This window comes from Haliotis cracherodii, unplaced genomic scaffold (assembly GCF_022045235.1).
Source record: "Haliotis cracherodii isolate W230 unplaced genomic scaffold, xgHalCrac1.p SCAF_12, whole genome shotgun sequence".
Taxonomy (NCBI): Eukaryota; Metazoa; Mollusca; class Gastropoda; order Lepetellida; family Haliotidae; genus Haliotis; species Haliotis cracherodii.
This window is the reverse complement of record NW_027266267.1, coordinates 43,713,816-43,838,499: the sequence shown is the minus strand read 5'-3', so window position 1 is coordinate 43,838,499 and position 124,684 is coordinate 43,713,816. Positions and strand designations below refer to the sequence as shown.

At 40.0% G+C, this 124,684-nt stretch overlaps 1 protein-coding gene across 3 annotated transcripts; it reads left to right on the top strand.

Annotated features, from left to right (window-relative positions):
* The first annotated feature begins 26,650 nt into the window (after positions 1-26,650).
* On the top strand, positions 26,651-98,609 carry LOC139458446 (beta-1,3-galactosyltransferase 1-like). Of its 3 annotated transcripts, none has more exons than XM_071239883.1 (3): positions 26,651-26,727; positions 47,340-47,492; positions 93,402-98,609. In XM_071239883.1, the coding sequence occupies exon 3, from the start codon at positions 93,698-93,700 to the stop codon at positions 94,835-94,837; it is 1,140 nt and encodes a 379-aa protein (XP_071095984.1). In that variant the 5' UTR covers positions 26,651-26,727; positions 47,340-47,492; positions 93,402-93,697; the 3' UTR covers positions 94,838-98,609. The 3 variants fall into 3 exon arrangements, with proteins under 3 accessions (XP_071095984.1, XP_071095983.1, XP_071095982.1); XM_071239882.1 differs by lacking the exon at positions 26,651-26,727 and adding an exon at positions 36,777-36,869; XM_071239881.1 differs by lacking the exons at positions 26,651-26,727; positions 47,340-47,492 and adding an exon at positions 69,935-70,013.
* Positions 98,610-124,684: the final 26,075 nt, after the last annotated feature.

Genomic DNA, 124,684 nt, shown 5'->3' with positions numbered 1-124,684 from the left:
AATCCCGGTTCGCCCCGATTATGTTTCTAGGTTTGTCAGCACCATACCCGTGCTGGTGGGTTTTACCAAAGTGGTAAACGTCTGAGACCTGCATCACTTCGGACTTTCCTCCCACATTATGCTGACGCGCCGTGATGTAACTGGAATACTGTTAAAAGCGTTATTAAACCCAACTCCCTCACTCACTCACCAACAAAAGGCATCTGGATCTTGCCTTAGACGATTCATAGTGAATTCCTGCCAAAAAGGTATCACTACAACTATTGCCGCTAACGGTACTACGAACGTTTATAGCAGATTAGGGCAACGGATGGCAAAATGCCGTCACTCCATTCACATATTAAGGTATAGTATTGAATCTTGCGTCACGCCGAAGATCCGGGTTCGATTCCCGACATGGGTAAATTGTGTGAAGCCCATTTCTGGTGTCCCCCGCCGTGATATTGCTGGAATATTGCTAAAAGCGGCGTAAAACCATATTCACTCACTATTGAATCTTGAGCCACATATAACGAACTGCGTATTCATCAATTTTGGGAAGAAACATCCTGTTAAATACCGCGATATTCCCGTCACTGTATATCAGTGTAAGCGCCACTATTAGCCCCGTGAAGATCCAATTGCGTGGATTGATGTTTATGACATCAATCACTGGATTGTCTGGTCCAGACTCGATTATTTACAAACCGCCGTCATATAGCTGGAATATTGCTGATAGTCTATGAGTGCGGAGTTATAAAACAACAACAACAACAACAACAACAACAACATTCAGTCTAATTAAATTCATTGCATAATCTATATTTCATGTTTACATTTTGATGCAAAATCACACATTGACGGTTTCGAGTGGGAAGTGACTGGTCCTGAGCAGCAAACAGAAAGCCTTTTGTTTCACCTTTCAGTTTCACCTGCATGGTGAACCTCTGAACACACTGCACATAAACTCGATGCAGTGGTCGTTCAGAAAGCCTCTCGAGTCAGGGCCGATTTGATATGGCACCTCGCTTGGTTGACTCGTATTTCTGTACCGTCTAGCAGTACAGAACCATCAACAAAATCAACATTGACATTGAGATAATGTCCAACATCCTTGGCTTGTTTAAAAAAACTGTGGAATGCCTTGTTTTTATCAGTCTTGACATGCTTCATAAGAGGATCATCAAACAATTAAATGTGTGCAAAAGTGCACAAAACAATTCTATCACGAAGAGCCTCCACGTTAATCAAACGACGCCCTCCCATGTTATTATTATTATTATTTATTATTAATATTATTAATATTATTATTATTATTATTATTATTATTCCACACGTCATATAATAATTGCACTGTGGGTGTGTGCTCAAGCTTCAGTCAATAAAACTAAGGTCACATCTTGTATTTATTCAATGTAATTTACCGACGCCAGTTTCCATACACGATTAGGATAACTGTTTGCTCGTTTTAATGATAACGTTTGATGATGGCAGCCTGTCGATACTCGAGTGTGGGCCACATATCTCTGTTTCAGCAACGTCCAACGTCATAGCATTTGGATACCATGCATTCAACCAAACAGCTGAGCCTGAGCTCCCGAGATCCCCTTAGCCACGCATTGGTTGCTGGGGACTTATATATGTAAACTGTCAAATATTTCGCAAACTCCCTCAGAAATGATTTTAGTAACTGTTCTTTCAAAAAAGGCTAAGTCGACGCATTTTTTATTACGACTGTTGTACTCACATTAAATATATACTACTCAAAAGAAGTTAAAGAACACCCGATTCTTTCATATTACTATAGTTAATGTGTCTTGGCATGTGAGATTAACTAAAGTAATATGAAAGATTTGGGTGTTGTTTAACTTCTTTTGCGTAGTATATGCAATACTGCAGTGTTAATAAAGGTATACATTTCTTTTCGACCTTCGGCGATTGATCATTCACACTATAGGAGTATCGACTTGTACAGTCCCGCTGCTGTGTGCCCGACAATGTAAAGTAGTTGTGAACAGGGACCTTATTGGTTCCGTAATTACTATGTAGTCAATATTGACAATGGTGATTCATAGGTAGTAATGTATATGACAACAGCTACTGTTAGAAGAGACGGAAAGGTTGTTGACATCAGACACTTTGACCGTGATTTCTACTGGGATGAGTGTGTGAGTGAGTGAGTATGGTTTTAAGCCGCTTTTGGCAATATTCCAGCAATATCACGGCGGGGGACACCAGAAATGGGCTTCACACATTGTACCCATGTCGGGAATCGAACCCGGGTCTTCGGCGTGACGAGCGAATGCTTTAACCACTAGGCTACCCGACACCCCCCACCCCTCCCCCCCCCCCCACCCCCAAACCCCCCCCCGCCGCCGTGATATTGCTGGAATATTGCTAAAAGCAGCGTAAAACCACACCTACTGTGGTAAAAAATAGAATGCTACACTCGCTTAATATCACATCAAGTTTATATCGATAAACCTCGGGGCAATAAACTGTGATTTTATCTACAAAACAAATTTGTCCCAGGAATTGTCCCAAAAAGTAATAACTTTAGAAGCTGTTGAAAAAAGGACCTGTCTGTCACAAAACTTACATTTTTGCAAGTGTTTTTCTTAAAGCAATTTTCACTCATGGTTTTAATTGAAAAAGTATATGGTTTTGCAGCTGTTACTGAGAAAATATCTAATGACCAGACAAAATACCATTGCATTACCATTATTCAAAGTTAACATTTTGAATAACCATGTGGTCAAAACTCAATGATGATGTCATCGCTAACAAAATGGATATTTTGAATATCCCGAATTTAAGCTTAACTTTCAACCTGTATTTTCTGGGTGTATGAGATGCTCCAAATATTTTAACATCACTTTAGTCTTACCTTAATGAAACTTTCCCATTCTGGCAGTTTCGAACGAGAACGAATAGGACGCTACTTGCCATCGTATAGAAAGTCGTACAGAAAACAGTATGAGGCTTTATTGTCAGAGTTATCTGCCCTTGATGACATTTGGATGATGGACGTGGGAACATTCTCTGCGATCATTTACCTCATCCGATGTAAATGAACGTTTTCGGGCAGTCAACGTTAACCTGAATAGAAGATGATTTGAAGATGTAACAGGAAGGTAAGATACCTCTCGAATGACTTCAGAACTTTCTGGGCAGGCAACCGCTGTTGTGTAAATCTAAACGTTCTAACACTGCAAACACGAAAACGTCGTTTTTTTCCGTATATGGTCATTGGACGGAAAAACGACTAAAAATTCATTAAAATTGATTAATTGGTCAGCGTCTAGAAAGTGTCCAGAAAAGGGTCGAGTTTTTCAAGCGTAAAATGGACGGAAAAACGATGCTTTTTGCTCCGCCTTGTACAACTGTTAACGGCCAATCAGATGGCGCTGGTCCCCCGACGCACGTGATGTCCAAGGCTTCCTTTCGGAAGCTTTAGGTTTCGTATTTCTGGCATGCCTTGCTCTAGTATCTCTCGCGCGCAGTGCAGCGAGATTTGCTGATAAGCTAGTTTTAGGATATGTTACATGTTAATGGAATTCAGACACGCGCCAAGAAGTCAAACCAAACAATGTTACTAAGTTTATTGTGGTAACGGCTATGTACAGTTACCCCTATCGGATAATGGGTTGTGTTTCATTTGGTTATAACAATAACTAATTTTTTAATGTGAAGTTTTTACAAGATATACGACTTGGACGCGAGGTCGGTCACATGACGTTTTTCACGTGACTGTATTCTTGAAAAGCCGTAAACACTGACTACTTCCACATTCCTGGGGAAAACCCTTGGAATTCCCTGGTACGAATTCATACAGAAGCGTGGTTGCAAGCCCATTTAAGGATACCCTCGCTACAACCCATCCCAGAGAGAAAAAAAACCACGAAAAAAAATCCAAACTGTCGCAGTGACAATTTACAGAAATCTATGAATTTACCTTAGTATCTATTTAACACATCTTCACAATCACCTTTCAATGATCGGCCAATTGATCAGTGATGCCAAAGGCTTGAAATAGCCACAGGTTAATTAACAACTTCGAAAATATCTCCCGTCACGTTTATCGTGTCGGCCATTTTGACGTATTGTACTTGATGTAAATGTATTACGACGCTGTCATTGTAATTGACTTAATTTAGGTAATTCTGTAAAAGATCTTCTCATCTTATGAGGATATTGTTTGGAATATATTTCTTGTAAACATACTAAAACATATGTTCCTCGCTTTGGGGGGAACTATTTTATTCCGGGGTGGCCCATTAAATCTAGTAGTAAGTCAAGGCACCATGCGTGATCTGTTATTTTATGTGTTTAAATTACGATTTGGGGCGTTAATAAAATACACTGACGCAAGTATATTCTATTCAAATCAATTGGATAATTGAATATGCTTTCTTTTACATATTACATAACATCACTGCACAAAATATGAACAGTTGCAGTAACACACTACGGTAATCGCATTAAACATCATTTTCAACTGTACAGTATTTCAGTATTTCAGTTATATCATGGTGTATCAGACTGCTGTGGGATAAAAATCCGAAGTGGTTCAGGTCATCCAATGGGTGTTCGGGAAAAGGTGAGCGTATCCTGCCACACAAGTGGCACCCGTCACAAACACATGCAAGGACAAGTCAATTGTTCACCTGAACAAAGCACGGAAACACACAATGATGCCCGTCCTCAGTTTTACCGAGCATGTAAATTATTTTGTCCGTCAAAAACATGGACGAGTATAAACAATATGTTCATTCACGTAATACATGTCATACATTTGACAAAATGTATTGACTCGGAGCATTATTGTTAATCACAGAGTATGCAGTTGAACTCATCACCCATCCCATTATTGATAACCCCTTCTTGAAGATCTATGAAATCAGAAGCTGCAACACTCTATCTTTTAACTGGCATGTCAGACTTTTATTTCATTACTCAGTTTTATTTGCACGGATTACTATGGAAGGGACATTGTCTCGTTGTCGCACTGTCGCATTGACGCCTTTACAACAACAAGCAAAACCTGTCAAAATTAACAAAAGCGCGACAATTGGCCATTTGTCGCATTGTCGCGTGTTCGCATTGTCGCTCTTTGATAATCCTTTTCTTTATTTTACAAAAGGGCGACGATGCCGTAACGCGACATTTTCAAGGTCAAAATATGTCTCGTTGTCGCATTGTCGCCCCATCACAAATGTGTATAAAAGGCGTAAAGTTCAGTTATTGTTACAGTTAGGAAGTTCAACCTGATAAATGTACGTCTTGAAATGAAAACACAAGTCCGTCCGCGAGTCCATAACGTTTTATTATGAGCTCTTCTCTAAAAGTGCTTAGTGTTCAACTCCCAGTTCCAAACACGTAGTACCTCCTCAATAATCCACATACCTCCAGTGCAGTGGTCTTCCGGAAGATCTTACTCTTGACCGTATTAGACAACTGACGAGTGCACGCCTGACCTGTGACCTCGTTGCAACCCTCATGAGGTGTTTGCCGAAGGGAGAGGTGTAGGAAATGTGTGCTCCAGCCCAGCGCAGAGCTCGCGACACACTGTATACTGATGTATACAGTATATTGCAGTTGATATACTGTATACAGCATGTGATACTTATTTGCGGAAATGTTACAACTTTCAAGATTCAAGATTCAATTTGCATATATTTCATATACAACAGACCGCCGTCATATATCACTGGAATACTGCTGAGAGCGGCGTTAAAACAAATTGTTTTCATAATGGAGCGCTGCAGTCATTTAAAATAGAACCGTATACATATGTACATGTAGTACCAACTCACTCTATTTGTTTCGAATATTCAGCAGAAAATATATTATTAACCAGGTCTTTGGGAAAAGATATCAGATTTTCATAAGCAGCCACATAGGGATGATAAAGGACCCCTCGCTGATTAGGTTCTTGTTTACTTAAGAGCAGAGTTGGCCATGTTAGATGATATAACCAAAATCCGGGAGCTCCGGCGGGGTTCAAGCTGGTTTTGTTAGTGTATGGTATGAGCTGTGACGTTGACCCAAGAGAATAATGTAAAACATGAGACCAACTCAAGTCTATAATGATTGGGAAAGTCTAGATTTCCACAGCTCTAGCCTGAAATTAAGGAATGTTCTATGCTCTATTTTAATTGTATTATTTTCATTTTGTAGACATGGATGGACCAACCAGGAAAGAAATTGATGGAATATTAATATCACATGTTACCACTGATCCAGTTAAATTCATCACACAATAATAAATTAGTATTTGACATTACGGCATTTGATTATTAGAGCATGATCATGTACATGTTCACTGTAGTAATGTACACACCAGTCAACTTGATTATAATTTTTATCAAAGTATAGCGCGGCATCAACGATTACTTTATGATATCCTCACTTGTCATCGATGTATTGACATCGAACAATGGACGGCAATTCGAAATTCTTATGGATAGCTTCAATAGGGACAGCGCCGGTGTCAGTACAATTTTCCTAGTTAAAATAAGTATCTACAAAATATAATCTGAAGCAGACAAGAACAATATTTTTTTATTAATGCTTACTTTCATGGATAGAATTAAGGCAATCTAGGCTTGCTAAATCGTTCTAGACTTGAGCTGGATTCCTTTTAAATTTATTCTGTATGGTCTGGGAGACGAACAGGCGTCAGTATCGCATGGAGAACTGGGACAGCCTTAATCAGTGTAATCAGATATGTTGTGGAGTTTCGGTTTTGGGCTGTTTGCTGAATATATAGAATTGCGAGTTATGTATACTCTGTATTCTTTCGTCATGGAAGTTCATATTTCAAGGCATGTATTTGATATTCATAATAACTCCACAAAAGCTACACAATGGCAACAAAACGGTACCAGCATCACAGATACCAATAATACATGAGATACATATAATTACTTTAAAGTTAAAACATGTATCTAAATAGAAAATTAGAAGGATACACTTCCGACATTTTTCGTATTTTGTTTTCGTTTGGAGAGAGAAGTTGTGATTGGTATCTGATGGGTGCAAACAGGTGTTCCCTTCCGCCCAGGCCTTGCGGCAATGCTATAGCCCAAAATGAAACAAGCCTTGTTCAACAGGTTCAGACTCAAATTTCTATCCCACTTGGGCTCCTTTTAAATTTAAATATAATTTCTCGTGTCGATATGTGTCAGAAGAAATGAAATATTACAGCACTGGTGAATAGGTTATATGCGCGTCAGCGTCAGCGTCGATCCTATAATATCCTTTTATGCAAAATACATAGATACTGATGAATTAAGGTAGTAATACTACGCAAATATGTGTCCAGATGCATACATCAGTATCATCTCGTGATCTTAATTCGTGCTTTGAGCCCTTTTTCTACCGGAGATTCTGGGGTGTTACATCACACCAGAAAGCCAGGTCCAAATTCAAGTCATAATTTCATGGTCCGTCTTGTATGTTGGAAACCAATATCGCAATATGGCTAAATATTGCTGAACGTGGTATTAACCCGATTACTCACATAATTATTCCATTGTCTACAGTCATCTACGAACACTGTACTATCTTTAAGGAGGTATATCTGTATCATCCAAATGTCCATACATATATGTCCACATTTATATGTATAAAGCAAGTCGTCCTGCACTCTTCCCTAAAAGATAAATGTTAAGCATTTCCTCTGTATGAATTTATATAATTTAATATCGTTTTAATGTAATGCTGATGCAGTAAACCTACCACAGACCTGATGCTAGAATAACATCTAATTTCTGAAATGAACATATTTTACAGAAAAAAACAGTTGTTTAAACAATACTTATAAAATATAAGAACAAGGAGCCAAGAGCCAAATATTGGGCTGTGTTGGACATATTTGTTTCGGGGTCTTATGACAGACAAACCTGATGCCTTTAAGTATAAAGATAAGTAAGTATAGATGTTGTACATATTCAAATATGTTCGTGAGAAAATATTGAAAGATGAGTGGTAACTATTTATGCCATTATTTCAAATTAGAATGAGAGCACATCAGGAAAGCATGGTACTTTAATATACGTATCCTGTTAACCCTTGTTATTCTTTTTTAAGTAAGAGCAGCATGTATATCGTGAGTATAGGTTTGGTGCGTGACTTATCACACAGTACTTTCAGAAAGTGTGCATATTCTGTTTATCGGCAATAAATAACATAAGACGATTCATACGGGTAAATACGATTTACTTCAGAACTAGTAGAGATTATTTAAGGTTAGGGGGAAATGTATGTAATTAATTAAACTTTGGCCCGGTTTGAAGGATTTGGGTCCTGGCTTGGGCTTTGTGTTGGACGTGTAGACGGCATTTCCAGGTTTGACGTATCAATGACAAAAATGATGTCAGATGCAATTCTCTGCCTTTTCGGGTGAACAATTGGCTTGCCTTTGGATGTGTTTGTGGCGGGTGCCACTAGTGGATCGGAATGAGCTCGCGTTTTTGCGAGCATCCAATGTCATCATTTATTATGGTGAATCATGAAACATGCTCTTGATGTTGTCGCAATGGTGCAGTTGGCGCTACTTTTGGCAAGGGTTTCTCATGATAATGGAAATGCTTATGTCGCTTTTGTTGACCGATAAACATGAAAAGATATAAAGTTAGTGTATATGGTCATGTAATTAAGAAACAAACGACGAGTGGGAGTTGTTTATTGTACGATAAACAACGACCGAGACTCGTTTATTTCTATATGAGATATCAACATTACGTACAGCCTCTTTTAGGGTGTTAAATTAGGAAAAAATACACGCTTTACAATATTTACCCGTACTTAAATAATGATGATTCCTTGAATAGAATCGGACAGCGGCCATGCTAGATAAATCCATTTTAGGATTTGAGTTTGGTCCCGCATACTCTCACAATTTTCTCGTCAATCATCTGTACCTCTTCTCCCAATACCGATTGTCATATCACTCTCACTTTCGGATTCTCCAGCAACATTTATTGGGAACAACTCACTAGACACATACCTCTCAAAAATAAGGTCAAATTTACAAATTTTACTTTTCAAGTTGCGAGTGCATGTTCGAATCTCAATAAATGACGTCATGATAGAACAATTTTTATCGTGAAATAAATATCGCTTCCTTCTTTGTTCTTTGTGATTTATCGCGTAGCTATCTTATATCATCAAATGCCAATTTCTAATTGCTTTATCATGACGTATCCGTGTCATGTAGCAATAACATACACAAATATCGTTGACTTCGACGTTGAATAGTGTCATGAAATATGATTATCCTCTTGTGTGCAATATTTCTGGTTGATAAATCTAACATATTCTTACTTTAAGAATAGCGACTATACATTATTATATATCCCTTATCAGGTCTCTGTAACATTTGCAAAATGATACAAATATAAAAATACAACTGAACCTAAATGTAATGTTTTAATATCCTTACGTTGCTGAGTGCAGCATTTAACAACAAACAAACAAAACATAATATCTTTAAGAATTATGTTAACAATTCCGATGCTAAAAATAATCTCACAATCTCCATACCTCTTTCTCTCTATGAAAACATAATAACTTTTTTTTTAATAATCTGAAGGAATAATAATGGCAATACTATCATAATTATCATCATTATTTATGTTACTTATCCTCAAGCGAAGTAGTCCTCCACATTATACATTCAGTGTAGAAGCCCATGAACATATGAACTATGTAACATACATTCATGGAAATTAGATGAACAGTTGAAGTTAGCAAATGATATTATTCGGTCGAACGTCTATCAGCCATCTATTCTATTCGTGAAGAACATTTCACGTGGGACCAACAGAGGGAATTATGACTATCGACTTGCTAATTATTTTTTATATTCATGCCAGCTCAAACGATCTATTGACTTGATTTATTGTTATGGTATCCACAAAATAAGTAGGATCCGATTTTTTCCGTTTTTGTTGAAATAAAATTGAATAATATTTGCTGTTTACATATCAAAGTTTGCCAAATTGTTACAAAATGTTTGCCCACAGCAAGGCTACGTATCCCCAACATATTGTGCTAGGAACAGTATCACTGGACTGAGGGAGGGCGGTATTCCTCCTTGTGGGTCACCTGCTTGGCAATATGGGACGGGAAAACTGCAGGGGGTGAGGGCAGTTAAGTTGATGGTACAGACAGATAAGAGAGATCATTTTACAAATGTGAAACCTCAGTCCACAAAGGAAGAGGCGAAAGCTGAAACTTGGTGAGGTTTACAGAACAAAGGCAGTTATTTCTAGTTTCTTACTGACTCTCGAAGATACATTTAATAAAACAATTAATGCGTGTGTGTGTGTGTGTGTGTGTGTGTGTGTGTGTGTGTGTGTGTGTGTGAGAGGTAGAAGAAGAATTGTACACCATAAAAATGGCTACGTATGTAGTTGGGGTAGATATGTTGAATGCCCGGCCAGTATGACCTTTGAGTCACTACAGTTTCAGTCATTAAAATGCGTAAAACAGTATTTGAGTGAAAGAAAACACTATAAGTGAGTGAAACAAAAGACCTCAGTACAGGCACACCCAGTCCCCCAACCCCAAGTCTGCATGTACGAATACTCATACCCGCCACATCCTCAACCACTTAACTTACTCACACAATCATTCGTCTTTACCCACCATTATGTCTACGTCAGCCATCATGGATCCATGCGCATGCTTTTATACATAATCCATCCTCCCACCATTCCCCAACATCCATCGAACTATAACTATATCCGCCCTCATGTATCGGTATTCGTGCTTTCATACATACATACACCCCCCTACCATTCCCCTACATCCATCGCAGTATAACTCTGACTATAACCGCCTTCGTGCATCCGCACTTATGTTCACACTGCATTGCATATGCATCGAATTACACGTTTAAAATATCGTAAATATTTTACAACATGTACATATTATATATCAGCAAACAGAGATTATTATAACGCAATATATTTCATCCGTCAAAACATCACAGAAAGAGGGGCAGCCTGGAATTTTACAATGGCATCTGAATGCACTAAGACGTTCAACTGGTCAGGAGGTGAGAGTTGCGGAAGATTACGGTAAACTTCAGTTACAGATCTCCATTACGAATATCTAAAGTATGAATAATGATCACAGCTTGCTATGGCGTGTACTTCATGCCTGCAGAATTAGCAATGTCCTTAGCTTTAAATTGTATGTCTAAATGCTTATGTAGACAAAGACCCAAATGTATATAGGCATGACCATATTATATTCTACGCAAATATCACCACATTTAAAAACAAAGCTAGATTGAGTCTTTGAAGGGCATTAAGAACTGATACACACAAGGAAAAATATTTATGGATGTCAACGGAGGAACACTGCGTTTCGGAATATATACTTTCTCCTTCATCAGGTGCATATTATTAAATGCTATGAGGCAGGGAACATATATTTGTACCTGTAAGAACAACAAAAGTAAAAAGATATCAAAGATGGGAACGCAACAAGGGAAGCCAACAGATAACTGGCATGGCGCTGATTACCCCGCCTCCCGTTTGCCCATTGTCCATTTCCCATTACCAATCATTCATAAGTTAAGTTTTGGCTTTAATTTGTCCATTGATAATCAACCATCAACGTCTATTATCTCCACCCTAAAAATATGTAGTTTACTGAGAAAGTGGTATCCAAATATAATGTGTGTTACTGTTGACCACTTTCTTAAAGGCATTGTTGGTTCAAAGCTTTCGGTCATAGAAGCCGTGCCATTTTTCTCTTGTCAGAGGAGTACACAAAGTATACGTCATCTGGACTAACATTTTTGGTTCGGTGGCTGGGTTAGATCGCCAACATTGTGTTCTGGCGATTGGGTGCCTCACTCACAGTGTGGGTTCAAATCCCGGACAGGACTCAACCAAAGAAAGTACGAGAATCTGTACTTTACTCAGAAAGTGTTCTCCCAATTATAACATTTGTTGTCAAGAAAACACAATAAATGTATATTCGGCTTTGGATGGGTAATGATATCACAGACATATACGGATATTGATGATGACTTGGAGGAGCTTCGTAACGCACGTCTTCTCAATTCAGGGATTGGTAAATCCAAATATGTGTGTGCGCGTGCGTGCGTGCGTGCGTAAATGTGGGCCTGTTGGATGTAAAATAAAACATTCATCTTGAGCGGGATGGTAGTTCGAGTTTGATTAGCATGTTAACTATATGATCTTCTTTAGGCAGAGAATGCCGCGCATGTATGTATTGATGAAATTCCTAGGTACATGGGACCTTTTCGTCCCCAGGAATACCCACAGTGGAGACTTCAATGGGGATAGGGTGGACACAATGTGCTACCTGGTAGATTGTGTGTCATCAGACCGGACAACGTTGGTCTTTGACTAATTGTGGCGTAAAACACACTAATGTGTTATTCATTTACTAATATCGGAAATTGAATGTTCATCTTAATTGTTATTGTTGAACATGTAATATATTTTTAAAGAAATAAAACAGTGACATAATAACTACAACTTTATGTGAGCGCGAGTAGCTTTTTTGGAATGAGATGAATAAGTCTTATAAAGTTGTAAGCTTCACAACCGTGTAACTATGAATTGACTTTATTGGGTAATCAAAAAAGAGATAAGACCTAAAATAGCCAAATTTCATACGATTTCACTTGTCCACCATCGTGGATGCAAGGCGAAAACATTTCAGCGCGTTTGAAGCCACTGAGAATGCCCCCTGCAGAGTTGGACGGACATTCTGCGGTGGCGCGGCTGAGTTGACCAGAGGCTATCAGCAGGTTATCCAGGTTATTTAGGTCAGTTGTTTGTGTGTGTGTGTGTGTGTGTGTGTGTGTGTGTGTGTGTGTGTGTGTGTGTGTGTGTGTGTGTGCGTGTGTGCGTGTGTGCGTGCGTGCGTGCGTGGGGGGGGGGGGGGGGGGGCGTGGGGGTGAGATTGGGGGGATAGATGATAGATTCAGCAACAAGTAAGGTCATCTTGAGTGGGAGGGTATTCGCAGATGGATTAGCATATGAACTATGATTCTCTTTAGGCAGAAAATGAGGATCCACGATGTTCGACCTGGTGGAAGTGTGTTATCAAACCTCACAGCATTGGTTTTTTGACTGACTGTAGCGTCAAAACAAACTCATTCATTTACTTGAACTGAATGTTCATCTTAATTGTTATGGATAGTCACGGAGCCATGATCCAGAGTACAGGGTGTCATTAGATAGAAATAAACTAAGTAATAATAGGATTACCAGAAAAACGGGGTTTTACACACAAGCCAATAAACTTCGCTCATTAACACCAGAGTAAGGCAGTGCAAGATTGAAAACTGCCCCATAATTATGTATGACATGCTTGTCGGGTATTGCTACATATATATGTGAAAACAAAGTTATTAAAATGAAGAGCAAAACTGATGAAAGTTAACAATAAACGTGTATACGTGTTATATCGTCACTGCAAAAATAATGATTGTTTGTCTTTAGTATTAACATTCAAATACGTTATATCTGTATTAGCGATATTGTCTTTGTTCCACCGGTGAGTCACGCGTTAGCCGTACTATCTCGTAGTATAATTGTATTTCTGAAGACATCACGATACAGTTTTACGATGCATCACGTCTGCACTAGCGCTTGATAACAGCCTTGTGTTTGGGTGTTTCAGTGGTTTAAATCGCTGCTCTTGATATTGTTGATTAAACTTTGATACTATGAACAATATAATGTTATGTGAGAGGATGACTTTAGAACGGTAACATACTAATAGTATATAGGATGACATAAACAGAACAATGAGAAGTTCGTCCAGATTAGTGTATAGGCAACATTTAATAATTAAAAAAATTACATTCAACAACTCCCCTTTTAAGTCCATTTTCCTGACTTATAAGTAAATGCAAGAACAATCGGCCGGAATACAATGTATAGTTCTTGTCCACTTCCATATGACTATATAGCATACAATAAGCTATCGGGTCCCGTTTAGATCGGTTTGGGTGGCAGCCTAGATAGCCATTTCATCTTGGAATCTCCCATATCACTGGGGATACTCTTCAATTTAAATGGAGTTACTCGTTACGATTCCGAACCTTCACGTGACTGTGTTTATGAACCATTGTAAAAATAGTGGTGACATTAATTCTAGGAAACAATACGCGAAATCGCGCATGCACAGAACGGAAAATTTGGTCAAGGCATTAAGTAATCCGCATGCGCAGAACGATTGATTTCAGTACTTCCGCTAAGCGCTTCGAGTGCAGCGTCAAACGCGGGCCTGTAATCTAACACGCGGGGACTGACCAATGAAAACTGAGAAGTAGAAATACCGGTAGATGCTGTTGCTTGATTGACAATGTCAATCAAGAAAGGGAGGAGCTTAACGCTATCGTTCTCTCCCAGTAAATTCCGATGTCAAATAACGACGTTATTTGGACGGAAAAACGATGGTTTGAAAACGTCCAAATAACGTCGTTTTTCCGTCCAATGACCATATACGGAAAAAAACGACGTTTTCGTGTTTGCAGTGTAAGGCCTACATCTCTTATTCGTGGGGGTGGGGTGTGTGTGTGGGTGTGTGTGTGTGGGGTGTGTGTGTGGGGGGGGGGGGGGGGGGGGGGGGGGGCGGTGGGGGACCCCCCATGTAGGCAGAAGGGAAGGAAGACCTAATCTCCATAATTACCCGGATCAGTTCATCTCGACAATGAATGCAGTGTACCGTTCGATGCAGCAGCGCATTTTGAGTTACCTCAATACATATTAATCATATTAATAAGTAATATATGGGCTTGAGTTACGGACCCGTGAATAAATATGCTCCGGTGTTTCACTAATGTCACTATATCCTGCGTCAGGGGCCTTTGTCACCAATACAAAGTGTCTCGATTTAATCAAGCGAAATAAATTAAGTGTGAAAAGCAAAATTCAAATTTACACTATGTAAAAAACAAATAACAGTACGGAGATTGTGAGAATGTTTCTGATTACTTACACGTCACTTTTATGAACAGAGTCAGACGATCACTGAATCAATGAAAGTCCCCTCGTAAAATCCCGCGAACTGTTGTCGGTGAACACGCCATTTTGTAAACGTCGGGCACCGGTAGTGATGTCATACGTCAACATGTTCTACATATTTAGCTCACCGGGTCCGAAGGGCCAAGGTGAGCTTATGCCATACCGTGCCGTCCGTCGTCCGTACGTCAACTATTTATTCAAACGACTTCTCCTTCTCAACCACTTATTGGAAATTAACGAAATTTGACTGGAAGCATTCTTAGGTGGTGGAGATTCAAAATTGTACAAATGGTGGGGCTGACCCCCCAAGGGCTGAGGGGCGTGACCAAATAGGGGTAATTTGGCTATATTGCTTTAAACGACTTCTTCTCTGGAACTAAGAGATAGATATCAACCACATTGGTTTGGAAGCATCCCTAGGTGGTGGGATTCAAATTCGAGAAATGGAGAGGCTGAACCCTACCCCTACCCCCGGGGACTGAGGGGTGGGGCTAAAATGGTAATTTGGCAATAAATGACTTTTTCTCTGGAACTGAGAGATGGACATCAACCATATTTGGATGGAAGCCTTCTCCGGTGGAGAGGATTCAAAAGTGTACAAACGGTGGGGCTGGAAGGGGCATCACACATTGTACTCATCTCGGGAATTGAACCCGGGCCTTCGGCGTGACGAGTGAACGCTTTAACCACTAGGCTACCCGACCGCCCCCTCAGACAAGATGAAGAGTGAGTGAGTTTGGTTTTACGCCGCTTTTAGCAATATTCCAGCAATATCACGGCGGGGGACACCAGAAATGGGCTTCACACATTGTACCCATGTCGGGAATCGAACCCGGGTCATCGGCGTGACGAGCGAACGCTTTAACCACTAGGCTATCCGACCGCCCCCTCAGACAAGATGAAGAAAAGTAGTCACATTATAATGAAAAAATACATGTCCAATAATTTGATTGTTTTGAATATTCTTTTAGGTATTTGATTACGTAAAATTGATGCCAAACAGGTGCGTGTCGTGTTCAATTAAAATACACGGTAAAACTATCTAGTTGTTTATCTGTTTGAGACATTATTTAAATGGTTAAAGCAGTCATTTTATGTTGTGTCAGATTCCGGTTTACACATCGAGATTTTCCGTACTCTGAACGAAGATTCGGCGAGATATATATTAATCAAAATACCAGTGTCGTCTATCCTCGACGTTGTCAAAGACATAAACCCAGCCATGACGTCACACAAAATAGTGTCAATTTATCAGTAATTTATTACATTATGATGATAAGATTCGTGTTCCATTAATAATCGTGCAACATTAGTCAAACTACACTTGCACAATCAGGAGAATGTTGGAATATAGGGGACTATTTTTTTTATTTACGGCTATTACTTATATTTTTTATATGAAGTACGATTTCATCATTTCTCATATTTGTTTTATACCTAACGTATACCGTTTCAATATCGATATTTGTGTTGGAATAGTTTGGTGCCTTGTGAACAAAACCTCGCGAAAATATCCACATCAAATTCCCACCTATAGTCCGGCAGAGAAATGAATATTTTCCCACAACCCAGAATTAGGGGATAAAGTTTTTTTTATTGCTGGATTTGTTTAATGATGTACTTTAGATTATGAAACTGACTGATGACACTCTGTCATCTTTGGGCATTTTGAAATATTCAAGATGGCCGACAAGATGGCCGCCAAAACATGAAAATATCGCTTCCTTGCTAACAGTATGGAATATGATACCAGTTTTGGAGCAAATCACTAATATTTTGATTTCAACTAATTAGAATATGGTATTCTAAATGAACAGGTATCATTTAAAACATAATTTGATTCTTAAATAAGCAAGATAACTGGCAAAATGCCTGTCGAAACATTATAAAGTCAACAAGCACGGCATTCTTTTTAAGGATAATTCTGAACTTTCAAAAATGAATATTGGCTCAAGGTTTTCTTCACATACATACAATCATCATCAACAACATGGTTAGTGAGTTGGTTGAAGCAGACACTGGAGCTACAACGTAATAGGAGAAGGCCTCGTAAGTGTGTCACTTGTGCCTAATCCATTTGGTTTTCCGAAATTAAATATGTTTAAATCAATACCGCAGCTGGTAGTTTAATTTGTGAAAAATAGCAGGTGTCGGGGCTATGGGTCAGTGGGTGATTGACGATTTGCGATGGCGCCAGCTGGGGTAGGAGACGACACACTTTCCAAATTATTTCTCAACCTTATCTGATGCTAATTCAACAAGAAACACAGAGACACATAGTTTTTGATAGAGGCTACTTGTTATACTATATTGTTGATTAAAATATGTAAAACTATGTATCTCTGGCTGTATTGTCATCCCTTCAATCAGTAAAGTGGACTATTCCAACTACACACATTACCTAATTATAAATCTCATCCAGGCATGGCATACCCACATCACCTAATTGTATTTTGGTACCTTGTGGGGAGAAATTAGGCGATCTGGGAGGACACCGTTATATCATCTAACATGTCCAACTCTGCTCTTAAGTAAACAAGAACCTAATCAGCGAGGGGTCCTTTATCATCCATATTTGACTGCTTATAAAAATCTTATATCTCTCCTCACAGCTGGTTATCATATTTTTGCTGCTGAATATTCGAAACAGAGTGATTGAGTTGGTACAACACATGTATACGGTTCCATTTTAAATGACTGCAGCGCTCCATTATGAAAACAAGTTGTTTTAACGCCGCTCTCAGCAGCATTCCAGTGATATATGACGGCAGCCTGTTGTATATGAAATAAATGCAAATTGAATCTTGAATCTTGAAAGTTGCAGCTTTTCCGCAAATCAGTATGACATGCAGTATACAGTATATCAACTGCAATTTACTGTATACAACATGCAGTATACAGTGTGTCGCGAGCTCCGCGCTGGGCTGGAGCACACATTTCCTGCCCCTCTCCCTTCGGCAAACACCTCATGGGGGGTGTAATGAGGTCACAGGTCAGGCGTGCACTCGTCAGTTGTCTGATACGGTCAAGAGTAAGATCTTCCGGACTATCACAGCACTAGAGGAATGTGGATTGTTGATGAGGTACAACGTGTTTGAAACTGGGAGTTGAACACAAACACTTATAGAGAAGAGCTCACCATAAAACGTTATGGACTCGCGGACGGACTTGTGTTTTCAGTTCAAGACGTACATGTATCAAGTTGAACTTCTACGACAGCTATAACTTGGTTACCGCTTCCTAACTGTAACATTAACTGAACATTACGCCTTTTATACATATTTGTGATGGGGCGACAATGCGACAGCGAGACATATTTTGACATTGAAAAATGTCGCGTTACGGCATTGTCGCCCTTTTGTAAAATATAGAAAAAGATTATTCAAAGAGCGACAATGCGACAACGCGACAATGCGACAAATTGCCAAAATATCGCGTTGTCGAATTGTCGTGCTTTGGTTAATTTCGACACATTTTGCTTGTTTTTGTAAAGGCGTCAATGCGGCAATACGACAACGCGACAATGTCCCTTCCAAGATTCCATAGTGATCCGTGCAAATAAAACTGAGTTATGAAATAGAAGTTTAACATGCCAGTTAAAAGATAAAGTGTAAAAATGCGCTGATGAGTTCATCTGCATGCCGAGTCTATACGCTGTGATGAACAATAATGCTCTGAGCCAATACATTTTGTCAAATGTATGACATGTATTACCTGTAGGAACATATATTTATACTCGTCCATATTTTTGACGGACAATATAATATACATGCTCGGTAATAGTGAGGACGGGCATCATTGTGTGTTTCCGTGCTCACCTTTCGCGAACACCCGTTGGATGGCCTGAACCACTTCGGATTTTTATCCCACATCAGTCTGATACACCGTGATATAACTAAAATACTGTTCAAAGTGGTGTTTAATGCGATCACCGTAGTGTGTTACTGCAACTGTCCAAATTTTGTGTAGTGATATTATGTAATATGTAAAATAAAGCATATTCAATTATCCAATTGATTTGATTAGAATATACTTGCGTCAGTGTATTTTATTAACGCCCAAAACCGTATTTGTTAAACACATATAATAACAGATCATGTAACCGCATGGTGCCTTGACTTACTATTAGCTTTAATAGGCCATTCCGGAATAAAATAGTTCCCCCCAAAGCGAAGAACATCTGTTTTAGTTTGTTTACAAGAAATGTATTCCAAAAAATACCCTCATTAGATGAGAAGGTCCATTAAGAACTACCTCAGTAAGTCAATCACAATGACAGAGCGTTGTAATACATTTACATCAAGTACAAAATGGCCGACACGATAAACGTGACGGGAGATATTTCCGAAGTTGTTAATTAACCTATGACGATTTCAAGCCTTTGTCATCACTGATCAATTGGCCGATCATTGAAAGGTGATTGTAAAGATGTGTCAAATAGATACTAAGGTAAATTCATAGATTGCTGTAGATTGTCACTACGATAGTTTGGATTTTTGGGTTGTTTTTTTTTCTCTGGGATGGGTATCCTTGAACGGCATGCAACCAAACTGTATGACTTATCCCAGAGTATGCTAAGACGCTACGTTCAAAATTAAATTGTCTAAATGATGAAAAAAACCGCTTCTGTATGAATTCTTACTTGGGAATTCCCAGGGTTTTCCCCAGGAATGTGGAAGTAGTCAGTGTTTACGTAATTTCAAGAATACATTCACCTGATAAACGTCATGTGACCCACCTCTCGTCCCATGGAAAAGCCGTATATCGTGTAAACTTCACATTACAAAATTAGTTACTGTTATAACCAAATGAAACACAACCCATTATCCGATAGAGGTAACTGTTCATAGCGGAGGGATATGTTATCTCAATAAACTTGGTAGCATGGTTTGGTTTGACTTCTTGGCACGTGTCTGAATTCCATTAACATGTTACATATCCTAAAACTGACTTATCAGCAATTTTTTAGTCGTTTTTCCGTCCAATGACCATACACGGAAAAAAACGTCGTTTTCGTGTTTGCAGTGCATGCTGAGATGTCAAGTTCAAGCTTTGAGGCAGCCATTGAAAGGGACCAGTCATTAATTGTTCCATTCTTTTTTTCCAAAAAAGTTGGCCCAATCTTTTTTGGCCCAGTTTGTTTTGGCATGAATTTCTTAAAAGTATTTAACACAATTTAACATAACCATGTGTATAACAGACATAATAGGTTTTGCTTTATTTGCACCTCTTTTGAGGTTACTATTATTTTTATTTATCTTTATTGTTTTTTATAATTTCATTTCAAAATGCAGTGGGAATTTATCTTATTTTGTAACTATAGAACATTAACAATCGTTAGAAAATCCACAAGCATCCCAGTTGACACTGAATAATATAATAACAAATGTATATATAACGATATATACTGATTTGGGGTTTTTCATAGACAATATTGCCTATTATTTTGATTAATTACATTTCCAAATGAAACTATTTCATTAAGAATAACATATTCTAATATGTTGATGGCAAAACAATAGTGATATGCACCAAAAGTAGTCCCATATTCCATACAATTAGCACGGAGGAGATATTTTCATGTTTTAGCGGCCATCTTGGCGGCCATCTTGAATATTTTAAAATGCCCAAAGATGACAGAGTGTCATCAGTCAATTTCATAACCTAGAATGTGTACTTAAACAAATCCAGCAATAAAAAAAACCTTATCCCCCAATTCTTGGATTTTGTCCTCTCTGCCGGACTACTAATAACCTAAGTGACCTGACCAAGTTATAACATGAGTTACGTCCCCTTTTCTTTGTACGTGTGTCGTCTTTTTGGCGTCAAAGAGGAAAATCAGTTTTCATCATTTACGGCAAGCGATTTTTGTTATACATAAGCATATAAATCCATTTAATATATATGTATGTCGTTCAGATATTAGGCATTATTTTGTTCGCTCACAGTTTCTGTAAAGCTGCTAAATAAAAAAATATATCGTCGTCACAGTTCATTTATCGGTGTACGATAAAAAAGGGGATAAATTTGCTGATTTTCGACGCAGCGCAATTCTCACACAACCTTCATATTTCAGATCTTATGAAAATGTGCTTTAAAAAAAATAACTCGGCACCCAGCGGGTCCGCATCAAGTGTTATGTTAGACTTACTGACAGTGCGTTTTTTGTGCTTGTTTACGAATTGTTCTGTATTGCGATTTTATCGAACAGGAGGGCTTTTAAATATCTATAAGATATTAGGACATGTGATGACAGCCACGTGACTTGGATACTCCTTCGAGTTTTTAAAACACACGTAAGAGGCCACACTTTAAAATGGCACCAAAATCAAAAAAATGTTAGGGTGATGCAGCAGTTGGATGGATGGACCATCTGTCGAACGTAAGCATGTACGTAATTATTCCTCGCCAAACAAAGTTGGCAGGGGATATAGAAACGGGCTCCGTCCGTCACGTTTCGTTTCCGGAGCATATTTCATAAACCGTTCAATATTTTATCATCAAACTTTGCCGGTCTTTCAAGTACATTCTGAAATGGTGCCATTTGCTATTTAGAAATTTTAGAAATTTTTATTTTTTAAGTTTCCATGACATCAAGATGGACTTAGGTTCTGTGTGGGTAGGGTTCGTTTCCGGAGCATAACTAATAAGCCATTCAATATCTTTTTATGAAACTTTGCAGGTTTGTCAGGCACAATTTCCATGACAAGTTCCGCCTCGGTTATTGTTTGTTTAGATTTAATTATGTCATTAACTCTGCAATATGGGCGGGGGATATAGCCACGTGAGTGGCAAACTCTTGTTATTGTTTGCTTGTGTGCATGCACGTGATCATTTTCGATTGTTGAGTATGGCAAATGTAGTGTTGTTCAAATACCTTTAGTGAATATGTCACAAGTATAACGCACCATATCCCAAACATTGATGTTGTAATATATGAGAGTTACCTACCTTTCCAAACAAAGGGACACCACTCTCGACGATCAGCTGATGGGATATATTTTTTCGATAGGCGTTCCGTTTTCAAAACAGAAAGGAAGTTCAAATTAAGTAAAACTGGTTCAATACTTTAAATCCCAAGTTATGATAATTAGATACATTTCCCCCTAACCAAAAACGTGGAATGAAGTTAATGTTCTGGAGTGAATTGTATTTATTTGTAAGAATCAGGGCGGTCGGGTAGTCTAGTGGTTAAAGCGTTCGCCCGTCACGCCAAAGACCAGAGTTCGATTCCCGACATGGGTACTATGTGTGAATCCCATTTCTGGTATCACCCGCCGTGATATTGCTGGATATTGCTAAAAGCGGCGTAAAACAATACTCACCCACTGTAAAAATCATCTCATGGCATGTTTTACAAGGTGCAGGAGCCCCGATAAACAGGACATGCTTATTTTCTGAAAGGAATGGCTAACCTATACTTTTGATGTACATGCTGCTCTGGTTTAAAAATTGTTAGGTTAACAAGATGCATGTTTGGTGCTCGGATTTCCTGCTTTACTAGGGGGCACGGGTGGCCCAGTCGTCTAAGGCGCCGCGATTCGCTGTGCAGAGTTGCGTCCCTTGGGCACGCCAGAAACCTATAATTGTGGGTTCGAATCCCGGTTCGCCCCGATTATGTTTCTAGGTTTGCAGAGCTCCAGATAAGCTTTTGGTGTTGTGGGTATTTTACCCATGCATTTTAAAATCATTGGGTATCAGTAATTCTATCTGCGTATTCAAATTTCTGTTACCCACTAGTTTTTACACATGTGGGTATTTAAGTTAAATATTTTAAAACACTATTCATCTAGTCCCTGCAAACTGGTGTCGTGTGGGTTCGAGAGCTTTATAGGACTCAAAAATACCACGATACTTCCACAAGAAAGTGTGATGGCAAATGATCATGATGTAACTGTCATCGTGAAGTTTGGCAAGGTTGACGGAATGCCCGTTTTTTTTCAAAATAGGTTGCTGATTTGCTAATCGAATACGCAGGGTTACTTCACAATATTTTGATGATACGCACAAGTTTTATTTTTTTAGCGTATCTGTGATGTTCGTTGCGTATTTGATACGCTTGGATTACATTTTACTGTGTATTTCTGCATTTCTGATGCGTATTTTACGCAGTTACGCAGCTTATCTGGAGCTCTGCAGGTTTGTCAGCACCATACCCGTGCTCGTGGGTTTCACCGAAGTGGTAAACGTCTGAGACCTGCATCACTTCGGGCTTTCCTCCCACATTAAGCTGACACGCCGCGATATAACTTAACTTGAATACTGTTAAAAGCGGCGGGGGGATAGGGTAAAACCCGACAGGCCAAAACGTCGGGCCTAGCTTGCAGGCAAGACTTCAGAGGTTCTGGTTTCGGCATAAGATTTACCCTTTTTGCGAACACCTTGTCATCGCTGATTTTCGCTGATCCACATCCTATAATTTCCATCGCTGTTTTGCCCATTGCGATCTCTTTCCTGTACCTGAGTCTAATCTAGAGTCTTGGCTGAACGCCCTCGAGCGTGACCTGAGTCTTGGCTGAACGCTCTCAATGGTGACCTGAGTCTAGGCTGAACGCCCTAATGCGTGACCTGAGTCTAGGCTGAACGCTCTCAAGCGTGACCTGAGTCTAGGCTGAACGCCCTCAAGCGTGACCTGAGTCTAGGCTGAATGCCCCCAAACGTAGCCTTACATGAGTCTAGGCTGAACGCCTTCGAGCGTGACCTGGGTCTAGGCTGAACGCTCTCAAGCGTGACCTGAGCGTAGTCTGAACGCTCTCAGGCGTGACCTGAGTCTAGGCTGAACGCCCTCAAGGGTGACTTGAGTCTTTCATGAACGTTCTCCAGCGTGACCTGAGTCTAGGCTGAATGCTCTCAAGCGTGACCTATGTCCAGGCTGAACGCTTCCAAGCGTGACCTGAGTCTAGGCTGAACGCCCTCAGGCTTGACCTGATTCTAGGCCGAACGCCCTCAAGCGTGACCTGAGCCAAGGCTGAACGCTCTCAAGCGTGACCTGAGTCTAGGCTGAACGCTCCCAAGGGTGACCCGATTCTAGGCTGAACCTAGAATTGTATTGTATTTCTACGGTGTCCTCCCAAAACTTCTACATGCCAAAACTTCTACAGCTTAAAACAACAAAGTTTATGGTCCACTGCACCACTAATCTCCTGGCTATTACCTGTTGGGCATTGATTGGAACAGTCCAATTAATTAAGTGTACAACATACAACAAAACAAAACAATTTGAAGACAATTTACTCATATAGCACTGGTACAAATAAATAGTACACACACTTTTTGCACCAGACTACTTACTAATTTCATGAAAGCACTGGTATAAATAAATAGTGCACACACTAATTTAATGTCACAACTGGCCTCACTCTGACACATACAGCACTAAAATTACTATAGCTCAAGTCTCTTTACCAAGTTTGAGAAGATGACCAACAGCATCAAGGAACTCGATAGGAGTTTTCTGTCCTTGAGTCAACATGTCCTTAGGACGTCTCAGGCGATTTTCAGGCTCTCTGTAAACTCGCTTCCTGCTGGGTGGGGCGGCACCAAAGTCTAAGTGTGCGATTTGTGTCCTGTCTGCCCAGTCAATCTTCTTAATCACTTCTACAAATCGGTAGATATTCGGGTGGCTGTGGGGTAAGGTTCTGTTAAGGCGATGGTGAAATCCCTCAAGATTGTTGTTGGTGCGAGGGCCGGCTGTCTGGTGGTGATTCCACAGAGGTATTGGAAACCGAGCATCATCGTCAACCCAGTTGACGGGTCTTTTTATTATAATCTTCTTTTTCTCCAAATAAGTTGTTTTCATCAGGTACATCTGTAACTATTTAATCTTCCCCTAGTACCTTTCCTTGCCTTTCTAAAACAACATCGTAAAGAAGCTAATGAGTCTTCTTAATTACAGGAGGACTATACCATTATAACAATAGGTAAACTCTATCAGCCATGACAACTTTCTGTAGATGTTTTGGCATGTAGAAGTTTTGGCCTGTAGAAGTTTTGGGAGTACATCTCATACAATAGGTGTTACTGGTAATTAATTCCCTTCAGTGTAGTGGAAAAGAAGGGATATTGATAGAGTCCCAGCTTGCCGACCAGAATTCTAAAAGCTTTTTTCGATATGACTTGTCCGACTCTGTGACTGTGTATTGGAGTATTGGGCATCTGGTGTTTTGCATTACAAAGGACAGGGCTGGCAGCCTGTAACACCTTGGTTTTTTTTGACGTGGATATGTGATACTGGCCGATCCATACATTTCGGCAAGAGGTAAGTTAATGAAGTTTAAATAATATTTTATTCAGGACAAAATAACCAAAATCAAGTTACCTTAACAGACAATAAAAACATAATATGTATCACCCTTTAAATAACACCTTGCGAACACCTTGTCATCGCTGATTTTTGCTGATCCACATCCTATAATTTCCATCACTATTTTGCCCATTGCGATCTCTTTCCTGTACCTGAGTCTAGTCTAGAGTCTTGGCTGAACGCCCTCGAGCGTGACCTGAGTCTTGGCTGAACGCTCTCAAGGGTGACCTGAGTCTAGGCTGAACGACCTCAGGCGTGACCTGATTGTAGTCTGAACGCCCTCAAGGGTGACCTGAGTCTAGGCTGAATGCACTCAAGCGTAGCCTTACATGAGTCTATGCTGAACGCGTGACCTGATTGTAGTCTGAACGCCCTCAAGGGTGACCTGGGTCTAGGCTGAACGCTCTCATGCGTGACCTGATTGTAGTCTGAACGCCCTCAGGCGTGACCTGAGTCTAGGCTGAACGCCCTCAAGCGTGACCTAAGTCTAGGCTGAACGCTCTCAAGCGTGACCTGCTTCTAGTCTGAACGCCCTCAGGCGAGACCTGAGTCTTGCCTGAACGACCTCAGGCGTGACCTGAGTCTTGGCTGAACGCCCTCAAGCGTGACCTGAGTCTAGGCTGAACGCCCTCAAGGGTGAACTGACTCTTGGCTGAACGCCCTCAGGCGTGACCTGAGTCTAGGCTGAACGCCCTCAAGCATGACCTGAGTCTTGGCTGAACGCCCTCAAGCGTGACCTGAGTCTTGGCTGAACGCCCTCAAGCGTGACCTGAGTCTAGGCTGAACGCCCTCAAGGGTGAACTGACTCTTGGCTGAACGCCCTCAAGGGTGAACTGACTCTTGGCTGAACGCCCTCAAGGGTGAACTGACTCTTGGCTGAACGCCCTCAAGCGTGACCTGATTCTAGGCTGAACGCCCTCAAGCGTGACCTGATTCGAGGTCGAACGCCCTCAAGCGTGACCTGAGCCTAGTCTGAACGCTCTCAAGCGTGACCTGAGTCTAGGCTGAACGCTCCCAAGGGCGACCCGATTCTAGGCTGAACCTAGAATTGTATTGTATTTCTACATGGAACTGAATATATGCCATGTGGTACCTATCGTGTGTGCAGAATCCCTTCCCGATATCAATACTCACTGTTAATCAGTTCTCCCTTGCCCAGTCATGCATCTCATACAATAGGTGTTACTGGTAATTAATTCCCTTCAGTGTAGTGGAAAAGAAGGGATATTGATAGAGTCCCAGCTTGCCGACCAGAATTCTAAAAGCTTTTTTCGATATGACTTGTCCGACTCTGTGACTGTGTATTGGAGTATTGGGCATCTGGTGTTTTGCATTACATAGGAGAAAGCCTGTAACATCTTGGGTTTGTTTGACGTGGATATGTGATACTGGCCGATCCACACATTTCAGCAAGAGGTAAGTTCATAAAGTTTAAATAATATTTTATTCAGGACAAAATAACCAAAATCAGTTACCTTAACAGACAATAAAAACATAATATGTATCACCCTTTAAATAACACGTGTTTTAATAACCGTTCCCGATATCAGTTCTCACTATTGGATTAATATTACAGTAAACTACGGTTATAACTAACTCAAATGAACCACTTATTTTAGTTCGTTATAACAGTAGTTTGTTATAAGCATATATACAACATCTATACAGCAAATGTCAAGTTCGTAATATCCGTCAGTTCGTTATAAACGTATAATACTGTACAACAGTTACAGCAGAACACGGATAGAGCGAACAAACGGATACAACGAACTGTAAAAAAAACCCGATTTATCTCCTATATATTATCAAATAAAATGTACGTACATAACGAACTCTCTACAGCGAACTAAGGGATACAGCAAACTGATATCTGATCACCGACAAGCTCATCTACCACTGATTAGTGACGTGTATAGCGAACTGAGAAATCTCACTCAGTGGCAAGTGTCACTGACAATTGGCTGTAGACAATCAGCGATGAATCAACACAATCACTGGTGACGATTCAGCCTTGTCAAACTTGCATTATGGTAATCTTTATTGTCCATGTAATTGGAGTAGTCTGGTCTGTAAAAGAAACATATTCCATTCAATAATGTTTACATTAATTTCGGTGATATTGAAATATATTATCCTGATAAAATAATAACTTCAGATACAATTTCTTCCGACCATTGCATTAAAATGTTGGTACTTTTTAACTGAATCACCGGTAGATGCGGGAGAAAACGTGTATAAACGTGTATGTGTATTTTGTTCTAGCCAAGATGGCGGACGTTTCCGAACGAAAACGTATATAACGAACAACGCATATAACGAACAACGCATATAACGAACAACGTATATAACGAACAACGTATATAACGAACAACGTATATAACGAACTGATTTCTCCGGTCCCTTGTAGTTCGTGTTATCCATGTTCTACTGTATTCATCAAAACACACGATGAGAAAATATTGAAGATTACCCGACAATCACAGATGGACGATCTCATCGACTCCCTCAAAATCCGACTCCGACTCAAACTGACCCAAGACATTGGGGGGTGGGGGTTCGGGGTGGAACGCCCAACCAGTGGATACTAAAACCGGGTGACGAAGTTAGTCGATATGCCACGTTGGGTCTTAAAGCCTAGATACACATCATGGTAACTGAAAGTAATGTAAATACTAACTAAGGTGCATGTGATCTTCTTGATAACTAAGCTGTGTGCTATTCCCTCTATCCTCTATCCCTCTATCTATCCTCTATGTGTATCATGTTCATGTTCATAAAGGTGTATATCATCATTTACCTGATGATAACGGTGTATATCATCATTTACCTGATGATTATGGTGTATATTATCATTTACCTGATGATTATGGTGTATATCATCATTTACCTGATGATTATGGTGTATATTATCCTTTACCTGCTGATAAAGGTGTATGCTGTTATCATTTACCTGATGATAACGGTGTATATCATAATTTAGCTGATGATAACGGTGTATATTATCATTTACCCGCTGATAAAGGTGTATATCATAATTTACCTGATGATTATGGTGTATATTATCATTTACCTGCTGATAAAGGTGTATATTATCATTTATCTGCTGATAAAGGTGTATATTATCATTTATCATTTTCCCGAGGCAAGAGAGTTAACTGACCTGATGATAACAGTGTATATCATAATTTACCTGATGATTATGGTGTATATCATCATTTACCTGATGATTATGGTGTATATTATCCTTTACCTGATGATAACGGTGTATATCATCACTTACCTGATGATAAAGGTGTATATTATCATTTACCTGATGATAACGGTGTATATTATCATTTACCCGCTGATAAAGGTGTATATCATAATTTACCTGATGATTATGGTGTATATTATCATTTACCTGCTGATAAAGGTGTATATTTAGGAGATAAATATTTCGTTTTGTAAGATTTGCGTGATGTTATGCTGAATGGATGTACGGAAATTTCATTTGAACACGACGCCGTAAGGCGGAGTGTTCAAATGAAAAATTTCCGTACATCCATTCAGCATAACATCACGCAAATCTTACAAAACGAAATATTTATCGACATTGTAACATGAACGTTAATTAAATCGATATTTAGGAGGAACTAATTTACTGAGCGCATGACACAACAAAACTGTCGTTAGTAATACGTCTCCTCGTGCTCACCTTCGAAAAGACGCATGATATGGGGTGCCGCGAAACCGATCAATGGTTTCGAGGTACTCCAATAATGAGGGTCCATTTTACGAAAGGGGTGGTCACATGTTCAAGCTCATTTCTCAGAAAATAAACAAACAACAGGAAATATCACAAATTCAATTCTTTATCACAGTTCCTCATCTTACTTGTAATTTGTAGTTATGCGTAACTATGAAATACAAATAATCAAAATTAGAAAAGACGTACATACTGTTTGGCCCCTGTACAAGATAGTGTCAACTCGCCTGAAACTGAGGTGGTGACAAGAGACGTCAAACGTGCGAAATTTCAGACATGCAGCTTAGCTGGGATTGAAAAAGTTGTTTACTGTTACAGTGGAATAACATATGTGAGAGGCCGTGGAAATTAGCAGAAGAATTAACCTGGAAATTACTCACGGGAGCAGTGGACAGTGGCAGGATATTTGTATCTATGACAGGTACCAAATTACGTTCGTTAGCGAGCTGCTCCTGTCTCTGAAAAATGTTCGAATAATGTCGTTTTTGAGACGAGCACGAGTCAATGGAATACGACTTCAACGATTCATCGGATTTGTGGCCGGTAATTCTGCAAATCTCGCGATTCAATACCTGCGTTTGACAGTAAAGTGACGGCAGTTTGCAGTGTGAAATTCCCGGTCTTGGATAATGTTTATGCTGCGCTCAAATGGCGGCCCCCTGATGTGCCTGTGTATGGCAGCACGCAACCCAACAAAACTCGATTTTGAGTAAAGTTCTCCCTCAGCATTTCTGACTTCGGCATAAAAGAACCTCAGTCTCTCATTCAGTTGAAAAGCAGGAAGCTCTTCGAACGTGGGTTCAAAACCTCGGAAACCAAGCCATTCTGGAAGTGAAAAGATTGCCGTGTTCAGGGTACAAATGTGACGGTAAGTGGGAGTATTTCGTTATTATTACGGTGTCGTGTTTAAATGAAATTTCCGTATATCCATTTAGTATAACATATCTCAAATCTTACAAAACATAATATTTAATTTATGTTAAGATTTTGGTCAATCTCGTTATATTATTGCCAATTTTTGCGATGACACATTGGTCACGCTTTACATTGCTATTATGGCAATGGTGTAAGGGAGGTAACTCTCGCTGATGTTGATCGAATCTGCGTAGGAATTTTTTTTTATTTGTTTATGTATTCTTTTATGTTTCAATGGCTTACGTCGAAATATTTTAACTCCCAGTAGATTTGGAGAGGTTCCTATCCACGATGTCCTGTACTGCTTTTGTATCAAGGGACGCGAAGCGGTGACTGGACGCTTGAACTTTGGGCTCTACGGAAACGCTGGCTGTATTTCTTAGTTCGGGGGCCATCTCAGAACGGTTTTCAGCTTCAACAGCTTTTTGTGGGTTATAATAAGAACAAAATTAGGTGGATGTATGAAAGTCATTATAGAGTTGCAATAAATGTTTTTTACTCTGTTAAAAATTGATTTTGTTTTGTTTTTTCCTTTGGCCAAGCCCAAGAAAATTACATTATTTATGATTATGATTTTGTAATTAATGGAAAAAGGTAAATTTCATTTACCTTCAAATTCTTGTATTATCTCAGAAAATGTCTCGTCGCCCCATTCACTCAATATTTCATCGAAATCTCCGATGTGGAAGTCAGGGTAAATTTCCATCTGTTCCTCCATGTTGATGATTTCAAAAATAGTTCCATTAATTAATGTATACATACACGGTGATGAGACCCCAAAAATTCAGCGATGTTATGCTCATTCGACAACACTTTTTAACCAATCAGATCAGGGAACATACCTACATTTATGTTACAATATCATTTATCTGCTGATAAAGGTGTATATTATCATTTATCATTTTCCCGAGGCAAGAGAGTTAACTGACCTGATGATAACAGTGTATATCATAATTTACCTGATGATTATGGTGTATGTTATCATTTATCTGCTGATAAAGGTGTATATTATCATTTACCTGATGATAACGGTGTATATCATCACTTACCTGATGATAAAGGTGTATATTATCATTTACCTGATGATAACGGTTTATGTTATCATTTACTTGCTGAGAAAGGTGTAAATTGTCATTTACCTGATGATAAAGGTGTATACAGTCGTGCCCCGCTTATACGGACTTCAGATATCCGGAAACCTCGGTTCCCGGACGATTTTCATTCAAAACGAAATAATGACTATATAAATTTACCCGTATATCCGGAAATTCAGTTTCCGGAACCGGACGGTCATTTTCATACACAAAACACTGAAATGCAGACAAAATTGTCTCACTTATCCGGACAATACACTTCCGCTGGTGGTAATCCTTCCGCTGATGGTAATCCTTTGACTCGTGAGAAGTCAATTAACAAAGTGACACTGAGTTACGTTTGAGACGAGCTTGTTTATTGTACATGTAATCCCCAAGCACAAGTTCGTGGCTTGTATAGAGACCTTGATTAACACAGGCGATCTGGACAATTTGGATTTATTGTTTAAAATTCAAACCTCAAAATGTGGTAAAGTTCAAACTTCCATGACAGACTTCCAGTAAGAAGCTGGTTTCAGTTATACGGAAATTCGTTTATACGGAGGAATTGTGAAGTGACGCAAGTGTCCGTATAAACGAGGCACGACTGTATTATCATTTACCTGATGATAACGGTGTATATTATCATTTACCTGCTGATAAAGGTGTAAATTGTCATTTACCTGATGATAAAGGTGTATATTATCATTTACCTGATGATAACGGTGTATATTATCATTTACCCGATGATAAAGGTGTATATTATCATTTACCTGATGGGGGCACAGGTGGCGACAGCCGTCTGGGGTCGCCTCAATTCTCCCTGCAGAGTCGCGTCCAGGTTTGTCAGCACCATACCCGTGCTTGTGGGTTTCACATGAGTGGTCAGGCTTTCCTCCCACATTACGCTCACACGCTGTTATAGAACAGGAATACTGTTAAGTCGGCGTTTAACTCACTCATTCATTCATTCACTTGGTAACAAAAGTTGGCTGGTTGGTTGGTTTGTTGTTTAACGCCGCACTCAGCAATATTCCAGCAAAATGACGGCGGTCTGTAAATAATCGAGTCTGGACTAGACCATCCAGTGATTGACATCATGAGCATCGATCCACGTAATTGGGATCGATGATTTGCATTAACCAAGTCAGCGAGCCTGACCACCTGATCCCGTTAGTCGCTTCTCACGACAAGCATAGTCACCTTTTACGACAAGCATAGTCACCTTTTACGGCAAGCATAGTCACCTTTTACGACAAGCATAGTCAACTCTTATGACAACATAGTCACCTATTACGACAAGCATAGTCACCTTTTACGGCCAGCATGGGTTGCTGAAGACCTATTCTACCCCGGAATCTTCACGGGTCTCAGCACTGGTAACAAAGGTGTATCATTTACTTGATAGTTATAACAAAGGTGTATCATTTACTTGATAACAAAGGTTTATCATTTACGGTAACAAAGGTGAATGTATCATTTACCCGTTAATTAGTTTCCGGATCTTTCTAATTGTTCTCTGTATAAACAAAGTGTTATTAATCACGAATTGTGCAAAGTCACTCAACATCCGTTAAGTCGGAGATATGATTTCAATTTGTTTTCTATTTTCTCAGTTACATGGAATTAAGGACAAATAAAATTATTCATCTTACACCTTGGGGATTAAGTTAACGTTGTAATTTTATTAATAATCATGATATCAAACATTTATAAGTTAATACATGTTTGCACGTTTAGATTTTATGAACCAATACTGTTTCAGTCCGCTAATGGACATGATTTCATCCTAAACTTGATGGGCATTAAGGGTAAAGGTTGATATTTTATTTATATTCTGTGGGTTATAAATCAGTATAAGTACAACGTATTCGACCCGTGAAGATCCGGGGTAGAATAGGTCTTCAGCAACCCATGCTTGCCGTAAAAGGCGACGATGCTTGTCGTAAGAGGCGACTAACGGGATCGAGTGGTCAGGCTCGCTGACTTGGTTGATGTAAGTTATCGATCCCAATTGCGTGGTTCGATGCTCATGATATAAATAACTGGATTGTCTGGTCCAGACTCGATTATTTACAGACCTCCGTCATATATCTGAGTGCGGCGTTAAACAACAAACCAACCAACCAACCATCTCTCTCTTGAATTAGCAATATTTCCATCACCATGGAAAGAAGCTCTTATCATTCCTATTCAGAAGAAGAATACCGTGAAGAATGTACAAATTACAGACCTGTTGCGCTCACAAACTGTAGTGCAAAGATATTTGAAAAATTTATAATTAAACATGTGTACAACTATTTAATGGGCTCACTAACCTACAATCTGGATTCACGCAGGGTGTCTCAATCTCAAATCAGTTGACATATTTATATGACTTTATTGCAAAGGCTTTAGATAAATTAGAAGTTAGAGCTGTATTTTGTGACTTAAGTAACGCTTTCGATAACGTTTGGCACAAAGGAATAATTTATAAGCTACTGTCACGTATTGAAATAACCATAAACACAAATTATGTTTTTTTTAAAATATTTGTTATAAACCCCAATAACAATACTTATATGCAAACTAATTCCAAATTGACTAACACAATAACTGAACCAGCTTTACTTATCTAGCCTACTTCTGTTACGAATGTCCGACTATCACGAAACGAAAAGCAGGGCGGTCGGGTAGCCCAGTGGTTAAAGCGTTCGCTCGTCACGCCGAAGACCCGGGTTCGATTCCCGACATGGGTACAATGTGTGAAGCCCATTTCTGGTGTCCCCCGCCGTGATATTGCTGGAATATTGCTAAAAGCATACTCACTCACTCACTCACCATACTAATACTAAGTATAATAGTATTATAATATGAGAGCGGAGGGTCCGGGGTTCGATCCCCGGCCGCGTCATACAAAAAGACGTTAACAGATGGTACTTGTTGTTACCCTGTCTGGCGCTCGGCATTAAGGGGCTAAAACAAGGACTGGTCGGCTCGGAGTCAGTATACTGTGTCTGCGTGGGGTATTCATGTTAAACTGCGGCATGGTATCACAGCGGGCTAGCACTATAAATCGGCATCAGTCCGGACTAGTACAAGCAGCCACACAAACACACACACGTACATGCACGTCGCTATATAAGCGCAGTGATCTTGGTAGGACGTTAAACCCAATTTCACCTCACCTGACATTATAAACAATGCATAACGAAAAAATCTATCCTCTATTATACAACCCTTCATGAAACAAATAAATGTAAAAAGTTACCACAACCAGAGTAGAAAGCTCCCACAACGTCAGTCCATGCCTTATCTGAACATACGCGTTCTGGCTGACTGTACAAATTATTACCCTGTCCCGCCTTTTAAACTGACCCCATAATCCAGGCTAACCGTGACTTCCTCCCTTTTGTGACACCAAGTAACTCCCTAGCGATCAGCCCTACCCGGTCACGCTTCACTGAACATAACCTGGTCACATAGTATAACCTGACACTATCTAAAAAACACCCCGCAAAGCTTAATACATGTATACTAACTTAACCATACCGTAATACATCTATCAAAAGTACTTACATTTTATTAATATATACAAGGGGCGGTCGGGTAGCCTAGTGGTTAAAGGGTTCGCTCGTCACGCCTAAGACCCGGGTTCGATTCCCGACATGGGTGCAAAGTGTGAAGCCCGTTTCTGGTGTACCCCGCCGTGATATTGCTGGAATATTGCTAAAAGTGGCACCAAACCATACTCACTCACTCACTCACTCACTCACTCACTCACTCACTCTAACGCAGTTAAACGTGCCCTTTCTTTGGTTTGCTTTTCGGCGTTATGTTCCTGACGTGTCGGGTCAGCAATTTTATACAGTAGATCATCTTCCTGAGGCAAGGGAGTTAACTGACTATAAAAGTCTAGTTTCCATCCTTGCCGAACGAGGCTGGTATTATGGAGTTACAGTTTGGCTGGACTAACGAGCCTATGCATGGTCCAATCCAAATCGCGTACCGAAATCGACATCCGGTTCGTAAACAATATGGATTACATCGTGCAGTCGACTGCAGGATTTGCAGAGTGAGTGAGTGAGTGAGTGAGTGACTGCAGAGGATGTGTAACGTCAACTCGGCGTCAACAAATATTTTCCAAATCTTTTCATGTTTTTAATCAAGGTGCTCATGTGATTTGATGCATTTCGCGAGGTAAGACCCGTTTTATTGCAATGTAGATCTTCATCATCGATCATGTCGTCTTGACTGGGCGCCGCCATTTTGTTAGAAGCAAGTGCAAGTGATATGAGAGATGGAATCTGATTGGTCAAAAGGAGGGGCATAGAAGGGACATAGCTCGTAATAGCCACTGGTGGCGCTACGATCGAGCCCAGAAATTTCAGCCTAGTTCGGCAAGGTTGGAAACCAGACTTTTACACTCAGTTAACTCCCTTGCCTTTTGAAGATGACAATAGATCTGCACGTGCATTTCGTGCTACGGCACCTGATATCGTTTTTGCAAAGTGCACTTCTTTTACACAAATTGTCAAATTTTACAGCTATTTGGCTTGGTACGTGGGATATGTTTAAGTATGTTTTCATATAAACTAAATCACTTATAACAAAAAATATTAAAAACAATAGTTGGTATCGTTTCTTTTGGGCGTTAGTCTAGCTGCCATTGACGTTTTCGACATATGCGCATATCCAATATTTTTGCCAAGCTATGCTACCTATCATCAAGTTACTGATTTTAAATATTTACACATTCAATTAGGGAAGTTTTAGACTTAAAAAGTGTGAAATTTCATACATACATTGTGGTACAAATGATGAAGAGAAGATAGTGTTCACCACTCTTTATTGGCTGAGTCCTTCGTAACATTAAATATTTTCTGAAGAGTAAAATAAATATACTCTTTAGTGATAATAAAGCAAATAAATCAATTAAAGTTCTTGAAAAGTATTCAAACATATAATGTTCACCCAAAATCATCCCCAATAAAGGTTACATTTCATTTTGAAACAAGGATTTCTCCTTAAATTTAAGTCGCTACAAAATTCACATTTACGGTAAATAAACATTTTCTTTGACTGATATTTACGCAACAAAGAATAGTTATACCATTGAGGGGATTTCACAATACTTGAAAACATTATAATTACTTCCAGCATATATTTTGAGCACTCAAAGATGATTGAAAATCGAACAACACGCTCTTTGAAAAATGCAAAATGAATTATCAATAAAGTTGACGTATTTCCAAAACTTGCATTTATGACATGATAATATATTAAACAAAAAACAGTATTTCATACCTGAAGATTAATGCTCAGCCGCTAACTCTCTGCAACACACAGAAATTCTCACACATTTGACCATCGCGGGTCACTCACGCTCATCGCTGGAGGTCGCAAAACACAACAGGGAGTCATCATTATTTTGGAAACACAGTACATATACCAAAACGGCTTGATCTTTCTTGGCATAAATGAAATTAATTATTAGTTATTTTAGATTCAAATGTCATTTCAACCAAATCCTCCGGGGGCAACCAAGTGCCATCTGAAAACAGTCTATGTGAAATATTCCAGGATCAGACAGCATTTCTGTACAGATCTGTTGTATTCACCTGTGTGGACGAGCGTGTGAAGACTTCACAACGTGACCCTCGATTATATTCAGCGCAGCGATAGCAATACAGGCGATTTTCATGTTTGCGACAATCAGAGCATGGTAAGTGATGGTGGGTGTCTCTCTCACTTGTCAAACGGGTCTGGACGAGGGCGCGCTATGTCTTGCTGTTGCCTGAAAACATTGTTACACATTTTCCATTCGATGTACAAGTTTCTTTAAGGTAAATATACATCTTCAGCATTTTCAGTCTCAGAGTATAATCAGTAGCAAAACACAATGCGCATTCCATTAGGATAATGTGATTTGCAACGTCTTGAGCGATGTCCCTTGTGTCATATGCCATTTGATATTTGCAGGTTTATGGGTAGAGTCGTGTTTGTTTTCTCTTCATTTTTAGGGGCTGAGATGTTTTTTACGGCACATTTCAAATTCAGCCTATGGTCGATCCTTTTCATCGAGGCTGTGTTTTTTTTTTCAAGCAGACTGTGACTGCGGTTTTTCTTTACACAAAATTATGAGCTGTGTTGGTTCCTGTAAATGCTAATTTCACCCGGGACATTCATCGAATTCCTCGTAGCCCGTTCGTTGATAGCAACTCTAAATCTGCAAACATGTGTTCAAAGTTTAAACAATTCAAGCGTGACACTCTCCTCTGTCGCAATTCCGTATGATAAGTTTGAAATATGTGTGTGAATAATGAAATGCTTGTTTTTGAATTTGGTGTGGTGCTAATGTAGCGGCCGTAAAATTTCCGATTCCCGTGATAGGATTCGAAGCACGGACCTTCTGATCAGAGGTCGGACGCCTTGTCCACATGACCAAGGAGGCTAACCCCGTCAGCAAGCTGACAAGGCTAAGAATGTCATCATATCAATTTCACCAAAGAAAACGTTTTACTGGGCTTTCCATTTAAAGGAAATGATCCATTAAATGCTATATGACTTGTCATTAAGGATACTATATTCAAATTTTATCTTAAAAAGAAAAAAACTCTTTCGAGTTGATCAGGAGAGAGTTGGCAAATTACTACTTTCTAACTAAAGCGATAGCTTACTCTAACTGTAACTACAACAAGTTTGTGAAGTTATGGTCCAGCTGCCACAAACTATTTTTGTAACCATATCAACTCAAATACTGAATTATCCGAGTTCATATGCCCCCATGATGTATGATTCTGTTGTTGTTTTAAGAATCGCTGTATGAACATTAATATGTATGAAATGCTGTACGACATAAAAAGTGGAATAATAAAAAAAATAAAAAAATAATGTCATCCGTGGGATGACTCCACGCCCTGCCACACTATCATCAACTGACATTATTGAAGGCTCTGTCCAGGAGGTTGACGTAGGGTAAAATATTGTCCCCCTGTGTGACACGTAATCCTGTCATAATCGATGAAACTATCATCAACCAGTGTTTTTCAGCCAACTCATTGCTGAGTGTTTCTTAATATTGCCTAGTATTATGCACAACCATCAGTTGCTAAAGTGATGACGTAAATCCTGGTGGGGTATCATGCAGGAAGCAGAGGTACTGTAAGTCCCCATGATCCCCAGCGAGGTGGCCTAGCTTTGGTTACTGGTGGCCTATAGCCCGTGTTTTAAAACTGTATACATTGTATTATTATGCTCAAATATGTTTCATAAATTGTTTTTAAATATAGTATGCTCAAATGTTTCATGAATTGTTTTTAAATATTACTTTGTATAAATGACTCAATTGTTATATTAAACTTGGTTGCTGTATGATTGAAATAATGCAGATGCGACGTTAAATTTTAACTCTCACCCACTCCCCTGTCGCAAACTTTTCACTCAGTGTATAAATAAAAAGACACAAAATCCATCCACTGAAACATGCAAAAGAAGCTACATCAAAATGATACACGTATAGATTTCAAAGATATTTGCAAATATAAACTCAAAGAATAATTTTGTGAGTGAGCATAAAAAAGGACTGAAAAGTATATATGCAACCCATCACTACCATTCTCATGCGTATAGCCATTGAGAACTTTGTCAAGCTGTGGGCATTTATGAGATGCACGGTGTTAATTATGGTGCTGCTGTTTGAAAGTCCTTTTGCCGAATGATATGAGATTTGTGTTTGTATTTCGTTGTTGGGATCGTTAAGCTCTGGTGGGCCTTTTAGAGTATTGTAGCTTTGACAAATAACGCGGATGTCGGCTTGACGAGCGAACCCTTTAACCAATAGTCTACCCGACCGCCCCTTATATTTATAGAATAGATGGGTAAAATTTAAAAAATACAACAGTCATAAATTGTTGAGTGCAGTGTTAAACAACCAACCAACCAACCAACCAACATATTTTACAATTCTTAGTGATCTAAATGGCTGAATTTGGTATAAACAGGCTTGTTTTCTTCAGGTGAACTGCCGTCAAGTTATAATTTAATTTTTGGAACGCTTCAAGTGTTGGCTTGGCACACGATATCCTAACGTGTTTGGGAGTGTTTACTAATTCTACATAAACACGCAGTACGTTCATCGCTGAACGACCAAAACTGAGTTGTTTGCCTCAGTTTGGCCTGCTTTCATTTCTCATTGTCGAATCAATGTAAGCTTTTAACCAGGGAGACTGAATAGCTCTATAAATATAGGCTACTTCCCTCTCCTGTTTAGGAAAGAATTGAATGTTCCTATCGGGAGAGACATAATATTGTTTGTCGAACCGATTTCGCCCCAGGGTTCGCACTGATTCGCCCTGCATACAGTGTAATACATTCTTCGTAAGCACTAGTGGAGGGAGAAGAGGTTACACTGCATAAGTACGCTTTCAATTTACGAGTGAGGTCAAACCGAAACCCAAATAATCCTAGCGTTCTTGGCTGTCGGATAGATTAACAGTAAAATATTCAATGGCAGTCTACAGTAAAATACGTTTATAACGAACACGCTTATAACGAACTGGTGGATATCACGAACTTAATTTTTGGTCCTTGACATTTGCTGTACAGATGCTGTATATATGCTTATAACGAACTACGGTTATAATGAACTACAATGAGTGGTCCATTTGAGTTCGTTATAACCGTAGTTTACTGTTTTCCAAGGTCGCTTTTCTCCATTAGCCTGAAATACCTTTGGGTGACGTCACGGTGTTCTCCCAGTTGTCAGAGGGTTTTAAGTCACGCATCATGCCGTGGTTGAGTTTATTACTAATAGCTGTTACCCATAAGAAAAATGGGCTTGTCCCATTCATACCCCAGTGGCCAGATTCTGTACTATATAATTAAGAAGAAAGAGTTAGATGTATACAACATTTTTTTTTAACTTAACGTGCACTACCCAAACAGTATAGATATCGCTTGATCTCACACAAGCGACATCTCCAGTGGGTGCCTGTTTTGGATAATGAATGGGGTATCTGACAATTGGGGTGTCTGGCAAATGGGGTATCGCCGAGGTCACATCCCCGACACAACGAGCGCTGGTAATTGAGAGTATACAGGCTGTTGAAAGTTGCAGTGCAGTTCAACGTCAAAGGGGTGTTCATCCGATAAAAGGAGCGGTCGGGTAGCCCAGTGGTTAAAGCGTCGAAGATCCGGGTTCGATTCCCGACATGGGTACAATGTGTGAAGCCCATTTCTGGTGTCCCCCGCCGTGATAGTGCTGGAATATTGCTAAAAGCGGCGTGAAATCAAACGCACTCACTCACTCATCAGATAATAATGTTTGACAAGTGCAATATGACTCTTAGCCATTCTGGCTTGCAGCCCCAATTATGTAAAATTGTTGATAACGTGATGCGCCCAGCTCATGTATATTACTGCATGTTTGTTCAAACTACAGAACACATCATCCTCATTCGTAAAATAAACTGATCCACCTGGAATATGGCAACGTCATTAAGCAACATATTGCATCAATATGATCGGCTCTCTCTCTCTCCCTCTCGCTGACATTTCAAATGTTTCATTCTTATGAGCAATAAGATACAGTAAACTACGGTTATAACGAACTCAAATGGACCACTAATTTTTGTTCGTTATAACCGTAGTTCGTTATAAGCATATATACAACATCTATACAGCAAATGTCAAGGACCAAAAATTACGTTCGTAATATCCGTCAGTTCGTTATAAGCGTGTTCGTTTTAAACGTATTTTACTGTACTGAGGTTGCGTTCCCATGGTAATCAATAATGTAATTATATATGTTATATCACTGCAAACACGTCGTGTTTTTTTTTCGAAAATGGGCATTGGACGGAAAACGACTAAAAATTAATTAAAATTAATTAACTGGTGTGCGTCCAGAAAGTGTCCAGAAAAGCGTCGAGCTTTTCAAGCGTAAAATAGACGGAAAACGATCCTTTTTGTTCCGCCTTGTACAATTGTCAACGACCAATCACATTGCGCCGGTTTCTCCACGCACGTGATGCCCAAGGCATCCTTTGGGAAGCAGTGGGTTTCGTATTTCTGCTCAACTCCCTCTTCCATTCTGCCGACATCTTCTAAAAATGTTAATTGTATTTTTCATAAGGTAAGACGACACCTTCATAAAGCTTCCATACTGCCGACACCTTCTAAAAGTGTTAATTGTATTCTTGAATGATAAGGTAAGACGGCCAGACCACGTTGTACCTCGACCACAATCCACATGCCTCCTGTGCAGTCGTCCGGATGACTAACTCTTGGCCTCGAAAGACAGGAGCCCCAGTGAAATTGGAGATTCAATGTTGTTGTTGCTTTAAGTATTTAAGAGGTCGCCTTCTGCCTTAGCAATTTCGACTGACCTGTCCCTCTTTGGGACTCCCGTGTGTGAGTAGGGTACACATATCTATTGTGAGTTCGGTATTCACAGAATTTCTGTTTTTGTATGGATTGATATATTTTCGTATATTGACATAATTTCATTTTTATCTTTGGCTGCTCTGTTTATATACGTTCAAGTAGCTGTCCATCTCTCAGAAATAGAGTTAGTTTGGCCTTCGCTATTGCATCTCGTGGCTTTAGGAGATCTATGACAGATAGCGGATCTAACTGCAATTCTTGTTTTAACCTAGCCCGGGCTGGGGCGTGGTCTTCACATTTCAGTAACACGTGAGCAATGGATTCAGGTTGATTGTAAGATTGGTGAGATTCAAATTCAAAAGTATCTATTTAGGAGATAAACATACTGTGATTTCAATGTAGAGCTAGGTTACCTGTAGATTTAACCGCGCTAAATTTAACATTTAAAACCTCACGCTGCGCGTTCGGTTCCAAATTCAATTTAGCGGGGTTAAATCTACAGGTAACCTAGCTCTACATTGAAATCACAGTATGTTTATCTCCATTCTACCATGACTAAATAAAACGCGAACTCTTCGGTGTTAGGAAATATACTGAGTGAAGCGGCATGGGTTGAGTTCAGTGTTTTGAGTGGGTTATCGATCTGAATAACGGAATCGCCGAACAAAATATGGTGATGTATATACTCAAGCAGTTTGTTTACACCGTAATACTTCACTCGAACATATGACAAGGCATTGAAAGCATATATAACCACAGCAACTTGGTAAGCTAACATGAGGTGGGCATCCCTAAAGAAAACAAAGCAAGCTTTGCAAGGCTTTCGCTCCACATCGCGCGTCACCATTATGACGTCATATCGCTCATTGTGACGCAAAAGATATGACATCACAATCGTATATCGAAAAGCGCCAAAATTCCAAGCTCTCTGTTGTCTCCAAAACGTAAATACATTCCCTTTGTTGATTTCTGTCGTGTTTTTCTGCACGAAATGTATTGCCACACATCCTTTGAATATTGTAGTCACCGCATCTGCGCATTTTGAAATCTGTAATTTTAGATATAATTATTTAAATATGCCTACGGACAATGACTGAAAATAGTACTATTCTATGAATATTAGCTTCCGCGGTGATGCGGCCGTCAAACCAGCTGTTTCAATCAGAGGGGGTTTATTGTGATTTAATAGCCTCTGACTGACCAATCAGAATCGAGTAAATTCCAAATTCATGGTAGAATGTATAATATTTGGCGAGGAACTAGATAAAGCTCGTTACAGAAGACTAATTTTCCATGGAAGTGAAAAGCACGGCAACCGTCTAAACTTGAAGGTGTCCTGAAAGTTTTATACTGAGAGAGTGCTTTATAAACATTGCGTGTAATAACTGCATGGTCTGGTGACGAAAGGACGTGAAGATGCCAATCAGCTGAGGCCGTCCTTTGTCAAATCGTGGGTTGTAAAAACCCTCAGAACTACGCTTTCTAAAAGATCAAGGACCTTGACTTATCCCTTAGTGTAACCAGAGCATTACAAAGACAGGCCTTATATTTCCCGATGGCATAGTAACATCTCCACCTGGAGTTGCAATTATTTGCCACTAAAAGCCTGTACCTGGTCAGTCAAAAGCAATAAAACTTGTGTTTTACAATTAAGCATTAATCATAGTCACGATGTATAATAACCTGCCATGTGTTAGAATAAGTTAGGGTCCCAAGTCAGACCACGATTAAGGCAATGAAATACTAATATTTACTAAACCAAATACATAAGGAGCCTTGCTTCAAGCGGTGAATTAAGTCAGATATAGCTAACCTTGCCTATTGAACATTATAGACTGTACAAATGGTAAACGTGTGAGACCTGCATCACTTCGGGCTTTCCTCCCACATTTAGCTGACACGCCACGATATAACTGGAATACTGTTAAAATCGGCGTTAAACCCAACTCACTTACTCACTGTGCATAGACATCCATTGATTTCAACGTGCAATTTTCGGTTGACTGAAAGATTTGTAAAACACGTGTTGCTCCAACTGGGAGTCGACAGGTATTTTGCAAATCTTTTCATGTTCTCCAGTGATTTGATGCACTGAAATAGTGATTTGATGTACTGAAATAGTGATTTGATGCACTACAGCCGTGGTGAACAGGTAACACTGCTCATAAACTGACATGCATGGTTTGCTCGCTGTTGCGTCTGTATGTCACTAATAGTTCTCTCGTTTCTGTTTTAATGTTTCGTCGTGCATTCCGCTTCTCCATTTATCTTGTATACATGAAACCACGATAACAAACATGACTGCAACTTCGGGGCGTGAGAAAGTGACGGAAGTTGGTTGGTTGGTTGGTTGGTTTGTTGTTTAACGCCGCACTCAGCAATATTCCAGCTATATGTAAATAATCGAGTATGGACCAGACAATCCAGTGATTGAAATCATGAGCATCGATCCACGCAATTGGGATCGATAACATGTATCAACCAAGTCAGCCAGCCTGACCACCCGATCCCTTTAGTCGCCTTTTGCGACAAGCATAGTCACCTTTTACGGCAAGCATGGGTTGCTGAAGACCTATTCTACCCCGGAATCCTCACGGGTCAGTGACGGAAGTGACGTTAAAAGTAAGGCACTGCTGGCAGCATATCGCCGCTATGAAATGGGGGTATGCCGGAGTGTCCCAGGGTGTCCTATACCAATTTCCGACCTCGTCCATGATCAAATCCTTGAAGGGTTTGCTTGTACCAACGCCGTCAAAAGTTAGGCACCGCTTGCGGGACATCGCCGCTACGAAATTGGCGTGTGCCGGATTGTCCTAGGGTGTTCTATACCCATTTCCGACCTCGTCCATAATCGAATCCCCAAATGGTTTGCTTGTACCAACGCCGTCAAAAGTTAGGCACCGCTTGCAGGACATCGCCGCTACGAAATTTGCGTGTGCCGGAGCGTCCTTGGGTGTTCCTAACCCATTCAGACCTCGTCCATAATCGAGTCCCCAAATGGTTTGCTTGTACCAAAGCCAGAGCTACAGAGAAGCTGCGTATTTGCGTAAAATACCCCTGAAATATTCAAAACCCAATTACTTTCAATTTACTTGCGTACAGAAACGTATGCATGAAATGAAAAACTCAAATGTATAAAAACAACACGCGGAAATATCCAATGAAGCTTTTTCAGCATGCGTACAATGGAGCTAATTTCCGAAACACAATTACGAGCTAATTTACTTTCCGAGTCAAGCCTATAGTAAGAACCCTTACATACATCTGAAACATTTATTTTTTTTGAAATCTCTCAACTCATTTTGGGAAAAACCCAAAAGAATGATGAATAGATGAGTGAAAAGATATTGGTTATCCAATGAAAAATATAATAACCCAATTAAAATAGAAATCTTCGAGTAAAAACTCAATTGCTCAAAAAGTTATCTGGAGCTCTGCAACGCCGTCAAAAGATAGTCACCTGCGTACTTCGCTTATAGAAAAAGAAAATATAATATCATACACACAAAACTGAGATACATGTGCAGTAAGTTGAATTATGATTTATATAGAATTGGTAAAAGATTTGTGTAAAGAACTGTTCATTCAACAATGTATCTCTCTCTGTGTCTCTGTCTGTCTGTCTGTCTGTCTGTCTCTCTCTCTCTCTCTCTCTCTCTCTCTCTCTCTCTCATCTATAGTGTTGTATGCATATATATTGAATTTGAAATTGTGATTTTTTTGTAAATACCAGGGAGAGGGCATTCTAAGTTGGAAGAACTTGTCCCCCAATCCCGTTCACTCCTTGTGAATAAATATGTTTAAATCAAAGATAGTCACCGCTTGCAGGATATAGCCGCTACGAAAATGGCTTGTGCCGGAACCATACACACACCCATGTCAGACCTCAACCATGTCCTCAAATGCGTTGCTTGTACCAGTGCCGTTGATGTGAGCTGTCCGCGAAAAAGCTCGCATGTATAGCACGGCAAATTTCAGCACGGAGGTACACGTTCCGCGAGGTCATGTATGCAAATATATGCAGATGTATGCAAATGTGGAACGTCCAGTTTGGGCATGTAATTTTAAATAATTGAATTTGACATTACGCCTTTTAACTGCTTTTTCCTGGATTGAATTTTACGTTAAAACATAACCATGCGGCTTACTATGTAGTATTCTGTTACACTGCCATTTGACTATACATCATACAATTAGCCATCTTCCCTGGGCAACCGCCTCCGTGGTGTAATGGTAGAGCGTCCGCCCGGAGAGTGGAAGGTCCGGGGTTCGATCCCAAGCCGCGTCATACCAAAAGACGTGAAAAGATGGTACTTGTTGTTACCCTGTCTGGCGCTCAGCATTAAGGTACTAAAACAAGGACTGGTCGCCTCGGAGTCAGTATACCGTGTCTAAGTGGGGTATTCATGTTAAACTGCGGCATGGTATCTCAGTGTGCTAGCACTATAAATCGGCATCAGTCCGGACTAGTACAAGCAGCCAAACACACACATACACGTGCATGCTCGTCGCTATATAAGTGCAATAATCTTGGACGCGACGTTAAACCCCAATTCACCTCACCACACCTCTTCCCTGGGCAAGGGAGTTAACTGACTATAAAAGTCCAGTTTCCGCCCTTGCCGAACTAGGGTGGAATTATGGAGTTACATTTTGGCTGGACTAACGAGTCTATGCATAGTCCAATCAAAATCGCGTAACGAAATCGACATCCGGTTCGTAAACTATCGTGCAGATTTCGGTCGATTTCAGGATTTGAAAAGTATGTGGGCCACAAATTCGGCGTCAACAGATATTTTCCAAATCTTTTCATGTTTTTAATAAAGGTGCTCACGTGATTTCATGCCCTTCGCGATGCAAGACCCGTTTTATTGCAATATAGATCTTGATTATCGATCAGATCGTCTTGACTCGGCGCCGACGTTTAGTTTGTAGCAAATGCAAATGATATGAGAGATGGAATCTGATTGGTCAATAGGAGGGCCACAGAAGGGACCTAACCTAGCGACTGGTGGCGCTACGATCGTACCAGAAATTCTAGTTCGGCAAGGGTGGAAACTGGACTTTTATAGTCAGTCTCAGGTCTACAGCAACCCATGCATCAACCAAGTCAGCGAGACTGACCACCCGATCCCGTTAGTCGCCTCTTACGACAAGCACAGTCGCCTTTTACGGGAAGCATGGGTTGTTGAAGACCTGTTTTAACCCGGATCTTCACGGGTCTAATCATCTGATGATTGTATTTCGGGCAAGTGGCCTTTATACTGAAATAACTCGTGTCTCGCGACTGCAGTCACTCGCGTAGACAAGCAGTGATCTCGCTTGTATCAATGTACGTTGGAAACAACTCCGGATGTGATGAATGGGCGGCTGTAGCGTCCCCAGTGGTTAACGTCACAGTGTGGTAAAACCAGTTCGGAACCGATCCCGTTATACAAGCTTCTTCCCACTGCGTGACACCTTCGTTACCCTTACGGTATTATCGCTGCCACCAAAGTGCAAGCGGCCATTGCAAGAATCTTGGTTTGTTTTTTGTTTAATGCCGCCCTCAGCAATATTACAGCTCTATGGCGGTGGTCTGTAATTAATCGAGTCTAGACCAGACAATCCAGTGATTAATATCATGAGCATAGATCCGCGCAATTGGAATCGATGACATGCATCAACCAATCAGCGAGTCTGACCATCCGATCCCGTTAGTCGCCTTTTACGACAAGAATAGTTGCCTTTTACGGCAAGCATGGGTTGCTGAAGACCTATTCTACCCCGGATCTTCACGAAAATAATAATGCAACATGACGTTGAGGAGATCACTCATGTTTAAAGTTATACCCAATTAATATTAACATCCATAAGTTCTTTACGTCAGGAGCTGACCTGTTTATCTGTTTACTCTTTTCTCAAGAGTTATATTTGTTTACATTTCTCAGTTGCAGAGGGGCGTCACTTCATTTACAGAAGCGGGTCACGTGTCAGGTGAAAAGACTTGTTGGGCAGCTTCAGCAACATCAAACAGATGAACTATTTCAGTTTCTGAATGAACGTCGTCAGTCTGGTTGCCGTACACGTTGATAACGATCAAGGTAGGGCACACTAGTTAACTCTATTTGGCTTAGGTTGTGGAAAGTTGTAATGTTTTTTGTATTTACTAGCTAGCAGACATTATGACTGTCAACGTTGGTCGTTGAAACAACGATTATTATCGCACCTTCGTCAACGTTGAACATTGTAAACAACGATAATTGTCGCAATGTGTTTGTTGAACGTTGAAAACAACGATGATTATCGCAATGTGTTTGTTTAACGTTGAAAACAACTATAATTGTCGCAATGTGTTTGTTGAACATTGTAAACAACGATAATTGTCGCAATGTGTTTGTTGAACGTTGAAAACAACGATAATTGTCGCGATGTGCTGAACATTGAAATATGCGTTAATTGTAGTGATATATTGAAAGTTGAAATAAAAAGTATGAGAATCTGTACTTTACAAAGAAAGTGTTATCCCAAATATAACATTTGTTATAAATGTAATTGTTTTGATATATTGAATGTTGAAATAAACGTTAAGTGTAGTGATATATTAAACGTTGACATATACGTTAATTATAGTGACGCATTGGACGTTGAAATAAACGTTAATTGCAGTGATATAATTAAATTTGAAATAAACGTTAATTTTAGTGATATATTGAACGTTGAAATAAACGTTAATTTTAGTGATATATTGAACTTTGAAATAAACGTTAATTTTAGTGATATATTCAACGTTCAAACAAACGTTAATTATAGTGATATATTGAACGTTGAAATAAACGTTAATGATAGTGATATATTGAACGTTGAAATAAACGGTAATTGCAGTGATATATTGAACAGATTCTGCAAATCCTTTTTGAAAGTAAATAAGTTCACCAATAACAACATGGTTCTAGGAGAGTGTCGTAGGGTCCCCCTACAGTATAACTACATGTCAAGAGCAGTCAAGTACTGGTGCAGACTAATTCAGATGGAACAACACAGGCTACCAATCCAAGCTTATTATATCCTAAAATCTCTTGATGATAATGGTAAAATTACATGGGCATCACATATTAGAATGATTTTATTCCAGTTTGGATTTGGTTTGGTTTGGCTAAGCCAAGACATTTGTAATATTCAACATTCATGACAGATTTTAAACGAAGATTTTACAACTGCCTCACTCAATATTGGCACTTTTCCCTGACATCATCAACGAAATGCAATTACTACTCACAGTTCAAGTCATTACTAAATGTGGAATCATATATTACTTGTGATATGTCTTCTTACCAACGTAGACTTATAGCCATATTCCGGTGTAATAATTTCAGACTTGCTGTTGAACTGGGGCGTCACAACAACATCCCATATAATGAAGGTGTCTGCACTTTCTGTTTTTCAAAGGGACATAACCATGTTGAAGATGACTTCCATGTTCTTATGATTTGTGACCAGTATTCGAGAGCAGGAAGAAACTCTTTTCCCAAGCGTCTCGTTACCCCTCCCTCTATTGAGAATTTTATAAGACTTATGTCAGCTGAAAACGAACAAATTTTATAATAAAAAGCTAAGGTAAATTTCGCTTCCAAGTCATGAACATTCGAACGGAAACATAACGTTGAACGGTAAATCATGATTAAATCAGCATGCAAATATATATAAGGTATATTTCCATTGTATTATGGGCCGGTGGCCTGAAAGACCGAATAAATTTGTCTGTCTGTCTGTCTGTCTGTCTGTCTATATTGAAATTTGAAATAAACGTTAATTATAGTGATATATTGAATGTTGAAATAAACGTTAATTGTAGTGATATATTGAACGTTGAAATAAACGTTAAGTGTAGTGATATATTGAACGTTGAAATAAACGTTAAGTGTAATGAAATATTGAACGTTGAAATAAACGTTAATCGTAGTGAAATATTGAACGTTGAAATAAACGTTAATTGTAGTGAAATATTGAACGTTGAAATAAACGTTAAGTGTAGTATTATATTGAACGTTGAATTAGACGTTAATTGTAGTGATATATTGAACTTTGAAATCAACGTTAATTGTAGTGAAATATTGAACGTTGAAATAAACGTTAATTGTAGTGAAATATTGAACGTTGAAATAAACGTTAAATGTAGTGATATATTGAACGTTGAAATAAACGTTAATTACAGTGATATATTGAACGTTGAAATAAACGTTAAGTGTAGTGAAATATTGAACGTTGAATTAGATGTTAATTGTAGTGAAATATTGAACGTTGAAATAAACGTTAAATGTAGTGATATATTGAACGTTGAAATAAACGTTAATTACAGTGATATATTGAACGTTGAAATAAACGTTAAGTGTAGTGAAATATTGAACGTTGAATTAGATGTTAATTGTAGTGATATATTGAACTTTGAAATAGACGTTAATTGTAATAAAATATTGAACGTTGAAATAAACGTTAATTGTAGTGAAATAGTGAACGTTGTAATAAACGTTAATTGTAGTGATATATTGAACGTTGAAATAAACGTTAATTGTAGTGATATATTGAACGTTGAAATAAACGTTAATGATAGTGATTTATTGAACTTTGAAATAAACGTTAATGATAGTGATATATTGAACGTTGAAATAAACGTTAATTGTAGTGAAATAGTGAACGTTGTAATAAAAGTTAATTGTAGTGATATATTGAACGTTGAAATAAACGTTAATTGTAGTGATTTATTGAACGTTGAAATAAACGTTAATTGTAGTGATATATTGAACGTTGAAATAAACGTTAATTGTAGTGATATATTGAACGTTGAAATAAACGTTAAGTGTAGTGATATATTGAACGTTGAAATAAACGTTAATTGTAGTGATATATTGAACGTTGAAATAAACGTTAATTGTAGTGATATATTGAACGTTGAAATAAACGTTAAGTGTAGTGATATATTGAACGTTGAAATAAACGTTAATGATAGTGATATATTGAACGTTGAAATAAACGTTAAGTGTAGTGATATATTGAACGTTGAAATAAACGTTAATTGTAGTGATATATTGAACGTTGAAATAAACGTTAAGTGTAGTGATATATTGAACGTTGAAATAAACGTTAAATGTAGTGATATATTGAACGTTGAAATAAACGTTAAGTGTAGTGATATATTGAACGTTGAAATAAACGTTAAATGTAGTGATATATTGAACGTTGAAATAAACGTTAAGTGTAGTGATATATTGAACGTTGAAATAAACGTTAATTGTAGTGAAATATTGAATGATGAAATAAACGTTAATTGTAGTGATATATTGAACGTTGAAATAAACGTTAAGTGTAGTGATATATCGAACGTTGAAATAAACGTTAATTGTAGTGATATATCGAACGTTGAAATAAACGTTAATTGTAGAGATATATTGAACGTTGAAATAAACGTTAATTGTAGTGATATATTGAACGTTGAAATAAACGTTAATTGTAGTGATATATTGAACGTTGAAATAAACGTTAAGTGTAGTGATATATTGAACGTTGAAATAAACGTTAATTGTAGTGATATATTGAACGTTGAAATAAACGTTAATTGTAGTGATATATTGAACGTTGAAATAGACGTTAATTGTAGTGATATATTGAACGTTGAAATAAACGTTAATTGTAGCGATATATTGAACGTTGAAATAAACGTTAATTGTAGTGATATATTGAACGTTAAAATAAACGTTAATTGTAGTGATATATTGAACATTGAAATAAACGTTAATTGTAGTGATATATTGAACGTTGAAATAAACGTTAATGATAGTGATATATTGAACGTTGAAATAAACGTTAAGTGTAGTGATATATTGAACGTTGAAATAAACGTTAATTGTAGTGATATATTGAACGTTGAAATAAACGTTAATTGTAGTGATATATTGAACGTTGAAATAAACGTTAAGTGTAGTGATATATTGAACGTTGAAATAAACGTTAATTGTAGTGAAATATTGAATGTTGAAATAAACGTTAATTGTAGTGATATATTGAACGTTGAAATAAACGTTAATTGTAGTGATATATTGAACGTTGAAATAAACGTTAAGTGTAGTGATATATTGAACGTTGAAATAAACGTTAATTGTAGTGATATATTGAACGTTGAAATAAACGTTAAGTGTAGTGATATATTGAACGTTGAAATAAACGTTAAATGTAGTAATATATTGAACGTTGAAATAAACGTTAAGTGTAGTGATATATTGAACGTTGAAATAAACGTTAATTGTAGTGAAATATTGAATGTTGAAATAAACGTTAATTGTAGTGATATATTGAACGTTGAAATAAACGTTAAGTGTAGTGATATATCGAACGTTGAAATAAACGTTAATTGTAGTGATATATTGAACGTTGAAATAAACGTTAAGTGTAGTGATATATCGAACGTTGAAATAAACGTTAATTGTAGTGATATATTGAACGTTGAAATAAACGTTAATTGTAGAGATATATTGAACGTTGAAATAAACGTTAATTGTAGTGATATATTGAACGTTGAAATAAACGTTAATTGTAGTGATATATTGAACGTTGAAATAAACGTTAAGTGTAGTGATATATTGAACGTTGAAATAAACGTTAATTGTAGTGATATATTGAACGTTGAAATAAACGTTAATTGTAGAGATATATTGAACGTTGAAATAAACGTTAATTGTAGTGATATATTGAACGTTGAAATAAACGTTAATTGTAGTGATATATTGAACGTTGAAATAAACGTTAAGTGTAGTGATATATTGAACGTTGAAATAAACGTTAATTGTAGTGATATATTGAACGTTGAAATAAACGTTAATTGTAGAGATATATTGAACGTTAAAATAAACGTTAATTGTAATGAAATATTGAACGTTGAAATAAACGTTAATTGTAGTGATATATTGAACGTTGAAATAAACGTTAATTGTAGAGATATATTGAACGTTGAAATAAACGTTAATTGTAGTGATATATTGAACGTTGAAATAAACGTTAATTGTAGTGATATATTGAACGTTGAAATAAACGTTAATGATAGTGATATATTGAACGTTGAAATAAACGTTAATGATAGTGATATATTGAACTTTGAAATAGATGTTAATTGTAGTGGGGGGCGGCAGAATAGGATACAAGTCCCTAGGCCACGCTCACCGATCTCCTGATCCAAATGGGAGAGATTTGGGGGAGAATGAACTTTTCGATAATTTCTCAGTGATAAATGTTTTCCTGCTTTGTTTTTGGTTCAGTTATTAATGACGTCATTTGATTCCTTAGAAGTTACGGCGGCACTACTTTTCATTCATTCACAAATCTACAACCAGAGTGAGTGAGTGAGTATTTTTTTTTACGCCGCTTTTAGCAATATTCCAGCAATATCACGGCGGGGGACACCAAAAATGGGCTATACACAATGTACCCATGTCGGGAATCGAACCCGGGTCTTCGGCGTGACGAGCGAACGCTTTAACCACTAGGCTACCCGACCGCCCCTCTACAACCAGAAACACGATCACTACGCCCATAGCCGTTACCTGGGTTAAACGTGATCGCATGTGTATTATGAGATTCAGTACTGATAGATAATATATTAGATAGCAAACTTTGCTTTTGTATTAATCTTTTGTCGTGTTTATGCAAACGATACAGGCACATAGATCTTGACATCGGCAGAATGTAAGCAGTCAATTCAGGATGGCTTCGCTCGTCTCCGTCAAAAGTTAAAAAAGCCAATCCAATTAGTCGATGATTTATGTGACGTGTATGTATGAATTTGTACCCCCGCTACGAAGTGGGGGAGTTATATCCCTTGCTTCGTTCTTTTCAACTTAGTGCATAGTATTAAAGAAGTTGTTATCCATAAAATTGTGTCTACCTTGTCATCCGTCAACTTCTAAGTAATAGTCTGGTCATTTTGGTCGAAATAAATGGCCAACCTCAAGAAAATTGCAACAGATTTAATTCATACTTTATGTTATTTGGTAGCATGTCAGCTTTCAGGAAAAAAAAGTCTACCAAAATCAATTCATGGGAATGACCTTTCTCAAGGTCACAAGATATAGGCCTATATGATTCGTATTTTTGTATTCTTGGATATTTGTAGGAAGAAAGAGATTCAAATTTATTATAGTTTTCTTTCTGATATAACTATTTTAAAGAACTATCTGGGTAACTTTTATTTACTTTATAAAAAAATATCACAGGGACAATTTAATTCATTATAATAGTTCAAGGTCAAATAGAGGACATATATGAAGAGTGGCCGAGAAGTTAAATGTCGCCATAGAATTTCAAATATTAGAATGAAGTTATAGATATTATATTCAAATGTAAGATAATCACACTTCATATATCATTTTGAGAACTTAATGTACTAATTGTGAAAGAAATCACCTAATTGTGTGTGTGTGAGTGTGTGGGTGTGGGGGGAGGCAGTCATACATAGCCATTAATAATTGTAGCCAGTGACAGTCTGAGGTAACAATGAGCAAGCCTCCAAGCCTCCGAATGAAATATTTGCTATTTTATGTTATTTGGATGCAAGTTTTGACGTTTATATAATTCAAAAGACAATGGATGATTTTGATAAGTCAAGTGTCCTTCAATACAAGTTTTACAATTTCGTACAAGTAATACTATTTTGTCCGTAGAAACGGGTCGTGGCAGAATGTTCCTTTGATTGAGACTTTGCCCGAATTGTGACTCGCGTACAAGGGGAAATGAATATCATATGTTCCAGTGTACTTGTTTTAGATTTGAAGGAAAATTATTACCGAACTATCGTCGTATAAATCCCAACTTTTATAAACCCCGATGCTTATTCACAACTACTGATAGTTGAATACTCATCCGTTTAAGTAAGTATATTGGTTGCATATTTCAGAAGTTAATTTTGTTGTTGTTGTATAATGCCGCACTCAGCAATATTCCAGCTATATAACGGCGGCCAGTAAATAATCGAGTCTGGACCAGACAATCCAGTGATTGACATCATGAGCAGCGATCCACGCAATTGGGATCGATGACATGCATCAACCAAGTCAGCGAGTCTGACCACCCGATCCCGTTAGTAGTCGCCTTTAACGACAAGCACAGTCGCCTTTTACGGCAAGTATATATGATACTGTGATGTTGTTGTGCTAGATGTAAATAATATAACGTAGCTGTAGTTTCGAAAGATAATCCAGTAATAAAACACTTACAGAACAATAATCATCTTTAATGTCAATTATATCATGTATGCTATTTCTCATATCACTTTAATACATTGTAATTTGTATGTGTATCATGTTTGGGAGAGGCATTCAGATAAGCAAAATTTGCTTGTTTGCCAATCCTTCCACTTTATGGAAATAAATATGTTAATATCATAAAGAACTTGAACTTGGTAACGCATGGGTAGTTGGCCGACTATAATCTATTCTGGTGAAAAGGGCCCCGGCGAAACTCATGTCAGCCGGTTATCTAGTGCTGTCGCTGATATGCTGAGTGAACACAGGCTATACTGACTATAGATTCATTTATTTTAGTGAGCGAATCTATTTAATTTGAGTATAAGTAGAAGATAATCATAGACTATCGTATAGCATAGCAATATGGCAAACGCTCAAGTGAGTGAGTGAGTATGGCTTTACGCCGCTTTTAGCAATATTCCAGTTATATGAAGGCGGGGGGCACCTGAGTGAGTGAGTTGGGTTTGACGCCGCTTTTGACATTATTCAAGTTATATCGCGGCGTTTCAGCTTAATGTGGGAGGAAAGCCCGAAGTGATGCAGGTCTCAGACGTTTACCTCTTCGGTGAAACCCACGAGCACGGGTATGGTGCTGACAAACCTAGAAACGTAATCGGGGCGGTAGCGAGTACAAAGATTTGATTTTAATGAGATTGCCCCGAGGGACACCAGAAACGGGCTTCACGCATTGCACCTATGTGGGGAATCAAACCCGGGCCTTCGGCGAATAAACACACAAGTGCCTCGCTGTATCCCAAACAATCTTTGGGGACAGTATTTGGTCTACTCCTGCTACAAATTTAGTTTCAAGTCAAGAAACGGAGACAGAATCCACTGGCGCTGTTGTCTGAGATCATGCCGTTCCAGAATGGTAGTCGTAATTCGGAAAGAAGAAAAATGTCTTACAGCATCCTGCCAAAAGAGAGTAAAGTTGTTTAAATTCCTATATATTTCAAGTAATTACATCTGCATTTGCTGAATTTTCCTGGTTCCGTTTTTCACCAATTTCCCAGACAAAAAAAAGTTACAAGCTGGTTAAAAGAGTTAATTTTGTGACTTTAAACAGTAAAACAAATGCACTCAAGACGAGAAATGTCAATATCGGGTGTTTAAGAAATAGGTAACTTGTTCCGATATCAATATTGTCAAGATTGGTTGTAAAACGTAATGAATTTAGTGAATTGCAAATTACGTACGCATTACGCAAATGATTATACATCATGTCACTCATGGGCTTCCATACATTTTTTATTTTATCAAGGAGGGTCCACTTTTCCATATAATTTTTCACATAATTATGTTTCTAATAATTGTAACAATGTTGGATGAATTTATAAAAGACAGGAATATGGTTATCGGTCGTGTTTAACACACATGTTCTCTGCTGGTGCGGCCGTAGTTTCATAGCATACGACGCTACACAATTTATGGTTGATGGGCATGTTAGAAATATATTGGAAGCCAACTGCTATTATTTTCATCATTATTAATTACATTTTTAAATAAATGTGTATTTGTCAACTTACCATGAAATAATACGGCTCCGTTATCGTTGTTTTTTTCTGAATATTTTCCAAGGCACAAGCAGGATCACTACGAATTATCTCCCTTTGCGAGCTCTTCTTGATGTACTGCGACCCGTAGATGCCATATTCTCCTCGTTGGTTTTTATCTTTTTTGATGCGGGAATTAACCATTTTCCCGAAGGTTGATTTTGGTAGACTTTTTAATACAAACTCAAATACATTCAATTAAAAGGAAACAGTCGTAAACTATTCTGTTGCAATTTTCTTGAGGTTAAATTACAGAATGACCAGACTATAATGCCTATCAAACAATTTAGTGCATAGTGGTAGCAAGGGGGACAAGTTTTCTCAGAGACCAATGAAGTTTGAACGAAAGTTTGAATGCTTATCCAAGAGATACTTGTCAAGACTGAGTTCGAAAATTGGTAGGGCTGTAACGAAGACACTATGAGGTGAATACGATACATATCACGAATAAAGGGTAATACTAATATATATTCCCGAATACAATAACACGTCAGCGGTTCATGTATCATTTATGATAGTCAGTGCAACAATAGCAAAATAAATTATTTGATGAGGTTTGGTCATGTTGACAGTGCTATTTTTTATCATTATCATATTATACATTTACCTGTAAATACCGCACTAAGGTAGGTACTCGTATCTGCTAAAATACTACAATGACCAGTGGCCACTTTATTGTCAAATTATATATATAAGAGTGTTGTCTTTGAAGAAATATATGCATATAATAAGTTCTTATGGATAATTTTGGGTACAAGGTATATAAATGCACACGACTGAATCTATATGGTCGCAAAAAATACAGTGATCCCCCGCTACATCGCGGCCTTTGGGGTCCACATACTTGATGAGCGTTATAGATAATCAGCGGTTTGACCTAGGAGGAGTTACTGATGACCAACACAGCACAACAGTACATGCTCGGCATACGAACACCGACTCCGACACCGATATAGCCCCCGATATTTTGAACAAGATTCATCAGAAAGATGACATATCCCCCGGCAGCTGTCTGTAAAGTAACCACTAGTAAATGTGCAATTCTGTATGTAATGAGTCAACAGTTGAATGTTCTTTAAGAAGCATACATGTTTACCCACTGAATGGTTTTCGAATTCTGGCCCGGAAACGAACCCGTTCCCCAATGGAGTCCAGGTCCAACTTCTTTTAATAAAAATTGTAAAAAAATAAAAATTCGTAAAAACATATATATAAAAAAAGGCACCACTTCAGTATGTGCCTGATAGCTTTGCCAAGTTTAGATCAAATACACTGAATGGTTTTGGAATTCTGCCCCGGAAAAGGAAATGATTACGGACAGACAGACGGACAGACGGACGGACAGACAGACTGGCTGATCAAACAAACAAAAAGTTACGTTCATGTGGGAAAATGGTCAGTCGTAAACCTTGTAAAAAATAACTGCATTGGCATTCCCAAAGACATAAATATATAAACGTTACTACATTTGGGGTTAGCAGCGTTAGAAATTGGCACTAGTCCTGTAGTCCTTACCAAACTGCCCAATAGTAAAGGTATCCAAAGGACTAATAGAAATTGGCCCATTTTAAGGGTTTTGCTATATGTTATCATTATAAGGACTAGTGGACAAAAACTGTTAGTTTCTAACCCTGGTTTAGAGATTAAATTTCAAGGGGTGGGGTGGGGAACATTCGTCACCACTCGCCCCTTTTCGTAACCTGCAAGAAGACTCGTCCGCTATCGATGAATGTTATGTGCGAAAATACGACAAAACCAATCAGAACGCGCGTATGATTTCAAGTTCTTCGTCAAAGAATCCCTCAGAAATAATTTTTGATTTTACACATGTCTTGCATTTAAAAATATACCCAAGACACAGTTAAATGTGTTCAAATATACTTATAATTCTGCGTGTCCAGATGAGCTTTTAATTGGATCTGAAATATATGTAATATATGGGGAAATATATGTCAACCACTACGCAACGAGTTGACAATTGTTTTAGGTATGCCCGTTTGCGCTAAGACGGAACCCGGTCGCAAAAATGGCCATGAGAGGGGCACGAGTTGCTATTCGGCTTGTCCCGGAATAACACGAGTTGGTCACGAATGGGGTGGGGAAGATAATATTTCATCTGATGCTTTGTAATCTACCTGCTCAATCAGTACATGATTTCACGTAACTGTATATATGAACTGCCAGAATTTAAGGAGCAACCACTTCCACATATTGAAAACACCCAGACATGTACATAAACTGTTTACATTCAGTCTGTTCAGTCCTTCGTTTGCTTTTTGAAGAACTAGTAAAATCATTAGAGTTAACGTCTCCATCTTGGTCGTAACTTTTAGGGAGAGTTGCAAGCTGGGACATAAAACAACTGACCAGGAAGTCTAAGTAAGGATAAGAATTTATGGATGAACAACTTCTTTATTACAATTAAGAGCGACGTTTCGGTGTAGGTTCTAACACCGTTATCAAGCAAGTGACCAGGAAGTCCTTCAACAACAACACCAACACCAACAACAACACCAACACCAACAACAACAACAACACCAACACCACCACCACCAACAACAACAACAACAATAATACATGGCGAACCTCGCTTTCGAAAGCACGGGTGGTCCAGTCGTCTTAGGCGCCGCGATTCGCTGTGAAGAGTTGCGTCCCTTGGGCACGCCAGAGACCTATAACTGTGGGTTCGAATCCCAGTTCGCCCCGATTATGTTTCTAGGTTTGTCAGCACCATAACCGTGCTCGTGGGTTTCACCGATGTGGTAAACGTCTGAGACCTGCATCACTTCGGGCTTTCCTCCCACATTAAGCTGACACGCCGCGATATAACGGGAATAATTTTAAAATCGGCGTTAAAAACCCAACTCACTCACTCATTCCTTAGGATCAAACATGCATCGTTCGAACTTCTGACGATGGAGTTGAAACGGCTGTTTCGCCTTCGTTCCATGAACAAAGCATGTTACTTGATTTTTAATGACTTTCCTGTAATAATCTAGCGCTATTTACAATCGTTTATTTACTGTAACAGTTCTTAAGAAGACTTTACCTTTTGTTGAGACGGTGGTAACTAGGGGATACAATGCGGCATAACGATTTTCCGCCTTAACATCGATTTCACTTACAAAGACCACAGCAATAACCCACAAGCTGTTGAACCGTGGATCACCTCGCCAAGGACCCACAACAGCTGCACGATTTATACCGTATGTCCTATAATAGACGCAACGTTTTCAATACACGCAGGCCTCTCATTGACGCCGGGTCATATGCACAGTCCAAAAGAACCGAACCTTGCACCGTCATTTAATGAAATTAATGGTCCCTATCTCATTAACTTACGGCTTGCAATGATTACTCCCTTGTCGCGAGTAATGGTATGCGGTGGTTAGCTAAATAAAATTAAGGGTCTATCGTAGTATAGATATACTTTCATAGTATGCTTCCTGTATAAAGTGTCATGGTCACACAGCAACAACACATTTAAGAACACTTATAATTTTAAACGTCGGCTGGATACGAGCCTGCAAACACATATTTTTTAGTCCTTCACGCTGCCACCTGTGCTACGGAGACCGCTGTCGTCACAAGTGCCAATTTTCCGAGTCACCATTAACAGAGTGAGTGAGTGAGTTGGGTTTAACGCCGCTTTTAACATTATTCCAGTTATATCACGGCGTGTCAGCTTAATGTGGGAGGAAAGCCCGAAGTGATGCAGGTCTCAGACGTTTACCACTTCGGTGAAACCCACGAGCACGGGTATGGTGCTGACAAACCTAGAAACATAATCGGGGTGAACCGGGATTCGAACCCACAATCATAGGTTTCTGGCGTGTCCAGGGGACGCAACTCTGCGCAGCGAATCGCAGCGCCTTAGACGACTGGGCCACCCGTGCCCCCACCATTAACAGAACTTGGTTTATTTGTACGATCTTTTGTTGGTTGGTGGGTTGGTTTGTTGTTTAACGCCACACTCAGCAATATTCCAGCTATATGACGGCCGTCTGTAAATAATCGAGTCTGGACCAGACAATCCAGTGATTAATATCATGAGCATCGATCCACGCAATTGTGATCGATGACATGCATCAACCAAGTCAGCGAGCCTGACCACCCGATCCCGTTAGTCGCCTTTTACGACAAGCATAGTCACCCTTTACGGCAAGCATGGGCAAGCAGACCTATTCTACCCCGGAATCTTCACGGGTCCTATCTTAAGTTGATATTGTACCACGTTTGTTGGTATTATATATGGTGTGGTATGTATTATGCAAGTGCCTGTGAATCTGATTTGCACGTCTTATTTCAATAAATATTATTTTTATTATCTTGTCCATGTTTGATTTTTTGCTTAATCAAATGCACTTTATTTAAACAAGTTTAAATTCTGAACATGTTTTAAAAGTGTTTAAATTTAACATGTTTAAACGTGTTTTAATTCTAAACACGTTCAAGCTTTAAACATGTTTAAACGTGTTTAAATTCTAAATATTTTTTACGTTCTTTAAATTCTAAACATGTTTATGTTATGGGGATGTTGTGTTTAGGTGTTGTTTAGGCAGTGAGACGATGGCTCATTTCACGTGTTTAGACCCTGAGGGTGTTTAGATAGAACGCAACAAATGTGCATTCGGTATAGGATTTAAACGCAATGTTTGGATCTAGATATGTCTTGTATTTGTTTACATTCTGAACACATTTTTACCGTTTAATAATCACAACTTCCTGCAAATGTGCACTGTATGTGACTGTAGAATTTGAGTAAAGTGTTGAGTTGCCACTGTGCCGCATTTAACAGAATAAAAGCCAGGCCTCCAGACGTCGGGTCAACTGCTTGTGCGAAATTAATAGACGCCCGTGCGTTCAGTAGAGGAAATACGGTGAACATGGATATTGTTAGTTGGGTTTAACGCCGCTTTTAACAGTATTCCAGTTATATCACGGCGTGTCAGCTTAATGTGGGTGGAAAGCCCGAAGTGATGCAGGTGTCAGACGTTTACCACTTCGGTGAAACCCACGAGCACAGGTATGGTGCTGACAAACCTAGAAACATAATCGGACAGGGAATCGCGGCGCCTTAGACGACTGGGCCCCACATAGATATTGACGGAAGTGAGGCTTCATCTGGTGCAATTAAAGCAATACTGTACGCATACATTGAAATACAAATAGTAGAATCATCAACTTGTACACCACACTGAAGATTATTAGCTTCAGACAGATCATTGATGCAAATAAACGAAACAATGTTGGTGATAAAAGGCATCCTTGCTTTACACCAAGGCTAACTTTAAAATGTTCTGTGATAGAGTTGCTAACTCTATCTGTACAGTTAACATGCACATATTCACACCGTATTGCATGCGCAGTTAATATCTTTCTACGGACGCCAATATTATATAATTTGTGCCACAAACAGTGTCTATTTACAAGGAGAAGATCAAATGCCTTTTTAAGGTCGAAATTCAAAATATTCAAAATATCGGCGTAGACTTTACAAGGTACTGCAGTTAGAGTGATGCCCTTATTTTCTAATGGGTTTCGGGCATCTTTCATATCTGGGTTAGGGATTGGATGGATAATACCACTGTTTCATAGGGATGGGGTTGTACCGTTTTCAAAGCAAAGTTTTATTATTGCGTAAAGTAAATACAAAGGTCGGACAGGTCAACATGTGACCTTAACCCTTTCATGGCACTTCTATTGCATGGCGTTCGTGTGCTAACGGTGCTAAGCCATTATTTTCCTTTGAGTTCCTTCTAAAAATAGATTATGAAGATCTTTATACACAAGGGTTGTAAATTTGAGCAGAAAAAACAAACTTTTTTAATTTTTAAAAGTTTAAAATCAAATTATGTATATAAAACAAACCGAAACATGTAGAATATTTCATTGAATGCTGACTAAGCTTTAGTACAGTTCATTCAATTATTTTGTGAATATAATATCGTTAACTGAAGATATTTTCAATTGAAAATGAAACATGATAAAATCAACCGAGAGGTGTATTTTTTTGCCCCTCGGTTTATGAAAAAACACACACACGCGCACGCACGCACACATTGTTTTGAAACTTGTAATTAGTTCAATTACTTGCATGCAATTTCCAACTCATTTTGCATTATAGTTTTGTAATCCAAGAACAGTTTTAGCTCAATGTCGGAGTCAAGTGAGCCGAGTGTTAACAAACACGCGAGTACATCTCAATCTATCACCCTACATGGTCCCATAAGTGACAACCTCAGTTTATGCAAACAATTCTGTTATTCGTATATCTTGCGGTGTGGAGCTGATAATCTGCACTTTTTCAACACATGTAAACAAAGTCATATTGCCGTAATTGATTTAAATGACAGGTGCTATATTGATCAAAGCACCCCAATGTTGACGTCAGTTAAGACTTGTGGCGGTCATCGCGGAGGGAACGAGCCGTATTGTAGGTTCCGAAGTGGGGACGAATGGTGATTCGGCGTGCGGAGTTGCGGCCCTTGGGCATGCCAGACACTTATGGTCCTGACTTCCTGACTTCCTGACTGACTATATTTCTGACTGACTGACTGACTGACTGACTGACTATATTACTGACTAACTGACTGACTGACTAACTGACTGACTGACTGACTATATTACTGACTAACTGACTGACTGACTGACTATATTACTGACTGACTGACTGACTGACTGACTATATTACTGACTAACCGACTGACTATATTACTGACTGATTAACTGACTGGCTGACTGACTGACTATATTACTGACTGACTGACTATATAACTGACTGACTATATTACTGACTGACTGACTGACTATATTACTGACTGACTGACTGACTGACTATATTACTGACTGACTGACTGACTGACTATATGACTGACTGACTGACTATATTACTGACTGACTGACTATATAACTGACTGACTGAGTGACTGACCAGGTTACATAAGACTCCGGCAAGTCAGTCATGTATGTCTACTGCTTAATGACACATATCTTCATTTAATGTTTATACCACTTAGATCTCCTAAGCTTCATGCATAATTAATGTAGACCATCCCGATCCAACCTGGCGGTAATTAGCCTCGGCCCAGCTCGATAAATTATTAACCTTGTGTTTCGTGCAACAATCAACGCGTAACTAGGTGTCTGTGTGTTGATCGCGGTGTTACAAGTGGATGCGTTTTGGCGACACACTCGGGTGATACTGATTCAAAAGAGGAATTATGATCCGATCACCACTTCCAGTTAAGGGTTTGGCAACAATAATAATAATAATAATATTGTAATATATCACAATGGGCGGTCGGGTAGCCTAGTGGTTAAAGCGTTCGCTCGTCACGCCGAAGACCCGGGTTTGATTCCCGACATGGGTACAATGTGTGAAGCCCATTTCTGGTGTCCCCCGCCGTGATATTGCTGGAATATTGCTAAAAGCGGCGTAAAACCATACTCACTCACTGTAATATATCACAATCTTGCCACATTGTGTCCAAAACCTACCACACACATGCGTATATTAATATAGATGCCCAAAGTCAGTCACACACTAAACATATAAAATCGTACCTCTCCTCCATCCATTCACATCATAGGCGTATCTGCCATCCGTCCACTTAAAGTGAGGGAAAAAATAAGAGACCATTCAGTTTCGCAATGCATACAAACTGCAACCATCTATCGAAACCAAGCTGCATTTACGATGTATACAAAAGGTATTAGTGGCGAAGGCATTTCCTTTAATTGAAGTACAGTAAACTACGGTTATAACGAACTAAAAGGGACCACTAACTTTAGTTCGTTATAACCGTAGTTCGTTATAAGCATATATACAGTATAACAATAGCAAATAGTCGGGATAGAAAATCAGTTCGTTATATCCGTCAGTTCGTTATAAGCGTGTTCGTTTTAAACGTACTTTACTGTATGTCATAAACCGAAGCCCTCTGAGCCATAACAACACGAGTTATCAGAAGTTCGAAACAAGCGGAGTGCCGATGTAACACCCCAAAGTGGTGTTGCGGATTGTCATTGGACAAGTCACAAGTACGCTGTCTACAGTTCGCTTCCTAATAAACACGAACTGAATTATTTTCATAGTTGAGTTCCGATTAATATTTGATAAGTAAACAGGTGTGAAGGTGAACGAGTTGTTAAATCAAATCTCAGGCGCATCAGTAAATTTTTATCTGAATTTGATTCGCGAGCTTGAAACCATTTTGGCACAGAAAAGTGGCATTGGAATGTCAAGGGTGGAAACTAGGCTTTGAAATTGGCTACGGACACTATGGCCTCGGGAAGATGATATTTACCTATTTGCGAACACCTGGTGTCACTTGCACAAAGCGATCTTAGCGCTACAACTATAATAAGCCTATGTTAAAGTATGGGAGTTACTATCATCTTAGCGCTAAGATCGCTTTGTGCAAGTGGGTCCTGGTGTCATCACTAATTGTCAGTGATTCATTTATATAACTTCCACTACTATTTTGCCTTTTACGGCACATGGAATGTGTTTCTTATGATAACCAGGTCTAAATATTCTCTTGGGGTGATGTTTAATATTTATCAAATATGATGGAGCTGAACTGTATTTAATTACAGTGCGACCGCCTCCGTGGTCTAGTGGTAGAGCGTCCGCTCGGAGAGCGGAAGGTCCGGGGTTCGATACCGGACTGCGTCATACCAAAAGACGTTAAAAGATGGTACTTGTTGTTACCCTGTCTGGCGCTCGGCATTAAGGGGCTAAAACAAGGACTGGTCGGTTCGGAGTCAGTATACTGTGTCTCAGTGGGGTATTCATGTTAAACTGCGGTATCTCAGTGAGCTAACACTATAAATCGGCATCGGTCCGGACTAGTACAAACGGCCACACAAACACACACACGTACATGCACGTCGCTGTATAAGTGCAATAATCTTGGACGCGACGTTAAACCCCATTTCACCTCACCACCTAATTACAGTGCAATTCATTGCAAGACCTAATAATTAAAGGCTTAAAAAGGAGGTAAATTAATATATTCAACGGTTGTTACACTCGCCAACTACTTAGTGCTTTTAGTTTTTTTAATCGCCGTTATGAGGTTTCACTGGCATTTGATCACTTTCACGGGACTCCAACTTTACCTGCTACCGGATACAGAGGATTGCGAGAAACTTTAAACAGAGCTTTTACTCTGCCGTCGTATGGCCTAACACGATACACGGTGTTTGTGGCCACTCATGTATATTTCAAAAGCTAAACAAATAATAGTTCGAATGGAATCCATATTCAATAGAATTGCCGTGACTAAGCCAGTCCTTGAGATATTGCACGACAACGTGTGAACTGCAGAAGCGAACTTCTTAAGCGCGATTCGTATCTACGACTTCCTAACTATACAAGGTGAAACTGGTAGTGTGATTTAATCAGTTGAACGATCAAAACAATACCCATTTGTGTGAATGAATAGCATTTAACACCATATAAAATAACGTCCTTTAAATCAACCGCACAGCCCCATTTAAAGGGAGGCTTCTGTCGGCTAAAATGACAGCCCCAGCTGACTTCAATCAAGCCATTCAGAAACTGTTTATCCACAGACACAAATTAAATGATGTATTTTAATCTAGCGTTTCATGCTTATCGTAATTTTTAGGATTTGTAAAACTGATTGTATGTCCAGTGTATAAAGATTTAAGAGCAAAATATCTATTTCTACCGCAACCCAAATGGTAACAGATTTTGTAAATAAATGACTTGTGATTGTACAGCAACTATTAGAAATGTATCAATGTTCATTTATCTTGACATGAAACTGAGAAAATGTATGAATTTGTAACACGCCCCACACAATGTACTATAGGCCTTTGGCCTCATAAGTACCATGAATAAAGATTGATTGATTGATTCATAAACACTGGCTGGGACGAGCCCAAATTTACCATCCGGGTACCCGACCCCCTATTACCCGACCCTACCCGGGTACCCACTGTAGGTCTCAGGAGATGTCTCAAAATGTCCGATTGGGAACATTTTTAGCATAGCTCTAGCAAAACGTATTTAGATATATGTATTAAACAATTTGGTCATTCATACACTGAAGTTAAATTAAGTTATATGTTTATTCAACCATATGAAAAATCAAAAGGAATGGATGCATATTCAGAAAGAAATGTGAACATTGCAGTGTAACCATAGAGTTCTAGATACTTTTTGTCATTTAACAATATATCATTTGACTTATCACGGGCCCGGGTAGTTCTATGGGTACCCGGGTCCTACTCAGTACCCACCCGACCCGGGTACTCGAGTTACCCGTCCCAGCCCGAGTGGATATCCCAGGATGTTGGACATTAAACTAAGTATGTGTTTTAATGTTTAAGCAGCGATGTAAAGATCGCTGTATTGCCATGACTGGTCAGCTGATAGCAGATGTTTTAAATCGCCACGCGGCCACTCCATGTTATACCCGGATGTCATACCCGACACTTATTCAACAACTATTCATCTACAGTCAAGTCCCGTTAATCCGACATCGATGGTTGCATATGATTATGTCGGATTAACGAGTATGTCGGATAAACGAAATTTAGTAGTATCAACGTTCGTGATCGAAAACCGTTGCAAATTGCGTGTGTCGGAGTCGGAGTGCGAGACTGTCGGATTAACGGGTCTAAATAGTACTGATTTAATCGGTTCCCATAATTAGTGTCGGATAAAGCCGAGTGTCGGATTAACGAGTGTCGAATTAACGAGACTTGACTGTATATGTTTACGCAGAAGCTAAACGAAGTTCAGTTGTTGTAAACATACCCTTATTTATAAATATCCCTTAATATACTGTTCTCCAGACATTATAGAGATAATGATGTTTTAACATCGGTATGTCCTTCCTAGTAATATTACCAAGAAGATAAATACCATGTGCCCAGTATATGAAGACATAAGACTCAACTACCTGCCTAACTATTATTATACGTATAAAAAAACCAAAGCAAATGTGTACAGTTAATGAACAGCCAAAATAGCCTCGTTTTTCTCAATTTTTCAGTTTTTTTCAATATGATATTTGAAAGAAGATGATACATTGAATATTAATATAACTTTAATGTGTAATCTATTCAGATTTAAAATAAATTTTTTTCTCTGTAACAAATATCCCTTTTGCAAAATGGCATCGTACTCTTGGCATAATGGCCAATTATACGAACTAAATCTGACTGTAGTCAGACGTTACCTGAAACAACACAGAAGTAGAATTATAGAAAGAAGTCTACTCATCGGTTTGCATAAACCACTAGTCTGGATCCAAGGGAAGAAAACAATATTGAATACCCATGTTACGTATCAGTACGCAGTCTCACTGACAACATGTGAGAAAAATACTCAATGGCTACAAAACAGCTGGAAATCTGATCTAACGACACACGTGGGTGCTGGAACCTTCTCATACATTCTTAATGACCAGTTGTCAATAGCTCACGGAATGTCGTAATCTTTTCAGTAGTCGGTTTATTTTGTTCTATTTTATCATACCCCCTGTTTCATCATGTACCCGTGTTTCATCTTGTCCCTGCTACAGTTTCATCTTGACCCTGCTGTTTCATCTTGGGCTTCACACATTGTACCCATGTCGGGAATTACAGTATTAAAGATCAATTGTATATATTAAGGCGCGTTGTTTATATTCACACAAAGTGGATCATAAATAACAAGATGGCCATAGGTCCTATATCGCTCACCACGAGCATCGCTGATGGAGAAGATCTTGATCTTTATCTTTACAGTAAACACATTTGCAAAATGAGTGAGTGAGTGAGTATGGTTTTACGCCGCTTTTAGCAATATTCCAGCAATATCACGGCGGGGGACACCAGAAATGGGCTTCACACATTGTACCCATGTCGGGAATCGAACCTGGGTCTTCGGCGTGACGAGCGAACGCTTTAACCACTAGGTTACCCGACCGCCCTCTAGCAGAGTGAAATTAAGATCAGGGTGGGATAAAATACGATTAAATATTACTCTATTTGTTTAAAATGTCAAAATCTGGCCACATATGTGTATTTATACATTGCAAATCAACGATGACACGTCAACATGTACTTTGGGCTGGGGGCCTTGAATACTGTTCAAAATTAGCAAAGATGAGAGTGAGTGAGTTGGGTTTGACGCCGCTTTTAACAGTACTGCAGTTATATCACGGCGTGTCAGTTTAATGTGGGAGGAAAGCCCGAAGTGATGCAGGTCTCAGACGTTTACCACTTCGGTGAAACCCACGAGCACGGGTATGTTGCTGACAAAGCTAGAAACATAATCGGGGGAACCGGGACTCGAACCCACAATCATAGGTTTCTGGCATGCCCAAGGGACGCAACTCTGCACAGGCGCCTTAGACGACTGGGTCACCCGTGCCCCCAGCAAAAATGAAGACAGCAGGATACCTTGTCCGAAAATGACATCAGTGAAATCCTGTCAGTCAGGAGTTTCTCCTTCAGCTGCTTGAACTGGTCTCAACCTGTCTGTACTTACCCTCTAGGGGTCACAGGAAGGTCGGGTAGCCTAGTGGTTAAAGCGTTCGCTCGTCACGCCAAAGACCCGCGTTCGATTCCCGACATGGGTACAATGTGTGAAGCCCATTTCTGGTGTCCCCCGCCGTGATATTGCTGGAATATTGCTAAAAGTGGCGTAAAACCATACTCACTCACTCACTCTAGGGGTCTCGTGTCTCTAGCCCTGTATCGGAGCAGTGATATCTGGTGGTTCTGCTCTGGCCTCAGAAAATTTACGAGTGGGTCTTGGCAACTAGCTTGTTCAGGCGACCGTGCTATCTCTCCGGGTGATTGTCCGTATCGTGGTGGTTCCACTCATGTAGCTGGAGATGCCTCTCGATCCCGGGCCCCGTTCCACAAAGCGATCTTAGCGCTAAGTCTGTCAAAGTTAAGTCTATGTTAAAGTATGGGAGTTACGATCATCTTAGCGCTACGATCGCTTTGTGGAACGGGGCCCTGGGCACATAGACTGCGAGCACGGCATGGTGCTGACAAACCAAGAAACATAATAGGGGCGAATCGGGTAATTATAGGCTCCTGGTATGCCCAGGGGGCGCAACTCTGCACGGCAAGATAGACGACGGGGCCACCCCCACCCCCCACTCCCCCACGTGTGCTATTGATATGATTATTTTTACCCTGTATACTTGTGTATATGTCGTAAAAATCAATACAAGAAAATTGGTTCACGTATATAACACCAATGTATTAAATCGTTGTTGTAGGACTTCAACATAGTGATGTGTGCTGTGTTCTTTGTAATGTATCTTCAATGCAATAATTGATAGAACGTATCAGGCATAATACATGCAATGAAACGTGTTGTGGCATATGCAGTTATTCATGCATGCACAGTCAAATCGGATATACTCACACAGCTTGCCCTGTTCGTTTCTTTTGTTTCTATATTCCACTATGGAACGCATTATCATAATCCCCAATAGTTCAAGGGATTATTCTGCCCCATAAGGTACAAAATTACAACAATGGCGTCCGGCAAAGTTGGAACCCGTCGCACACACGTTCGTGTATAAACGTGCATGACCTTGAACGCCACGCTAATCCCATCACACAAAACATCAATAGTTATACCCGGTACATTCGTGGTCGTTTGCCGGGAACCATTCACTCAACCGTGGATATAATGCGCCAAAACACAGCCGCTATAATGTTGAACACGGTCGTGTACGGCTTGCAGTACATTATTGGAGCGCGGCGGGACGGATCCTATAGTTAACAACTGATCCAGGTGAGAGCTGACTGCTAGACGTTCATAGTTTCATAACTATTGGTATGATAAGATCCACATATGATCCACATATGATCCACATATGATCCACTTATTCCGTCAATGTGATCAGTTTCTCGGGGAGTTTATTGCAAAAGAACCGTTGTTGTCGCGAGAGAAATATATATTCAGCAGATACTATTGTATCACTTCATTTGATTGCAAGTGTGGTTACCACATCTGATGTTGCCGTTTCAACGAGTTATTTATCTCAGTGATATAGATATACTGGTATGGACAGTAACTATTTAACAATGTTGATTTGAGTTACCTTTTTCCCCATCCGCATACAAACACACCCCAGATAAGTGTGAACTCTTTTGATAACGAGCCACTGGTTTTAGTTCCGATGTTTTGGAAAAGACGACAGCTGAATAATGTCATGGTGGGTAAATGGGAGCGTGAGCCCCACCCATTTAGACATTTCCCCATTATCGTCAAAAAAGCTCCGATAAACAGATACACTTACGTGGTGACAATTCACCCCACCGTGGGCGCATTGTGTCGCCGACAGGGATCTACAGGTATTCGCGGTAGGCAATATAACCCGCCCGCAGTTTCTATGTATGAGGAAAAAGTATGTCCAACATAACTAGATTGTCTCAATGTACACATCTCCCATGTCACCAGGTCGACTTGCGTGGCTATATTCTGCGTTCTTGTCTACTGAATCGATTAGCCTGTGTTTAACTGTGCTGAATGAAAAAGACACCATCGATTACTCTGTAGACACGGGAGGTAAATATTATTCACGAATACAGGTATGGATGACACAATTCCCCCCCCCCCCCCCTCTCCAAAAAAAAAAAATAGCTTAACCTTTTTGGGTCAATTAATGGATACCGTTATCGATGCGATAAATCAGTGCGATATACTTGGTATAAGGATCCGAAAAATATGCACATCGCGTCACTTGCAAGGACCTACTTTCATAAGCTCGCTACATCGATTCCGTGTCGAGGCTAATGTTCCCAAAATATTGCTGAAATCATTGCTACTAACTTAACTCAATCGTTTTATTCATACGCGGAAATTACAACCTGAACATAAATTGTTTCAACAATGACAAATAAAAAACATGGAATGGCCCTAGTGGGTTTCCGTACAGTGAACATATTGACCATGTATAAGTTTTGTTGATAATATACGATATTTAAGAACAGGTTCACTATCGGCTTAAAATCCTATTGACTCGCAGATAGAGAATGTTTTCCTATACGGTGATTAGATAATGAGGGGTTGACCGCGTATTGTCAACTAACTCAAAACAGCTGTAGGTATTACCATCAAACTATAAAGTACTATAGACTGTAATACTACAATCAACTCTCTGTATACAGCTGTAGGTATTATCATCCCACTAGTAACTATAGACTAATACTACAAGCAACTCACTGTATACAGCTGTAGGTATAATCATCCTACTATAAAGTACCATAGACAGTAATACTACAATCAACTCTCTGTATACAGCTGTAGGTATTACCATCCCACTAAGAACTATAGACTGTAATACTACAATCAACTCTCTGTATACAGCTGTAGGTATAATCATCCTACTATAAAGTACCATAGACTGTAATACTACAATCAACTCTCTGTATACAGCTGTAGGTATAATCATCCTACTATAAAGTACCATAGACTGTGATACTACAATCAACTCTCTGTATACAGCTGTAGCCTATACCATCACACTAGTAACTATAGACTGTAATACTACAATCAACTCACTGTATACAGCTGTAGGTATTACCATCCCACTAGTAACTATAGACAGTAATACTACAATCAACTCTCTGTATACAGCTGTAGCCTATACCATCACACTAGTAACTATAGACTGTAATACTACAATCAACTCTCTGTATACAGCTGTAGGTATTATCATCCCACTAGTAACTATAGACAGTAATACTACAATCAACTCTCTGTATACAGCTGTAGCCTATACCATCACACTAGTAACTATAGACTGTAATACTACAATCAACTCTCTGTATACAGCTGTAGGTATTATCATCCTACTATAAAGTACTATAGACTGTAATACTACAATCAACTCTCTGTATACATCTGTAGGTATTACCATCACACTAGTAACTATAGACTGTAATACTACAGTCAACTCTCTGTATACAGCTGTAGGTATTATCATCACACTAGTAACTATAGACTGTAATACTACAATCAACTCTCTGTATACAGCTGTAGGTATAATCATCCCACTAGTAACTATAGACAGTAATACTACAATCAACTCTCTGTATACAGCTGTAGGTATTACCATCACACTAGTAACTATAGACAGTAATACTACAATCAACTCTCTGTATACAGCTGTAGGTATTACCATCCCACTAGTAACTATAGACAGTAATACTACAATCAACTCTCTGTATACAGCTGTAGGTATTACCATCCCACTAGTAACTATAGACAGTAATACTACAATCAACTCTCTGTATACAGCTGTAGGTATTACCATCACACTAGTAACTATAGACAGTAATACTACAATCAACTCTCTGTATACAGCTGTAGGTATTACCATCCCACTAGTAACTATAGACAGTAATACTACAATCAACTCTCTGTATACAGCTGTAGGTATTACCATCCCACTAGTAACTATAGACAGTAATACTACAATCAACTCTCTGTATACAGCTGTAGGTATTACCATCCCACTAGTAACTATAGACAGTAATACTACAATCAACTCTCTGTATACAGCTGTAAGTATTATCATCCCACTAGTAACTATAGACTAATACTACAATCAACTCTCTGTATACAGCTGTAGGTATTATCATCCCACTAGTAACTATAGACAGTAATGCTACAATCAACTCACTGTATACAGCTGTAGGTATTATCATCCCACTAGTAACTATAGACAGTAATACTACAATCAACTCTCTGTATACAGCTTTAGGTATTACCATCCCACTAGTAACTATAGACAGTAATACTACAATCAACTCTCTGTATACAGCTGTAGGTATTACCATCCCACTAGTAACTATAGACAGTAATACAACAATCAACTCTCTGTATACAGCTGTAGGTATAATCATCCCACTAGTAACTATAGACTAATACTACAATCAACTCTCTGTATACAGCTGTAGGTATAATCATCCCACTAGTAACTATAGACAGTAATACTACAATCAACTCTCTGTATACAGCTGTAGGTATTATCATCCCACTAGTAACTATAGACTAATACTACAATCAACTCTCTGTATACAGCTGTAGGTATAATCATCCCACTAGTAACTATAGACAGTAATACTACAATCAACTCTATGTATACAGCTGTAGGTATAATCATCCGACTAGTAACTATAGACAGTAATACTACAATCAACTCTCTGTATACAGCTGTAGGTATAATCATCCCACTAGTAACTATAGACTAATACTACAATCAACTCTCTGTATACAGCTGTAGGTATAATCATCCCACTAGTAACTATAGACTGTAATACTACAATCAACTCTCTGTATACAGCTGTAGGTATTATCATCCCACTAGTAACTATAGACAGTAATACTACAATCAACTCTCTGTATACAGCTGTAGGTATAATCATCCCACTAGTAACTATAGACTAATACTACAATCAACTCTCTGTATACAGCTGTAGGTATTATCATCCCACTAGTAACTATAGACTAATACTACAATTAACTCTCTGTATACAGCTGTAGGTATTATCATCCCACTAGTAACTATAGACTGTAATACTACAATCAACTCTCTGTATACAGCTGTAGGTATTATCATCCTACTATAAAGTACCATAGACTGTAATACTACAATTAACTCTTGGAGTCTAGAGATCCCAACTTTGGAGGTGAAATCAGTCCTGCCATTCCTTTCAAAGACTCTTGCCCAATAGCTGGTTGATAAGATTCATATATTTCACGAACTCGAGATCGTCATATCTACTTTCACGAGTGGTCGTGTTTGTTTCATCTCGCATTATCGTTTTGTCCAGTTGACATAAAGCATTTTTCGGACATGCGTCTAATCCAAACATATTACGATGTGAAAATCTGAAAATTGTATAATATAAATATATAATATACAGTAAACTACGGTTATAACGAACTCAAAGGGACTACTTATTTTAGTTCGTTATAACCGTAGTTTGTTATAAGTACATATACAGCATGACTACAGCAAGTAGTCGGGACCAAAAAGAAAGTTCGTTATATCCGTCAGTTCGTTATAAGCGTGTTCGTTATAACCGTAGTTTACTGTAATGCTTTATTCCCAGTGTGGCCCTTCCAAGTGTGATCACCGTGTTTTTAATTTGTTACGGTGAACATTCCCACTTTGACCACACTTCATTTTACTATTCCCACTGGATGTCATTCATCGTTACTTGGGATCTTTACCTAAAAAATTAAAACAAAACAAAGTATCCATAGTATACATTTATTTACCGTTTGCATTGAAAAGGTTGTGTGTGTTCACTGAACACTTTAATTAGGGGGACACAGGTGGCCCAGTCGTCTAAGGCGCCGCGATTCGCTGTGCAGAGTTGCGTCCCTTTGGCACGCCAGAAACCTATGATTGTGGGTTCGAATCTCGGTTCGCCCCGATTATGTTTCTAGGTTTGTCAGCACCATACTCGTGCTCGTGGGTTTCACCGAAGTGGTAAACGTCTGAGACCTGCATCACTTCGGGCTTTCCTCCCACATTAAACTGACACGCCTGGAATAATGTTAAAAGCGACGTTAAACCCAACTCACTCACTTTAATTGTCAAATGCCTTCAATTTGATGATGGCTCCGCATGCTGACAAATAGGATCTTAAGTCTCATTCACACATCACATACTCCACCCCTAACTTCAAAAGTCTGGCATCAGTGTTACAGATTTTTCTTCGCTAGTTTGTTTGCTGTTCTGCTATCTGAGGATAGGCCTCCTTGTTTGTGTGTTCTTCCTTTTAGTGCAGAATTATGTTGTGACATGAGTTTCAGGCGTGGAAATGCACAGACTAATTTCCTGCTCAAAAATATTAATTTTAAAATTCTTAATCTCAATTTCCTTAATTTACTGCTCACGTGTGTGGAATAGATTCTACAAACCGCAATATTTAAAAATGCTTAAAAGCACCCCTGGTCAGGACAGACTTTACAGAATTAATACTCAATTAATCCCTCCTTACTCAATTAATCCCTCCTTACTCAATTAATTCCTCCTTACTCAATTAATCCCCCCTCCCTCAATTAATCACTCCTTACTCAATTAATCCCACCTCACTCAATTAATTCCTCCTTACTCAATTAATCTTTCCACACTCAATTTATCCCTCCTTACTCAATTAATCCCTCCTCACTCAATTAATCACTCCTTACTCAATTAATACCACCTCACTCAATTAATTCCTCCTTACTCAATTAATCCCGCCTCACTCAATTAATTCCTCCTTACTCAATTAATCTTTCCACACTCAATTTATCCCTCCTTACTCAATTAATCCCTCCTTACTCAATTAATCCCTCCTCACTCAATGAATCCCCCGTCACTCAATCCCCCCGACTTCGGACAAGTATAAACTTTAACAAATCGTTTAAGATTTTAGAATAACGTTTGACAACAGACAGGACTGTATTGATCGTGAGTGTTAAGATGTTACGGTTCATCTGTTGAGGGACCGACCATTGGACAGCCTGGGAGAGGGTTGGGGAAGCTGGGATTTTGTACTGATGCCAGATATTCTCTCAGCTACACTTGCGAAACCTGATAATTTTTAAAATCAAAACATTAAGCCAAAATATTTTTTCTAACACTCGTCACACCAATGTAATTTTGTGGCAGACAATTTCTATTTTTCTTCATTTATTTCAAGAATATTTGGGGGACAATTCCTTTTTTTTCTACATTTATTTCAAGAATATTCGGGAACAATTTATTTTCTTCATTTATTTCAAGAATATTCGGCGACAATTTCCTTTTTTTCTTCAGTTATTTAAAACATATTCGGGGACAATTTATTTTCTTCATTTATTTGACGATTATTCGGGGACAATGTTTTGGTTCTTCATTTATTTCAAGAATATTCGGCGACAATTTCATTATTATCATTCATTTATTTCAAGAAAATTCGGTGACAATTTTTTTTTTTTATCTTCATTTATTTGAAGAATATTCGGGGACTATTTCTTTTTCATTTATTTGACGAATATTTGGGGACAATTTCCTTTTTTCAATAAAATCCAGACCGAGCGGTGTATGGTAAGCCCAGTGGTCAGCAAATACACGCCCTTCTTGCGCGGCGATAATAACATAGTTGACATCCAGCTTGGGAAGTTTGACTGATATTAAATGTAGATTAGGAGTCGGTCATCAGCGTGTGAGAGCACACGGATAACGCCCTGAGTTTTCTGCCATTGTCTCTCTATTGAATATTGTTGAGGTTGGAGGTATTATAAACAGGTCAGGTGAGTTGGAAGTATAAACTAGCTTCATTCAGGTCAGTGAAATACATGCAATGCCTTTCTATAACAGGTGAGAGTCAGTATTGAAAGCCGTTGCTGGGAGAGGGATCTAGGGACGTAAAATGCATTGTACTGAAGTCTGTAGCTGAATGGAAGCTGGCTTGCAGCCGGTGCAGTGTGGATCATTTTTTAGCTGAATACACTTGAGTGTTTTGTAAAGTGTGCGACAGACGTGCGGGGGGGGGGGGGGGGGGGGGGGGGGTGGGGGGGGTGGGGTGTGTGTGTGTGTGTGTGTGGGGGGGGGGGGGGGGTGTTACGTTTTGCCACTCTTAATAATTGCCCGTTCATGGTTGCCGGGAGGCGCCATTAGTCATACAGTCATGCCCCGCTTATACGGACTTCAGCTATCCGGAAACCGGACGATTTTCATTCAAAACGAAATAACTACTATATAAACTTATCATATAATGGGTAGGTTTCTCGGCAGGATAAAGCCAGCGGGTAAAAACGATATCCGTTGGGGTCATATGCGGATAGAGATGCAAATATCAAAGGTCAAGTAAGGACTACTTTCACTGTTTATAAACAAACATGGCGTCGCCCTCGTCATTTGGCGATCGAGTCAGAATTAACCATCGGGAATCTGGATAAACTACAGGGATAATTGCTATCATTATCTAAAGAACAGTCTCATACACTGAAAAGCAGTGTCTAACTGTGACGTAGATAAGGCATTTTAGAAGTTTTGGCAACTTTGGAGATATAAATTTCGAAACAATTTTGCGAGGGCACGAGGCCTAGCCAAGCGGGATCAGTAGCCATATCTGTGCTTGTAGACCTCTGCGGCTTGAAACCTTCTCCACAAATTAAAATAGTTGGATATGGCCGAAATATATGTGAATTGCTACCTTGTTGCGTTTTGTCGCTGTGTGTACATCTGACTACACTTCTTAACGTTATGAAAGGACAGACCGACTGTCAACAAAGTCTGACTGGCCGTGACGTCTCAGAGACTAGGGTTAGAGTAGCTTCCCTTTGACAAAGGGCAGTTACTCTAGTTAACAGATCGATTGATTGCCGCAAAAGGCCATTAAAAACAATTGTTGTGTTGCGTTTATGTTGCTTCGCCACTGTATAAGAAATAGATTTCAGTTGGAACTATATTGGCTTCTGTCACTGTCCGACTGACACGTCACTTACCCTCTGACGTCATAAATATTAATGCGCGCATTGCAGGAAAATTCGCAATGTTTCGGTTATGTTTGTGAGAGAGGGAAAGCAATTTTTAAGCACAGAATTAAAGAATGACATTATATGATAAAGAGGTTATCACGCTTGTAACACTAAGGCTCGCTAAATACAATGTTTATTCCTAATGCAGGATATTTACCATCCCCAAACACACTCGCGTTATAACCTCTATTTACCCGTATATACGGAAATAATTCAGTTTCCGGAACCGGATGGTCATTTTTAGTTACAGCACCCGAAAAAAAGGGAAATGTGTCTGTTTAAGGAAAAATACCCGTCAGAAAGTTTGGATACCATCAGTAAGCATTATGGCACTGAATTTGGACATACCATACGACAATCGACAATTGGTGACATTTTAAAAGACAAACTTCCATGACAGATTTTTTGAAACGTGTATGTCTTGAATAAAGATTGAGTGGATGTATCTGTTTGCTCTGTCGTATAAACGAGGCACGACTCCACTTCAGTGATTTACCTGGGCCAAAGGCGTTCAGATATGGACGTCTTTGCCTGGGCGTATCTGTTGGCGAGTCATGGGGCTTTTAGTAATAATTTTGGGGACGCATGGCATGAACATGGGATCCTGGGTTGGCGACGTGTGGTTAACTTGATCTTCAAGTATAATGCTGATGTAGCGATGAGACGAAAATAAAATATCTGTCTGTCTGATAAAACATTGCCACTGCACATCTATGTTATGCATGGGGAATTCAGTATAGCACCTGCTCATAAGCCTTTAGCTTGTATCAGAAAAACCTATTACTTTAAACATAATGGCTACGATCCACTTCGTTGGTTGGGTTACAATGGCACACATTCAGCCGAGATTCATGTCGGTTTTACAGTGCTAACCCACTAACCCACTAAGGAACCCTGCCGCAGTTTAAGTTTGATACCTTACTTATACACATTATATTGACTCCGAGCCGACAAGTCTTTGTTTTAGTCCCTTAATGCGGAGCGCCAGGGTAACAACAAGTACCATCTCTTGGTATGACGCGGCCGGGGATCAAATCCCGAACCTTCAGTTCTCCGGGCAGCCTCTATCCCCTAGGGGGGCATGGGTGGCCCAGTCGTCTAAGGCGCCGTAATTCGCTGTGCAGAGTTGCGTCCCATGGGCACGCCAGAAACCTATGATTGTGGGTTCGAATCTCGGTTCGCCCCGATTATGTTTCTAGGTTTGTCAGCACCATACCCGTGCTCGTGGGTTTCACCGAAGTGGTAAACGTCTTAGACCTGCATCACTTCGGGCTTTCCTCCCACATCAAGCTGACACGACGTGATATAAGTGGAATACTGTTAAAAGCGGCGTTAAACCCAACTCACTCACTCACTCTATCCCCCAGAAACAATGCTGAGGCGACGTCAAATTGTAAATCGATCAATAGGTATTTCTAAGTAGTACTCAAGTATATAGCAGATGGTTCAGCCATACGGCCTTGTCACTGGCACATGCTCGGGTGATTGGTAATACATAAATGATAAATATATAATCAATACCATTACAATGGAAAGTAATTTTCTCTCAGCGGACCGGCTAGCAGAAATACAGCACAAAGGATTCGCAAAGATCGCCACAGATAGGAGTTGTTAATAATATGTCTGTCCCTTCCCAACCGCAAACGGAGACAATAGTTCTGGGAAATTATATTGCGCCAATGTCCTGTGTACTAGTAGATAAAGAGAGCTAGGTAATTATTGCCTATATACACCGGCAACGCTTGGCATTCTGCAACACCTGTGCGTCATCCTCGCCATATAGTTATCGGGCGTGCTAAAATGTTAGCGTTATCAACCTGATCAAGATTGAATTGTGATGCAGTTATTACCCGGATGAGTATATAGAGATTATTACCCACGCGGTGAAGATACAGTTGGTAAAATTCTAAATCCGTACGTCACACGTGTGTCGCATTCGTGACCAACTCGTGTTATTCCGGGACAACCGAATAGCGGCTCGTGCCCTTCTCATGGCCATTTTTGCGACCGGGTTCCGTCTTAGCGCAAACGGGCATAGCTAAAACAATTGTCAACTCGTTGCGCAATGGTTCACACATTTTCCCCATATATTATATATATTTCAGATGCAATTTAAAGCACATCAGGACGTGCGTAATTATACAGTATGATTGAACACATTTAACTGTGTCTTGGGTATATTTTTAGATGCAAGACATATGTAAAATTAAAAATTATTTCTTAGGGATTCTTTGACGAAGAACTTGAAATCATACGCGCATTCTGATTGGTTTGTCGTATTTTCTCACATAACATTCATCGATAGCGGACGAGTCTTCTTGCAGGTTACGGAAAGGGGCAAGTGGTGACGAATGACGTTTGTCGTACAAGGTTGACCTTGTTTTATTCGTTTTGATTGGATGAATGTGACCTGTCACACCGGAACTACTTTTTTCATTCTTTAAAAAAATCACGGGACGTCATTCGATTTCACAAGGTAGAACTGATGGAATCTCACTAAAGCGAGAGACATTTACAAACACTTTATTACACCAAACAAGATCGTGCCACGCATTAACTTCGCTTTGCATTCTGTATTAGTTATGCATAGAGCTACAACAGTCGAGCTATACACATTTGCAATGTCGGACTACAATGTCGGATTATTGCACTTATATAGCGACGTGCATGTACGTGTGTGTGTGTGTGTGTGTGTGTGTGGCTGCTTGTACTAGTCCGGACTGATGCCGATTTATAGTGCTAGCTAACTGAGATACCATGCCACAGTTTAACATGAATACCCCACTCAGACACAGTATACTGACTCCGAGCCGACCAGTCCTTGTTTTAGCCCCTTAATGCCGAGACAGGGTAACAACAAGTACCATCTTTTAACGTCTTTTGGTATGACGCGGCTGGGGATCGAACACCGGACTTTCCGCTCTCCTGGCGGACGCTCTACCATTAGACCACGGTGGCTGTCTGTACGAAACGAGTGGACTTTCTATGGTATCCGAGAAAGTTCACGAGTTTCGTAAAAATGGTATCTAACAAGATTGAATGTGGCATTTTGTCTATTAACCACGTTTATATGTTTTTAAGTGTAAATACATAACATCTTTCGTTCGTTAACAGACCAAACTGACACCATTTGCAAGTCTGGTTGCGCATGAATATTGATATTCCCCAAATATGGGCATTGTTGACCTGGTCGTGCTGTCTTGCATGTTCATCCATGAACAAACACCTTCGGGAGCATTGTCACAAAATACGCTTCGGAGTGACATTGATGACAAAACCGGAGCATCCAGCGTTAGGTTAGATATCTGTCCAGATTGTTTAAACTGACTTCATTTCACCACGCTTCACCTTTTAGGTTATATCAAATTGAAAATCTCGAATGTGGTTGGGTGCGTCACGCTCATAGGGACACTCGATCTACCGGTAGTCGTAGATTGCAAACAGTATGACCGATAGCAGGTTTGGTTGTAAAAAGGACCAGGATTTTTTGGAACATATTTTTTTCCTTAACAATTCTATGGTGGAAATAGTTTTCGGCTTACTTAATATTTTATTTTCTGTGATTCTGCGTATGACTTTTTGACCTCTCAACGAGCAATTTTCTGTTTTCATGTTTGATTTCAAGAGATTTTTCCCAAATTTAGTGTTCTGTTGTTAAATTTGAATTTACGGAGATTTAAGAATATACAGTTCCTTTTTTAAATGTTTTTAGTTTTGTAGTATGTAGTATGATAGTATGATAGTATGATAGTCTAAAAACCTGTAAAATTCCGAAAGAAAATGTGTACTACATAGGGTTATATGAAACAAAACATTGACTTTCCGAAATCATTGCGAAATCATGTCCGCTATGGGTTCCCTATTCTGGGTAAAAAAACTCGGACATGCTACAAGTGTAGCTCACGCTATGCGAAGTCGGACATGTTACAAGTGTAGCTCACGCAGTGCGAAGTCGGACATGTTACAAGTGAAGCTCACGCAGTGCGAAGTCGGACATGCTACAAGTGTAGCTCACGCTATGCGAAGTCGGACATGCTACAAGTGTAGCTCACGCAATGCGAAGTCGGACATGCTACAAGTGTAGCTCACGCTATGCGAAGTCGGACATGCTACAAGTGTACCTCACGCAGTGCGAAGTCGGATATGTTACAAGTGTAGCTCACGCAGTGCAAAGTCGGATATGTTACAAGTGTAGCTCACGCAGTGCGAAGCGGCATATTTTACAGGCGTAAATTACTCAATGCGAAGTTAGATACGATACAGATCTTACTTACGCAATACGATGTCGGACATTTTATAGGCGTAATTTATTCAATGCGAAGTGTGACACGTTACATGTGTTGCTTACGCAATGCTGACACCTTACACCTAACATGCGCTTTGCGAAGTCGTTTATGTTACTGGCGTAACCTACACAATGTGTTATCGGGGTAACCTACAGACTGTAGTCGGACACATTGCTAGGAAAACCCACAGAGTGTACTCGGACGCGTTGCCAGGGTAACCCACAGTGTACACGGACGCGTTGCCAGGGTAACCCACAGAGCGTACTCGGACGCGTTGCCAGGGTAACCCACAGAGTGTACTCGGACGCGTTACCAGGGTAACCCACAGAGTGTACTCGGATGCGTTGCCAGGGAAACCCAGTGTACTCGGACGCGTTGCCAGGGAAACCCACACTGTACTCGGCCGCGTTGCCTGGGTAACCCACAGTGTGTACTCGGACGCGTTGCCAGGGTTACCTACAGAGTGTCGTCGTACACAGTTTTATGGTAAACTGGAGTCCGGGGTCCGACACAAGTTATTTGGATTGTCAACTTGCTGTGCACAGAGGTAAAAAATGACTATTATGATTAACTAATAGTCAGGCAACAATATCCGGCTAAGTTTCCTCATATCTCACGGCACCAGCTTACCTGGTCGGTTGAAACAGGCGAGGGCGTGGGGGCCATCTCACAACCTCCAGGCTTCATTCTGCGCAGCGCCAGCACATTACTCGTAACACTGGTACTACACTGTTCACGTCAATCATACAAAATGCAAGCGACGGCTATTGATAAACCTATTCTTTTGTTATCTGATGCAGCGACAGCTCTATCGGTGGCGGTATAGATTTTCTGATTTCCATTCTGAGTTAGTTATTCATGCGTGCGCATTCTCATATTCATACTTTATTTATTAAATCTTCTCGCATCATATTGACCGTTCTTGTGGACATTATTATTTTCGGTGATATTGATAAAACACTGTAGACAGAGCCTTTACAATAGGTGGGATATTAATGACACTATTGGACGGTGTCCCTGTGGCTAAATGAAGTAAGCGTGTTCTATGGAAATAGTTGAATCAATATCACAATAGTGTTGCAGCAATATTGTGGTACCTTAACCAACCCGGGGGCACGGGTGGCCCAGTCGTCTAAGGCGCCACAATTCGCTGTGCAGAGTTGCGTCCCTTGTGCACGCCAGAAACCTATGATTGTGGGTTCGAATCCTGATTCGCCCCGATTATGTTTCTAGCTTTGTCAGCACCATACCCGTGCTCGTGGGTTTCACCAAAGTGATAAACGTCTGAAACCTGCATCACTTCGGGCTTTCCTCCCACATCAAGCTGACACGCCGGTCGGGTGGGTACTGAGTAGGACCCGGGTACCCACAGGACTACCCGGACCCGTGGTTAGTCAAATGATATATTGTTTAATGACAAAAAGTATCTAGAACTCTATGGTTACACTACAATGTTCACATTTCTTTCTGACTGTGCATCCATTCCTTCTGATTTTTCATATGGTTGAATAAACATATAACTTAATTCAGCTTCAGTGTATGAATGACCAGATTGTTTAATACATGTATCTAAATACGTTTTGCCAGGGCTATGCTAAACATGTTCCTAATCGGACATTTTGAGACATCTCCTGAGACCTACAGTGGGTTCCCGTCTAGGGTCGGGTAATAAGGGGGTGGGTACCCGGGTAGTCCATTTGGACTCGCCCAAGCCTTATTGTGTGTCATTCCCAGCGTGGGTGGTTGCTCATGATATCAATCCCCAGACTCGATTATTTACAGACCGCCGTTATATAGCTGGAATATTGCTGAGTGCGGATTTTATCAACAAACAAAACCTGCAACACTTCCGTGGATTGTGATCATTCGATCGAGCCGCTTGGTGAACTCGAGATCGTCATATCTACTTTCACGAGTGGTCGTGTTTGTTTCATCTCACGCTGTCGTTTTGTCCAGTAGACATAAAGCATTATTCTGACATGCGTCTAATCCAAACATATTACCATGTGAAAATCTGAAAATAGTAAAATAGTTTAAAAACAAACAGAACCAACACTCCCCATCATATTTTTTATCGACGGATTGTATTTACACTGCCGATGTCGAACGTCGAAAATCGAAACGTTACTACATTATAGACTCCCCTAATCCTGAAATCTGAATCCCGTGACGATCCGGGGTAGAATAGGTCTTCAGCAACCCATGCTTGCTGTAAAAGGCGACTAACGGGATCGGGTGGTCAGGCTCGCTGACTTGGTTGATGCATGTCATCGATCCCAATTGCGTGGATCGATGCTCATGATATCAATCACTGGATTGTCTGTTCCAGGCTCGACTATTTACAGACGGCCGTCATATAGCTGGAATATTGCTGAGTGCGGCGTTAAACAACCAACCAACCAACCTGAAATCTGCACCACAGCGATAACAATGATCACTGGCAAATTCATATAACATGAGAAATTATGTATAGTTCACTCATTTGCATTGTTTAGGCTAGCCATGAGCATTAGTAAGATCGATAGAAAGTCATCTACTCTCGCTGTTGTATCCAATGTATATGAAAGGGACATCGCTCGCGTGTTGAAATGAATGATCCGTTAAAAACTGATGACTTGTGTTGGTTCTGCTTGTTTGGTTACCCATGAATCGAGAACACACTATCTCAGCTTGTGATACGGTCCCTCAGTGGGAAAAGACGACAAATTGTTCTGAACATGTATAGTATTGCCACAACTGCTGTGATAGACGAGGTAGTTATTGACGTAGTCGTGGGACGATCGCATCTCTGTCGTCAAGGTTGCTGCGGGTATTTACTGGCGTCGTCAAGGTGTGCGCTGTGTTGACTGTTATGGATGTCGCGTGGTAGTTGTGGTAAAGGTCGGCAACGTATCGAGTTCCATCGCTATCTTGGTAGGTTCTTTATAGAAGATCGATTCTTGGTAGGTTCTTTATAGAAGATCGATTCTTGGTAGATCGATTTATTTCACTCTGAAACACGGGTGACATGCAATAAGAGATTTTTGTTTGGATATGTGTGGGGTTTGAGGGCGGTGGTTGGGGTAGGGTAGGGTGGGGTGGGGTGGGGTGGTTGGGGTAGCTTAGAATGGGGGGGTGGGGGAAGGAGATGGGTGGGTGGTTGTGTTTGGATGTAGAGGTGGTGACAGTGTGTGATGTGTGTTTGGGTATCCAGTGTTAGAAATCGACACTAGTCCCGTAATCTTTGCCAAACTGCCCAATAGATAAGGTATCATAAGGACTTGTAGAAATTTGCCATTTTTAAGGGTTTTGCTATATGATACTATCATTATAAGGACTAGTGGACTGAAACTGTTAGTTTCTACCGCTTGGTATCTGTGGGGTTTGGGGGTGATGATTAGGGTAGGGTGTGGGGCAGGTCGGGGGATGGGGGGGGGGGGGGGGGGAGGGGGTGGGGCGATGGATGGGTGGTTGTGTTTGGATGTAGGGTGGTGACAGTGTGTGATGTATGTTTGGGTATGTGTTGGGTTTGGGGAGGGTGTGTGTGTGGGGGGGGGGGGGGGGAGGGTGTGTGTGGGTGTAGGGTGTAGGGGAGGGTGATGGATGGGTGGTTGTGTTTGAGTGAAGGGGTGGTGATAGTGTGTGTTTATGTGTGTTGTCTCCAACAATATAATAAAACGTTTAAACATATAAAATACCGTGGCATTCTGTGGGTCGCCCTATTCCGTGCATAATATCCAGGGATAATACCAAGGGCGGCAATGAAATAATCAGTGTATCACACCAATCGTCAGGTAATGTCAGACAGACCGGAATCTTCACGGGTCAGGTGACCAATAGGGTGGAACCAAGATTAAACTAGGGGTGGTAAACAATATGACAAACAACTGCGCAAATATCCTTTCTGTGTGCCAATACTCTACCTGGCCACCCGCCCCGAGGCAGCAGGATCACGAGGCAAGTCATATTCCAGCTTTATGGCGGCGATCTGTAAATAATCGAGTCTGGACCAGACGATCCAGTGATTGACATCATCATTGATTGGTTTGTTTGTTGTTTTACGCCAAACTCAGCAATATTCCAGCTATATGACGGCGGTCTGTAAATAATCGAGTCTGGACCGGACAATCCAGTGATTGACATCATGAGCATCGATCCACGCAATTTGGATACGATGACATGCTTCAACCAAGTCAGCGAGCCTGACCACCCGATCCTGTTAGTCGCCTCTTACGACGAGCATAGTCGCCTTTTACGGCAAGCATGGGTTGCTGAAGACCAATTCTAACCCGTATCGTCACAGTTTCATCACATCGCTATATCATCGATAGGGGGACGAGTCTTCTTGCAGGTTACGGAAAGGGGCGAGTGGTGACGAATGACGTGTGTCGTACAAGGTTGACCTCGTTTTATTCGTTTTGATTGGATGAATGTGACCTGTCACACCGGAACTACTTTTTTCATTCTTAAAAAAAATCACGGGACGTCATTCGATTTCACAAGGTAGAACTTATGGAATCTCACTAAAGCGAGAGACATTTACAAACACTTTATTACACCAAACAAGATCGTGCCACGCATTAACTTCGCTTTGCATTCTGTATTAGTTATGCATAGAGCTACTACAGTCGAGCTATACACATTTGCAATGTCGGACTACAATGTCGGATTATTGCACTTATATAGCGACGTGCATGTACGTGTGTGTGTGTGTGTGGCTGCTTGTACTAGTCCGGACTGATGCCGATTTATAGTGCTAGCTCACTGAGATACCATGCCACAGTTTAACATGAATACCCCACTCAGACACAGTATACTGACTCCGAGCCGACCAGTCCTTGTTTTAGCCCCTTAATGCCGAGACAGGGTAACAACAAGTACCATCTTTTAACGTCTTTTGGTATGACGCGGCTGGGGATCGAACACCGGACTTTCCGCTCTCCTGGCGGACGCTCAACCATTAGACCACGGTGGCTGTCTGTACGAAACGAGTGGACTTTCTATGGTATCCGAGAAAGTTCACGAGTTTCGTAAAAATGGTATCTAACAAGATTGAATGTGGCATTTTGTCTATTAACCACGTTTATATGTTTTTAAGTGTAAATACATAACATCTTTCGTTCGTTAACAGACCAAACTGACACCAGTTGCAAGTCTGGTTGCGCATGAATATTGATATCCGCCAAATATGGGCATTGTTGACCTGGTCGTGCTGTCTTGCATGTTCATCCATGAACAAACACCTTCGGGAGCAGTGTCACAAAATACGCTTCGGAGTGACATTGATGACAAAACCGGAGCATCCAGCGTTAGGCTAGATATCTGTCCAGATTGTTTAAACTGACTTCATTTCACCACGCTTCACCTTTTACGTTATATCAAATTGAAAATCTCGAATGTGGTCGGGTGCGTCACGCTCGTAGGGACCCTCGATCTACCGGTAGTCGTAGATTGCAAACAGTATGACCGATAGCAGGTTTGGTTGTAAAAAGGACCAGGATTTTTGGGAACATATTTTTTTCCTTAACAATTCTATGGTGGAAATAGTTTTCGGCTTTCTTAATATTTTATTTTCTGTGATTCTGCGTATGACTTTTTCACGTTTCAATGAGCAATTTTCTGTTTTCATGTTTGGTTTCAAGAGATTTTTCCCAAATTTAGTGTTCTGTTGTTAAATTTGAATTTACGGAGATTTAAGAATATACAGTTCCTTTTTTAAATGTTTTTAGTTTTGGACTATGTAGTATGATAGTATGATAGTCTAAAAAACTGTAAAATTCCGAAAGAAAATGTGTACTACACAGGGTTATATGAAACAAAACACTGACTTTCCGAAATCATTGCGAAATCATGCCCGCTATGGGTTCTCTAGTCTGGGTAAAAAAACTCCAACGAAACTGACCCAGGAAAATGTTCTGTATATACAAATTGGCAAGGCGAAATAACCAAAGTATTACCCTTGGTATTGTGACCATGTGAGTGTATTCCGTGATGTTGGGATTGTGGTTTTTTCAGTTACGTGCGTGGCATGAACGAAAGGTCTGAGTTTTGTCACCGGGCATAGACAAACATCAGTCACCCGAGAATACTCATCTGTCGTGTTTTGTTGTGTGGATAATGCGCATTTGCGTATACCTTGTTTGAAATGCAGTAGTCAAGGGTGTGTATGATGTTTTGTCACGCATGTCAGTCATTTTCTCTTGTCCCTTACTCAATGCAAATTCGGACATGTTACAAGTGTAGCTCACGCAGTGCGAAGTCGGACATGCTACGAGTGTAGCTCACGCTATGCGAAGTCGGACATGCTACAAGTGTAGCTCACGCTATGCGAAGTCGGACATGTTACAAGTGTAGCTCACGCAGTGCGAAGTCGGACATGTTACAAGTGAAGCTCACGCAGTGCGAAGTCGGACATGCTACAAGTGTAGCTCACGCTATGCGAAGTCGGACATGCTACAAGTGTAGCTCACGCTATGCGAAGTGGGACATGCTACAAGTGTACCTCACGCAGTGCGAAGTCGGATATGTTACAAGTGTAGCTCACGCAGTGCAAAGTCGGATATGTTACAAGTGTAGCTCACGCAGTGCGAAGCGGCATATTTTACAGGCGTAAATTACTCAATGCGAAGTTAGATACGATACAGATCTTACTTACGCAATACGATGTCGGACATTTTATAGGCGTAATTTATTCAATGCGAAGTGTGACACGTTACATGTGTTGCTTACGCAATGCTGACACCTTACATCTAACATGCGCTCTGCGAAGTCGGTTATGTTACTGGCGTAACCTACACAATGTGTTATCGGGGTAACCTACAGACTGTAGTCGGACACATTGCTAGGGAAACCCACAGTGCGTACTCGGACGCGTTGCCAGGGTAACCCACAGAGTGTACTCGGACGCGTTGCCAGGGTAACCCACAGAGTGTACTCGGATGCGTTGCCAGGGTAACCCACAGAGCGTACTCGGACGTGTTGCCAGGGTAACCCACAGAGTGTACTCGGACGCGTTACCAGGGTAACCCACAGAGTGTACTCGGACGCGTTGCCAGGGTAACCCACAGAGCGTACTCGGACGCGTTGCCAGGGTAACCCACAGAGTGTACTCGGACGCGTTACCAGGGTAACCCACAGAGTGTACTCGGATGCGTTGCCAGGGTAACCCAGTGTACTCGGCCGCGTTGCCAGGGAAACCCACACTGTACTCGGCCGCGTTGCCAGGGTAACCCACAGAGTGTACTCGGACGGGTTGCCAGGGTAACCTACAGTGTCGTCGTACACTGGAGTCCGGGGTCCGACACAAGTTATTTGGATTGTCAACTTGCTGTGCACAGAGGTAAAAAATGACTATTATGATTAACTAATAGTCAGGCAACAATATCCGGCTAAGTTTCCTCATATCTCACGGCACCAGCTTACCTGGTCGGTTGAAACAGGCGAGGGCGTGGGGGCCGTCTCACAACCTCCAGGCTTCATTCTGCGCAGCGCCAGCACATTACTCGTAACACTGGTACTACACTGTTCACGTCAATCATACAAAATGCAAGCGACGGCTATTGATAAACCTATTCTTTTGTTATCTGATGCAGCGACAGCTCTATCGGTGGCGGTATAGATTTTCTGATTTCCATTCTGAGTTAGTTATTCATGCGTGCGCATTCTCATATTCATACTTTATTTATTAAATCTTCTCGCATCATATTGACCGTTCTTGTGGACATTATTATTTTCGGTGATATTGATAAAACACTGTAGACAGAGCCTTTACAATAGGTGGGATATTAATGACACTATTGGACGGTGTCCCTGTGGCTAAATGAAGTAAGCGTGTTCTATGGAAATAGTTGAATCAATATCACAATAGTGTTGCAGCAATATTGTGGTACCTTAACCAACCCGGGGGCACGGGTGGCCCAGTCGTCTAAGGCGCCACAATTCGCTGTGCAGAGTTGCGTCCCTTGTGCACGCCAGAAACCTATGATTGTGGGTTCGAATCCTGATTCGCCCCGATTATGTTTCTAGCTTTGTCAGCACCATACCCGTGCTCGTGGGTTTCACCAAAGTGATAAACGTCTGAAACCTGCATCACTTCGGGCTTTCCTCCCACATCAAGCTGACACGCCGGTCGGGTGGGTACTGAGTAGGACCCGGGTACCCACAGGACTACCCGGACCCGTGGTTAGTCAAATGATATATTGTTTAATGACAAAAAGTATCTAGAACTCTATGGTTACACTACAATGTTCACATTTCTTTCTGACTGTGCATCCATTCCTTCTGATTTTTCATATGGTTGAATAAACATATAACTTAATTCAGCTTCAGTGTATGAATGACCAGATTGTTTAATACATGTATCTAAATACGTTTTGCCAGGGCTATGCTAAACATGTTCCTAATCGGACATTTTGAGACATCTCCTGAGACCTACAGTGGGTTCCCGTCTAGGGTCGGGTAATAAGGGGGTGGGTACCCGGGTAGTCCATTTGGACTCGCCCAAGCCTTATTGTGTGTCATTCCCAGCGTGGGTGGTTGCTCATGATATCAATCCCCAGACTCGATTATTTACAGACCGCCGTCATATAGCTGGAATATTGCTGAGTGCGGATTTTATCAACAAACAAAACCTGCAACACTTCCATGGATTGTGATCATTCGATCGAGCCGCTTGGCGAACTCGAGATCGTCATATCTACTTTCACGAGTGGTCGTGTTTGTTTCATCTCACGCTGTCGTTTTGTCCAGTAGACATAAAGCATTATTCTGACATGCGTCTAATCCAAACATATTACCATGTGAAAATCTGAAAATAGTAAAATAGTTTAAAAACAAACAGAACCAACACTCCCCATCATATTTTTTATCGACGGATTGTATTTACACTGCCGATGTCGAACGTCGAAAATCGAAACGTTACTACATTATAGACTCCCCTAATCCTGAAATCTGAATCCCGTGACGATCCGGGGTAGAATAGGTCTTCAGCAACCCATGCTTGCTGTAAAAGGCGACTAACGGGATCGGGTGGTCAGGCTCGCTGACTTGGTTGATGCATGTCATCGATCCCAATTGCGTGGATCGATGCTCATGATATCAATCACTGGATTGTCTGTTCCAGGCTCGACTATTTACAGACGGCCGTCATATAGCTGGAATATTGCTGAGTGCGGCGTTAAACAACCAACCAACCAACCTGAAATCTGCACCACAGCGATAACAATGATCACTGGCAAATTCATATAACATGAGAAATTATGTATAGTTCACTCATTTGCATTGTTTAGGCTAGCCATGAGCATTAGTAAGATCGATAGAAAGTCATCTACTCTCGTTGTTGTATCCAAAGTATATGAAAGGGACATCGCTCGCGTGTTGAAATGAATGATCCGTTAAAAACTGATGACTTGTGTTGGTTCTGCTTGTTTGGTTACCCATGAATCGAGAACACACTATCGCAGCTTGTGATACGGTCCCTCAGTGGGAAAAGACGACAAATTGTTCTGAACATGTATAGTATTGCCACAACTGCTGTGATAGACGAGGTAGTTATTGACGTAGTCGTGGGACGATCGCATCTCTGTCGTCAAGGTTGCTGCGGGTATTTACTGGCGTTGTCAAGGTATGCGCTGTGTTGACTGTTATGGATGTCGCGTGGTAGTTGAGGTTAAGGTCGGCAACGTATCGAGTTCCATCGCTATCTTGGTAGGTTCTTTATAGAAGATCGATTCTTGGTAGGTTCTTTATAGAAGATCGATTCTTGGTAGATCGATTTATTTCACTCTGAAACACGGGTGACATGCAATAAGAGATTTTTGTTTGGATATGTGTGGGGTTTGAGGGCGGTGGTTGGGGTAGGGTAGGGTGGGGTGGGGTGGGGTGGTTGGGGTAGGGTGGGGTGGGGTAGCTTAGAATGGGTGGGGTGGGGGAAGGAGATGGGTGGGTGGTTGTGTTTGGATGTAGAGGTGGTGACAGTGTGTGATGTGTGTTTGGGTAACCAGTGTTGGCACTAGTCCTGTAGTCCTTGCCAAACTACCCAACAGATAAGGTATCATAAGGACCATTTTTAAGGGTTTTGCTATATGATGCTATCATTATAAGGACTAGTGGACCGAAACTGTTAGTTTCTACCGCCGCACTCAGCAATATTCCAGCTATATGACGGCGGTCTGTAAATAATCGAGTCTGGACCAGACAATCCAGTGATTGATATCATGAGCATCGATCCACGCAATTTGGATACGATGACATGCTTCAACCAAGTCAGCGAGCCTGACCACCCGATCCCGTTAGTCGCCTCTTACGACGAGCATAGTCGCCTTTTACGGCAAGCATGGGTTGCTGAAGACCAATTCTAACCCGTATCGTCACAGTTTCATCACATCGCTATATCATCGTTATCACTTTACCGCATTACTGGACTGCATCGCACATGTCTCATGTATCCATCGTAGTTTATCATCAAAAACTGATTTCCCTCCGCAAATTGTTCACCCCGGTTCTAGAGCTTATATTTTCAAAAACGCATTTTCTTGAATTAAATTCAATTCTTGTAAATAAAAACATCAACAATAATATCTCCACGAGCTGCTGACCCGTGAAGATTTGGGAAAGAATAGGTCTTCAGCTTGCCCCCCATGCCCCCCATGCTTGCCATAAAAGGCCACTATGCTTGTAAGAGGCGTATAAGGGGATTGGGTGGTTATGCTCGCTGACTTGGTTGATGCAGGTCATCGTATCCCAATTGAGTGAATCGATGCTAATGATGTCAATCACTGGATTGTCTGGTCCAGACTCGATTATTTACATGTCACCAACATATTACTGGAATATTGCCGAGTGCGGCGTTAAATAAACAAACAAACAAATAAACTAAACAAACAAAAACCTGTAAACAAGAATACAAAATTGTCGTTCGTTAATGGGTGTACTTTAATTCATAAACGCATAAACAATTTGTTTAGTGTATCAATCAAAAGACATGAAATCCATTGCAATTTATTATTATTTCCTAAACATGGTCCCAAATACGTTGTATCGAATTAACCTATAATGCACAGGCTTATATAATCGCAATACATGCAAAAAAACATACATTTCAGAATAATCAAAAGAAGAAGGATTAAAAACAATTAGATAAATATTTTGTAAGCTTTAAGCTCATGGTCACAAGGAATCATCTTGTACAAAATTAACCCTGGGGTTGTGTAAATAAAAAAAAAAACAAGACCAAGAGGGTAGTATTGACAATACTGAACAACATATTTGCTAATTCGTGACATAAAAGAAAATCGCTCAAAATCACACACAGTTCTTGTTATCTGTGGAATAGTTCCGAGGAGTCGATGGATCCAGATCACATCCTCATTCTGTACCTTCTATGTTGCAGGGGCGAACTGGATTTTGCCGGAGCTGGGACGCAGTGTGCTGTATTGATGATGCTGATGTGGGTGGATGTTTCGTTGTGAAGTGTTATCTTTGAAAAGGAGAGAGGCACTGTTGATTCATCCTTCATCATTCAACACATGAACCAGAGTTGTAAAATTGTGTCTTTGGTTCTTCTTCGGATGAGTTAGAAAATACAGCCAGGCTGAGATCATCTCTTGTGTGTGTTTGTGTGTGTGTGTTGGGTTTCGTGGAGCTATTTCACGAGATTTCACGAGATTTCACGAGAAGTGTGACGTCATGGAGCCCCCGCGTATTCTGAAGACGTTTCTGTACATAATTGCTTTCTTAGCTTTACTGATGATCGTCAACATCTTGACGTCTGTCAACTACCTCTACACTGTCATTAACGTATCGCAGTTGTCATGGATGAGCGCAAACAGGAAGACATCTACAGGAAGTGACGTCACACATAACGCTACCCTTTCTGTAGGTACATTGAAAACAATTGAAGGGAATGTTTCCAATGCGAACGCAAAACCTTTTTTCACAACTATCAAACCGGTTGTGACAACTACCAAACCGGTTGTGAAAAGTACTCCCGACGCAGGGGTCCGTCAGGATGTTTGTACAGACTGCTTCGTTCATAACTTCACATACGTGATCCAGAATACAGCAATCTGCAGCCAATCCCCCAATGTTACAATTGACTTATTCATGGTGATCCTGACAATACACGGCGACAGGACACAGAGGGATAATATTCGTGCAACGTGGGCGTCGACTTCCAAAAACAACACAGGCAACGTAAGATACGCCTTCCTCTTAGGGAAGATTGATGATGAGAAGAAGATGCTGGCCACACAAAACGAGAGCGCGGAATTTGGGGATTTGATCATGGAGGATTTCCGCGACTCCTACGCAAACCTCACCTACAAGACAATCATGGGTATGAAATGGGCTAGTTTATACTGCGCGCGCGCAAGGTTCTTCATGAAAACAGACGACGATATGTGGGTCAATGTACCGGAAATGCTAAAAATGTTGAACCAAAGAGAGGCTGTCCTTCAAAAGGTTGTTGGCGGATCATGCCACTTGGCTGCTGGTCCAATCAGGGACCAAAGATCCAAATGGTACGCCAGTTTTAAGAGCTATCCACACAAGAGTTACCCAGGTTTCTGTTCTGGGACTGGGTACGTTACCAGTATGGCGTTGACCAAGAAGCTGTACGAAGTGTCTCCTAATGTCCCATTCTTTCACTTGGAGGACGTGTACATCGCACTGTGCATCAGAAAACTTGGGCTTACACTGTTGGCCCTACCAGGCTTCCATAATTATCGGACGGCGTTGAATCCTTGTGAAATGAGGTCTTCGAAGGTTCTGACGAGTCACGAAGTCCCTACAGACTTCTTACGGAAAGTGTGGACTGCCAAGTGTTAGAAGTGTTTGGTAGTACTGCAAGTACTTAATACTGTGCCAAGTGGGAAAGCTTTGCTTTGGTCCTGGGTAAGGTGTTGGAAATTGTGGGTGACAAAACATTATCCACGTTCACTCTGGAACGTGTTTGGAAGAGGTAGTAGTTTCTTTGGACTCTGCTTAAGGGGTAGGAAGGTTTGTTTCAGTTTTGCTTAACGTTTGGAAATTTTGTTTGGCATATTTAGCTCAGTGTAAAGTGTTTGAATTTTGATTATAGTTTTGGTTTTATTAATGGAAATGTGATATGCATGGTATCAGGTCTGCACAATGTGTGATATGCATTGTATCAGCTCTGCACTGAGTGTGATAAGAGATTCTACAGCACTACAGAAAATGTAGACAATCGCACGAGCATCCATTGGGAGATGCATTTCTCGTGATTACCACTCGTTTTACAGTGTGGATACTTTGTATCTTGAGATTTCATGTTAGAGTTGCAAGTTTCCCCACAAGGCTGACCGAATTGGCGGATTCCAACAAATGTATTGTGCCTCAAATCCAAGTCATCTAACAGGTTGGTGGACGGAATTGCCACGCACTAAAAGGCAGCTCTCGATGTCACTGCTGAGAATAATAATATCTACATTATTTTTGTGTGTATATTTTTATATTTGTAACCCGCGGGTCGTGATATGATCACAAGACGTCAGTGAATGAATGATCAGTCATAAAGCATATAACTTGTCGACGAATCTTCACACAATAAAGCTTCATCACCTCGAACGGTACAGTTGATCAAAGTAATATCGTTCAGATGAACATGTTTTCGGATAAAACAATAACGGCTGTGGAGTGATGTCCCAGGAATGTACACGTCAAATCCTTTTATTCTTATATAATTGTTACATATTTTTTTCAAAATTACTATTTCCCCCAAAATTGCACATTTTGGTTTATTATTAAAAATTGTGTACACATCTTTTCCTCAGAAATCTCAGAAATAAATTTGAGTAATAGACGATTAATATTTTCATATAAATACGATATCCAATCTGTTATTTAAGATCACATGCAACTTGGAGAGGTGCACAGTTCATAAGCCGCGTGTAGGTGTCTACTTTATCTCTGTACTGACCTTTTCAATACTATAATTTAGAGAAAAGAGCATATTTTCCTTCAGGTAGTAATATTAGAACTTGAAGTAAGAAGATAGAAATTAACTGATGAATTACATGTTGACCGTCTCGAAATGTTTCTTCACGTGCATCTTGCACAATTACCACTTGTAAGATGAGAAAATATTTAAAAGCTACTTGACCTTTTACCTACCGGTCAGCATGGACCTTGTACACTGAAACCCCGTTAGTCAGGAACCTCTGCATTCCGGACGTGTTGGGAACATTACTCCGTTACCGTGATTCAGTGATCCGGACGTGTTGGGAATATTACGCCGTTACAGTGATTCGGTGATCCGGATGTGTTGGGAACATTACGCTGTTACAGTGATTCAGTGATCCGGACGTGTTAGGAACGTTACTCCGATACAGTGATTCAGTGATCCGGACGTGTTGGGATTATTACGCCGTTACAGTGATTCAGTGATCCGGACGTGTTGGGGATATTACGCCGTTACAGTGATTCGGTGATCCGGATGTGTTAGGAACATTACTCCGATACAGTGACAGAGACCGTTCCATTATATCTTTGTGTCATATGTTACTTTTAGGCTGGAAGTCTTTCCTTTACGTTCAATGGGGGCCTTTTTGACATGGCAAATCTGAGGATATACATTTATGAGTATGATATCGACCAGTGTTCAGTCGTTATCGATATGTTGATATTCACGGAGGGTAAAAACCCATATAAAACTGGTTGGTCGTACTCTGATTCAATATACTTCGCCTACTTGTGACCTCAACAGAGTGCGGCAGGCGACTTGACTCGCCCTTTGATTAGCTCCTTATCCGAATGGTCGACGTTAGCAATGTCAGCACACTTCCGAAATCTGTAGTTTTTAAACCTCATTTCAACAACTCTCTACTGGGTCAGTTGAAGTATTGTTGCCCAGCAGACATTAAGGTTGGCTCAAGTTTGTTAAGGAATCAAAACTAGAAATGGCCGCGAGTCGGCCATTGCATTCAGAACTACTTCCGTGAGTGATTGGGGGATGTCATGTTTGATGTTTTTTTCTGTGGGTTCAGATTTTACCTGATTTGTTGAATATCAGATATTTCAACATTATGTATAGTAACTTTGGAAACTGAATCAAACTTGTGTAATATGTAGTATAAGAGTATTGATGCTTTGCTTTGACAGATGTACATAAGTATGCAGTTATAGGGTTATATTGTATTTGCCCAGCTTAATTTCAATCTAATTAAATCAGACCTTAGTTCTCGCTTCCGCTAAACAAAGATCTGAAGACATCCCATTAGGGGTCACGCCAGAACGACCTTTTATCCGACTAATCAGAGCTTTGCTTACCAGATTATGATAATGACAGTCGGAATGTGATTTCTAATCATGCAACCTCGAAAATTTTAAAACGGGGTATTCTGAACGATAGTTACGGGTTAAACGTCAGAATCCATACAGTCTAGACTATCTATTAGCCATTCCAGAATGTTCTTTCATCAACGCAAAACCATTTTGAGGTGAAATACGTACATGATGACTTCACGAACTGCTTGTTTCACCATTAACTGAAAACCCCTGGACAACAATATGAATGAGTATCGTTTTACGCAGCTTTTAGTGATATTCCAGCAATATCACGGCGGGGGACACCATTGTACCCATGTCGGGAATCGAACCCCGGTCTTCAGCGTGAAGTCAGTGACATCGTTCAGCTCAATACACCACAAGCCCCGCCCATTTTATTATCAGCCAATCAGGAAACTGTAGTCCGTAAGTAGGCGTGGTTGATCGAAACTGATTGATTGGTTTAACCAATCAGATGCCACGTTATGACGTTTATTATAAGACAATAAATCCATAACAGATAATGATTCTGGCTGGGCGCTGATTGTGCATGACCTTTTACTGTAAATAGGAGTAAAGTTGTTCTCGGATAATGCATGATCCAAGACTTTCCTGGTGTTGAATATATTTTGATCGTGAAAGGATGATCTTTTGGAGATATTGTTTGGTTGATATGCTATAAAAACCAAATGATCAGCATTGTCTCCAGTTGATGACTGATCCATCAGTATATGTTGTGTGTCGTTACATCCGATTGTCATACAGTTGGGTAAATATATTGGTAACGCTATTTTTCAGTACATTATCATTTGCTGAAGCCCGAGGTCTTCCATTAACTGTCCGACGAAGGAGGGCAGGTGAAAAGAGCGAGGGCTTCTGCAAATGATAATGCCCTGAAAAATAGCGTTACCGTTATTAAAGCTAAAATGGATAGAATTTGTTATCAGATGATAATAAACAACAATATGTTTTGAAACATTTATAGCAATTAACACGCAACGAATGTTACTGGCCCACCATTACAAATATGGAAACGTCATAGAACAAACCAGATGACGTCACTATTGAACATCATTATGACGTCACCTACCAACGGGCGCGATAATGGCCCGTCGTCAAGCAATATAAGGGCATTATCAATTTACAGTGGCCCGCTCATTTCTGATAACATGCGGGCAGTTTAATGATAATCTATCCATTTAAGCTATAAAACGAATTTATATTTTTTGTTTCATTTTCAACGGCCATGTGCTGTGATCTTCGAAGTCATTCATGTATTGTTCATGACATATGTTCACCATTTCATTATCAATAAAACAACGATAAAACACTTGAGATAACATTGTCCTTCTTCGTCAGCAGTATTAAAGTTATATCACGGCCGTTACCAGCAATAGTTTAACTGTAACATCACGACGGCCAGGCATAACCAATGTTATAGTTATGTCACGGCCGTTACCAGCAATAGTTTAACTGTAACATCACGACGGCCAGGCATAACCAAAATTATAGTTATGTCACGGCCGTTACCAGCAATAGTTTAACTGTAACATCACGACGACCAGGCATAACCAATATTATAGTTATATCACGGCCGTTACCAGCAATAGTTTAACTGAAACATCACGATGTCTAGACATAACCAATATTATAGTTATATCACGGCCGTAACTAGCAATAGTTTAACTGTAACATCACGACGGCCAGGCATAACCAATGTTATAGTTATGTCACGGCCGTTACCAGCAATAGTTTAACTGTAGTATCACGACGGCCAGGCATAACCAATGTTATAGTTATGTCACGGCCGTTACCAGCAATAGTTTAACTGCAACATCACGACGGCCAGGCATAACCAATGTTATAGTTATGTCACGGCCGTTACCAGCAATAGTTTAACTGAAACATCACGACGTCCAGACATAACCAATATTATAGTTATATCACGGCCATTACCAGCAATAGTTTAACTGTAACATCACGATGTCTAGACATAACCAATATTATAGTTATATCACGGCCGTAACCAGCAATAGTTTAACTGTAACATCACGACGGCCAGGCATAACCAATGTTATAGTTATGTCACGGCCGTTACCAGCAATAGTTTAACTGTAGTATCACGACGGCAAGGCATAACCAATGTTATAGTTATGTCACGGCCGTTACCAGCAATAGTTTAACTGTAACATCACGACGGCCAGGCATAACCAATGTTATAGTTATGTCACGGCCGTTACCAGCAATAGTTTAACTGAAACATCACGACGTCCAGACATAACCAATATGTTAAACAGCAAACAAATAAACATCATCCATTGGCTACATGTGGCTATATATGGCTACATATGTTATTAAAGAAGATCCCTAAAGCGCGACACACGGATCAACACGTAGTAATGGCATACCGATTTCCATACATTGTACAACATTTTTAATTTTTTTATAGTGACCATGATTTTTTATTTTCTGTGTCTGTACAAAGTCGCCTCTTTTTTTACTTGCCAGGAAGGATGATTCCATCATACTTCTGCTGGAACCATTTCGGTGGTTGTAACGAATATCGACTAACCGATTTGCTAAGACAAAACAAAAACAACCCACATGATTGCATGTTACATGCTTTACCACATATTGTTTTACGCCGCACTCAGCAATATTCCAGCTATATGACGGCGGTCTGTAAATAATCGGCCAGACAGTATAGTTACTACAATGAAGTTAAATGTTTTTTGAATTAAGCATTAAATTATGTATAATACTGAAATGGAAATAAAGGTTAGCCTTAACCCTATCCGTGCAATCAATGCCGACAAGAACCCATGAACTATTATGTCCATTGTTGCCATCAAAATATCCCAATGACACGACCTGAACAAGTAAAATATAAATTGAACTTGTAAATAAAACGCATAAACATGACCAGACCAACCAACAAGTCAAGCTATACTTAAATACAAGTACACTGTAAATACAATTCAGTGTAAACTGTTCAACAATATTATAACCCTAAATTTATTATAAGGCCAACCTTCTACGTTTAGCCAAATAGAAATGCCAAACTTTACATCACTTCATTATCATGTTTTTAAAATACACGGTATAGACATCGGCAAACAAGGCAATGAATAAACTTCCAACCTTAAACTAACTGGCAAGAACCCAATTCAAACCATTGAATTATTGCGATTGGGTAACAATATCTTTAACTGAGTGTGGAAAGTTTTCCGACACCATTGCGATGAGATTACCAAAGATGAAAGTTGTTTTTGCACGTGTTATTTCTTATGAGTAGGAAGCAGCATTCTGTTTAGTCGTTTGTTTGTTTGTTTGTTTGTTTGTTGTTTAACGCCGCAGCTATATGACGGTGGTCTGTAAATAATCGAGTCTGGACTAGACAATCCAGTGATTGACATCATGAGCATCGATCCACGCAATTGGGATTCTATGACATGCATCAACCAAGTCAGTGAGTCTGACCACCCGATCCCGTTAGTCGCCTCTTACGACAAGCATAGTCGCCTTTTACTGCAATCATGGGTTGCTGAGGAACTATTCCAACCCGGATCTTCACGGGTAGTCAATATGTATTCATTGTTGAATGTTTGACAGGTTTGTGAGGTGAGGTGAAATTGGGTTTAACCTCGCGTCCAACTCATGTAGCGTCGTGAAGTTATAGCGAGTGTGTGTCGCTCGCAGTTTGCTCGTAAAACTTGCTCGCCAGATTTACAACTCTAAGTAAACCATGGCATATAAAACTCACAATGTGACCACAGCAGAGAGTAATGCAGAGGGATCAGAGTGAGTGTGTGAGCGAGTGAATATGGTTTTACGCCGCTTTTATAAATATTCCAGCAATATCACGGCGGGAGACACCAGAAATGGGCTTCACACATTGTACCCATGTCGGGAATCGAACCCGGGTGTTCGGCGTGACCAGCGAACGCTTTAACCACTAGGCTACCCGACCGCCACCACCCCAAGAAACCTGAAATGCATATGGGTGAGTGAGTGAGTTAAAGTCTAACGTCACTGAAATACATATGGATGTCTGCACATGATAGAATAAAGCAACAAAACAAATTTGTTTCCTGTTAGCCTCTGCTACATACAATGTAGGTATAATAACGTTGAGTCATGTATCTCAACACAAGGAAACAATTCTGCATTTTATAATTGCTGTAAAGGTGTACGCCAAGGAGAAAATCTGCCACCTCTATTATTTTTATTGTTTATAAATGACGTTGAACCATATCTAAACACTTCTGTCACTATGAACAGTAGGCACAAGCCATGACCAAGCCATCAACAAGCCATCAAGAAGGCATGAACAAGGCATGACCAAGCCATGACCAAGGCATGAACAAGTCATGAACAAGCCATGACCAAGTCATGAACAAGGCATGAACAAGCCATGACCAAGCCATCAACAAGCCATGACCAAGCCATCAACAAGCCATCAACAAGCCATCAAGAAGGCATGAACAAGGCATGAACAAGTCATGACCAAGCCATCAACAAGCCATCAACAAGCCATCAACAAGCCATCAACAAGCCATCAAGAAGGCATGAACAAGGCATGAACAAGGCATGAACAAGCCATGACCAAGCCATGAACAAGCCATCAACAAGCCATCAAGAAGGCATGACCAAGGCATGAACAAGTCATGACCAAGCCATCAACAAGCCATCAACAAGCCATCAACAAGCCATCAAGAAGGCATGAACAAGGCATGAACAAGGCATGAACAAGCCATGAACAAGTCATGAACAAGGCATGAACAAGGCATGAACAAGGCATGAACAAGGCATGAAGAAATCATGAACAAGGCATGAACAAGCCATGACCAAGGCATGAACAAGTCATGACCAAGCCATCAACAAGCCATCAACAAGCCATGACCAAGCCATCAACAAGCCATCAACAAGCCATCAACAAGCCATCAACAAGCCATCAAGAAGGCATGAACAAGGCATGACCAAGCCATGACCAAGGCATGAACAAGTCATGACCAAGCCATCAACAAGCCATCAACAAGCCATCAAGAAGGCATGAACAAGCCATCAACAAGCCATGACCAAGCCATCAACAAGCCATCAACAAGCCATCAACAAGCCATCAACAAGCCATCAAGAAGGCATGACCAAGGCATGACCAAGGCATGAACAAGCCATGACCAAGCCATCAACAAGCCATGAACAAGCCATCAAGAAGGCATGAACAAGTCATGAACAAGGCATGAACAAGGCATGACCAAGGCATGAACAAGGCATGAACAAGTCATGAACAAGTCACGACCAAGGCATGAACAAGGCATGAACAAGCCATGAACAAGCCATGACCAAGGCATGAACAAGGCATGAACAAGGCATGAACAAGGCATGAACAAGTCATGACCAAGGCATGAACAAGGCATGAACAAGCCATGAACAAGCCATGACCAAGGCATGAACAAGGCATGAACAAGTCATGAACAAGTCACGACCAAGGCATGAACAAGGCATGAACAAGCCATGAACAAGCCATGACCAAGGCATGAACAAGGCATGAACAAGGCATGAACAAGGCATGAACAAGTCATGACCAAGGCATGAACAAGGCATGAACAAGCCATGAACAAGCCATGACCAAGGCATGACCAAGGCATGAACAAGGCATGAACAAGCTATGAACAAGGCATGAACAAGTCATGAACAAGGCATGAACAAGCTATGAACAAGGCATGAACAAGGCATGACCAAGGCATGAACAAGGCATGACCAAGGCATGAACAAGCCATGACCAAGGCATGAACAAGGCATGACCAAGGCATGACCAAGGCATGAACAATGCATGAACAAGTCATGAACAAGTCATGACCAAGGCATGAACAAGGCATGAACAAGCCATCAACAAGCCATGACCAAGCCATGACCAAGCCATGAACAAGGCATGACCAAGCTATGAACAAGGCATGAACAAGCCATCAACAAGCCATGAACAAGGCATGAACAAGCTATGAACAAGGCATCAACAAGCCATGACCAAGGCATGAACAAGGCATGAACAAGGCATGAACAAGCCATGAACAAGCCATGAACAAGGCATGAACAAGCTATGAACAAGGCATCAACAAGCCATGACCAAGGCATGAACAAGGCATGAACAAGGCATGAACAAGCCATGAACAAGCCATGAACAAGGCATGAACAAGCTATGAACAAGGCATCAACAAGCCATGACCAAGGCATGAACAAGGCATGAACAAGCTATGAACAAGGCATCAACAAGCCATCAACAAGTCATGAACAAGGCATGAACAAGCCATCAACAAGCCATGACCAAGGCATGAACAAGTCATGACCAAGCCATCAACAAGCCATCAACAAGCCATCAAGAAGGCATGAACAAGGCATGAACAAGCCATGACCAAGGCATGAACAAGTCATGACCAAGCCATCAACAAGCCATCAACAAGCCATCAACAAGCCATCAAGAAGGCATGACCAAGGCATGACCAAGGCATGAACAAGCCATGACCAAGCCATCAACAAGCCATCAAGAAGGCATGAACAAGCCATGAACAAGGCATGAACAAGGCATGACCAAGGCATGAACAAGGCATGAACAAGTCATGAACAAGTCACGACCAAGGCATGAACAAGGCATGAACAAGGCATGAACAAGTCATGAACAAGGCATGAACAAGGCATCAACAAGTCATGAACAAGGCATGAACAAACTATGAACAAGGCATGAACAAGGCATGAACAAGTCATGAACAAGGCATGACCAAGGCATGAACAAGGCATGAACAAGTCATGAACAAGGCATGACCAAGCCATGACCAAGGCATGAACAAGGCATGACCAAGGCATGAACAAGTCATGAACAAGGCATGAACAAGCCATGACCAAGGCATGAACAAGGCATGACCAAGGCATGAACAAGTCATGAACAAGGCATCAACAAGCCATCAACAAGGCATGAACAAGGCATGAACAAGCCATGACCAAGGCATGAACAAGTCATGAACAAGGCATGAACAAGCCATGACCAAGGCATGAACAAGCCATGACCAAGGCATCAAGAAGGCATGAACAAGGCATGAACAAGCCATGAACAAGGCATCAAGAAGGCATGAACAAGGCATGAACAAGGCATGAACAAGGCATGAACAAGGCATGAACAAGGCATCAAGAAGGCATGAACAAGGCATGAACAAGCCATGAACAAGCCATCGACAAGGCATCAACAAGGCATCAAGAAGGCATGAACAAGGCATGAACAAGGCATGAACAAGCCATGAACAAGCCATCGACAAGGCATCAACAAGGCATCAAGAAGCCATGAACAAGACATGAACAAGCCATGAACAAGCCATGAACAAGGCATCAAGAAGGCATGAACAAGGCATCAACAAGGCATCAACAAGGCATCACGCTCCTGCCCTCGTCCTACCCGCTACGGGGAATATGGCTGTTAATATTACAAGCGTTTACCAATCGGTGCCAGGCATCTCATACTCCTGGGAGTGGTCTGTGAGGGGTTGGTCCCTCAAGCGGGAAAGGGTGAGGCAGATTTGGGGGAGGAAGTGGGGGATGTGTTCGGGGCATACTGTTGTTTTTGAGGCATAAACATTATTATATCTCATTCCTTCAATGAATGTTCAAATGAATATTACCACTCAACACCCTCCTGCATTTAGTGTGTCTATACATTATTGAGTTATGCCCCAGCGAATCGACTCGCCAGATCATATGTACTTGGCAACAGAGTACCCCGAACCAGAAATCGATGAATATTCTGTCATCCATCAGTACTCCTGGTCTGGTGCGCACAACAGCCCTTACCAGGGATAACGAACCACGTTTTACCAACTAGGCACACACATGAACGTATCAGCCACAACTCACGCCCTGTGATTTGTGTCACCGGCCCCTACCATGACTAACGTAGAATGAGGTGTTGACAGAGCAGGGTACCGTCGGTTAGTTTCAAATCAATACCTTTCGTAAAGTAGACCGCAGTTACAACGACATGCACAGCTTACTCTGCACGATATCGATAAACTGTCTCAATAGAACAATACATACAGCGTGCACAGGCGTGTTTAGACCCCGCGATCCAACAAGTGCTTTGTCCCATGCTCACCACGTGCACGGTAATGTCTGTATAAATATACACAGACAAACTGTATATAAATTATGCGTGTTCCCCCCCTCTTAAAGGGGAAGTGTACACGCAAAAATGACTTTCTTTCTTATTTTAAACAAAACGCAATTTTAGAATTAGTTAGTATCAGTGTTTGAAAATATACACTCATTTTTGTCACAGTCAATTTAGCGAGCTCACAATAAGTGTGAAAATGTCATACCGTTGTGAGGCCTTCGGTTTCCGAGCTAAACAGGCCTGAGTTATCCCCCTTAGATTATGACGATTTTGGAAAACAAAATAATTTTAGAGTAATTGTGCTTAGCATTGTATCTTGGGACAGTTCGGCACCGAACAAAACAATAGGATGCGCATCTGAGAAGATAGAACCACACACCTCTACATATACCACGTGAAACGCGTCTATTAAAGTCTTATGACGTCATTCCTTTATCAATTGGCACCAATGACGTCATATTGCAAGGGGCATAAGCCATGGTGTGTTTCTTATGGAAATAGAACTCTCTGTAAATGTGCAAAATATGAACCGATTTTATGAATAAAATAAATTAGATACGTGTGATATTTTAATTGTTTTGCCTCCGAAACTACTTGTTTTAAAAATAATTTTCACCATAAAAAAATTACAAGAAAAATAGGTTTATTTTCGTGTGAACTTGCCCTTTAACCCATGGCCCAGCAGAATGATTTCATTTGAAAAACTTAAAACTTAAAGTCTTTTTCTAAAGATTAATATACCGCCTCAGTGGTTTAGAAAATGAACTTTAGAATATAACACATGTCTTCTTGTGCCCCACCCACGTCTATATGTAAATTACTCGTGAGCGAAATCAAGTTGTGATAGAAACGGTGTCTAACAGGGACAACTGTAGTAAGTTATTCATTATTCACATTTATTGAAATTCAGCGTTGAAAAAAGGCGGTTGTTGGTGCAAGGGTGGCGTATGAAAACATAATTCACAGCTGAGGGGGCTGTCGGGTAGCCTAGTGGTTAAAGCGTTCACTCGTCACGGCCGACATGGGTACAATGTGTGAAGCCCAATTCTGAAGTCCCCAGCCGTGATATTGCTGGAATATTGCTAAAAGCGGCGTAAAACCATACTCACTCACTCACAACTGAGCATTCTGCCATAGAACGTGCAGCTCGGCAAGGAAACTACGCAGCTTTCCCTGAGATCGACTATAAGAAACTGTCTGTCTGTCGGTCTGTCCGTCTGTCTGTCTTTATCGCCAGAGACCAGGTGTATATCAGAGAACCCTTTGTATGCATCACAGATCTCAGGCATATTATGGATACGATGTACATATCAGAGATCAGGTGTATATCATAGAACCCTTTGTATGCATCACAGATCTCAGGCATATTATGGACACGATGTACATATCAGAGACCAGGTGTATATCATAGAACCCTTTGTATGCATCACAGATCTCAGGCATATTATGGACACGATGTACATATCAGATATCAGGTGTATATCAGAGAACTCTTTGTGTGCATCACATATCTCAGGCATATTAGGGACACGTTGTACATATGTCTGGCACTCGGTGTATATATCGACGTGTCTATACATAAGAGATAGGGGCGGTCGGGTAGCCTAGTGGTTAAAGCGTTCGCTCGTCACGCCGACGACCCGGGTTCGATTCCCGACATGGGTAAAATATGTGAAGCCCATTTCTGGTGTCCCCCGCCGTGATATTGCTGGAATATTGCTAACAGTGGCGTAAAACCATACTCACTCACTCATAAGAGATCGTGTGTCTGTATCAACGTGCGTTTTAGGGAACCGACATATATGTCTGACATTTGTCATCCTTCCACATGGAGCTTACATGCCGTGAGATAACTAAATTGATATTATATCGGGGGATTGCCTAAAAGTCGGGCCGGGCCGGGCCAAGACGGGCCAAAGTGTTACTGGCTAATTACTTCATTATCGGCGATCATACCTACATATAATTGATGAAACATACACACATGACATTAATGAACAATCACCAAACAAAAAAGTGCACCATAAATAAGTAATTCGGAGTAAATCGCTTGAAAACCAGAAAGTGGAGCTGTGTGTAAGCGTCGCTGATCTTGGTAACATGTAAAAGAGCAATCGTTAAACGAAATAAGATTTGAAACGTATCAAATACTTCTAGCTATCGTGATACAAATTTCCATCTGTCGGCATAGCGTTTATATTTATAGGAACGTACTATATATAAGTAAATACTACTTTATAATGACATTATCAAGTGGTATATAGGTAGATATAACAAGTCGGACCTAACACAAGCAAAACACTTCTGATAGAGACTATGTTGAGAATGTAGAGGGAAAAGGGCTTCACTTTGAGCACCAAGTTTTCTTTACATACCTCGATCTGAGACACTATAAAGTGGTATATAGGCAGATATTATATCATTTTCTCTTGGACCATCTATAAGATGTACAGCTACATGTATTTACCAAAAGAAAGAATCTACGTTTTTACTTCATTAAATAAACATTCACTCATTGAACATCTCCAACAGTTTTGTCCATGTTGAGATCCACTGAAATGGTTAGTTCACTTGTTACATGTATATAGAACAGAACGATATTTGTGATTAAATATGATTGTGGATACATTTACCTTGGCTATATTTTAAAATTCAACAATAGCTTGCGTGTGGTTTGTTTGGAAGCATAAAATCAACTATTGTTTGTAAAAAACATTTGTGTGTGTTAATATATATGTTTTTTAAAGGAAGAGGTGTTTGAATAAATAATTATTTGTGTGTTCACAAACCCCTATGATGTAATTATATTTTCCTGAATAACATGTTGTTTGCATGTAAAATAAATGTCCCTGTTCATGTATGTAGAAAGTCAATATGCAAAATAAAACTGAGTAACAGACTGTGTATTATAGATCCATAGAAATACGATTGCAAAGTACGATCAATTCAGAATACAACAGGTGTAAGGTGTGGCTAATTGAAATGTATCTCGATGACTAATTGAAATGTATTTCGCAGGTAATAATCAATAAACATTGTGACAGAAAAAACAAGTGAAGGATTGAGTTGAATTTTAGTTTTGCGAAAAAGGTCCGTGGTTTCTGTTTGACAATGTTGCAAATGATCACTTTCTTTGACTTCATTACGGATTCCTCAACCTGTATCGAGGAGAATTGTTTACAGTTAAGTAAAATTCTAATTAAGATTTCTTAAAGCTGTCACGGTGGCAAATTCAAACTTCGATATCATGGTACACAGTTCTATTGTAAAGTCAGATTGGGAGTTCGAGATGGCGCTATGTATTTTTATCTCGAATTTGAAATAAGCTGTTAAATTTATATGTTTTGTTTGTTTGTTTTTTTGTTTAACGCCACACTCAGCAATATGCCAGCTATATGAGGGAGGTCATGCAAATAATCAAGTCTGGACCTGACAATCCAGTGATTGACATCACGAGCATCAATCCACACAACTGGGATAAGATGACATGCATCCAATCAACCAAGTCAGCGAGCCTGACAACCAACTCGATCCCGTTAGTCGCCTCTAACGACAACCATAGTCACCTTTTAATACAAGCATTGGTTGCTGACGATCTGTTCTAACCCTGATCTTCACAGGTCCAAATTTATTGTATTTTTATGGTGAGGCGGTCGTGATCGGAGAATAGGTTCGAGAGTTCGGTATACACATTCGTGGTCAATATCTCTCATGTGGATGATAGGGATTTTGTCATGTTTTGAAGAAATGTCATCACTGGCATGCTTTTGATGGTACACAAAACGTAAGCTTTACCTCGAAAATGCTAGTTCCGGTCACAAAATATATGCTTTATCTTTTACTGATTTTTTGTATTAATAACATTACAACGTTTCTCAAGGTTACAACCTCCAAGGATTCATTAAAGTGCATTTTAATGTGTCTAGGTTGTAAACTGTCCATATTATTCCAAATTGTATGCATACACATGTGTCATGTCTTTATTTGGTTTTGTGTCTCTACCCGCTAACATTTGTGGCAAGATACACCTTCCAGGATAGTGGACAATGTGGACACTGACGAAAATTTCTACAACATGTCCAAACATTCCCAAACAGACAGAATCATATGCTTTCTGAAAGTCAATCCAGCACATCGTTGTTGTCGTTGTCGTTTTTGTCGTCTACGTCATCATTATCCTTCAAGGACAGTGGACGGTATGGACACTGGAATATTTCGAATATTTGGAAATGTGTGCAATTTAATTAATATAAACACTATTTTAAGCGTCAGGAAACGGGATTTTTCATTTTTGTCATGAATGGCGAGTATAACAACTTGGGAAGCTGGCTTGACATTTCGTTAGTACGGGCCTCATACTGTCTTTGCCTTGGTTCTCCTGAATCTCATTAGTTTCAAAAGAAACAGATAAATCGGTCATACAATGCTTTCATTGGATTTATCAAAAAAGACCATATCAGGTTTGTTCGCTTGGATACGTCTGACTCTGTATGTGGGCGTATTCCAAAGAATTTTATATGTAATTATCCTTTCCCACGACGCCCTCTGCATATTCTGGGTCGTACCATTGATGGTCTCGGAGTCAAAACCACACATTACGGTAACAAGATGATCGAACCATGCCAAAGATACTGTGTTTGTGTCAAGCTGGACATCAACTTTGACACAAAACCACACATTGACGTTTTCGAGTGGCAAGTGACTGGTTCTGGGTCGATTTGATATGGCACTTCGCTTGATTGACACTCATTTCTGTACCGTCCAGCACCATCAACAAAATAAACATTAACATTGATATTCAGTACTGCATCAATTGGCCGTTTAGGAAAATCAATTGAATGACTTGTTTTCAGTCTGGACATTCTTCACAAGATGATTTTCAGATAAATAAATATGTGCAATAGTGCACGATTAAATTCAATCATGAAAGGCCTCCTTGTTAATCACACCATAGACGTTAAAATATGGTGATGATCCTCATCATAAACAACTATCATCATCATTATCATTATAATGTTTATGTTCCCGTCACAGTACATCGTATTTAAAGAAAACAAGGTATAGATATAAACACATTTGATGATACATTTATGTGTTTAAAGTGCATTTTGACCGCCCGGGCCAAGTCGGACCCAACACAAGTCAAACACTTCTGATAGAGACTATGTTGAGAATGTGGAGTGACAAAGGCTTCACTTTGAGCTCTGTGTTTTCTTAAGCTACTGACATATGAAACAAGAAAGTGGTATATAATTAAATGTAATACAAATGTACTAGTCTTTAGATATAAAGAATGTTAGGACCTTTAGAAGTGCTTGGACAGTTATTAACACGTGTCGTGTCAGTCTTTTGACATTCCAGTTCCAGGAAACATCCTGTTTTGGTTTTACACGAATTAGTAAAGGTTAATTACCGTAACACGTTAGTTAATGAAAGAAGAGTAGTCAAAACACTGTCGTTTCCTGCCCAGGACATCATACCCCTACACGCTAAGGTCGGCGAGAAGCATTCTAATCAAAGAATACACACACTCAAAACATCAGTTTATTACATTGTTGAAGGTGCATTTTTATTCAAACTCAATTAAATGAGCAAAACTATACGTTTGTGGACATTTGAGATCTGCCTAGATATGCGCGTTTCGTTTTATTATTCTGCAATCCATTTTTAGTATTACCCGCTGGCCCGGCCCGGCCCGACTTTTCTTGGCCCGACTTAATTACGTGGGATGTGAGACGTGAAATTCTGTTTCAATAACCAGTAGAAGCGGCTAACACCCCACGTCTGTGTCACACATTCAATTGACGGTGTATGCTGACATTTAGTCTCATTTAGAAATACAGTAAACTACGGTTATAACGAACACGCTTATAACGAACTAACGCATATAACGAACTAACTTTTTAGTCCCGACTATACGCTGTAGTTATGCTGTATATATGCTTATAACGAACTACGGTTATAACGAACTAAAATTAGTAGTCCCTTTGAGTTCGTTATAACCGTAGTTTACTGCATTTATAAAAAAAATGAAAAAACCCAACCAAATGGAGGAAAGAACTACCCTTATGTAAGGGTCCAGGTTTGCCAAATCATTCTAGACTTGAGTTGGACTTCTTTTTTTATCAATGCTTTAGGGTCTTGGAGACAGACTATTGAATGTGTCGAATTGTCTTGACTATTCTTCCGAGGTCACGTGTCAGTGGTTGTTTTCAGCTGTACTGCTCAATTCACCACCACTCGGCAGTTCCGTGATCTACATAAGGCATTCGGCTTGTCCCGGAATGACCCGAGTGGCCACGAATGGTACTCAAAGTTCCCAAAGTTTTGCCCAAAGCGACACAAAAACAAAACAACAACAACTTATTTCCCTTCAGTATACTGTTGTTCAAATCATTGCGTTAATCTGCTTCCCACCGTGGACGCCTCAAACAAACACAATCAAGTTCGGTTATACCGAAGTCACGTGCAGGGAAACATCCTTATAGCATCTCAAATCGGCCGATATTCCACACAGAGTAGAAATGCTAAGAATTTTGTGATTCCCATTCTTTGACGTAGACTTACCACAGTAGTGGTGCTAAGACTGTTGTGATTCCCATCTTTCACGTAGATTTACGACAGTATCAGTGCGCTTAGGCTGTTGTGATTCCCATTCTTTCACGTAGACGTACGACAGTAGTGGTGCTAAGACAGTTGTGATTCCCATCTTTCACGTAGACGTACGACAGTAGCAGTGCGCTTAGGCTGTTGTGATTCCCATTCTCTAACGTAGACTTACGACAGTAGTAGTGCTACGACTGTTGTGATTCCCATTTTTCACGTAGAATTACGACAGTATCAGTGCGCCTAGGCTGTTGTGATTCCCATTCTCTAACGTAGACTTACGACAGTAGTAGTGCTAAGACTGTTGGGATTCCCATTCTTTCACGTAGACTTACGACAGTAGCAGGGCTTAGACTGTTGTGATTCCCATTCTTTCACGTAGACTTACGACAGTAGTGGTGCTAAGACAGGAGTAGTAATCAGTGGGGTTGTACCATCTCTAAGTCAACCAATCAGAATGAGAGACACTGCCATTGGTTGTATTCTGTATCCGCCTGATATTATTGGACTTCCAGACGTCTGTCTTGGCGTAAACGCGAACCAATGACCCTGGTGTTAATCATTGTCTTATAATACACCGGAATCCAGACTGGCCACCGAGAGTGGGTCATTCCTCGGATGATGACCAAATTGGTGAAACCCACGAGCGCGGGTATGGCGCTGAAAAAGCTAGAAAGCATAATCAGGGCGAACCGGGATTTCAACCCACAGCCCAAGGGTCGCAACTCTTCACAGCGAAATGCGGCGCCATGAACAGCACTGTCACCCGTGTCCCAGGTTTCTGAGCAGGTGTGTAGCAACATTCTGAAGAACAAGGAAGTCAGCGGAGCGAGAGGTTCACGCACGGGCATGTCAGCTCATTGCAGGTCGGATAAATAAATAATCTTCAAGAGGAATTACGAAGCGCAGGCACGCTACGGCGCTTTAAATGTCCGAAATGTCGGGCATGCAGCCACGACCAGCTTCTTGAAACAGTTCAGCGTTGTCATGGACTCTCTCTCTCTCTCTCTCTCTCTCTCTCTCTCTCTCTCTCTCTCTCTCTCTCTCTCTCTCTCTCTCTCTCCACGTGAGTAAATGGATTGGACCATGTGGGGTACCGAAGCTTACCTTTATTTGGTGATATGGGGAGTGAGTGAGTCTGGTTTTACGCCACTTTTAGCAATATTCCACCAATATCACGACGGGGGGCACCAGAAATGGGCTTCACACATTGTACCCATGTGGGGGAATCGAACCCGGGTCGTCGGCGTGACGAGCTAACGCTTTAACCACTAGGTTACCCTGGTGATATAGCATTTAAGGGATGGGGATGTGCTTAATATTTGTAGAAGCACTGGGCTTGAAATATATAGAAAAGAGTAAAGACAGGGACTTCTATACAAGAGGAAGGGCGTACCTTTGGAACGTTTTTTTTTGAATATTGCTAAGAGCGGCGTAAAATCATACCCACCCACCCACTCACTCACTCACTCACCCACTCACTCACTCACTCACTCACTCACTCACTCACTCACTCACTCACTCACTCACTCACTCACTCACTCACTCACTCACTCACTCACTCACTCACTCACTCACTCACTCACTCACTCACTCAGAAACACCGAATGATAAAAAATAGAGTGGAGAACTCTGGTGGACATCTGGCGATCAGGCAACAGATGTAAGTTATAGATCCAGTTGAAGGATGAATAATATAGACCTGGTTCCATGGGGTCATCCGTGAGCTGAATTAAAGTACCATCAATGTAAATGGTGTCTGGTTACTGAAGAGCTCATTCGTGACCAATTCGTGTTATTCCAGGACAAGCCGATTAGCGACTCGTGCCCCTCTCATGGCCATTTTTGTGACCGGGTTCCGTCTTAGCGCAAACGGGCATACCTAAAACAATTGTCAACTCGTTGTGTAATGGTTCACATATATTTCCCCATATATTATATATATTTCAGATGCAATTTAAAGCACATCGGGACATGCGGAATTATACAGTATGACTGAACACATTTAACTGTGTCTTGGGTATATTTTTAGATGCAAGGCATATGTAAAATCAAAAGTTATTTCTGAGGGATTCTTTGACGAAGAACTTGAAATCCTACGCGGATTCTGATTGGTTTGTCGTATTTTCGCACATAACATTCATCGATAGGGCGACGAGTCTTCTTGCAGGTTACGGAAAGGGGCGAGTGGTGACGAATGTGAAGAGCTGTTCCTCAGTTGAGAAGTGCAGGATCTTGTCGCAGTCGGTGGTCGGTCATCTAATGTCTCGGTCAAGGTTCCATCAATCTGAGCTTCTGTTCTGGTTTGTCGGTGTGCAGGAATCGTCTTCCGCCTGTGAGGGTAGAGGGCGCTCCTCATCGAGGGGAAAAGACAGCCTGGTTCCCTGGGTATGCTGCGCTGGCGCTACACTGCCAAGGGAACCGGACTTGGGAAACGATAGGAGGACGTTGACATTGGCTGGGTCGAGACTGGCTAGATCATCATTGTCCGTGGTGTGCATCTGCGGCATTGTCTATACTCGGGTCATCGTATATTCTGTTCAGTGCTGTCTATGTTCGTGTTACTCCTAGCACTGCTCCTTCAATCCATGTAAAATACAAGGTCAGGGTCAAAGGTCAAGGTCACAGCCGTCGGATTTGTTGCAGTTCTTGCTTGAAATTCAATGTTTTGTCTGGCTTCATTCTTTATTGCTGAGTACATTTCAAGTACAGCTGTACTTGTCTTATCATTGACATCATAAGAAACCCAGAGTTGTGTCCCTCATAGAATCTACTTTTTTAAAACGTAGATTTCAGGACGGTAAATGATCAAGCACCTGGCAGTTGGCGCGTAATATATGCTTATAACGAATTACGGTTATAACGAACTAAAATGTTCATGTTATCCCGCACTCTGCGTCATTAATACATGTGGATAAAGATCTGCAAAGTCAACGGTCAAGGTAGCGGCAACGTTTCCGGTATCCCACAGTTGGGGTAAAATGGAGTTTAACGTCGCCTTGAAGATAATTTCACTTAAATACCGACGTATATATGTGTGTATGGCTGCTTTCATAAGTACATTATTGCTAAAGTGCTAGCCCATTGAGATACCGTGCCGCAGTTTAACATGGATACTCCAGTCCTTGTTTACAATTACATTTACACAATGATTTATTCCAAATTATAAATCAACCTCCACACATAAACGCATACACTTGTTGATTTTTTTAAATTTTTAAAATTTTTCTTTTTTTGGGGGGGGGGGGGGGGGTGTGTTAAAAGTAACAGCGTATGCACAATATGTACATCAAGGGATAATACAGTATTGAGAGTTCAATGAAAATAGGAATTAGAAAAGACAGTTGTTTCTTGTAGGCATTTAAGGTAACATTTTTACAAGGACTGGTCGGCTCACGATGTAACACGTTAATGGAATTCAAACACGCGCCAAGAAGTCAAACCAAACCATGTTACCAAGTTTATTGAGATAACATATCCCTCCGCTATGCACATTTACCTCTATCGGATAATGGGTTGTGTTTCATTTGGTTATAAGAGTAACTAATTTTGCAATGTGCAGTTTACACGATATACGGCTTTTCCATAGGACGAGATGTCGGTCACAGGACGTGTTTCACGTAACTGTATTCTTGAAATGACGTAAATACTGACTACTTCCACATTCCTGGGGAAAGCCCTGGGAATTCTATAGTACGAATTCATACAGAAGCGTGGTTTCTCATCATTTAGAACCTTTAATTTTGAACATAGCGTCTTAGCATACTCTGGGAGTCATAGAGTTTGGTTGCATGCGCGTTCAAGGATACCCTCGCTACAACCCATCCTAGAGAAAAAACACCCCAAAATCCAAACTATCGTAGTGACAATCTACAGCAATCTATGAATTTACCTTAATATCTATTTGACACTGCACTACCTGTCACTGATCGGCCAATTGATCAGTGATGACAAAGGCTTGAAATAGCCACAGGTTAATTAACAACTTCGTAAATATCTCCCGTCACGTTCATCGTGTCGGCCATTTTGACGTCTTGTACTTGATGTAAATGTATTACGACGCTCTGTCATTGTGATTGACTTACTGAGGTAGTTCTTAACAGACCTTCTCATCTTAGGAGGTTATGTTTTGGAAAACATTTCTTGTAAACAAACTAAAACAGATGTTCCTCGCTTTTGGAGGAACTATTTTATTCCGGAATGGCCTATTAAAGCTAATAGTAAGTCAAGGCACCATGCGTTTATATGATCTGTTATTATATGTGTTTAACAAATACGGTTTTTGGCGTTAATAAAATACACTGACGCAAGTATATTCTAATCAAATCAATTGGATAATTGAATATGCTATATTTTACATTTTACATAACATCACTACACAAAATTTGGACAGTTGCAGTAACACACTACGGTGATCGCATGAAACACCACTTTGAACAGTATTTCAGTTATATCACGGTGAATCAGACTGATGTGGGATAAAAATCCGAAGTGGTTCAGGCAATCCAACGGGGGTTCGCGAAAAGGTGAGCGTATCCTGCCACACAGGTGGCACCCGTCACAAACACATGCAAGGACAAGTCAATTGTTCACCTGAATAAAGCACGGAAACACACAATGATGCCCGTCCTCACTATTACCGAGCATGTAAATTATATTGTCCGTCAAAAATATGGACGAGTATAAACAATATGTTCCTACGGGGAATTCATGTCATACATTTGACAAAATGTATTGACTCAGAGCATTATAGTCACAGCGTATAGACTCGGTATACAGATAATCACCCATCCCATTATTGATAATCCTTCTTGAAGAGCTATGAAATCAGAAGCTGCTATAGCGCATTTGAACACTTTATCTTTTAATTGGCATGTTAGACTTCTATTTCATAACTCAGTTTTATTTGCACGGATCACTATGGAATCTTGGAAGGGACATTGTCGCGTTGTCGTATTGCCGCATTGACGCTCTTACAAAAACAAGCGAAACGTGTCAAAATTAACCAAAGCGCGACAATTCGACAACGCGACATCTTGGCCATTTGTCGCATTGTCGCGTTGTCTCTCTTTGACTAATCTTTTTCTATATTTTACAAAAGGCCGACAATGCCGTAACGCGACATTTTCAATGTCAAAGTATGTCTCGTTGTTGCATTGTCGCCCCACAAATGTGTATAAAAGGCGTAAAGTTCAGTTAATGTTACAGTTAAGAAGCGGTAAACAAGTTATATCTGTCGTAGAAGTTCAACCTGATACATGTACGTCTTGAATTGAAAACACAAGTCCGTCCGCGAGTCCATAACGGTTTATTGTGAGCTCTTCTCTATAAGTGCTTAGTGTTCAACTCCCAGTTCCAAACACGCTGTAAACATCAACAATCCACATTCCTCTAGTGCAGTGATCGTCCGGAAGATCTTACTCTTGACCGTATAAGACAACTGACGAGTGCACGCCTGACCTGCGACCTCGTTACACCCCCCACCCCACCATGAGGTGTTTGCCGAAGGGAGAGGGGTAGGAAATGTGTGCTCCAGCCCAGCAGGGAGCTCGCGACACACTGTATACTGCATGTTGTATACAGTAAATTGCAGTTGATATACTTTATACTGCATGTGATACTGATTTGAGAAAAGTTAAAACTTTCAAGATTCAAGATTCAATTTGCATTTAGTTCATATACAACAGACTGACGTCATATATCACTGGAATACTGCTGAGAGCGGCGTTTAAACAATTTGTTTTCATAATGGAGCGCTGCAGTCATTTAAAATAGAACCGTATACATATGTAGTACCAACCCAATCACTCTGTTTCGAATATTCAGCAGCAAAAATATATATTAACCAGCTGTGAGGAGAGATAAAAGATTTTTATAAGCAGTCAAATAGGGATGATAAAGGACCCCTCGCTGATTAGGTTCTTGTTTACCTAAGAGCAGAGTTGGCCATGTTAGATGATATAACCAAAATCCAGGAGCTCCGGCGGGGGGCAAACTGGTCTCGTTATTGTGTGGCATGAGCTGTGACGTAGGCCCAAGAGAATAAAGTGAAAAAGGAGACCAACGCAAGGCTACAATGATTGGGAAAGTCTAGATTTCCACAGCTCTAGCCTGAAATTTAGAATTGTTCTGTCCTCCTTTTTAATTTTATTATTTTTATTTTGTAGACATGGAAAGACCAACCAGGAAAGAAATTGATGGAATATAAATATCACATGTCACCAATGATCCAGTTAAATTCATCACACAATAACATATTAGCATTTGATATTACCAGAGACCATATAATAGATCTATCATATGGTCTCTGATATTACGAAGGGCATGATCAGGTACATGATCACTGTAGTAATGTACACACTAGTCAACCTGTTTATAAGTTTTATTATAGTGTAGCGCGGCATGAACGATTATTATATGATATCCTCACTTGTCATCGATGTATTGACATCGAACAATGGACGATCATTCTTAATTCTTATTCGAGCTATAAATAGCCTCAACAGGGACAGTACCAGTGTCAGTAAAATTTTCATAGTTAAAAATATGTATCTACAAAATATAATCTAAAGGAGCCAAGAACAATATTGTTTTATTAATGTTTACTTCCATGGATAGAATTGGGGCGATCTGGGCTTGCTAAATCGTTCTATACTTGAGCTGGATTCCTTTTAAATTTATTCTCTATGGCCTGGGAGACGTACAAGGGTGTCAGTATCGCATGGAGAACTGACGTTTGGGAGAATCCAGCTGGGGTCAGTGTGGGTCAGTGTAATCGGATATATTGTGGAGTTTCAGGTTTGGGCTGTTTGCTGAATAGAACAAGGACTCACGAACAAGGGCACAATGCAGAGATTAAAGCATCACCACCTCTGTTTATATCAGATATGTTATTGTGATTTTTGAACAATTGCGAGTTATTTTATACTCTGTATTCTTTCGTCATGGTAGAATATGTATTTTCTATGTTGCAAATGGATAATATATCCATACAAGCCAATTACATTGGTCAGACTGCATATTGTTCAATGATGAACGCTTTCACAAGTCCATATTTCATGACATGTATTTGATATTCATAATAACTCCACAAAAGCTACACAATGGCGACAAAACGGTACCAGCATCACAGATACCTAAAATACATTTTTGAACATGAGATACATATAATTACTTTAAAGTTAAATCATGTATCTAAATAGCAAATTAGAAGGATTAAATATATACACTTCCGACATTTATCGTATTTCTGTTCGTTTGGAGAGAGAAGTAGTGACTGGTATCTGATGGGGGCAAACAGGTGTCGAGTCGCTGTCTCAGATGGCTCTAATTTCGTAGCTCTAAAGATCACGACGGCGGTACAGACGGTGATGTAGTTTGTCACACAGTCCCTGAACAATATTATTTTCCCTTCCGCCTAGGTCTTACTACAATGCAAGCCTAGATGTTCAACAGGTTCAGACTGAAACTTCCATCTCACTGGGGCTCCTTTTATATTTAAATGTAGTTTCTCGTTTTAACCAAAATAATATATTTTCAGAGACTAAGCGTTCGTCTAACTGTGAAGTACAACTATCCAAAAGATCCCATGCATGTCTATATTTCTTCAGACAGCCTCTCCATGTTCCTATCGATATGTATCAAAAGACAAAAGAATTAGATATTACAGCACTGGTGAATAGGTTATATGCGCATGTCAGCGTCGATCCTACAATATCCTTTTTCGCAAAATACATATATACTGATGAATTAACGTAGTAATACTACGCAAATATATGTCCAGATGTATACATCAGTATCATCTCGTGATCTTTATTCGTGCTTTTAGCTCTTTTTCTACAGGAGATTTGGGGTGTTACATCACACCGGAAAGCCAGGTCCAAATTCAAGTCATAATTTCATGGTCCGTCTTGTATGTTGGAAACCAATATCGCAATATGGCTGAATTTTGCTAAACGTGGTATTTTCCCGATTACTCACATAATTATTCCATTTTCTTCATGCATGTTCTACAATCATCTACGAACACTATCTATGAGGAGGTATATCTATATTCATCCAAATGTCCATACATATATGTCCACATTCATATGTATTAAACAAGTCCCACATTCTTCCTTGAAAGATAAATGCTAACATTTCTTCTGTATGTATTTATATATGTAAATATCGTTTTTAAGCCAACGCTGACGCACTGAACGTACCACAGACCTGATGCTAGAATAACATCTAATCTCTGAAATGAACATATTTGACAGAAAAAACACACCTGTTAAACAATAGTTATAAAATATAATTAAAAGGTGCCAAGAGACTTTCATCACTTTGCCAAATTTTGGGCTGTATTGGACATATTTGTTTCAGGGTCTGTATGACAGACAAACCTAATGCTTTTAAGTATAAAGATAAGTAAGTATAGCTGTTGTATATATTCAAATATGTTTGTGATTAACCTGACCTTGAAAAACAATGAAGGATGAGTGTTAACTATTTATGTCATTATTTCAAATTAGAATGAAAGCACATCAAGAAAGCATGGCACTTTAATATACGTATCTTGTTAGCCCCTATAGTGTTTAAAGTAAGAGCAGCATGTATATCGAGAGTAAAGGTTTGGTGCGTGACTTATCACACATTACTGTCAGAAAGTGTGCACATTCTGTTTATCGGCAATAAATAACATAAGGCGATTCATGCGGGTAAACACGATTTACTTCAGAACTAGTATAGATTACTTTAGGTTAGGGGATAATGTATGTAATTAACAGAACTTTGGATTTCGACAAGCTTCGTGCTCAGGGGGTTGTTAGGGCGGGTTTTAAGGATTCGGGTCCTGGCTTGGGCTTTGTGTTTGACGTGTAGACGGCATTTCCGGTTTGACGTATCAATGACCAAAATGATGTCTGATGCAATTCTCTATTTTGACTTGTACCGTGTGTTTCCGTGCCTTTTCAGGTGAACAATTGGCTTGCCTTTGCATGTGTTTGTGGCGGGTGCCACTAGTTGATCGGAATGAGCTCGCCTTTTTGCGAGCACCCAATGTCATCATTTTTTTATGGTGAATAATGACACATGCTCCTGGTGTTGTCGGAATCGTGCAGTTGGCGCTACTTTTGGCAAGGGTTTCTTATGATGATGGAACGGCCTATGTCGTTTTTGTCAATTGATAAACATGAGATATAATGTCAGTGTATATGGTCACAAACCTTGAGTGGGTGTTGTTTTTTGTACGATAAACAACGACCACGAATCGTTTATTTCTTTTATGAGATATCAACATTGCGTACAGCCTATTTAAGGGTGACTGTTAAATTAGGAAAAAGTACACGCTTTAAAAATATTTACCCGTACTTAAATAATGATGACTCCCTGAATAGAATCCAACCGCGGCAATGCCCGATAAATCCATTTTATGAACAGGAGGGTTTGAATTTGGTCTTTCCTGCATATTCTCACAATTTTCTCGTCGATTATCTGTACCTTTTCTCCCAATACCGATTGTCATTTCGCTCTCACTTTCGGATGCGATTGTTCGGGCACTGCCTTTATCTACCTTCCCCAGCTACATCTATTGGGAACAACACACTGGACACTTCTTTCTCACAAAAAACGTCAAATTAACGACGTCCTCAAGTTGCGAGTGCATGTTCGAATCTCCATAAATGACGTCATGATCGAACAATGTTTTTTCGTGAAATTAATATCGCTTCCTTCATCTTTGTTCTTTTCGATTTATGGCGTAGCTGTCTTATATCATCAAATGTCAAATTCTCATTGCTTTATCATGACGTATCCGTGTCATAGCCAATCATGTAGCAATAGCATACACAAATATAGTTGATTTCGACATAGAATAGTGTCATGATATATAATTATCCTTTGATGTGCAATATTTCTGATTGATAAATCTAACATATGCTTACTTTTAAGAATAGCGACTATACATTTTTATATCACTTTATCAGGTCTCTGTAACATTTGCAGAATAAAACAAATTTAATAATACAACTGAACCTAAATTGTATGTTTGTTGTAATATCCTTAAGTTGCTGAGTGCGGCATTAGACAATAAACAAAACATAATATCTTTAATAATTATATTAACAATGTCGATGCTAAAAAATAATCTCCACCATATCCATACCTCTTTCTCTATGTTTAATATGAAAACATAATAACTCTTTTTAATAATCTGAACGAATACTAATGACAATAATATCATAATAATATCATCATTATTTATGTTACTTATCCTCAACTGAAGTAGTCCTCAACACTATATACGTTCAGTGAAGAAACCCATGAATATATTATCTGTGTAACATACATCAATAGAAATTAGAAGACCAGTTGAAGTTATCAAATGATATTATTCGGTCGAACGTCTATCAGCCAATACTACATTATTAAATTGTGAGTCTACAATGATTTTTGCAAGGCTACTCTCATAAATATCATGACGCATTTTAGGCCAGGGTTCTATACTCGCATTATTGCGTTAATTTCATGATTTACAGTATTCATGAAGAACATTTCACGTGGGGCCAACAGCGGGAATTATGACTATCGACTATATTTTATATTTAGTCAGCTCAAATGATCTATTGGTTAGATTATGGTTATGGTATCCACAAAATAAGTAGGATCAGGTTTTTTTCCGTTTTTGTTGTTCTTTGTTTAACGCCGCACGCAGCAATATAAGAGTAATCGAGTCTGGACCAGACAATCCAGTGATTGATATCACGAGCATCGATCCACGCAATTGATATACAATGACATGCATCAACCAAGTCAGCGTGCCTGACCGCCCGATCCCTTTAGTCGCCTCTTACGACAAGCATGGGTTGCTGAAGACCTACGTATACGCTACCCTGGATCTTCAACGATCAAGTGGGATTCAACTGATATTTTAAGATGAGATAAAACTGAATTATATGTGCTGTTTACACAGCAAGGCTACGTATTCACAACATATGGTGCTAAGCACAGTATAACACATGATTCTTGACTGAGGGAGGGCCGTATTCATGCTTGTGCTTGGCAATATGGGACGGGAAAACTGCAGGGGGTGAGGGCAGTTAGGTTGATGGACAGATAACAGAGATCATTTTACAAATGTGAAACCTCATTCCACAAAGGAAGAGGCAAAAGCTGAAACTTTGTGAAATTTACAGAACAATGGCAGTTATTTCTAGTTTCTTACTGACTCTCGAGGATACATTTAAGTGTGAGAGTGTAAATGTAGGTCTGTTGGATATCCCCTCGTGCACTTGTGCTTCCTACGCAAGTTACCGAACACACCCTGTTTACACACGTACAAGATATATATTACGCTGGGGAGAATTTATGATTATACGTTGATACGTCTAACTGCTGGGTTGGTATGCATTTCTTATCGCCAGGGATCACAGATGTGATACCAATCTCCCCCAAGGAGACGTCTGATTAAACTCTTTGCTTCGTCAATGCTTCGTCTTTCCCAAACTGGCCACGATACTATGGCGATACTAAGCACGATTGATTGTTTGATTGATAGATTGTTTGTGTTAATTGATTGGTTGAGTTGTTTTATTAAATTGTTTGATTGAGTTGTTTTATTAAATTGTTTGATTGAGTTGTTTTCTTGATTGATTAACTTGTTATATTGATTTATATGTATTGTTTTATGAAGTTGATTGATTGTTTTATTGATTGTTATTATTGGTTATTATTATTAATGTATTCAGGAACCCTCTGAGGTGGAATCATTATAATATTTCACATAACCGTTAACGTTCTTCTTGAATGTTGTCACGTCATTCATTCAGACAGATCTCTAAGATATGTTAATATTTATGCGAGAGCAACGGATTGGACGCGAGGCCAGTTCACAATCCGTATGAATAGCCCATTGCATCTAATGTACAAAAACTTTCTTTTGTATGTGTTGTCACAGAGCCACAAACTTAGGTCAATGGATCAGATAAAAGCAGGACTGCTGGAATCGGTTGAGGTCAACTTCCCATGACATAAACCCCTACTTGACAACCACTTTAAGAAAGTGCCGCCATTCATGTACACAGCCATGTGGATGAATGAACGACCTAGCGAGGCCAGTAGCGCCACCTAGTGAGATATAATGGAAGAAGACCAACCGAGAGTTTAATCTTGACATACTCCGGTGCCATCTGCAGAACCTTGGTTAGCAATGGCACAGTGATTTATGAGAGTTTGTGAGTGAGTCGGATTTTAGCAATATTCCGGCAATATCACGGCGGGGGATTCCCTATGATATGATCAACTATATGTATTTTCATTTTTCAAATGTTAAAGTTTGCAATCACTGATAATGTTTATCACCACTGTAAAATGCAAGGATATCAGTATATCATCATCGTCGTCGTCACCATCATTGTCATCACCACCACCATCAGCATCAGCATCGCCACCGGTATCGTTATCACAGGTATATACGGTACTCCACACAGAGATTAACGAAGGGCATCTATTTGATCAGGGGTTATTTAAATATCCACAAGAGCTGTGTGTCAGTATATCCAGTTTCTGTCAGTGTAGAAAAATACGAAGTCGGTCAGCTGTGAACACGGTTCTTCATCATCGGGCATCAGCTGATTTTCTTACGTCCTTGACAC

Bases quoted from the DNA above. Each gene is read 5' to 3' on its own strand.
- LOC139458446 (XM_071239883.1), top strand. From the start codon at position 93,698: ATGGAGCCCCCGCGTATTCTGAAGACGTTTCTGTACATAATTGCTTTC.